Source organism: Dreissena polymorpha, chromosome 14 (genome assembly GCF_020536995.1).
Source record: "Dreissena polymorpha isolate Duluth1 chromosome 14, UMN_Dpol_1.0, whole genome shotgun sequence".
NCBI lineage: Eukaryota > Metazoa > Mollusca > Bivalvia > Myida > Dreissenidae > Dreissena > Dreissena polymorpha.
The window spans coordinates 38554784-38656087 of NC_068368.1; the positions used below are offsets into that span (position 1 = coordinate 38554784).

The 101304-nt window shown below is 34.7% G+C and overlaps 3 protein-coding genes across 10 annotated transcripts; all 3 read left to right on the plus strand.

Annotated features, from left to right (window-relative positions):
• The first annotated feature begins 10961 nt into the window (after positions 1 to 10961).
• On the plus strand, positions 10962 to 17684 carry LOC127857978 (uncharacterized). Of its 7 annotated transcripts, none has more exons than XM_052394781.1 (8): positions 10962 to 11147; positions 12020 to 12111; positions 12994 to 13078; positions 13614 to 13777; positions 14715 to 14839; positions 15121 to 15490; positions 16978 to 17119; positions 17394 to 17684. In XM_052394781.1, the coding sequence occupies exons 2-8, from the start codon at positions 12109 to 12111 to the stop codon at positions 17624 to 17626; spliced, it is 1122 nt and encodes a 373-aa protein (XP_052250741.1). In that variant the 5' UTR covers positions 10962 to 11147; positions 12020 to 12108; the 3' UTR covers positions 17627 to 17684. The 7 variants fall into 7 exon arrangements, with proteins under 7 accessions (XP_052250741.1, XP_052250737.1, XP_052250740.1 ...); XM_052394777.1 differs by having other exon boundaries at positions 12020 to 12101; XM_052394780.1 differs by having other exon boundaries at positions 11130 to 11261.
• A 4436-nt stretch (positions 17685 to 22120) lies between these two features.
• Positions 22121 to 66270, plus strand: LOC127857524 (dentin sialophosphoprotein-like). The gene is made up of 11 exons (XM_052393937.1): positions 22121 to 22207; positions 43987 to 44043; positions 47667 to 51518; positions 52322 to 52409; positions 53457 to 53543; positions 56320 to 56373; positions 57341 to 57438; positions 57958 to 58059; positions 61542 to 61620; positions 64178 to 64363; positions 64638 to 66270. The coding sequence occupies exons 1-11, from the start codon at positions 22139 to 22141 to the stop codon at positions 64694 to 64696; spliced, it is 4731 nt and encodes a 1576-aa protein (XP_052249897.1). The 5' UTR covers positions 22121 to 22138; the 3' UTR covers positions 64697 to 66270.
• A 7546-nt stretch (positions 66271 to 73816) lies between these two features.
• On the plus strand, positions 73817 to 82767 carry LOC127857525 (uncharacterized). 2 transcript variants are annotated; one of them, XR_008038399.1, is made up of 4 exons: positions 73817 to 73948; positions 75802 to 76109; positions 76587 to 76699; positions 77603 to 82767. XR_008038399.1 is itself a non-coding variant. In XM_052393939.1 (4 exons), the coding sequence occupies exons 1-4, from the start codon at positions 73940 to 73942 to the stop codon at positions 77726 to 77728; spliced, it is 327 nt and encodes a 108-aa protein (XP_052249899.1). In that variant the 5' UTR covers positions 73834 to 73939; the 3' UTR covers positions 77729 to 82767. The 2 variants fall into 2 exon arrangements, 1 of the variants encoding a protein (XP_052249899.1); XM_052393939.1 differs by having other exon boundaries at positions 73834 to 73948; positions 76031 to 76109.
• Positions 82768 to 101304: the final 18537 nt, after the last annotated feature.

Below are 101304 nucleotides of genomic sequence, written 5' to 3' on the forward strand. Positions count from 1 at the left end.
CCTTCACTTTGCTAATAATATTCAATAATTATTTATTATTTTTGGACCTTGACAATTGAAAACATAGCATACGATTTAAATCCCACATCCATTCTGACGAAAGCAAATGCCTAAAAAAGATTTTTCTATTAAGAAATACATTTGAAAATTATCATGTTAACTGTTATTGCTCTAGTGATAAGCATTTAACTATTGTTATACTCAAACAAAAATAATCACATTTAACCTGATCATACAATTATCACACGCCTTGCTACAGCATGTTCATGTAGAATTATGATCTCAAACTGCAGTTGAAACTGGTTTAACATTAACCCATTTATGCCAAGTGGACTCTCCCATCCTTCTAAATTGGATAATTTATTTCCAAAATTATGGATGTCTAGTATATTAATTTCTATATTTAGAATATTCTTACAGAAAGTCCTTTAACCAATCAGCGCAGACCCCGATGAGACGCCGCATCATGCGGCGTCTCATCTGGGTCTACGCTGTTTGCCAAGGCCTTTTTTCTAAACGCTAGGAATAAATGGGTTAAACGTTTACATAATTAATTTCTATTTGAGTCCGTTTAAAAGCTAGGGCGCTTTACATCACAAATTCATTACTTGTTTTCACCCACCATTCTATTTCAGTTGGTTTAATAGCAATGTCGATTTATATCACTACTTAAACACCGTTGTAACCATCCTTTAACTGCATGATTTTGTACACTAAGATATTGCAAAGCAATTTATTATTGCCGTGTCCTAAATGTAGCACATCTGTATTCACGTCTAGTACGCGAGGAAACATAGGTGCTTGTTCACATTGCTTTTATTTATTTTGAAGTCTTTACTTGCTATTTAAAGCAAATGAATTACAGAGTTAGAGCATAATTAAGAACTTATTATATACATGCAGTAAAATATTGCTGCTCCCATCGGGACTCCAGCCTGGGTCTACCAAAACAAAAGGCTAACGACACAACCACTCAGCTATTCGAACCAGTGTTAGTTTGCAGGAGGTTTAATCTTAGTATCGTCAACAATATTAAATAGTCTAGTCAAGTCAAGTCAACAGTATTAAATAGTCGAGTCAAGTCAAGTCAACAGTATTAAAGAAACAGAGGCGTCCGACTCAAAATACATATCATGCAATATACAGAAATTGCAAAGTTGTGTCATAGTAATATTGTACAGATGTTAATGTTAATACATTAATCTAGTCTTTTATAGAATTCATAATATAGAAAACATACACTGCTAATTTTCTAATAGTTTCAAAATCATTCGTTGACAATAAGTCATAGAAGTTATTAAGTTCAGTACCAGAGTCGAACCATTTGAACAGAAACTGATTTCTAATACTTGTACACTTAGCACAATGGAAAAATGCATGATATTCACAATCCACATATGTCATATTATTACTAATTTGTGAACAAACACTACACACGCGATTCTGGAAAGTAATATTCAGATTTCTGCCAGTTTCAACTTAAATAAAACAGCATTATGACTCGAAATAAAATACCTTATTGTTTCTTAATACCAATTGATAATTTATCATTTACGAAACGGTATGCACGGTATAGTTCAATGTTAGTGTCATTTTGGTATTTGATTATCAAGTTTAATTCATGTTTGGAATATGTAACAACGATTTTAAAAATTGTCATTTTTTAATGTGTTGAAGGGCTAATACTCTATGTTACAACAGTATTAAATTTTAAATACCTACTCTTATTAGTGCTGCAAACAGGCACACATAAGTCGCTTATTTAGGGGAGTAACTGGCCACTGATCATAAACAAAGAGTTTTATATATGCAAATGTTCGTCTGGGTCTGTAGATTATGGTAAGAGATTTCATTTTTTCGAAAAGTGCTGGAGAGCTTCAAAATCCAAGATGGCGTCCAAGATGGCCGCCGAAATGGTCTTATTCACGGTATACATTACAACTTCATTTTATGTGCGGAAAATTGCTATCTACCTTCTAAATCAACATTAAATGAAAAGGTGGTGTATCTTAAATGCATTACTTACCTATTACCATGAAGTGGAATGCATTTTTGTTCAAATTTTACTGAAAATCAGCAAAAAATGCTCCAATTTTGGGGGCAAAGTCTATTATCTTAATGTATAACTATCAAGTTTTTTATTAAAATATATTTAAAATCAGGTAAAATCAATAAGTATATTAATATCCTTTAGAACAAACGAAAAAGTAAACTTTTATGGTCAAGAATACGATCCAGATATCATTAAATAATAGTTTAATTGATGGAGTGATTGTAACTGTACTTTCATTTGATACAGTGTGTTAATTCATAGACTAAAACTTAAATAATTATTTCATACCACTAATACGTTATACATTTTAATGAAATTATATACCATTTTTATCAACTGAGTCAACTTTAAACTCTGAAAGCTGTGACAACTATAATAATATAAAGAATTAGTTGATTTTAGTTACTAAACATGTTTTGAGTTACTCCCCTTTGAAATAAATTTTCCATACAAGTTAAAATTAGCAGACATCAATGTCAAACTTTTTTTGTTATTTTCACAGTTTTCATTTCCATGTACATCTAATTTGGTAAGTATTTTACATGTTTATTTATTGTTTGAATCATAACAACATGATATGCTTAAAGGTTTTAATAAATAAAACATTTTTTCAAACACCATCACAAGTAAATTTGTCTGCAATGTCATTGATGTTATTCATCACAGATATTTACTAAAATCCGTTTGAATATATTCATAAGTAGTGTTCTTGAAAATTTGAAACCCTTATCTGAAATCTTCACTGTCTTGTTTATTAAATAAGAGGGGTGCTAATATATTTTTTTCCAAAACTTGAGTAGTACTCGGATAGGTACTAGTAAGCGGACATTTTCTGTCGCACCTTTTATTATCTTGTTAATTAACTTATTTGAAAAACAATTGTTTTCTGTTGATGAATTATTGTGTATGCCTTAGAAATGTGAATTTCTGCCTATTCTTAACTATTGTTTGGAATATATAAATAGGTTAAACAACAGAACTTCATCAGCTTAGTGAATGACGCAGTCTCTAGGGAAGAAAATATTGCTACATCTGGAAAGAGAGCTTACATATCTACTATGACTGCAAAGTTAAAAAAGTATGTATTTTAATTATAATTCTGTTGATCCATTATTACAGTAAGTTATTAAAGAGTTTTGTGTATACTAAATAGTTCGATATATATATATATATATATATTTTTATGTAATTAAAATGAGAACGCAGGCAAGTAATAATTATTATTAAAAGTCATTTACAATAACAAAGATGATTTTTTTGCTTCAGAAATGTGAAGCAGAGGAGAGTAGTGAAGGTATATGACAACCATGTGGTGATCCTTCTCTGCATTATGAAAACACCAGTAAGTGTTACCATTAAAAGAAATAAAAATACTGATGATAATAATAATAATGATAATAATGATGATGATAATAATATTCAAGGGTCACTATTTCATCGCACATTAATATGACGATCTAAATGAAGATAATTGATGTTGTCTAATTAATTAAATGTTTTATAAACTACAATAAATGAACATCTTAATTTTACAGTTTTAACTATATTACATTCTTAATTACATTTAGTAGGTTTTGCCAAGAATTGATATCTCAAAAAAATTATTAATTTAAATACCTGACAGAACTTTTATATAGGAACATGTATTCATAGTTAAAATAGAACTACATGTATCAAGTAATTTGATGCTGGTATAGCAAATATAATGATATTCATAAATATCATATTATGATTTCTCTCAAATATGATCATTTGAAGTAGAAAATTTATTTCATTTCAAATTCTCTTTTTTCTAAAAAGGATTTCATATGTATTTCTGTTTTTTAGGCCAATATGATGCTTAGTTGACTCAACAATGGATGACAAGGAAAATACAAGAACACCTTTTAAGACGAGGTCCACTACTGAGAACTTTGATTGGAAATCACAGTGCTTCATTTGTGGCGAAAAGTGCAGCCTTCATAGGGACAATACGTCAAGAGGTTTTAGCAGAAGTTGGTCGCTAGTTGAAACTTCTATATCTTCAGACTCGAACTCTATATATCGCAAAGTGTTAGATATTGCTACTGCAATAAATGATGTAGCTATTATTGACAGATTGGCAAGTGTTCCAAATGGTGATCTTGTAGCCATCGAGGCTCGATATCATAGAAAAAAAGGTTGTTTGACTAAATATTACCAGTGTAATACCTATGCATTTTCCGGGCTGACACTTAATAAGGCCACTTCTAAAAATCAAACAATTTCATACACAATCATAGCTGAGAAAGTTAAAAATGAATTTGAGCATTCTATTGTTGTTGATAAAAAGGTTTTCTTCTTTCCTACATTAAAAAAACGTTTTGTTGAAATTGCTGAATCAGAAGGATGTTCAAATGATGCAAACTCTTATAAAAGTTCCAATTTGAAAAGGTTGTTAGAAAAAGTATGGCCAGAGGTATCCTTTATTCATCAGCATGGAAAGCCTGACTTAGTTTGTTCTTCTAGTCTGACTATAAATGATGCTGTTAGAAAGTCAAAGGAGCTAGAACAGGTCATTCAAGATGACAATGATTGTTCATACGATGAACTACCAGAGTCAGAGGACGACACAGATGAAACTGTAGTTCATAAGGCTATGGGTATTTTGAGACGACGAATTATAGAGAATAATCCTAAATTGGGTGACTTCTTTTACGCTCAAGAAGAAATGAAACTGTCAGATCAGAAGCAGTTTGTGGAGCCTCTTCTTTACAAGGCAGTGTGTTGGTTATATGACAAAAAATGCTACAAGGAAGCATCTGAGATGACCAATACAAGATGTCTAGCTGTTGCTTGTGACCTTACTACACTTGTCACGTCAAACCCATCCCCTAAACACCTGGGCTTAGGTATACACCTCTACAACGAGTTTGGCAGCCGCCATTTGATTGAAGATATGTACTCTCTTGGTTATTCCATCTCATATCCAGATCTTCGGTTATTCTTGACATCAGCAGCCCAACAGAACATTGCATCACATAAGATAACAGACTCTGGTGGTATTGTCCCAGACAATATACTACCTAGAGACCAAGGGGGTAATCTGGTAGTGGCAGTTGCTGATAACTGGGATCTAAATGAGCGAACAGTTGATGGTAAAAGGACGACTCATGCGATGACAAGCATTTTGGTCAGCAGTGCGCCAGCTGAGTCAACGCGGATTCCACGTCTTCCGAAATCAACAAGTAGGACGTTTGACAGTCAGTCACTTCCTGGTGGTGGCCTTTGTTGGATTGTTCCATACAGTAAACCTACACAAAGACCACGACCAGTCTTTGAGCGCCCTGTAAAGCTGGAAGACATAGATCCTACAGAGTCCAACATTGTAAGACTTGCCAGACTGAGAGAGCTGCTATATTCTGTCGGGACGCAGTTCCATTTTATGTGACGATATATCTGATGATCAGCAAAATATTCCAAACTGGAGTGTGTTTTCATCACAATTGATCAGGAAAGAAAACAAAACAGAAGCCTCTACTATAGCATACAATCCAATCATCATGTCAAAACCCACAGACTACAGCACAATATATACAACACTGCTTCGGGCCAAAGAAGTTGCCACCAGCCTAGGCCAGTCACATATACCTGTGGTGTTCGATATGGGACTATTGACAAAAGCATTGGAAATAGTTTGGAGCCAGGATAAGAAGCTACAAGGGGTGATCCCAGTGGAAGGCGGCATGCATCTACTTATGTCTGTTTTCGCAGGAATCGGACATCTGTATGGTAACGCAGGTCTTAAGCAGCTGCTTATTGATTCAGGTACATATGCCCCAGCCACAGTAAATAATATTCTGTTGGGTAAGGACTTTGATAGAGCACTTACAGCATTCAAGTTGGTTGACGAAGCTTTGTACAACCGGTTACTTATCAACTTTGACGCCTGGTGTGCAAAGAACAACAAGAATATGGCCAGCGAAGTAAGAATGATGCTATCAGACTTCCGAAGCATGCCTACTGATACATATGCAGAGTCATTGGACGGATTTGTTGACACCCTGTCAAACTACCTGACGCCGTATTTAGAAGAGTTCAGGGAAGAGGGTCGCAAGTTATCATCTACATTTTCGCTTTGGGATGACTATCTTGCAAAAGTTTCAACCCCACTTAAGTTACTGATAGCGTCAACTAGGTCTCCAAACTGGACAGTATACCAACATGCCAAACTGCAGCTGATGCCTCTATTGTTTGCATCAAACAGAACAACCTATGCGAGGTACATGACGGTCCAATTGCTTCAAATGAACATGCTACCCCAAGATGTAGAAGAAGGATTTCTTGAAGGTTTTTACACTGCAAAGTTGTCTTCTGGAACATTCAATAATGTTTGGCTGGATTATGCACTTGAAGCAACCCAGAACAAAGATCTCAAGGGATCAGGTGGGATAGTAGGACTCACCCTGCGGGAGAATGCCCTTGCACGTTGGTTTCTTGCACGACCAATATCATCAAGATACTCTGCAATATTCCATGACAGCATACACGCTACCAGCAAGCAAGATGATACTAAACATCACAGTGACAGTAACAGCAAACGAAATCAGTATGACAAAGCTGTCATGTCAATGACAAACATCTTTGATGGTAATTTCATAGACCCATTTGATGTTACTAAAACCCCTGAGCAATTGATCAACTTTGCCACAGGAGCACATGCCAATGAAGATGTAGAGCTATCTATGAAGAACTGTTTGACCAAAGGCCGTGAATTATTTGAATCATTTGTTACCGAAAGACTTGTAGAGAAGAGCGATGGGACAGAAGCACCTGAAAAGGACTTTTACAGCCCTATGCCAAGAAGCACGATAAAATCCATGTCTGATATGAATTCAAAACCATCACAGAAGAAGCAAAAGGCTAAACTCATAAATGGTACAGTAATGTTTCAGCGTTTGTTGGCAATCAACACGTACAAAATGGTTCCTTCTGAGCGCGTCTTTGCTTTTGAAAATACAGCAGTTCCCATGTGCATGTTTACGGATGATGGAAAGATGATCAAAACCAGAAAATCTGACTTCATAAAAAAAACTAGAAGAACTGCTACCTGAATCACAAACGATGACAAGCGATCCTGAGGTGGTGATATTTGACGGTATGGCGCTTGTTCAGATATTACCAGTACCATCTGAACTGGCAAACTTCAAAAGCATGGCATCTGCATTTCAATCATATGCATTGAGAAAGGCTCTTGAATTATCTGCACATGTTAAAGCCATCCACATAGTATTTGATAAATACAGCGAAGGCAGCATAAAATCTCAAACAAGACAAGAAAGGGGTGACCTGAATTACAACAAAACAGGCAATATTCATGTTCAAGGAGAACTTTACATCCCAAAAGACTGGAAGATGTTCCTGCGCAGTGGATCAAACAAAGAACGCCTTATCGAATACTACACAAGCTACATGACAGAACATGCATGTGATGAGCTGAATTCTCACGAAACCTTGTTCGTCAATGGCGGAAAACACCTTCAATGTGTTCAAATATCTCCAGATTCTTGCACTCAAATTTCAGCACTAAATACCAACCAGGAAGAGGCTGATACAATGATGATCCTGCACGCCAAATATGAGGCAGACAGAGGAGCCACATCTCTTGTCATTCATTCACCTGACACTGACGTTCTGGTCTTATTGCTGCACCATTACCAGAACATAGGCGCTCCATATGTATTCATGTCAACAGGTAAAGTTACGACTCATACTGATTGCAGAAGGCTTCTACCAGTCCAGACAATTGTCCAGAAATTGCAACTTAAAATTCTGCTTACCGTTTATTGTTTGACGGGTTGTGACACAACGAGCGGATTTTATGGAAAGGGCAAACGCAAAGCATTCAATATGATGATGGACAACTCTCACAAGTATCAACAGCTGAATGATTTGGGTCTGGAGCTGATGTTAACTGAACCTCAAAAATTAGCCTGTAACAAATTTGTTACTGATATGTATGGTGGAAACAGTCGACATACGCTACATCAGTTAAGATGCCTCAAAGCCAAAGGTTCTGTTCAACCTAGAAATTTACCACCTACTGAAAATAGTCTATCACTACATCTCCTGAGGTGTGTAGTACAGCTGTGGATATGGCGTCATGCTACGACACCACAGCATCAGATTCCATCATTGTCTGAGTTTGGATATGAATATGACACACATGGGCTTGGAATAAGACCAAAAATGATGAGCCAACCGGCAGCAGCTCCAGAGTTGCTCAATGATTTGGTTTGTAATTGTAACATTTGCAATGAAACATGTGCATGTTTCAGAAACAAGCAGCCATGTACAGTGGCTTGTAATTGTGAAGGAGACATTGAAACAGAAGATACAATGTGCACGAATATATACACCCTGTCATCCATTTTTGGTCAAGAATTGGAATCGTCAGATAGTGACCAATCATGAACTCTAGCACAAGAATTTGAACGTGTTTTAATAACAAAGTTGTTACCATTTATGACATTGGTTTTACTCTGTTCTATTGTGAATAATAATAATACATTTTTTTAAGTTAAATTCTGAGTTATTTTCAACTTAGTTTAACTATGATTGTATATGTCATGCTGCAAATACATGATTATGAATCGGAATTTAGTAAGATCATATTTCCTTTTTTGTAACACTTTAAACAGATGGTGCATTTGTAATAACAACTGTTAAAAGATTATATAGTGACTAGTTACTTTATGCACATTATATGAATTATGATACAGGAGTTGTTTTTTAATGTTTGTTACTTGAAAACCTAATTTGTTATTTGCATCATTTGTATTAGTAAATTCAATGTAAAACCAACATTTGTAAATAACATTTATGTGTCTGTATCAAGCAATCATACCTGGTGCATTGATTGTTGAATAAATATGATGTACAGATGGTGCATTTGTTATAACAACTGTTAAAGGATTACAGAGTGACTAGTTACTTTATGCACATGATATGGAATATGATACAGGAGTTGTTTTTTAATGTTTGTTACTTGAAAACATAATTTGTTATTTGCATCATTTGTATAAGTAAATTCAATGTAAATCCAACATTTGTAAATAGCATTTATGTGTCTGTATCAAGCACTCATACCTGGTGCATTGATTGTTGAATAAATATGATGTACAGATGGTGCATTTGTAATAACAACTGTTAAAAGATTACATAGTGACTAGTTACTTTATGCACATGATATGAATTATGATACAGGAGTTTTTTATGTTTGTTACTTGAAAACCTAATTTGTAATTTGCATCATTTGTATTAGTAAATGCAATGTTAAACCAACATTTGTAAATAACATTTATGAGTCTGTATCAAGCACTCATACCTGGTGCATTGATTGTTGAATAAATATGATACATGGAACACTGCAAGGCGTTTTTTTTTACATTTGTCTTATTAAGTTATAAAGCGTTAAAAATCTACATTTTCGTACAATATTTCAATGCCAAGAATACAATTCCGTTATTATTTGCTCATGATTTAGAAAATATTATTGTTATAATCTTAAAATACCTTGACCTTTAAATGACCTTGATGATGTTTTATACAAACGTCAATAGCTATGGGTATTATATATTAAAGATTCAAAGCAAAACTGGTTAAATTTGATGGTTATAATGTATGCCAAATGACGTTCAATGAACCAGGAAAATACCTGCATAGCATATGTAGTCTTGGTTACCATGGTTACCAACACAATTTTAGACATTTGCTTTGGTTTAAAAGGAAGCTTGTAAATGTGGCTATATGATTAAGAGGTTAGTAATCACAACAAATGTAAAGCAATCGAATTAAAAAAGAAAATGATGTGTTAATACTCAAATTTTCGTATATTTTACCACTTTGACCATGAAATGACCTTGACCTTGACCTTTGGTGACCTTGATGATCTGTTTGGTAGAAGCCCTATATCAATGGATTACTTCTTTCATATATTGAAGTCAGTACATATAGGCGTTCAATAGACGTATTAAATTCATCTTCACTAGTAATAATAACATAAAACGGCGGCCATCTTGGACGCCATCTTGGATTTCTACGCCCTCCAGCACTTTCGAGAAAAATGATATCTCGTTCTGAAATCTACAGACCCTAGCGAACATTTTGGTATATAAAACCCTCTGTTTATGAGTTGTGGCCAGTTAGATGTTATAAAGCTTAACAAATTTGCAGCAGTATATATTCAAGGTAATACCTTGATGGACGTTTTACAATTCCATCAGATCGAACATTTCAAGCAGTAATTCAAGTGAGTTTATAAATTGTGTACGCCTAATTCTTTGAAGTACAAAATGTATGTAACAATTGGTTTCATTTATTTTTAAAGTCGTATATAGGACAAAAAAGTCAATAGCAAAACGTGCACTAGAAATATCGGTCCGTTCATTACTTATTTTTTCATGAAATATTTGACTGTTTGGTCAAAGTCAGCCCAGAACTTGATAATATTAAACGATATGTCATTATTTGTATCATTTAATTTCACATAAGTTTAAACAAATGATCTAACTCATCGCGTAGAGGCTTCCCTGTTGTACTATTTTAAGAGTTGGTAGGGTCGTTTGAAAACGTGATTTCTAAGTCGACTTGGAAACACATTTGAAAAAAGAATGCCACACAGAGGCCGCTGCCTTGTAGCGTTGCTATTTTAATCGAGTCTAATTCCGTGTTGTTGTTTTTTTTGTTGTTTTAATCGGGGGGGGGGGGGTTAATACCTGTTAAAATTTATTGCATTTTGGGACACTTTTGAACTATCGATTACTGTGGCTGCAGAAAACCGATACAAAAAAAAATGTAAACTTTTTTTCTTTGAGTGCATTTTTTTATACAGATGAACAACTCCCCCCACCCCCGTCATTTCCCTTTATGATCCCGAGATTGTATCGTTGTCGAAGTAATACAATACTTTTGCTCGATTGTTCAGTGTCAGTTCTGGTACTACCAAAATCTACCACGGGTACTTTTATGTATACTTAAATTTACCCCGGGTACATTTAAATAGTACCCGAGTCGACAATGACAAATTGAGCAATACTATCGTATCGAACTATCAATACAAAAGTTGACAAAGAAGGTAATTCAATACTTTTGTATCGAAGTACTTACTTTCGTTTTGAAATGTAAACACCAGACGTTTTTGTCGATTTGCTGTATTTTTCTAGACCTTTACATGTTTGTATTGTTATCGGTAAGCAAATATAAATAAAACTCTTAGAATGTATTGTTTAATAATCTATCATTAACACAACACGAGCCATATTGCATAGTAAATAGTAAGTTTCTTTTTGTATTTTGAAAGTTACATGATATGTTTAATCCATTTAAAGACATAACAGATTCATTACTTTTATAAATAATTTTATAAATGTACTATTTTTTAAATGTTGATCTCCATCAATACCATGGTTAAATAGAAGTTCTCATTACTATAAAAATATCATTTTGGGTTGTCTGTCTGAGACAGACCGATATTTCTCGCTTTGACTGAACCCATTTATGTTAGTGGACTCTCCCATTCTTCTAAATTGGGTCAATTTATTTTCAAAATTAGGGATGTCTAGTATATTTATTTCTATATTTAGAATATTTCTTACAGAAATTTCTTTAAGCAAACAGCGCAGACCCTGATGAGACATCGCATCATGCGGCGTCTCATCTGGGCCTACGCTGTTTGCCAAGGCCTTTTTTCGAGACGCTAGGCATAAATGGGTTAAATTCTAGCTGGGCGTCTAGTGAGTTTTTTTTTTTAGCCTGTACAGTAGACTTCATTCCTTAAGACCTGCATGCGCTTCGGTTGAAAAATATTCTCATGCGTTGTTTTCAAGTCTAATATCACTTCCGAATCAGCCGCTGGAGTAAGGCATTTTATTTGATCTGTCGACTGGATCAATCACATGTCATTGGTCATTCAGGTCATGTACTCATACTTTTTAAGTTGAATTTCAGATCGGCGCCCTGAACTGAAGATCTGCGCCTAATGTCAAACAAGAACAATATATATAACGTGCTGCGTGTTCACTGAACAATGGTAATTTATGGTAATATATATTGAATGTGTTGATTATATACATGTATTCTCAATTGTCTTGTGTGAAGGCTAAACACCCATGTATTGTATATGGTGTCACTATAAGGTGTTTAAGGTGTCACTATAAAATCACTCATTGATTTTTCTGATTCTGAAACCTGAAATTTCATTTGTTTAAGTTATTCTTAACGCGTTTGGTAAATCTTTGTTTTATCTATTCTTTATTTTTAAACAAAAAATAAATAAAATAATTGCGAAATTTACTTTCCAAGTATAACTTCATATTTACGATTTTCAAGTTATTGATGTAAATTAATAATTATCTAACGCAAATGCACTAGAAAAGACATACATATGTTGAACATTTTAAATACTTGTGTAAAAATTTCTTTTAGCTCTGTTGATTTTGAGATCAACCAAAATAAGTACTTCCGATTGTCGCGCATAACAGCTATCAGAGACGTCGATCTTCGACTCTGCAGCTATGTTATAAATTGAGTCGCGTTCTGAGAAAACGGGGCATGATGCATGTGCGTAAAGTATCGTCCCAGATTAGCCTGTGAAGTCCGCACAGGCTAATCAGGGACGACACTTTCCGCCTAAATTGGATTTTTGCTAAGAAGAGACTTCATTTAAACGAAAAATGTCATAAAAGCGGAAAGTGTCATCCCTGATAAGCCTGTGCGGACTGCACAGGCTAATCTGGGACGACACTTAACGCACTTGCATTATGCCCAGTTTTCTCAGAACGAGACTCAATTGACCTTTCAGTGATGCCGAAACGATTTTCATCTACGAATCGCAGAATACCAACCTTTTGTATAGACGGACCATACCGAAACATGTATAGTTTTGTTATTTTGTAAATAAAACGTTTTGTTTTCGATTAAAGTGCTTTCTGATTGAAATGGTGGGAACATTCCTCTGTCTGGTCTCAGTCGTGGTAGACGTGGCATTAGCTGCCTTCGACCCGACAAGTAAGTATTCATACAATGTTTGTGTTATCATCAAACGTCGTATTACATGCGCTTTCGCAAGAGTATAATAAAGTAATTTGAAAATTTGGTGAGCATATAACAATTTACATCAATCTTATACTTAAAATTACAATATATACTTACTATTTTCGAAAACCAACAACATTTTAAATGCTTAAATAATGTGGGGGGGGGGGGGGGTTCCATGTTAAAACAAATAAGTCATTACAATGATAATCGCTTACATGGTCTCTAAACAACCCGGAAACTGAATCGTCAATTATGGTAAGACATTTGTGGTCCCGTATGATTTCAATAACATTTTTCTATAGAAACTACGAGGCTGCAAAAATATTATATTGTATTTATATCACATGATCACACGTCATGCTATTTGAATAATTAAAAATGTGTTATTAAACAAATTTAGCTTTATGAAGGCCATATATTCATTATTCCATGCCGATTGCTCACTTAAATTAATGTTCCGTATAACTTCACTAACAGTACATTATTAAATACGGTATGTTTTCAGTGACGATCGACAGCTGTACAAAGCGCAAACTGGAGATCACCTTGAACAACGCTTCCGCTTCCGGTATCGTGTACATTCAAGGTCAGAGCTCCGTCTGCCGCTACCCCACAACGGACGGCGTCTCCGTCCACTCTTTCGACTTTGCCTCTTGTAATCTGCAATGGGTAAGTAAACGCGTCCCTGATAGGTCCCTAAAGCGGCGTAGATTTAATAAGTGATTAATTTCGAGAACCTCAAAATATTACAAGATTAACCCCAAACATTTAGTTTTTTATTAAAATTGATATATTTATGCACTTGAAATTAGAACAAGTGTATGACTAGTTTTCGTTTGCGATATTAAGTGAATAGTTAACTGTGTTCTTTGCTCGTTAAAAGAACACAGAGTAAGAATATTTAAAATTGAGATGTGTGTATCGCGTCGACTTATATTAAATATGGCTTAAAACTATCGATTTTTAATTTATTAAATCACATACCCAATTGCAACTAAATATAACTACTGAAACGAATGTTGAATCTACAGGATGAATATTCAAATGTTTACCAAGTATGCTATGCGTACTAACGTTTAATACGAAAAAAAGAAGAAGTTTGCGATGTGTTTTTACAAAGAACTGGAGTCTGTGTAATCTATGCTGTTTTCAATTGCTATTTGACTTACGTTATCGCTAAGTATACGTTTAGAGAAAACGAGACTTAATGCATGTGCGTAAAGTGTCGTCCCAGATTAGCCCCTAGCAGTCCGCGGACGACATTGTCCGCCTAAAAACGATGTTTGCTAAGAAGAGGCTTTCTTTAAACGAAAAATACAAAAAAGGCGGAAAATGTCATTCCTGATAAGCCTTGCTGACTGAACAGATAAATCTGGGACGACGATTTACGCACATGCATTAAGGCCGGTTTTTCCAGTGCGTGCGAGACTTAATTATACTATACATTAACTTGTATTCTTTGCCGTTTCTGCTGTATAGGCCTTCTTCATTAAAGTCTATCACTGATAGGTGTAGATTACATTAAGCTTGTTATTAGCCTCTTTCTATCAGTAAAGTATCATACGTGGTTGATGCAAGTATCATTGTTATATTTCTTCGTCTCCAGGAGGAGTCGTTCAATGTGATAGTGCAGAAGAACGCCCTCTATCAGACAGGGGCAGACAAGCAGATCCCGGTTATGTGTGTGGCTGACATTGGGGACCTTACTGTCTCCAACAGCCTTCACGTCGCGTAAGAATTTTCAATTTCATAATACATGAATGTGCGATATGGTACTTGTTATTAATTTATTGTGTTATTTGTATTCATTTGTTTACGTGTTTGCTCGTTTGCTAGTTTGTATGTTTTGTTCATTTGTTCATTAATAAATTTATTTATGTGCTCATTAATTTCCAAACGTTTTAAATTCTAAGGTTATAAACTATACAAAAACCGTCTTAGCGTCTTCGTACACGATAGCTTTAAAAGGTACTCGTCTCGTAACTAACGATTCGTAGTTATCTCCCTTTCAGTGACAAGGATGACGCCGCCGGTCAGAATCTGACTGTCAAGCCCTCCGCGTTCATGACATTGTACAGGAATGGCGTGGACATCAGCGGACAGACAGTGAAACTGACGGACATTATCACTATGGTACTGAAGCTGGACTCGGAGTACATCGGGGACTTCGACATCAAGGCCAAGTACTGCGCCGCCGATAATATTGATATAATCGTCGACGCATGCGCCGTTGATAGTGACCTGTTTCCACACATTTCCCGCATCCAGCAAGGTGTGCTCCAGGCCTCTTTCGGCGCCTTCCGTACCACCAACCTGAACGGCGGCTCCGTCAGCATGCCTTTCTCCTGCGTGCTGCAAGTCTGCCTGGGAGTGTGTGCCCCGGTAAGTCAAGTAACAACGGTATTGTGGTAATAAATTTGATGCGGAATAAGACACTGTCTGCCGATTTACTTTTAAAATACTTAAGTTCCAAATGTTATAAGTATATGAAAATCTTCATAAAATTAAATGCATTCATTTAAAAGTAGTTATAAAATGTTGAAGTGATATTATGCGCATCTAACAGTGTATGCTATGTTTATAGGTGTCTACCGCAACCGTTGTTTATTTTTGGTGTTTTCACTTCATATACACTTATTTGTTAATGCGGCATCAACATAATAAAACAATATTAAAGAAAGAGGAAAATAATGCATTTGAATTTCAGCCGTACTTTCGTTTTGACAACTGACGACAGAAATGATTTTGTTTACGATGTAAATCTAAATTTAGTTGTAGTGCAGATTCGTTCATACGACACACGAACACCAACTCCGATCCTTTTAAAAAGACAGTTACGCTCGGCTTTAAAGGGATCTTTTCACGCTTTGGTAAATTGACAAAATTGAAAAAAGTTGTTTCAGATTCGCAAATTGTCGTTTTAGTTATGATATTTGTGAGGAAACAGTAATACTGAACATTTACCATGGTCTAATATAGCCATTATATGCATCTTTTGACGATTTTAAAACCTAAAAATTATAAAGCGTTGCAACGCGAAACGATTGAATAATTTGGAGAGTTCTGTTTTTGTCGTTAAATTTTGTGAAACTACGAAGATTGCTTATATAAGGTATAAAATACTTCAAGTATATGTTTTCGGCGGAATAGCTCAGTAGGCTAAAGCGTTTTTACTTCAGGACTCTGGCAGGACTCCAGGGGTCACTGGTTCGAAACCTGGTCCGGGCAATGTTCTTTTCCTTTTTTTAATTTTATTCTTGATTTTTTACTGGAGCTTTTACGATCCAATGTTTACATTTATCGATATAAAGCATTTAATGAATAAGTTAAAAAATGCCAAAATCTGTGAAAAGGCCCCTTTAAGGACTGTAGTCATGTAAAATATCGAATATAATATATATATATTTTTATGAACAACTGGTAGCAACATGAGTTGCAGATATTTGGTCAGTTACCACATTTTAACTTACTCTTTTGACATGTTAATTCTTTTCATCTCAATTCAACAGTGAACATACGCATAATATCACTTTAAATAGTTATATTTACTAGTATTTCACATGGGTGCTATATCATGTCTCAAGACTAAATTAGTTATAAAATGTTAAATAGTTAATAGTATTAATATGTTTTTCAAATGGATGCTATATTATGCCGTAGGAACATTTCCTCGGTGGTATTCAAACAGTTGATACAACACGGACCATATGTATTACACTAAGTGCATCCTGATCAACTTAATGAACCATCAATATATACTGTACTATGTTTAAGTACATCTTTACAGCGATCTTTTTTGTATATTCCCATACTTTTAAGTCAACTGCATATTTAAAAATGTACACATTATTGTGGCATTTCTACTGCAGACGGTCTGCACTGACGGTCAGACGAGCTACGGCCGGAAGAAGAGGCACGTTGCTAGGCGCCAGGTGGACGAAGACAAAGACATAGAGAACATCAGCGTCGGGTCCGTTTTATCCATTACCTCTGAGGAGGTCATCATCGGAGGTGAGTATGTGGAAAATAGTCCGTGAGCGTTTGATAACGACGAAGTCTAGCACGCGATGTTTAGAAACATGCCAGAGAAAGATTTTCAGCAGTATTTTACTTAAAATGTCATTTTATATCACAGCATAAAAAAATAAACATATTTGAAAAGAAGATATTATGTGAAAGTTGATATATTACCAAAGTATTCATACAGACCTGATAAACATTTTAATGTCTACATGTACCACATCTATTGTCCGCAATCATTGTGTTATTGTTTGAACATTTTCAGCTCCTAATGATGACGGAGACGTGTGCACAAGTCAGGGACTCTTCGTCCTCATCCTCAACGTCATGATTGCCGTCGTCGTCGCTACCGCTGTCTCCGCCGTACTTATGTACCGGAAGTTGCAGGAGAAGTCCAGAATTATCAGCAAATTCAACAGCGACACGCATATGACCGGCTTGACGTCATATTTACAGTGTTACCCGTTGCTCAACTTAAAATCGTACAGGGAAACATAACGTATATATAGTTATGAATCTTAGCATTGCATATTTATTAATAAATCATCAAGCAGAACATTTGTGTTCTTTTATGTGTTCTATAGAACTGACATATATGATTTTCTTTGATTATTGTATACAGGGTAATAACGGAGAAAGAATCATAATAGTAGAACTACAGTGTATGTATTACAAGTTTATGTAGGTCCATCCTCTTCATTATGTGAGGACCATGGCTGTGACCAAGTACCCCTACGTCATTTACTAAATAGACACACGAAAGTTTGAATTTTGAATTATAGCTTCGATTTGAGGCTATTGAGTTTATTAAGAAATATATTTAATTTTGGTGTGGTCTTGTGCTGCGAGGAAAACTCGGGGTACCCGGAGGAAAACACTATTGTCCGACAAGTTGACCACCAACAAAGCTCATATGCGCCGGTAGTGGTAATTGAATCCATGTCGCCAAAGTAAGAAGCGCTTGCACAAACCACGACACTTACCGGTGAGGCGTTGACGTCTATATAAATACTGTGTCCCAAGCGCTAGAAAAATTCGATTTCAAAAAATAACTGACCATCAATTTAAAATTGCAAAGTTCTGTCTTCATTGACAAAATTCAAACATTCTAATTCATACCAAAATCTACCACGTACACACCAAATTCAAAATATAAGCTACATGTTGATCGTATGAAATGGGAGGATTTAACTCAAAAAGAAAAGCATTAAACAGGCCCGTAGCCAGGGTTTTGAAAAGGGGGTGCGAATTTTTGCCATCGACGATTGTTTTTGAGCAACGAAGTGGCGAAGGGGGATAGTGCGGTAGGGGATGTCCCCCTCCTGCATTCGGGGGCTTTGTAGGTCCTCCACCTAGAAAATTTTGAAAATGAAACGCAAACTACTGCATTCTTGTCACTTTTAAACTGTATTTAGAGACTGAAGTTATAGAGCATTTTATATGAAATCTCACTTTCATTGACCATACTCAGTGACAGATCGACATGAATATGATATAACATACATGTATTCCCCACCACGTTTTTCAATAACCACCTTTTTTGATCAGTCAAGGATGTACATCATTTTATACGGTGTTTAACGCTACCCTAGTATGCGCGCACACACTTTGTTTACTTATGCAACAACAAATTTATAGAATGTAAAATCAAACAATAAGAACGGTATAAAATATCATTATTAATTGGAATCTTGGAATCTTGATAAAATTGATGTGTTTCACCATTCCAACATTCTACCATTCATAAATCGAGCAAATTAAATGGAAATATCTGACTTTTTTTCAAAACAATTGTTTGTCTGCTACTATAGATAGTACCAGAGGGTTAGCATTGATCTAAACGTGCTAATGGTGTATTGTACAACAAACACTGATTAACAAAACTGGGTCTTCTTTAATCTGCATCAATGCTAAAAAGAAATCAAAATGGTATGACTGGTTACTTAAATTTTTTTTAACTATTTTAACAAATAAGTTATCTTTTTCTAAACGAATTTCAGAAAAAATATAACACTAAAGGCTTCATTAAGACCCTATAACCACAAACTACTGGCCCTATGGTCTCAAAGTCCTTCACAATGTATACCAGGACTTCGAAGAAAAAATATGTACTTATTTGCCCATTGTATGCCCAAGATCCGTCACAGTTAATGAACATTAAACGTTAACGTCCACCTGATCATATGTTAGAACGTTTTAAATTCATTATAACAACTGTTTGAGAGTAGGACATTCCTAGTGTCAAGTTTGACATAATTAAAACAATGTGGAAAGTTATGTATGTGGAGCAGAACAGATGCCATTAGGGGTTGGTAAACTACAAAAAAGCTACATTGCTTTGTAGAAATGATTTGTTTTCTTGTCATTCAACAACAAAATTAGCCTGTCTTGAGCATAGCTGATATTTTTGTTGCTGGAAAACCATTTAGGGGATCCGAAAATGGTTGTACGTACGGGGATATAACAAAAAGACAACGCAGTCTGTCGAAAATGCTGTGCACAATGTGTAATTGTTATAAGTCGTGGCTTCATCATTTTGTCATGATATCTATTAAAGTTATGGCTTTAACAGACATAAATAACGATGACAAAAGTTACAAAACAATCATTTAGTATCAAATATCTATAAATGAGTATCGATTTTATACGGATTATAGTGCCAGGTTAATAATTATGCATTATACAGAAAACAAATATCTATTTATAACAAAGATTCCAATTCCATTTTGCGGGACCGGCTTCCTAGATCTTCTCAAATTTTGCTGTCAAAACTTCTGTTGATCTCAACAATTCTACGGTTAAAAATTGTAAATAAAAACCACGCGCTATCTTGGGAATGACTTAATCGAGAAATTAATTATATGGTGACCTGTCGGTTGCATATTGAATACATTATTTTAACGCTTAAATACAAAGACTCACTGGGTTCCTGGAAAAAAATCAATAACTTTTATGGCGTTAAATAAAGTTGGTTGCAACTTATAGTACAATGTTTTTACTCGTCAAAAAAGATTGGGTGAGAACGCACCCAACGCATCCCCCCCCCTGGCTACGGGTATGTTAAATCACTATGAACATGATCATAACGCGCGTGTTTTCTGACAATCTGATTGACTGTTTTGAATACTGTCTGCATAGGAGCTCTAGTAAATATTACCATATTCGGAAAATTACTTGTTGCATGTTCCTATAATCTGAATATTCCTTTCCAATTTAAATGTAAGTTATAGTTCAAGTCAGTTGGAACATAATAAGCAAACTCTTATTGGCTACGAAGGGGCCCTCTGCGTTTGCGCCATCCTTTCTTAACCCATTTATGCCTAGTGGACACTCCCATCCTTCTAAATTGGATCAATTTATTTCCAAAATTAGGGATGTCTAGTATATTTCTTTCTATATTCAGAATATTTCTTACAGAAATTCCTTTATGCAAACAGCGCAGACCCTGATGAGACGCCGCATCATGCGGCGTCTCATCTGGGTCTACGCTGTTTGCCAAGGACTTTTTTCTAGACGCTAGGCATAAATGGGTTAACCAAAATGATTTTACTAAATATGTTTAAACTTTAACATTAGTTCCTTGAAACACGAAAATATGTTATTCACCATGCGTTATCACACGTGATGTCCCCTGCTTTTTTCGGACGACTTTTTTCGATACTAAGGCGTCAAATTAATTGCAGTTGTTACTTTCCCAGGCGGGTCAACTGTTGACACTTCATGCACACGTAAAATCCTTCAAGATATTGACGTATTTCTAGTATGTTATTTTTTATTTTTTTATACAAGGAGTGTATGCATTAACCCTTTCAGTGCGAGCCGAATTTTGAAGGCCTTTGCAAACAGTTTGGATCCAGATGAGACGCCACAGAACGTGGCGTCTCATCAGGATCCAAACTGTTTGCTATTCTGATAGTATTCTTTGAAAAACAATCTAAGAAAATGCTAATTTTAGAAATTCAGCAGACGACATTTTAGCAGACGACAAATTTCCCAGCATGCAAAGGGTTAAGCAAAGGCTTTCCTCCGTTGATAGCCTGGATGTTGGTTGAAAGCATTGACGTCATTCAACTGATGTGTAAAATGGTTAGGAATCAATCGCGCAATAAAGAGGTGCGTTCGCGCTTAAAATTACACCGGAAACCGTGGCAAGAGATTTATTTTACATTGTATATGTAATACATTGACAAAATTAATACTGACCTACGGACATATGATGATACTAATAAATGAAAACATTCAATTGAATGTAAGCAGTTAATTTGGTGAAGAGAACTTTGTTGTTGTGGTTTTAAAGACGTATCCGCACATGTTATTTGTGTTGCCACCAATACGAATTAAGCTTTAGTAACTTGTTTGCTCTTATTTCTACCATACTTTATTGATGATTGTTATATAATGTTACTTGCTATATGTTTTATATTTCTTTTTTTTTTGGTTTTATTTCTTATTTCCGTTCTATATGTTTTATTTGCCTCGTCAATAGGTATGTGGGGGTCGAGGGCATTCCCCTCCATACCGTACATACTGGTAATCAATATATATAACAGATCATAATGCATTGTGTACAATATTGCATTGTATACAAGCGCTAAAAACTGCGTAATGAAAAATACACAAACTGCCATTAATGCATAAACAGCAATAAATGTATACATGAATTGAAGAATAAATATATTGCTAATATATGCAAGTCATGTTTTATATTTCTGATTATATATGTCATACTGTATGACCCTTGATTGGCTAAATAAAGTTATTCTATTCTATTCTGTTCTATTCGCACAGGAACCTGCAAGCACTTCACCCCCCCCCCCCACACACACACACACCCTACCCCCCCCCCCCCCTCCCACTTTATACATACACACACTCACTGTTAGTTTCACAAACTGTGTACGACGCTAGGAAACCAGTCTTTTAGTGCGGTGTGGCGTTTTGTTTTAACACCTCGTTTTTATAGTTGATCGTAGCCTCTTTGAGTTAGCTCCCTTGAACAGAAACGTCATCATGGCGGACGTCGAAGCCAAAGTTCTGAAATGTAAAGATTATTTGCTTGCGGACTTGGACGACACAAAGGTATAAAAAATGAAGAGACATGTTTCACAACTATATTGCCTTCCTAACAAATTGTGACCAAAATAATTCCATGTCCCTCGAGCAATTGAAAACAAACCTACCTTATGGACACATTGTCACTTTTTTATGTAGCTAAACTAAAGAAACTTCAGCGTACAGTTTATATAGTATTGACATACCTGTACGCTGAAGCCAACCCCATATCGAAAGTCAACCAGAGTCGTTACATATTTATGTCACGCTATAAATCAAAGAAAGCTCATTTTCTTTGATACATTTCTATGTATTTTGGTGAATGAATATAAATTACTGCATCGGGGAATATTTTAAGGTTCAAATGTTTCAAATGCATCTTACAATAGATGAAAATAACTCTCATCAGTCTTAAATTCACAATTTTGACGCCATTGTCCCTTTGTCACGTGACGAGTTTTCATTTGTATACTTTCTGATCGACCTTGACATTTTTTGCTAAAATTATAAACATTACTTTCGTTTTCTAAAATATACGATGCTGTCCGGTAATCTTGCGCAGTTAAGGATCAATTGGTTTAAAAACATGATCTTTTATAAATTGGCAACAAAATATCTAAATTTAGTATGAAAATAATAAGTTCATGTGCTTATTAACACAAAAATATCTAATTAATTCAGTGAAGAACTATCCGATTTGATTTCAAAGCAAACATGACTCGCCTCATTTTCAAACTATCAGAATGTCCGGTAATCTTGCGCACTTTGTATAATGACCTCGTTTAGGCAAAATTTCCAAAATTGTAGACATATGGTGTCCAATTATTGACAAACAAACATTCCAGAAAAATATTTTTAAAATCAGTTTGTAAAACCATTGAAATTAAATGTGGATTTCTAGAGCAGTTTTTGCTCACTACAAATCAATACATAATATAGTCACTAATAAAAGTGTACCATTAATAAAAAAAGTACCGGTATGCGTGAAAAAAATGCATAACAGGTTTGATACCATGATCATGCTTCCATAGTTTACAGAAAATATCAAAACTAGGCCATTGTGCATGCGGAGATCATACCAAAATGGTTTGACAGAATGGCAGGAAATGATGACTATGTCGTCTGATGCGATATATTTTTATGACAAAAAATACCAAAACTGATCGGATATTGTGCAATGGAATTATAAATTACACGTTGGATTTATGAATTCATAATTTAAAGTATGAAAACGCTAAAGACTGCAGGGAATTTGTGATTCATTTTGAATTTTTCGTAAGAAAACCAGTGTTTACGATGTATAGGGATGACGCAACCGGTGTTTTAATGAAATGATCGAATTTAATTTTGCATGGAATACGTAACTTTTAAATCCGTTAATTCTTTAAAATGTGAAATTTAATCTTTCATCACTAAAGAAAACCATTCGTCGTCTGCGAGATTCGCAAATGCGAAGTGCGCAAGATTACCGGACGCACAAGATTACCGGACTTAACTGTATTATTTGATGATTAACAACTTACGTCTTGTGGATTATAAGACTGATTCCAGTGTGAATCAGATAGTTTTAAATAATATTTACCTTTAGTTTGTATTTACACTACAATTTGTTTACAAAACAAGCCAGAATTTGTTACTAAAAATAGAAATTATGTCATATGACCGTGAAATCTCGGGAGATTCGCATTTCAAGAAAGTCTGTCACATCGCTGTTTTCTCGATATGTAAGAGCAGAATAGATAAATTTTAAATGTTTAAGATAGTATTTTGTGAAAGAATATATCAGTTAAATGTGAAAAATGTCAATCTTTCCAATCAAGTGGTTGATTTGGGCCAATAACTGCATTTAAAAGCTGTTTTGGACCGGTATTTGTTAACTGTCAACTTTTCGGGAATTTCTGGTTGACTTTCCTAATGGGGTTGGTCCATAACTATAAAGTCGCGCCTGTCAAAAATCATAAAAAGCGACATTTAAAGTTATGGTAGCCAAAACTAATTTTTATGGTGGACGAACCAGTTATCGAACACCTAAGAAATTACGTTTAATTTGTAGCACTTAAAATAACAAAAACTTTTTGTTTTAACAAATTACTAACAGTTCAATCTTTTAAAAACTTATCTCTAACGTTTTCCATCAAATATCCTTCTAGAATTCATAACAATGATTCCCTGGTTATTGTCACCTCTACTAGGGTCTAGCAGACACAAAAAAATGCGGCCGATGTAATGTTACCTATTACTGGACAGTTCATAAATACTACTCCAATATATACAAAGTCAGATGACAATCATGTGACCCGGACTCTGCGAAAATATCTGCATCTGCAGGGCCCTCAATCTATTGGGCAGTCCCCCACCTGAAAAGTATACTTTTTACCCCTTTTGGGGGGAAAAATTCCCCCTAAAAAAAAAAAAAAAATTATAGAAAGATATGTCTCATGATTATTATATCTCAATTCTATTTCAATTTAATCTATGCAAACATACTAATTTACTAAATTATGAAAAATGCAATGAATATAGTGCAAACATGTACAAATGTAATAATGATAGAGTAAGTAAAAAAATCCCCCAAAAAGGGAAACGCTGCGAAAATTCCCCCTCCTAAGGGCTGCTGACCCCTTCGCCCAAAGTAGTGTGAGGGCGCTGATTATATACGTACATAAGAGGTCTGCTTTGGACTACAGTTAAACGTTAAATAAGCGTTTTTATGTTCAATTCTATATGTAAACATACATTCAAAAATTACACAAAAGTAACATTTAATTGGGTTTAATCTATTAAACGCGTATGTAAATAACTATGGACCTTAATTATTGCTGTAATTGAACTATGATTTATTGAGCAATTTAATCAATTATTATGTGTTTAAATGTAATTTGTATTTGGACAAAGTTTTGAGTCTTGAGGTATAAATTAACGACCGACAGGTTATCGAGTATCATCATTCGTAGATATGAAATTTAAGATATGTTCGTGTGCGTATATTCCAGATTTATTTTTGGTTTTCAAATTATTCATGACCGTGTGTTTTTTGTAATGATCAAACAAAGGCTGAAACAAATATTAAATGTGGCATGGTCTGTGTTATAATCCGATAGTTAAATAATAAATACCTTAAGACTCAAAACACATAACTGTTTGCTCGTAGTGTGTTGAAGTAGCTTAAATGCCAATATCTTTTATTTTGTTAAGAGACATGTTCACAAATTTCCAAGAGGATACAAATTATTGTTCACACTTATTTCATGGCATATTATACAGATATATAATAGAAGCGGCATTACAAACACAAATAGTAGTCATCTGTTTAATCTGATAAACTTGCGAACATGACTCGAACAAATGGAAATTATTATTCTAACTACTATTTTAACTGAAGTTTTGGAAAACACTCGAATCAGTTCCAAAATAAAGAAAATTGTAAACAATAAACGTATTAATATCATTATGTCGCCATAGACAAAAGGCAACTAAAAGGTAACCTCGTTCGACCTTTGATTGGCAGGTATTTTAAGCCAAGAGGAAGCATCATTGAACTCCATCAATACACTAATCATGTACTGCGTATTAAATTATTAAAGTGATATTATGAGCATCTAACAGTTAATAGGTATCTATCGTAACCGTTGTTTATTTTTGGTGTTTTCACTTCATATACACTTATATTTGTTAATGCAGCATCAGCATACTAAAACAATATCCCGGAAAGAGAAAAATAATCCATTTGAATATCAAGCGTACTTTCGTTTGACAACTGATCATGCATGTACGATACAGGGCCCTCAATCTATTTAATATGCCGCCAAAATTCGGCGTCAGTCCCCCACCTGAAAAGTATACTTTTTTCCCCTTTGGGGGGAAAAATCCTACTAAAAAAATATGAAAATGCAATGAATATAGTGCAAACATGTACAAATGTAATAATGATAGAGTAAGTAAAAAAATCCCCCAAAAAGGGAAACGCTGCGAAAATTCCCCCTCCTAAGGGCTGCGGACCCCTTCCCCCAAAGTAGTGTGAGGGCGCTGATCTGCTGCAATAAAAATTTCAAACGAAAATATGATTTTTGGTGTGTGAATGCACGTTTTGATAAATGCATTCAAAAAGTAATAGCAAAAAACACATAAAACCGTGTAACTAACAATAAATGCATTTCTTAAACCTGTTTTTGGCGGATTTGTTTCAAGCTAAGTAGGCAAGTAGGTCATGGACTTCATGTATGACCATTTGTTTATCGATGTGACGTCATGCGCACTTTTGCGCATTCGCATACAGAACCAAAACAAAACGTCCGATAATAGGTGCTGTTCGATAACAGGTACTTGCACAATATAATTTTTCTTTTCGGGCTACTTGATTAAAGCTCACTAGTTAATTGCATTATCTGTGCGAGAAATCTTGCAGAAGTAATCACTGTTACTTAAATTTCTTAGAGCCATGTATTGAGGGTCCCTACCTGATATTGCAAAAAGCTATTATTCCAAAAGTCCAACAAACGGACTCCCAGAGCCTTTGACAATTTTTGCTGTGGCAGCTCTTGGAGTACATATGGCCCCCGTCATAACTACAATCTCAGTTCTGCGCACAGATTTTCGTGTGCATCACTTAAGTTAACAGATGTTGTTCATTAACTTACCAATTATGGAAAGGGATGAACAAACTTCAAAAACACATTAAATTTACCTGAATGGCAGCCTACCAACATTATCCTTTGCATGCAACCAATAAACCACTACAAAGTAACAATGTTTCAACACACTATATATATATATTCTTGCTGACATTTTCATTTTGAAATTCTGAACAGGGTAAATATTTGACACCTCGTCCTGTTAGACATCCTTATCTACTTAGGTTACATCAAAATTTCAAATATCACGATTCACAATGTGCAAAAGATAACCAAGGGCTACACTTTTTGTCAGCAACATTACAACAGTTTCCCAATATGGTAGATAGAGCGTACAAAAGAATAACAAAGTACATAAAAAGCAATTATTTCTTGCTTTTATGATACCATTTGCATGAGTTTGTGCTTTAGACAGGTTAACGTTAATAAGTTTTTTCATTTTCAGTGTTCGTTAGCATTTTCAGTGGTGATCAAATTTTGCTCCTTTGGACAAAAGACAGCGCAAACAACTCTTAGCAATCCTTTGGGCTATAAAGCTGAGAGTTGACTTATTGCAGCTACCAGTAGTCCATATAAACAAATGCCTTTGATAATTTTTGCTATGACGGCTCTGGGAGTCCATATGCACCCCTTCATAAACACAACCCATTGTTTACATTAAAAGGATGCCATGTTGATACCCAAAACTGTCTTTAATGTACTGTTTTATTTACTGCTTTTTAGTATAAATGTTTAAACTGGTTCCTTGTTTATCAACTTGCGATAAACACTTATAACAAATTATGTTCAAATTAACAGTCTTATATACACAGCTATTTTGTGACAGACATCAACTATCATTGTTAACTCCACCTTTAATTACGTTCTAATAAACATTCTTGTAACCGATTGGATGGTGAACATCACTGTGCACTTCATCTTTATTACTAGATTATCTATTAACCCATCCAGCCTTTATAGCTGTTAAGCATGGAAGAAGCTGGTACAGAGCCAGGGGTTTTTATCTGATTTTGGGGAAAGGGCCTGGCCTTTTTTGAGGGGAAAAAAATGGTGCGAAAGGTTGCATTTAGGGGGAAAAAATCCTGCGAAAAGCCGGATTTTGGGGAAAATAAGGAAAGTCTAAAATAATCAATTTAGCATATTTTACTGTTTTTAAAACAAATTCAAGGCAACAGATAATTTAATAAAGCAATATTTTTCTAGTTTCTACAGTGTACCCAGGGTTGTCATTATTAACTGATTGCCGATCGAATTCATCGGTTAAAATCGCCAGAAAATCGGTTGTTTTTCCAGAATCTTAAAAAATGCGATCAGAAGTTTTGATCACGCAAACCGACAATAATTGACGAGGAATAACCGTAGTATAGTAGAGCGACGCCCGGTCATTCAGTCAGTCCATTAACTCCGCCTAAGAGCTACTGTTTTCAATGAATTTCTCAGCGAGTGGCCAATATTGATTTTTCCAGCTGTCAATCAAATTCTTCTTGGTAAGCACGTAAACCAATCAGCGCTCAGGCAGCCGAATACACGCCCGAATACACGCCAACCCCACGTGAAACTGTATCAAATAGCTGTACATTTCACAGATTATTACTTATCGTAGCTCAACGAATGTAGCACTGTAGAGCGTAATTAACTAGTTTCTTAGTGAGAGAAAAGGTTTCCACATATTAAAAAATGCTCTTCGATTTTCTACCAAAATAAAAGATATAAGCGACCTCTGCCCTACGAAGTTGTTATTCAGCATCTAGATATAAAAGTCCACGCTTTCCCCGAGGAAGAATGACGTGACGTTATGCATGAAGTCTAATTTTAGCATGATTTTCATCTGTACATGAAAAACACGAGAAATGTGTCTCTGTGTTGCTAGAATTTTCTTAATTTTCCTTGAATAATGAAATCTGAAAATGATTTCGGATAACACATTTAAGTATACGCATTTGAAAATACTTCAATTAAATAATGCATTTTGATATACAAATTGTCATAACGCATAATGTAATAAGTAGGTAAATAACGTGTTTTGAGATTGCCAAACTATGCATACATAATTATTTTAGGTCTACATGCATGAATGACCTGACAAATTATATCACGATCCGGAATGAAAAGTACTCGGTAAAATTTAAAGAAAGACGCGTTTTAAATCTCAGAAATTCACTTTCTCAAACTTTTTTGAAAGGAGGTACACGTAAAAGTTTAGATCGAGTCGTTGATTCGTCGTAACTACTAAATATAAACGGTTCTCAGTGCTCTCAAATCGCGTCACATGATTCACGCATGTTCAATGGGAATTCCCCAATCCCACAATTCAATTTGTATATGCACTTGCGTTAAATGGCGGACGACATTCATCGTCAATATTGGCCATAATTTGGTTTTGAAAAAAATAAATCGTAATAATACTGGATTATCGGGTAATGGATATGGAACATGCAATGATCTATCAATATAACATGTTTTTACATTGTACAGTATACTAAAAATGTGAAAAATCTTAAAATTGTCTATTCTTTCTAGACCTCATTTTAACTTTTTATGCTCTGAGAATAGCAGTTTTTTGTCCCTAAAATGTCTAGAATTCGTTTGCGGTCGGGGGGCTTTGCCCCCTAACCCCCCAACCAGGTCCTTGCCCTGGACCTTGACCCCGGCCGAATCGGTTACTATTCCAAAAAAATCCTTTGTTTACAATCATAATGACAACCCTGTGTACCAGGTTAACTTATATATATAACAAAAAAAAAATTTTTTGGAGGGGAAAATGAAATCTAGGGGAAAATTTACCAGCTGAGGGGAAAAAAGTCCGAGGGGAAAGGGCCGATTTTGGCTGGTCGCAAAGATGAAAAAAAAAACCTGAGAGCGCTTGTTTAAAATAGGGAATATTGATGCACTTATAAGAGAACCTTTTTTTTTTTACTTTTTCAATTTTTATAGCCAGCTGAAATATTAAATTGCCAATGTCAATTTTGCCAACCAGAAACGCTAACATAATTATGACTATTTTTCAATAACTGTTTTGTTGCTAGTTGCAATAATCCAACTCCCTGCTATTGACCCTCCAGTTTGCTGGGAGTTGCAACTGATTTTAAGCTCGACTATTATATATGAAATATACAGTATATAATGGAGCTATCCTACTCACCCCGGCGTGAGCGTCTGTGTAAGCGTTAGCGTCTGCGTTAGCATGCAAATGTTTAAGTTTACGTACTACCCCAAATATTTTCTTTGTCCCTTGACATAATGCTTTCATATTTTGCATACTTGTTTACCAACATGACCCCAACCTATAAACAAGAGCAGACAACTCTATCAAGCATTTTGTCATAATTATGGCCCCTTTTTCACTTAGAAAATGCAGCAAATGTTAAAGTTTTCGTACTAGCCCATTTATTTTCATTGTCCCTTGACATATTGCTTTCATATTTTACATACTTGTTTACCAACATCACCCCAATCTATAAACAAGAGCAGACAACTCTATCAAGCATTTTGTCATAATTATGGCCCCTTTTATACTTAGAATATGCATATTATTGATAAATCTATGTTAAAGTTTGCGTACTACCCCAAATATTTCCGATATCCTTTGACATATTGCTTTTATATGTTGCATACTTGTTTACCAACATGACCCCAACCTATAAACAAGAGCAGACCACTGTATCAAGCATTTTGACATAATTATGGCCCCTTTTACACTTAGATAATTGAACATTTTGCTTAAATTGCCATAACTTCTTTATTTATGATCATATTTTATTATTACTTTGAAAAACAACACTTACCTGAATACCACAATGGATTCCACCCAAACATTAATACCCCACGCCCCTACCCAGTATCGCTTCCCCCCCCCCCAGACCCCCCCCCCAGATTTTTTTTTTTAAACATCATCTTATAAATTACCCCACCCCACATTAAACCCCCTCTCACCCCCCCCCCTACCTCCACACCCTACCTCCCCCATTTTTTTTAAACATCATCTAATAAATTACCACACCCCACATTATACCCCCCTCTCACCCCCATACCCCCCCCCCTAAATTATTTTGCATGTTTTTCCTTTTTTTATTTTTGAAAGATCGTCTAATAAATTATTGAATATGATTAATTTCCCCATGATGGCTTACGTTATACTGTCAAGCACTCGAATAGTCGAGCGCGCTGTCCTCTGACAGCTCTTGTTATGCCCCCAATGATCAGACTGTCTGTCTGTCCGTCAGTTTGTCCGTCACACTTTGCATAAAGGTTTTAAAAAATGCTCATACCTTCTATGTCGCTTCAGATAGCAACTTGATATTTGGCATGCATGTGTATCTCATGGAGCTGCACACTTTGAGTGGTAAAAGGTCAAGTTCAAGGTAATCATTCAAGGTCAAAGATATAAAAAAAAATCCAAGAGAAGTAATAAGCTTTAAAGGGAGATAATTATCTGTTTCTGCCAAATGATACAAAATAATAATAAATCAAAGCAGTGCAGTAGGGGGCATTGTGTTTCTGACAAACACATCTCTTGTTTCATGTTAACTTGCTGCCTGGAATCCAGCTGCACTTCCATCATAAAATCAGCCACATAAAACTATTTTCTGGCACAAAAAAATCATAAATGTATTCCTAATGTGCAAATTGAAAACAACTCACATGGTATGGTGTGCTTGCTGAATATTGATATTAATCCAAGAGTCAAACGTCAATGGTTGGTTGAAATGTGTAAATATTTGCAAACGACAATGCCGAGCATTCCCAAATTGAAAATATACAAATAATTTTGCATCAACTAACTCTGAAATCCTCCGCAAAATAGGTCAAGAGTCTAATCAACCAATTGTGATATATTTTAATTATCTTTGGAATCTTCGTAAAGGGGTCTTTTCATAGATTGTGGCATGTATCGAAGTTTATCATTAAATGCTTTAAAGGGGCCTTTTCACAGATTTTGGCATGTTTTTAGCTCACTTGAGCACAACGTGTTCATGGTGGGCTTTTGTGATCGCCTTTTGTCTGTCGTGCGGTGTCAACAATTTGCCTTGTGAACACTCTAGAGGCCACATTTATTGTCCGATCTTCATGAAACTTGGTCAGAACATTTGTCTCATTGATACCTCGACTGAATTCGAAACTGGGTCATACTGGGTCAAAAACTAGGTCACTAGGTCAATAAAAAGAAAATCCTTGTGAACACTGTAGAAGTCACATTTGATGCCCAATCTTCATGTAACTTTGTCAAAATGTTTGTCTAAATGATATGTTGGTTGAGTTCAAAAATGGTTCCAGTCACAATTTTTGCCCAATCATCATGAAACTTGTTCAAAACATTGGTTTCATTGATATCTGGGAGGAGTTCAAAAATGGTCTAGAGCGGTGAAAAAACATGGCCGCCTGGGGGCGGGGCAGTTTTCTCTATATTTCCTTATATGTCTATAGTAAAACCTTGTTAACGCTCTAGAGGCCACATTTATTTTCCGATCTTGATGAAACTTGCTCAGAAGATTTGTCCCAATGATATCTTGGATGAGTTCAAAAATGGTAACCTTTACTTGAAAAACAAGGCTGCCAAGGGGCGGGGCATTTTTCCTTAAATGGCTATATATGGCTTTAGTTAAATCTTGTTAACACTCTAGAGGCCACATTTATTGTCCAATCTTCATGAAATTTGGTCAGAAGATTCATCCCAATAATATCTTGGACGAGTTCGAAAATGATGCTGGTTGGTTGAAAAACATTACCGCCAGGGGGCGGGTCATTTTTCCTTATATGGCTATAATAAAACCTTATTAACACTCTAGAGGCCACATTTATTGTCCAATCTTCATGAAATTGGTCAGAAGATTTGTCTTATTGATATCTTGGATGGGTTCGAAAATGGTTACATTTGCTTGAAAAACATGGCTGCCAAGGGGCGGGGCATTTTTCCGTTGTATGGCTATATATGGCTATAGTAAAATCTTGTTAACACTCTAGAGGCCACATTTATAGTCTGATCTTCATGAAACTCGGTCAGAAGATTCATCCCAATAATATCTTGGAGGAGTTCAAAAATGATGCGAGTTGGTTGAAAAACATGGCCCCCACGGGGCAATTTTCCTTATATGGCTATAGTAAAACCTTGTTAACACTCTAGAGGTCACATTATTTTTCAGATCATGAAACTTGGTCAGAAGATTTGTCCCAATGATATCTTGGATGAGTTCGAAAATGGTTTTGGTTGCTTTAAAAACATGGCCACCAGGGTGCGGGGCATCTTTCCTTATATGGCTATATATGGCTATAGTAAAACCTTGTTAACAACCTAGAGGCCACATATATTGTCCAATCTTCAAGAAATTTGGTCAAAAGATTGGTCTCAATGATATCTTGGATGAGTTTGAAAATAACTATGTTTGCTTGAAAAACATGGCTTCCAAGGGGCGGGCATTTTTCCTTACTTGGCTATAGTAAAATCTTGTTAACAATCTAGAGGCCACATTTACTGTCCGATCTTCATGAAACTTGGTCAGAAGATTCATCCCGATAATATCTTGGACGAGTTAAAAAAAGATGCCGGTTGGTTAAAAAACATGGCTGTTAAATGTGCGCTTTTTAAAAGTGCTTTTTTGACTGCCATTCATGTGTATAAAATGTGCGCTTTTAAGTGGGTTAAAACAGCGCTTTTCGCGAGTTAAATGTGTGCTTTTTTATTTAAAAAAAAACAACATTTTACTCACTTAAAGCGCAGTTATTACCCACATAAAAACAAACATGTGTGTCAAATGTGCGCTTTTATGTGGGTTAAACGTGCGCTTTTTATAAGTGCATTTTTGACTGCCATTTATGTGTGTAAAATGTGCGCTTTTAAGTTGGTTAAAACTGCCTTTTTCAGCAAGTTTAATGTGCGCTTTTTTATTTTAAAAAAGCACACATAAAACGCACAATTTACGCACATGAATGGCAGTCAAAAACGCACTCACAAAAAGCACACATGTGCGTTAAAGGTGCATCTTTTGCCTTAACAGTTGATTGAATTATATGCTGTTAAAAGTTTTTTTTTAATTCAGATACGCAATAAAAACCAATAATTATACACAAATATATTTGTGTATTTTAAATAATTACAAGATAATTCATTATTGTCCAATCTTCATGAAATTGGTCAGAAGATTTGTCTTATTGATATCTTGGATGGGTTCGAAAATGGTTACATTTGCTTGAAAAACATGGCTGCCAAGGGGCGGGGCATTTTTCCGTTGTATGGCTATATATGGCTATAGTAAAATCTTGTTAACACTCTAGAGGCCACATTTATAGTCTGATCTTCATGAAACTCGGTCAGAAGATTCATCCCAATAATATCTTGGAGGAGTTCAAAAATGATGCGAGTTGGTTGAAAAACATGGCCCCCACGGGGCAATTTTCCTTATATGGCTATAGTAAAACCTTGTTAACACTCTAGAGGTCACATTATTTTTCAGATCATGAAACTTGGTCAGAAGATTTGTCCCAATGATATCTTGGATGAGTTCGAAAATGGTTTTGGTTGCTTTAAAAACATGGCCACCAGGGTGCGGGGCATCTTTCCTTATATGGCTATATATGGCTATAGTAAAACCTTGTTAACAACCTAGAGGCCACATATATTGTCCAATCTTCAAGAAATTTGGTCAAAAGATTGGTCTCAATGATATCTTGGATAAGTTTGAAAATAACTATGTTTGCTTGAAAAACATGGCTTCCAAGGGGCGGGCATTTTTCCTTACTTGGCTATAGTAAAATCTTGTTAACAATCTAGAGGCCACATTTACTGTCCGATCTTCATGAAACTTGGTCAGAAGATTCATCCCGATAATATCTTGGACGAGTTAAAAAAAGATGCCGGTTGGTTAAAAAACATGGCTGTTAAATGTGCGCTTTTTAAAAGTGCTTTTTTGACTGCCATTCATGTGTATAAAATGTGCGCTTTTAAGTGGGTTAAAACAGCGCTTTTCGCGAGTTAAATGTGTGCTTTTTTATTTAAAAAAAAACAACATTTTACTCACTTAAAGCGCAGTTATTACCCACATAAAAACATGTGTGTCAAATGTGCGCTTTTATGTGGGTTAAACGTGCGCTTTTTATAAGTGCATTTTTGACTGCCATTTATGTGTGTAAAATGTGCGCTTTTAAGTTGGTTAAAACTGCCTTTTTCAGCAAGTTTAATGTGCGCTTTTTTATTTTAAAAAAGCACACATAAAACGCACAATTTACGCACATGAATGGCAGTCAAAAACGCACTCACAAAAAGCAAAAAGTTTTTTTTTAATTCAGATACGCAATAAAAACCAATAATTATACACAAATATATTTGTGTATTTTAAATAATTACAAGATAATTCAATTTTATACTTTAATGTCCACCAACATTTGTTAACATACATGAGTAATTAAATAGCAATGACAATTTGATGAAATAAATATTAACATAATTCAGAGGCGTATTTAGGTGGGGGGCTAGGGGGCTAAAGCCCCCCCTCCCCCCCAGCTGGCTGGCTAGATACGATTTTGTTTTAAAAATGAGCCCCTTACAGTTTCAATCCACTTGTGTATTTCCTGTCATATGCCCCTAATTAAGCCATAAACAGCTGTCAATTTGTGTGATTAGCCCCCTGGCATGTGTACAGACGATCTAACCTTCGCCAGCTAAACTGCAAGCTTCATTGACTGTATGTGATATTCTGCGCTATTTGATTGGCTGAAGGAGATACATTCAACTACTGAAATTCATCGATACATTTAGCTATACATGTAGGTAAATGTTTAAAAATGGCTGCCGCATGGAACTTGTGAAAAACAATATTTCAAATTGTAGCAATTAAAGAGATTAGACAAACACCATGGACAATCATCATTAATTTTTCTGTAAGTTTCTTTGATGAATTTAAATAGATAAATGTTTACAAATGGCTGCCGCATGGGACTTGTGAAAAACAATATTTCAATTTGTAGCAATTAAAGAGTTTAGACGGCACCCTCAGCAACATCCATTAATGACATCAGTGTGTATGCTGGACAACTTGTATTGTTTTTGTTACAAAATGACATAACATTTGATAAAACTAAATTGAAATAAGGAGTGTTGATTAAAATGTTATATTTATAATTTGTAAAAAGGTTTATCAATGACTTTTCCTTATTTGACAGTTTTTGAACCACAAGACTCAACAAGGTAAACATAATATGATTACAACCAAGTTTGATAAATATCCACTCCATCCAACAGGGTGACCTAGTAGGATATCCAACAAGGTTAATTAGGAGGTCCACCCATCTAACACTGTGTCAGTGTCACACTTGATGTCTGAACTCAAGTTCTTGTTTGTTTAACACGCACTTTTATCATGCAAAATGCTGATTGGATAACAGGAAATTGCATCATTTCAAGGTGCCATTTAAAAAAAAAATTAGTGAGGGAAGGGGAGACCCCTCCCGCACCCTTCCCAGTTGAGCCCCCCTCGGACAAATTTCTGGATACGCCTCTGTAATTAGATTATAAATAAACAAAACGTAATAGCATACTAATAAATAACATGTACAGTATATACACAGGAACATCTATATACATAAAAAAGATGAGAATCAATCAAGGCCTGTCATTTCTTTGATGCGGCGGAGTGCGGCTCTCATCTTTCTCTCCACGTCTGCCACCAGCCGGTCAAACTTCTTTGCAACTATTATACTGTCATGGCCTTTGCGCGGTGCGTCTGGTGCATGATCTCATTTGATCAGGTCCTGAAAGATATTTTATAATGTAAGTGCTGTTAAGGTAATCTCGTTGCTATAAAAATTATAAATTTAAATCAAAACTAGTTGGTTTGCTTGTTGTTTTTGGTTGTTTATTTTTGCAATTTTAATCCCCTGATCACATGTGACTTTACGCTTTTCATAAATAAATACGTTTGGTAGAAAATACTGTTTGAAAATGTACCAAGATACATGGTCTCATTTGGCTGTGTGGACTGGTCGGAAGTGTGACGCCTTTAAAATGCAATAACCAGTACCCTGTATAGTTTTACCTCTTAGCAAATCCAGCTTTTCTTGGTCAAGGAGAGGGCGCGGTTTTCCCACTCCTGTTCTCCTCATGTTGGCCAGCTTGTGCAGGGTAAAACCTGGTATTCAAGTCAATACATCAGGTAGTCTCACTTTTGCTCCCTTTTTTGGCAGGCGATGCCATGATGCACATTCTTTCCAAAGGATCTTCTGATCAATGTAAATTTCACGGTCACCATAGGGTTTAACCTTTAAATTTAAAATATAAAAGTTCTCGTTTAATATGGGGGAAAAATCTGTTCATTAATGACAAAAAATATGTATAAATAACATTCAAGATGACAATAACCATAAAATACAGCCATACTAACTAAAATGGTGTAGTTTTTCCTTAAAATTGCATAACATTTACTCATCCATTTACATTTCCCTGTGACAATACATAAATATGATAATGATCATAATTAATTCAATAAACTAAATAAAAAAGGGATGCAGAATTAAAATTGAAAATAAAAACCTGTTACAACAGACTGTTCTTCAATATTCCAAAAATACAGGCAGTTGTTGAACTAGACCATTTCACTTTATATGTCTTGAACCACCCACTTTGAATCTCCTTTGCAACAAACATATTGTTGATTTACACATTGTAGTAAATACACATTGTTTTCATCACACAATACTTCATGCTGAAAGTATTTCAAGACATTTAACACTAGAATTATATGTCTTAATGTTGCTCAAAATTTTATGATACCTAAAATTTTACTCAAAGAAAGTCAATGGCTGAAACAAGTTTGTTTTCAATAACTTCCTGCCCTTCAACCAATCAAAAGTTGCTTTTTTTGAAATAGATGGTGCCTCAACAAACCAAAAGTCTATCAACACCCCTTTGTTAGGCTTAGATGGTGCACTGATAGGGATTAATGTTTATGATGCTAATCTCTTATCTGATCTACTGTCTCAGCCAATTACTCAATCTGGGAAATATAGGCACACTTCAACACCAAAATATTTATTGAATAATACACAGCACCATTAGCATACTATATTTAATTGTGAATATTTTAATATAATATGCTGAATGGTGTTAGCAAATATCAGTAATATTATCCATATTATTTTAATTGCCTTTTAAAATGTATGTTAATAGTCAATGTGGTAGACATTAATTGTATTGGGGTATAAATATCAGTATAAGAAAGTTCAAATACTTATTTTTTATGTTGAGGAAATATAATTGATACTATCAAGCCCACATAATATTTTTGACACTTTCAATATTTTTAATTAGTTACCCACAGTCTAATTTAGGTGAAATTGTTTAGAAATGTTTGAGATTAAAAGGAAAGCAATGTTATTAGAGCTGCAACGATTCGATCCGATTCATCGAAAATCGATTCGAAATGCTTTGATTTGATTACGATACCAAACCTACCAAATTTGATTCGATTCTTTAACATATATACATATATATGCATAGATACGTAAAGCACGCTGTATTTTGACTATTGATACAGGAAGGTGAAGGTTTTATCTTTACCTGTAATTACGACGCGCGCAATTGGTTGCTTATTACTTTAGTCATCCAATCATTAAGCGCGTTACGGTCTACTTTCTGACAAAGCGTCGAAATGGCTGAACAAGTTGTTGCCGACAAATTGAAATTATCAGATGCGCCTAAGAAGCTAAAATAAAAAGTGTGGCAGTATTTTGGGTTTCGGGATGGTAGCCCTACTGATAAAGCAAAGTGCAAACTGTGCTTCACGGATGTGGCGTACGCTAAGTCCAGCTCAACCACTAATCTAATGCAACATGTCAAACGCAAACATAACGTTGATTTAGCAAGACTAAGAGGTCGCACAAGTGCAACTACTGAAGTCGCGAGCCAGAAAAGAAGTTCTATTTCTGTTGGAATTTTGTTACGTTAATTAGAGAATGTGATTTGTCCTACAGGTAACAGGTGATGCTGCCATGGCACAATGGTAGACATGCTTATAGTGGTTTCAAGTAAAAGTAAAATAGTGATAGTACTACCATTCAACTGAAATCAGATACGTTTTATGATTATTTATTTATTTTTTAGCTCATCTATTTTTTGAAAAAAAATTATGAGCTATTGTCATCACCTTGGCGTCGGCGTTGGCGTCCGGTTAAGTTTTGCGTTTAGGTCCACTTTTCTCAGAAAGTATTAATGCTATTGCATTCAAACTTGGTACACTTACTTACTATCATGAGGGGACTGGGCAGGCAAAGTTAGATAACTCTGGCGTGCATTTTGACAGAATTATGTGCCCTTTTTATACTTAGAAAATTGAAAATTTTGGTTAAGTTTTGCGTTTAGGTCCACTTTTCTCAGTGAGTATCAATGCTATTGCATTCAAACTTGTTACACTTACTTACTATCATGAGGGGACTGGGCAGGCAAAGTTAGATAACTCTGGCATGCATTTTGACAGAATTATGTGCCCTTTTTATACTTAGAAAATTGAAAATTTTGGTTAAGTTTTGTGTTTAGGTCCATTTTATTCCTTAAGCATCAAAGCTATTGCTTTCATACTTGCAACACTTACTAACTTTCATAAGGGGACTGTGCAGGCAAAGTAATATAACTCTGACTGGCATTTTGACAGAATTATGTGCCCTTTTTATACTTAGAAAATTGAAAATTTGATTAAGTTTTGTGTTTAGGTCCACTTTATTCCTACAGTATCAAAGCTATTGCTTTCATACTTGCAACACTTATTAACTATCATAAGGGGACCGTGCAGGCAAAGTTATGTAACTCTGACTGGCATTTGGACGGAATTATGGGCCCTTTATACTTAGAAAATTGAAAATTTGGTTAAGATTTATGTTTTGGTCCACTTTACCCCTAAAGTATCATAGATATTGCTTTCATACTTGGAACACCTAAAAAACTATCATAAGGGTACAGTAAAAGGACAAGTTGCATAACTCTGGTTGTCATTGTTACGGAATTATGGCCCTTTTTTGACTTAGTAACTTTTAATATATGGTTAAATTTTGTGTTTCGATCCACTTTACTTCTTAAGTATCAAGGCTATTGCTTTCAAACTTCAAATACTTTCATGCTATCATGAGGTTACTGTACCTGGCAAGTTGAATTTTACCTTGACCTTTGAATGACCTTGACTCTCAAGGTCAAATTATTAAATTTTGCTAAAATTGCCATAACTTCTTTATTTATGATTAGATTTGATTGATACTTTGACGAAACTACTCTTACCTGACATACCACAATAGACTCCACCCAAACCGTCCCCCGTGCCCTCCCTCCCTCCCCCCCACCTCCCCCCTCTCCCCCCCTATTTTTTTTTTTTTTTTAAGATCATCTCACAAATGACCACCACACCCTCACACTATACCCCACCCCCCACCCCACCCCCCCCCCCAATTTTTTTTTTTTTTTTTTTTTTTTTTTTAAGATCATCTCACAAATGACCACCACACCCTCACACTATACCCCACCCCACCCCCCCCCCAATTTGTTTTTTTTAAACGGTTATGTTTGAAATACCGTCCAACCATCGCACCCAAAAAATCCCCCCCCCCCCCCCCCCCGCCCCCGATTTTTTAATTTTTTTTTTTCGCTTTTTTGGAAGATAATGTAATAACTGTCCACAACCCCACACTAACACCCCTCTTCACTCCACCCCTCCCTCCTTTGTGATTGAAAATGAGAGTCCCTTCACCTTAAAAAGAAAATAGATGAGCGGTCTGCACCCGCAAGGCGGTGCTCTTGTTATATTATTGTATAATCAACACAATCTTCTAGTGAGAAGTTTTTATATTTAAATTCCTAATTTGCTATTCTTTTTTATGTGTTTTATTGAAATCACATTTGAACAGAAATGTTAATTTTAAGGCATAATATATGATAAAACTAGGTTTGAAGATGAATCGAATCGAAAAAATCGGTATTGGAGTGTCTGAAATCAAAATCGAATCGAGCTGTTGGTGAATCGTTGCAGCTCTAAATAGTATATGCATTGAAATTGTATTATAAAGTATATTAACATTAAACAGGTTCATATGCACAACCAGTAACCGCTTTGAATTCAAACTGCACCTTATATTATAACAGGTTACTGAGGTATATGTCTATGTTTATTCATTTGATGCAAATAAATTGTTAGAGCCTGCAACAATTTTGTTTCTTGTTCAATTTCTGTACAAGTTGGTCAGAAGATTTGTCCCAATAATATCTTGTTATCTCAGGTGAGCGACTTTTGGCCTTTCAGACCCTCTTGTTTTTTAAGTTTGTCATTTAATGTTTTATATTGATAAATGTAAACATTAGATCTAAAATTCTCCAGTAAAAAATCAAGAATAAAATTTAAAAAAGAAAAAAAGGTAACCCTCAGCAGGGCTCGAACCACTGACCCCGAAGTCCTGGAGTAAAAAGTCACCCATTTAGACCTCTCGGCCATCAGATGATCCTTTCTGATACAATGTCGGATGCATTTTATACTTTATAATACCAATCCTCGTAGTTTCACAAAATATAACAACAACAACAGAACTCTCCAAATTATTAATTTGTTTCGCGTTGCAACGCTTTATAATTTTCAGGTTTTTAAATCGTCAAAAGATGCATTTAATGGTTATTTTACAGCATGGTAAATGTTCAGTATTACTGTTTCTTCACAAATATCATAACTAAAACAACTTTTTTCAATTTTGTCAATTAACCCAAACGTGAAAAGGCCCCTTTATATTGATAAATGTAAACATTGGATCTAAAAAGCTCCTGTAAAAAAAATAGAATAAAATTAAAGAAAGAAAAAAGTAACCCTCAACTGGGCACAAACCACTGACCCCTGGAGTAAAAACACATTCATGAGACCTTTTTTTACATGGTTTTTGCCTTTATAAAGAAGAACTTTGAGCTGTACGTAAGTACTCATTAAAGATCAAAGCAGTCAATAAGAACTAGTTTTGTTCCCAGCTTATTTTTTAAAGAAAAAATAGTTGATTATCCATACACATTGAATTGTTATGTTAATTTATATTTTATGTTTCATCAAGCCATTATTGTCCCCTACCGGTGAAACCGGAGGGGACTTAATGGTTTGCACTCCATCTGTCTGTCAGTCTGTCTGTCAGTCAGTCCCGTCACACTTTTCTGGATCCTTCGATAACGTTAAAAGTTCTTTGTATTTTTTCATGAAACTTGAAACATGGATAGATGGCAATATGGAGATTATGCACATCATTTCATTTTGTTCCTATGTCAAAAATTATGGTTGCTACGGCAACAAATAAAAAAATAAAATAAATAAAAACTTTTTACTGACAATGGTGAAGTTTCACCGGTAGGGGACCATATTGCTTGGAAATCTCTTAATTTATTTTCATTGTATTTAAGCATAAGATTTTCAGTTTTGTTAGCTCACCTATCATGAAGTGACATGGTGAGCTTATTTGACCGTGTGATGTCCGGCGTCCTTATGTAAGTGTGTGCGTGGGTGTGTCCGTCAACAATTTTTTGTGTAGACAGTAGAGGTCACAGTTTTTATCCAATCGTTATGAAATTTAATCAAAATGTTTATATTGATGAAATCTGGGTTGGGATTGTATTTGGGTCATCTGGGGTCAAAAACTAGGTCACTATGTCAAAAACTAGGTCAAATAATAGAAAAACCTTGTGTAGACAATAGAGGTCACAGTTTTCATCCAATCTTTATGAAATTTAGTCAGAATGTTTATTTTGATGAAATCTGGGTTGGGATTATATTTGGGTCATCTGGGGTCAAAAACTAGGTAAAAAAGTAGGTCAAATAATAGAAAAATCTTGTGTAGACAGTAGAGGTCACAGTTTTCATCCAATCTTAATGAAATTTGGTCAGAATGTTTATCTTGATGAAATCTGGGTCGGGATTGTATTTGGGTCATCTGGGGTCAAAAACTTGGTCACTAAGTCAAAAACTAGGTCAAATAATAGAACAACCTTGTGTAGACAGTAGAGGTCACAGTTTTCATCCAATCTTTATGAAATTTGGTCAGAATGTTCATCGTGATGAAATCTGGGTTGGGAATGAATTTGGGTCAACTGGGGTCAAAAACTAGGTCACTAGGTAAAAAATAGGTCAAATAATAGAAAAAACTTGTGCAGACAATAGAGGTCGCAGTTTTCATCCAATGTTTATGAAATTTGGTCAGAATGTTTATCTTAATAAAATCTGGGTTGGGATTGTATTTGGGTCATCTGAGGTCAAAAACTAGGTCACAAGGTCAAATAAAAGAAAAATCGTCAACAATTTGTTTGTGTAGAAAGTAGAGGTCAGTTTTCATCCAATCTTTATGAAATTTGGTCAGACTGTTTATCTTGATTAAATCTGGTTGGGATTGTATTTGGGTCATTGGGGTCAAAAACTAGGTCACTAGGTCAAAAACTTGGTCACTAGGTCAAATAATAGAAAAACCTTGTATAGACAGTAGAGGTCACAGTTTATATCCAATCTTTATGAAATTTGGTCAGAATTTTTATCTTGATAAAATCTGGGTTGGGATTGCATTTGGGTCACCTGGGTCAAAAACTGGGTCACTAGGTCAAATAATAAAAAAACCTTGTGTAGACAATAGAGGTCACAGTTTTCATCCAATCTTTATAAAATTTGGGTTGAGATTGTATTTTGGTCACTTGGGGTCCAAACTAGGTCACTAGGTCAAATGATAGAAAAACCTTGTGTAGACAATAAAGGTCACAGTTTTCATCCAATCTTTATGAATTTTGGTCAGAATGTTTATCTTGATGAAATCTGGGTTGAGATTGTATTTGGTTAGTCAGGTGAGGGATACAGGGCCATCATGGCCCTCTTGTTTATTTACCCACAATTTCAGCTTTCCTTTTTTCCCTCCATAGACTTCAATGAAGTAGGTTCTATTGATACCTCAATTTTTATGAAGGTATTGTTAATAACATACATAAAATACCACACATGTCACATGTTAGGAAGAACGGATGGACCACGTATTGGACTGTTCTATTTTCAACAGAATGTTGCTAAAACTTGCAACATGGAATCACTTGTACTGCTGACAAGTTATTTCCATTGATGCAAAGATAACCAAAAAAATCCAAATACAAAAAATTGTTTAAAAATGTTTCTTCATATCGATGAGTGTTTATCTTTTTTCTCATTTCAGTTGCAGTATGTCCTTAAGAAACTGTCACAGCTCAATATCACAATTGACATCTTGCAGGTAATTTAATTATAAAGTATTTCTGAAAAACAAATTCTACTCATGATTAAATCTACATAAACTATTGCTCATATTTTGGACCTTGATGGCTGTGCCTTGCATCTTCTTTCTTATTCCACGATGTATGTGAATGATCAGTTGCTGGGTTCCCAATTCTATAAAATCTCAACAATAATTATTTTTTTCAACAATCTATATCTTAAAATACAGAATCTACTCACGTGGAAGTTTGTTGAACTTAACACTTGAGTCTATTTATATATATTGCAGATTCATAAATTCTGAAGGGCTTTTAATTATTTTGGGAATGTGACATCAGTGTTTTTTTACCATTTAGGAAATGGGGTCCCTTTGAATTTAGAAAAATCGCATTGTTATAATGACATTGGGAAATCAGTGTAATTTTTTTTCCTAATAGATACTAAACTGAAAAATTGAGCATGAAAGTGTTTTCTATGTTATATTTACTAAGGTTCAACTTTAAAAGCAGGGTAGGAAATTAACCATTATGTTGAGATTATTTTTTTTATAGAAAACATTTTTATGCCCCCCTTCGAAGAAGAGGGGGTATATTGCTTTGCTCATGTCGGTCGGTAGGTCGGTCGGTAGGTCGGTCGGTCGGTCGGTCCGTCCACCAGGTGGTTGTCGTATGATAAGTCAAGAACGCATACGCCTAGGATCATGAAACTTCATAGGTAGATTGATCTTGACTCGCAGATGACCCCTATTGATTTTGAGGTCACTAGGTCAAAGGTCAAGGTCACGGTGACCCGAAATAGTAAAATGGTTTTCGGATGATAACTCAAGAACGCATACGCCTAGGATCATGAAACTTCATGGGTAGATTGATCATGACTTGCAGATGACCCCTATTGATTTTGAGGTCACTAGGTCAAAGGTCAAGGTCACGGTGACCCGCAATAGTAAAATGGTTTCCGGATGATAACTCAAGAATGCATATGCCTAGGATCATGAAACTTCATGGGTAGATTGATCATGACTCGCAGATGACCCCTATTGATTTTGAGGTCACTAGGTCAAAGGTCAAGGTCACGGTGACCCGAAATAGTAAAATGGTTTCCGGATGATAACTCAAGAATGCATACGCCTAGGATCATGAAACTTCATGGGTAGATTGATCAAGACTCGCAGATGACCCCTATTGATTTTTAGGTCACTAGGTCAAAGGTCAAGGTCACGGTGACCCGAAATAGTAAAATGGTTTTCGGATGATAACTCAAGAACGCATATGCCTAGGATCATGAAACTTCATAGGTAGATTGATCATGACTCGCAGATAACATCTATTGATTTTGAGGTCACAAGGTCAAAGGTCAAGGTCACGGTGACCCGAAATAGTAAAATGATTTTTGGATGATAACTCTAAAACGCTTTTGCCTAGGATCATGACACTTCATAGGTACATTGATCGTGACTCGCAGATGACCCCTATTGATTTTCAGGTCACTAGTTTATTCTGTTTTCACACTGTCCAGTAAAGAGACTTACAAATTGAATTTTTGACACATGTTAATTCATAATGATGTATAAGCCTTTGTTTCTGTGCCAGTAAATACTATGTTTATGGAAATGACGTGAGAATTCAACATTTAAAAAACCAATGTAATATGATATGTAATATTATATGGCAACAGGACAGTTGTGATTTGCTGGGTCAATTCTATTTAGCTTGACCATCCAAGCGGTTGATAGCTTTGACAAACTGGTGGTCTGAAACATTGAGAAAATGTCACGATTCACTGACAATAAATCAAACATGTAATTCTTGCTACGCAACTTGCATTTAATTTTGTCAATTCAAATTATACATAAAAATATAATTAATTTTTAATCTGCTTGTTAATTGAAAAACAGCAACACAGTTTGTATGTATAAAACAATGTTAATACATAAATAGGATCAAGCATATTAAAATATCAACTTAGATTTAGTTTCCTTTATTGTACAGGATTTGTAAAGTTAGGTTAATATTTGTGTATTGAACAAAAATAACAACAGTGTAAAGAAAAGTTAATTTGGGGATGTTCTATCCAAACCCTGAGAGTTCAGATTTCCTCAAATGCCAAGTAAAGATTGTAAATTTCAACCCACTCGTCTGGTTAGTTTTCAGAGGCACATATAATTAACTTTTAGGCTTAGTGTCTCATTAGTACATGCATTACTGTATTAACTCCAAATCAACTAGTACAAGTGGTAGGCCAGTATTACATGGACTGGTGTTCACTGTTTACACAGTTTCACAACCCCATCTGATACTGGTCAGTATCTTGGCAAGTGGCCAAAGTTGGGAGTGGAATTAATGGTCTATTACATAACTGACTTCTGTGTGTGGTAAACACATGATACTGGTCTTTTTTTTTTTTTTTCATTATTTTTTATCGAGTGCACCGGGATTGTCTCCCATATGGCCATCGCCCCCAGAAAGACGTGTTAGTTGGTTACGGGGGATAGTGCATGATACAGGAGACACCCCGTTCCAGAGGTGACCCTGGGTCTTTTAGTGCCCGGTGTATAGCACCTAGTACACTGCACCTCGGTTTAACCTTCTCATGCGAAAGACGAGTTAGTAGGTTAGGTGCAGCGGGGGATCGAACCAGCGATCTCTGGATTGTGAAGCCAGTGTGTTACCACTAGACCACGTATCCGATACTGGTCTTGTGGTCAAGTTGCACTTATATACCATTTGCCCAATACACAACACTAGCCTTGGCTATTTTTAATTAGATTGCATTGCTATCTATGGTGGTCATTGACTAGGGGAGTTAACTGCTATAAATAACATGTTTCATTACCATTAATAAATAAAACATAACAAATTGTGTGCATGTTTCACATATTGTCAAATAAGTCAAAATGTGTGAAAGGAATCCAAAAAATCAAAGACTCAATCATATAATGGATATAATTGATTAGTATAGGTCCTGATTGGTTTTTGCACTATTAATTGGATACATTTCACAGGTCATTGACATACAGTGACAAAAAACATATTCACACAATGGCTGTCACTACAACGGAGAGCCCATATGGGGGGCATGCATGTTTTACAAACAGCCCTTGTTTGAGGTTATGTTCAAGTGGGTATTTTTAGATCTCATTTGGAATATAAACTTTTTTCTAATGGGAATTGGTCTCTATAACAGCCCCTAATTTAAACGAAAAACACTGGACATAAACCCGTGAAATTTGAAATTACTCTAAATTGGGGAAAAAATAACTGTTTGAGTAACAAATTTTGAACTATTTGAGATGAACATTAAACAAAACAGTAAACTCCATATATACTTGTATCAGTCACATATAAATTACAGTTTCAAAACTCTTTACTTCTAAACTATATATCTCTCTTACATGTACTAAACATAAAAGTCATACAATCATTTCTGAATTTTCGTAACTGTATTTGATAAAAAGGTAATGAGAATATTACCAAAATAAGAGCCTTAAAATCAGCTTTAAATCAGCTACAAAATGTTGTCATGAACCAACTTTCAATATGAACATGTAACAGTTATGAGATGACTGGTGTTGTACATGTGACATACAATTGAAAAATTCTACCTCTACGAATATTGTATAAATCATTTTATTTTTTATTTTAGAGCACTAGGATTGGTAAAATTGTGAGCACTTTGAAAAAACGTGATGGAGCAGTGGCTGACAAAGCCAGAGATATCGTCCGTAAATGGAAAGAAATGGTTTCTAAGGAAGCTGCAAGGCTTCAAGAGGAAGAAGAGGCACGGGCCAATCAGAATTCAGCATCTGAGGATGAGCAAAGAGAGTCATCAAATGAAAATGCAGAATATGAAAGTGAGGCTGAGCAATCAGCCAATGAACATTCATGTTATGAAATTGAAGGGAATCAGTCTGTGAGTGAGAGTGTTTCTAACAAGAGCAATGAAGAAGAGTATGAAAGTGCTGGTGAGAGGCATCATAGATCAACTGTTCATGAACACAGTGAGAGCAGTAGAGAATCAATGAAAAACTCTGATGATGAAGAGATTTATTCAAAGCACAAGCATTCCCATGCTTCAAAAAAGGAAAAGTTTAAAACAAGTTCTGAACACCATCATAAACATCATCAAGATCATAGTGGTAAAGGAAAACATGAATCTCGACATGGGAATCGTGAACGAGAAAGCCACAGAAAACATGTAAAAGATCATAGACATAGTAGAACTGAGGAGGAAACCTACAGCAGTGATTCTGGCCAAGGTATGGCTAAAACTAGTACTGTGGCAAAAACACAAAGAAGTCCAGAAAGCAATCATGATGCAGATGATAGTGATTCTGGCCAAGAAATGGCTAAATCTAGAAATGTGGTGAAAGAACACAGAAGTCCAGAAAGCATTCATGATGCAGATGATAGTGATTCTGGCCAAGAAATGGCTAAAACTAAAAAGGCCATTCACGAAGATAGGGGGGAAAAACATAAAATGCATGTAAGTGTTGAAAGAAGTCAATCTCACTATGAATCAAAAAAACATAGGGAAATAGCAAAATCTATTCATCATCATGACAGTTCAGTGGAAGGACAATCATTATCCTACAAATCAGGTCATGAAAAACATGTTTCTAGCCTTGAACAATATAAAAAGCATAACTATTCTGGTGATAAAACTAGCACTTCAGATAAATATTCTGAAAGAGTAGACAGACACAGAGATAAACAAAACAAAGATCTGAAAAGTGTTGATGAAACAAACCGAAGTGATAGACACAATTCCAAAGGTGACCTTAAAATTAAAAGTGATAAACACAGTTCAAGAGAGGAGTTAAAAAGTAAAAGTGATAAACACAGTTCCAACAGTGAACTCAGAACTGAACATGATGGACACAGGTTAAAAGGTGAAACTAGAGTTGAAAAATATGAACACGTATCAAAAAGTGATAAAAGAAGTGAAAGTGATAAACACAGGTCAAAGAATGATCTGAGAAATGAAAGTGATAAACACAGGTCAATCAGTGACCCGAGAAATGAAAGTGATAAACACAGGTCAAACAATGACCTGAGAAATAAAAGTGATAAACACATGTCAAACAATGACCAAAGGATTAAAAGTGAAAAACACAGCTCAATAAGTGACCTTACAGGTAAAATTGATAAATTCAGCTCAAGTGATGCTAGAAGTGAAAGACATGGGTCCAAAGGTGAAGTAAGCAAACAATATGATAAACAAAGAAACAAAAGCACTGAAATTAATGAGGATCATTCCAGTGATAGACAGCATAAAAGTGACAAAAGGATCTCAATGGAAAAACATAGTTCTAGTGAAAGACAAACGTCTAGCAATATTAAAAGCCTAAGTGATACTCGTAGAATCTCATCAGAAAAACAAAGTTTAATTGACATTCGTCAAAATTCTCAGGGAAAAGATAAAATTAATGAACAAGAAAAAAGCAAAGAAAGAAGATCTAGCGAAAAACAAAGATTGTCATCAAATGACATAAGCTTGACCTCTAAGCATAAACTGGAGGACAGACACCAATCTTTAAACAAACAAAACTCAGATGAAAAAGTCCTCAGTAGTAAACATTTAAAGCATAATTCATTGGGTAAAGTTGAGAAGTCCTCTGACAAATATAAAAAGCAACACCAATCTAGATTAGATCAACTTGACAAGGACAGGGAAAAACTGGGCAAAAAAGCCTTAATAGATTCAATTGCTAAGCTTGGTGATAGTGATAGTGAATCATCAATAGATATGAGATATAAGGAAGTGTCTCCTGTAAACAGAAAATCTGAAGAAAACAAAGGCAGTTATCAGGAAAAGAACTTAGAAATTGGAAAAGACAAAGATGAAAGTGCAAAATCAGATAAATATAGTGAAAAAAAATCAATAAAAGATACAACTATTCACCAGTTGGAAAAACACCGGAATAAACATGAAACATATAACAGTAAAAGAAATGAATATCATGGAGAGAAGATGAGTGAAACAAAAAGATATGATAAAGATAATGCAAGAGTTGGTCACATGCGTTCTGAAAGTGAGTTGCAGGAGAAATCCATTAAAAAGTCATATCCTGATATAAGTGATAAAAGCAAAAAGGACAAACATAGGCATTCCGTCTCTGAAAGAAGGTCAAGGTCAAATTCCTTCAACAGAAGTTCATCAAGGTCTCAGAGTATGGAAAGTCAAAATTCAATGAAAAGTGAAGATGAGCATAAGAAAAGAAAACATAAACATGCCAGTAGAATTGATGTTGGTAAGACAATGCATAAGAGTGGAACAAGTAGAGAGGCTGAAAGTCACAAATCCAAACATTCAGAAAAAGTAGTATCTGCTAAAGATGAGCATAAACAAACTGCTTCAAAAATGCATGATGACAAGCGTAATACAGCACCTAAGGATAGAGAATGGCTAGAAAATGATAGGAAAAAGTATCAGGCATTGTCTGACTGTGAGTCTGATTCAGATGATGGTCATTCAAGATCAAGTGTCATAAAGAGTGACTACCATGGCAAGGCTGAACATAAATCTAAACATTCAAATGAAAAAGATATTAAACTTAAGAATAGAAGTGAACACTCAAAGAGTGAAAGTCATAATAATAAAGTAGAACATACCTCTCAGGAAAGGGAACATAACTCCCACTCAGGTTCTCATGGCAGCTCTGCAAGCAAACACAAGCAAAGACATAGTGAGGGTCATACACTGAATCTGAAATCTAAGAGTGAACTTGACTCAGAAAAAGTTCAGAAGTCTCATTCTGATATTGTTAATAAACAGAAATCTCACACAGAACAAAATGAACATAAAGGCAAAGAAAGAAGTGGTGAAATCAGTAAATCAAAAGTGAAAGAAAATAGATCTCATTCATTTGAAAATAATAAAAAAAGTTGTATTTCCGAATGTACAAACTACAGTGCATTTAATGGAACAAAAGAAGCATGCTCAAAGACTGGGAATTTCAAATCTGATTCTCACAAAGACCAGGAAAAGGAACGAAGTAAGCATCATAAATCTTCTAAACATTCCAAGGAAAGTGAAAGATCTAGTCATAACAAAGATATAATAGAGAAAGAGTGTCCTGTCAATAAACATAGTGATGTAAAGAAAGATGTGGTCCAATTAAATAGACATGATGCAGATAGACATGACAAGGAAAGGCATAAATCACAGAAACAAAAGCATAGAGATCTGGACAAAAGCAAAGATAAGTCAAGCAAGAAGAGAAGGTTAGAACACACTGAGTTTCAAGATATGTTAAGTTTTGATAATTCCGATGCTGTAGTGTCGGAAAATGTAAGGAGTCCAGTGAAAAAAGTCAAAGATGGACAAGAGAAGGAAAAGGAACCTGTGTCAAAAGCTTCAAAGTATGATCAGCTGAAGGCAAAGTTTAAAGTGAAGAAAAGTCATGAATCCAAGACTCTGGGATTGGGAGGAAAAATCGAAGGTGTGAAAAGAAAAGCGGAAGAAACACAAGGAGGTCCTGAAAAGAAAAGACAGGTAATATTTTTATACGCCCGTCTATGACGGGACGTATTATGGTATACCCCGCGTCTGTCCGTCCGTCCGTCCGTCTGTCCGTCCGTCCGTCTGTCCGTCCGTCCGTCCGTCTGTTAATGTCGTACGCTACGTCAAATATCCTTTGACAGATTTTCTTCAAATTTTAACACAATCTTAATATTGATAAACCCTGATCCCCTTTCGTTTTTGACGGAATTCTGAATTGTCGTTCCAGAGTTATGGGACTTTGTTCGTCAAAATTTCGTGATTTCATTGAATGTCCTACTGTAGCTCAAATATCCTTCGATGGATTTTTTTAAAATTTCAACACAATCTTAATATTGATAAACCCTGATCCCCTTTCGTTTTTGACGGAATTCTGAATTGTCGTTCCAGAGTTATGGGACTTTGTTCGGCAAAACAAACGTTTGTTGGCGAACGACGGGCGTATCATGCGCTCATGGCGCAGCTCCTCAGTTTTTATTTTTTTTTGAAAAAAAATATTTTTCAGTATTGCGTAGTTTAGCTATGAATGAAATATCAGGGATACAATTTGCTGTACACTGTACATGTGAAAATAGGTGGGAAGTTTTGTAAATACTGATTCTAATATATTGCTGCTAAAAATTACACCAGTATTCAGCTTTCTTTTCATGTAATCATAGTTTGTCTAAAAAATCTTTCAAAGTGAGAAATGAGTTAAATCTCATGTAACTGTAAAAAAATGAAACTGTAACAAACAGGATAATCCATACTTCAGTTTTGATACATGATAATCTCATTTGCAATTCTGTTTTTGTTAGTCCAGTGAAGATCTGGCCAGCCTTCTGCCCTCTACTCAGGCCCACTATCGACCCTATAGGTACGGGGATATACCAGAGCACAATGATGGTGAGCTGACTGGGATTTTCCCACCATTTTGGGATTATGAACTATACTCGTAAAATTGGGAATTACGCATCAATTTACTTTTAATGTGGAAAATATGTTATTCCTTGATTTATAACTTTTAATTATTGATAAAAAAGAACATACTAAACTTTGAGGTATCTGTTTAATGCATATCACTATAATCAACATGTATATTGCTATGCTTTTCAGCTCCATTTTCAAAGATCTGAAAGTAAATCCGTCAACTGGGAATTTATGGACTGGATTTGGCCAAAAAAAACACTTTTTGCCATTGGGAATATATCAGAATAATGATAATAATCATAATCATGCAGAAAAGCCTTTGTTGTTTTTCTTTTATTAAATTACTGAATATTGGAATTATGAAACTACCAAAACATTGATCATCAAAAGAGATGTTCTTGTAAACATCAGTTTTAGGTCTGTCACATGAGGGCCATGGAACTGTCAATTCTAAGCATTGGGGTCTTAAAACTATTTTTAGGCTATCCTTATCTCACCCTTAGCCGAGAATAAATACAAAATAACTAGCGTAGATGTGCATCAAGAAAGAGCTGTGTTTGTTGTGACAAAAAACTTAACATAAACATGACAGTAGAGTTGTTGAAAAACAAGGCAAACAACTGAGTGGCACATGTGCCATGTCTATAAGCAATGCTAAAAAAATTGTAAATTTTGAGACTGGTTCTCTGAAATGATCGGTTTAACTTAAGCACTTTATTTAAAATAATTTACTTTCAAGTTAAACAATAAGTTATTTTTCGTGATTATATGTGCTTCATGCATTTTAAGTATCAATGTTCAGGTGTATTTTAAGCAGTAGGAGGGGAAACAGTTATAAATTTTTGCTCAAGTGTCTAAAAGTAACAGCTGTTTTTAAATGTTTTTGAAAAGTTTTTAGTGTGTTTTATCCACTGGCCAGGATGAAGTAATATCACAGATAAGCTATTTAAACTAATGTATCAAATTATTAAGATTCCAATCAGTAATTTATGTGATCATTTCATGCTTTTCTTGCATTGACAGTTGATGAACAAGACAGCTCTGCTTTCCTGATGCAGCGTAACACAAGGACACAGGTCTACTCAGGCAAGAAACAAGCCACTGTCACAGGTAATAAAAATAATATGTATTTTGTGCCTTTCCAGGGCTTTTCCAGGACTTGTTTTCCTAAATTTTTAACAGGATTCAATTTCATACCACACTTTCTTAAAAATAAAAATTACTGCTTTTTAATGCAGGTAAGAAATAACAAATTTGTTTATCTGCACCGCTGTACAGGGATGTGAAAATGAATTAACAACCACAAGCCCTACTCTCAGGACCACCACCTGACCAAATCAGGTTGCCCTTATAAGCTGTACTTTTCAAAGAATAGGCAATCTATTCTACTTGCCTGGTTGTCAACTTCAGAGCTAGTTTTTTCGGTAAATTAGAATATTGGGAATGGCTTAAGGAACTTCCATTTTATAGTTTACATATATATTCCCATATTAAAATAACCTCATAGTCATAGGCCAAGTTTTGGGACTTGAATTAGAAATTTGTCAAAATTTAATAGGGACCATTTTGCACATGGTCATTGACATATTGCCATGGTTAAGTTTTTTCATAGGCAAAATTATTAGGAATGCAATTACGGATTCCCTTAAAACTTACAGCATGTATTCTACATGTTAAAATGACCCAAAAGGCCAAGTTTGGTAACTCTACATGGATATTTCTTTAAAAAAAGGACGATTGTTAACTTTTACATTTGCACATACACTTTTTAGCTCGACTATTATATATGAAATATATATAGTGGAGCTATCATACTCACCCCGGCGTCGGCGTTTCTGTTTCCGTTAGCGTTAGGGTTAGCGTGCAAATGTTAAAGTTTTCGTACTACCCCAATTATTTTCATTGTCCCTTGACATATTGCTTTCATATTTTGCATACATGTTTACCAACATGACCCCAACCTATAAACAAGAGCAGACAACTCTTATTAAGCATTTTTTCATAATTATGGCCCCTTTTCCACTTAGAATATGCAGCAAATGTTAAAGTTTGTGTACTACCCCAAATATTTTCAATGTCCCTTGACATATTGCTTTCATATTTTGCATACTTGTTTACCATCATGACCCCAACCTATAAACAAGAGCAGACAACTGTATCAAGCATTTTGACAGAATTATGGCCCCTTTTATACTTACAATATGCATACTATTGATAAATCTATGTTAAAGTTTGCGTACTACCCCAAATATTTCCTGTGTCCCTTGACATATTGCTTTCATATTTTGCATACTTGTTTACCATCATGACCCCAACCTATAAACAAGAGCAGACAACTGTATCAAGCATTTTGACAGAATTATTGCCCCTTTTATACTGAGAATATGCATATTATTGATAAATCTATGTTAAAGTTTGACAAAACAACACTTACCTGACATACCACAATGCACTCCACTCAAACCATCCCCCCATGCCCCCCCCCCCCCCCCCCCCCCCCTCTAAATTTTTTTATATTTTTTCTCTTATTTTTGAAATATCATCTATCAAATGATCTCACACCCACATTATACCCCCCCCCCCTCCATGATGGCTTACGTTATACTGTCAAGCACTCGAATATTCGAGCAAGCTGTCCTCTGACAGCTCTTGTTTTCCGTAAGCTGCTTTCTGAGGAGGGATTTCATACAAACTTAATAAATTATGTCTTATATTAAAATGACACCATAGATCAAGTTAACGACCTCTTTGTTGAACATTGTCAAAATTAAGGGCCTTTTTATACATAAAATGTGCACAAGTCCAACCTGACTTTGCAGTCACCTAAGAATTGCCGTCACCTGACTATAGCGGTCAGTTTAAATTCACTACAACTAAAATCTTTGTATATATATATATATATATAGGTATTCATTTGAGATGCCAAAAAGTAAACACTCAACTCAATCTGAATTGTTTTCTCTAATGACCTAGTGTCTCTTGTGTGTCATGTTTGCGGCTTAAGAATCTGATTGCAGTAACTGCTTTTGATATGATACATGTTGCCCACTGTAATAATAGGGTGTTGGAAAGGTTTGTTTTCCTGAGATAATTATTGGGAAATCTTCCAAATTAATTATGTCAGAGAAAGTAACAAGTTTAAAGAAATGATCCCTAATTAAATGACAACTAATTAGTACTTACAACTTTAAGTTTGTAATTACATAAGTATGTTTGGAATTGAAACTCAAATCATCATTGGCATTCTTTAAATGAGCTTTCTTTGGTACATGTCATTTGTACCTGCCATCGGAATGATAAATTAACATTCGGTTGTAAATGCAAATTCCTGATGTTAGGAGAGTCAAGTGTATGAAACTGTTTGAATATGGCAAAAGTTTTATTGTGATTACAAGTGATTGTTGTGTTGAACGTATGAAAGTGAAATTAAACGTAGGCATCAAAAAATGGAGGGCAATAAGTGGAATGGGAATGTGAGTTTGAACGTCTGAAAATTGACACAGAATACAGTTGTTTGAATGATCGGGTTTATAAGTGGTGCCTGTTTATTGGAACAAGAATGATACTATCCCAATTGTGTATCTCCAATTAACTTAAAATTAATTGCAAATATCAAGCTGATTGTGCTTTTAAATAAACTGCCCTTGTGTTAATATTACCCCCAAGCACATACTAGTTGACTGGTGCAAACAATATTATTAGAGAATTATATTATGGTATGAAATACCTTTAAAGTCTGATGACTTGGCAAGCAGACAAGTACCTGTTATAAAATTAAAGCTCTCACTGATCTGAAAATGGTGTCATCTGAATAAATGAGTATTTCTGATGCAATATATATATATATACATGTATATATATAAGGCTATGTTCTTATATATTTCAGAGATGCATTCACTGTTTGACTTGTGCATTAAAGTTCTGCAGGAAAACATTGATTGTAAGTACATCTGTTTCATTTTGTATCATATTAGATTAGTTAAACACTGTATCATCGTGTCATTTTAAAGTCATTATATTTAATGTAAGTTTCTTTTATAATTATCCTGTTATTTACGCTGAGTGATTGATTCCATTGAAATTTTAAATACCCTCTTAAAGCTTATGTTCTGTCCACATGTGTTAATAGGCCTTAAGACATGCATGAATTTTGAAACAACAAGTTTTGTTGCATTGTTTGAGAAAATTGTGATGTTCTTTTAAGGATAAATGCATAATAATGCTAAACTATGGGAGTGGAAATGCACTACATGTATTCAGCAATAAATGGACAAAAGCAATGTTATTTTCAGTGGAAATTATAAAAGTAACCCAGTCACAATTAATAACTCTTTGTAGAGGGAAATATGATATAAACCTATCAGAGGGTCAGATTTGTACAATGCTATCAAGTCACTGCCATTTCATTTGAGTCTTGTTCTGTAAAAATGGGGTTTAAAGCATGTGCATAAAGTGTCATCCCAGATAAGACTGTGCAGTTCGCACAGGCTAATCAGGGACGACACTTTCCGCCTAAATTGGATTTTAGTGTAAAAGAGACTTTCTTTAAACGAAAAATACCATAAACGCGGAAAGTGTCGTCCCTGTTGAGCCTGTGCGGACTGCACAGGCTAATCTGGGACAACACTTTACGCACATGCATTATGCCCAGTTTTCTCAGAACGCGACTCATTTTATCCCATCACCACCCCTGCATTTATGAAAGAACATGCTCAAAAGCTAAGATAAATAAAGATACATTTTGATATTTTTTTACAACTACTCATAGTTTACATTTAAAAACCTAGCTTAATAAGCTTATCCGTCTTAAACACTCACCTAGTAGTTAGTGTTCTCTATGTATATGGTGAAGTTCCGTTTTGTGTTGTTTCTTATACAACATTTGTTTGTTGTGCGTTTCTCTATAGGCATCGACTATGTGGGTGGGATTCCTCTCTCTATACTGGCACCTGTGTTGGAGAAATGCACGGCCGACCAGCTCTATAATCTAGAAGACTACAACCCTGTAAGTTTGCTGTGTTGTAGTGGATATGGTGTCTTCCTAGCTACCAGGAGGTCATTGGTTCGATCCCCATTGTGGGAGCGTTCGTGAGATCTTCCCCATAGACACCAAGTACTGGTTTTACCCATGAATCAGACTGAAAAGAGTTTCAATCAGCTTAGTCTCTTGATGCAATCAAGCTAAATTAAATAGGTTTAAACATTAAAAAACGGTGAGTGAGGAGCGGGAATAGATTTCTTGTCAGCTGTCAGTAAACTCTGATCTGTCAATTCAGGCCTTTTCACTCTAATTTTCATACATTGTAAAAAAAAGATAACAACTAAAGTAATTACACAATCATCACAAAAATTTACTATTAACACGTTAGTTTCTACATGTCCCTGGTGAAAACATAAAGGTCCTTATGTTTTACCACTGTAACCTTATCAATTGTTGATGTAAGAATGCTAATCATTAGACATCTTGATTTCAATTACACATTAAGTTATTTTAATCTCATGTTATTGTGTTTGAAATTCACAGCATTTTTTGGAGGACTCGGATTACCTGTGGAAGCGTCACTGTGATCGTGAATTCAAGGGAAGCAAACCTGACGAACTGGAGACATGGAGGGAGCTGTACTTGGTAAGCACCAATGTTGAGGGGCTTTGATGCCATTTTAGGGACCAATTTTGTTTTCATTTCAAGCACCAATGTTTAGGGGCTTTGATGCCATTTTAGGGACCAATTTTGTTTGCATTTCAAGCACCAATGTTGAGGGGCTTTGATGCCATTTTAGGGACAAATTTTGTTTTCATTTCAAGCACCAATGTTTAGGGGCTTTGATGCCATTTTAGTGACCAATTTTGTTTGCATTTCAAGCAGCAATGTTATGGGGCTTTGATGCCATTTTAGTGACCAAATTAGCTTGCATTTCGAGCACCAATGTTGATGGGCTGTTATGCCATGTTAGTGACCAATTTGGTTTGCATTTCAAGCAGCAATGTTATGGGGCTTTGATGCCATTTTAGTGACCAAATTAGCTTGCATTTCAAGCACCAATGTTGATGGGCTGTTATGCCATGTTAGTGACCAATTTGGTTTGCATTTCAAGCAGCAATGTTATGGGGCTTTGATGCCATTTTAGTGACCAAATTAGCTTGCATTTCAAGCACCAATGTTGATGGGCTGTTATGCCATGTTAGTGACCAATTTGGTTTGCATTTCAAGCAGCAATGTTATGGGGCTTTGATGCCATTTTAGTGACCAAATTAGCTTGCATTTCAAGCACCAATGTTGATGGGCTGTTATGCCATGTTAGTGACCAATTTGGTTTGCATTTCAAGCAGCAATGTTATGCGGCTTTGATGCCATTTTAGTGACCAAATTAGCTTGCATTTCAAGCACCAATTTTGATGGGCTGTTATGCCATGTTAGTGACCAATTTGGTTTGCATTTCAAGCAGCAATGTTATGGGGCTTTGATGCCATTTTAGTGACCAAATAAGCTTGCATTTCAAGCACCAATGTTGATGGGCTGTTATGCCATGTTAGTGACCAATTTGGTTTGCATTTCAAGCAGCAATGTTGATTTGCTTTTATGCCATTTTAGGGACCAATTTGGTTTGCTTTTCAAGCAGCAATGTTGATGGGCTGTTATGCCATGTTAGTGACCAATTTGGTTTGCATTTCAAGCAGCAATGTTGATTTGCTTTTATGCCATTTTAGGGACCAATTTGGTTTGCATTTCAAGCAGCAATGTTGAGGGGCTGTTATGCCATTTTAGGGACCAATTTGGTTTGCATTTCAAACAGATGTGTTGAGTGGCTTTTATGCCAGTTTAGGCACCAAATTGGCTTGCATTTCAAGCAGCAATCTTGAGGGGCAGTTATGCCATTTTAGAGACCAAATTGGCTGGCATTTCAAGCAGCAATGTTGAGGGGCTGTTATGCCAGTTTAGGGGCCAAATCGGCTTGCATTGCAAGCAGCAATGTTGAGGGGCTTTTATGCCATTTTAGGGACCAAATTAGCTTGCATTTCAAGCACCAATGTTGATGGGCTGTTATGCCATGTTAGTGACCAATTTGGTTTGCATTTCAAGCAGCAATGTTATGGGGCTTTGATGCCATTTTAGTGACCAAATTAGCTTGCATTTCAAGCACCAATGTTGATGGGCTGTTATGCCATGTTAGTGACCAATTTGGTTTGCATTTCAAGCAGCAATGTTATGGGGCTTTGATGCCATTTTAGTGACCAAATTAGCTTGCATTTCAAGCACCAATTTTGATGGGCTGTTATGCCATGTTAGTGACCAATTTGGTTTGCATTTCAAGCAGCAATGTTATGGGGCTTTGATGCCATTTTAGTGACCAAATTAGCTTGCATTTCAAGCACCAATGTTGATGGGCTGTTATGCCATGTTAGTGACCAATTTGGTTTGCATTTCAAGCAGCAATGTTGATTTGCTTTTATGCCATTTTAGGGACCAATTTGGTTTGCTTTTCAAGCAGCAATGTTGATGGGCTGTTATGCCATGTTAGTGACCAATTTGGTTTGCATTTCAAGCAGCAATGTTGATTTGCTTTTATGCCATTTTAGGGACCAATTTGGTTTGCATTTCAAGCAGCAATGTTGAGGGGCTGTTATGCCATTTTAGGGACCAATTTGGTTTGCATTTCAAACAGATGTGTTGAGTGGCGTTTATGCCAGTTTAGGCACCAAATTGGCTTGCATTTCAAGCAGCAATCTTGAGGGGCAGTTATGCCATTTTAGAGACCAAATTGGCTGGCATTTCAAGCAGCAATGTTGAGGGGCTGTTATGCCAGTTTAGGGGCCAAATCGGCTTGCATTGCAAGCAGCAATGTTGAGGGGCTTTTATGCCATTTTAGGGACCAAATTTGCTTGCATTTCAAGCAGGCATGTTAAAGGGCTTTTATGCCATTTTAGGGACCGAATTGGCTTGCATTTCTCTCATAAGAATTTTTTGCAGCAATGTTAAGGGCCTTTATTGACATTTTAGGGACCAAATAAGAATGGGTTTCTTTCATAAAAATATCTTTAAATTTACACCTGAAAGGTTCTAAACCAAGGAATACTGGTTTAACTATGGACCTCTGCCTGTCTGTTTGTCAGTCCATCTGACTGAAGACACAAATTGGTCCAGAGATGTTTGTCTGAACTTTTCAGCTCACAACATTCAGCCTTGCATGATTGTTCCAAAAGAGTTGAAGTTAAAAATGATGAAAGTTATGCCCCTTTTTCAGCTTGGAATCTCTGTAGTAATAAGCAAAAGTATACATCTCTGCAACTACAACGTCCACATGTTGTACATTTTATATGTGTTATGTAGCATTTTGACCCTTGGGGGTCATAACTTGCCACTCCCAGAAGATCAAATAGTTTAAATAGAGTTATATAGGAAAATAACTTTTAAAATCTTTTCCTCTGAAATCGCAAGGCCCTAAGTATTGTTACAGGGTATTGTGGTTCTCTACAAAGTATATTTGAACAATTCCCCTAGAGCCAAGGGGACCACACCCAAGTGTCCAATTTCTTAAACAATAAAAGGCCGCTCAGATATTCTTGTTTTAAACAGTTTACTCAATGGAGAATTATTTCAACTTAATTCAGACAAAATTTGATTGTTTTTTTTTTTTTTTAAGTAGGTAGCCAGGAGAGAAGAATTACATAATTATATGCATTATGTAACACTATATTATTGTATTTGTGTGTATAATATAGCTATGAAGATATACACCTAATCATGATATTGAATGAAAAAATAATTATTGTATCCAATTCCCAAGAATTCATCTTCTTTGTGTTCAATTCCCCTGATCAAAGGACCTAAACTAGCTCTGCAGATTTTGAAAAAGACAAGTTGAAATTTATGTTACAGATTTAGACCACAATGCAAATACAGTTGCTTAAAAACATACATTGAACCCGATTTATTATCCTTTGTTTTTCAATAAATAACGAAATTACATTACACAAAATTTAAATTTTGTATTTAAATTTAAATCGCCAACACCACATTTTGGTTGTGACATAAATTACTGGTATAGCCATGTTATTGCCAGTACATAAATCATGCAGTTACACCATTATTGCTGCAATTCATTACAGCGCAAGCTGGATGAGAGAGAGCACAAGTTGAAGTCCATTAGAGCCAACATCACCAAGCATATGGCTGAGGCAGTACCAGGTACTGGGCTTAATTCTTGTTCATAAAGTGTCGTTCCAGATTAGCTTGTGCAGTCCGCATTAACTAATCAAGGACAACATTTTCTGCTTTTGTTGAATTTTTGTTGTCCCCTACCGGTAAAACCGGAGGGGACTTATGGTTTGTGCTTTGTCTGTTTGTCAGTCTGTCTGTCAGTCAGTCCATCACACTTTTCTGGATCCTGCAATAACTTTAAAAGTTCTTCATATTTTTTAATGAAACTTGAAACATGGATAGATGGCAATATGGAGATTATGCATGTCATTTCATTTTGTTCTTATGTCAAGAAATCTGGTTGCTATGACAAATATTAAAAAAAATAATTCTGACAATGGTGGAGTTTCACCGGTAGGGGACCATATTGCTTGGCAATCTCTTGTTCATATAGAGTCTTTTCGAAACAAAAATCCAGTTAAGGTGGAAAATGTCGTCCCTGATCAACCTGTGCACTGGCTATTCTGGGACAACACCTTACGCACATGTTTTCTCACAGCGAGATTCAATTGATTTAGCATTGAGTAATGCTAGGATTGGGATTGGAGACCTGTTTGTATGGTCTTAAATGTATGTACATCTGATTTCAAAAGGTCACTTGTATAAAAAGTTAAATATTCAGTTTTGTCATTGGTTCTTGCCATAGTAGGAGTAGGAAGGAAATGCTAAAATTGAATTGCAATGATTCCACAGTATTTTAAGCAACTAGTCAGAACTGCTGTCTTTAATATCTCAGCCCATTTAACGCTGAAATGTTTATTTCATAGTAAGTGATAGTTTTTAAGTTGTATTTCAAGCTATACGTATAGTTGTATTTCAAGCTATATGCATAGTTGTATTTCAAACTATAGGTATAGTTGTATTTCAAGCTATACGTATAGTTGTATTTCAAGCTATATGTTTAGTTGTATTGCAAGCTATACATATAGTTGTATTTCAAGCTACAGTCAAACCTGAATACAGCGGTCAGTCAAGGGAAATGACCAAAGTGACCGTTGTCCACAGGTGACCGTTGAATTCGGATCACAATTTTAAGATGGTTTGTCAGTTGGTAGTATTGCTACGTCGTTACCATACCCAGTCGTTTGCATACGGTGTTAAACAAATGCTCATTGCTGTTAACTAAGCATAATAAAAGAAATTTACGTAAATTGAAAAATACAGAATAATATCTTATAGATTGATTTAATTTCATATTATTAAACTAAAGCAATGACTTTATCAACCCTAGTATAATTGTTTACTCATGCGTCTTGATCATTCAATAAATAAAACTTGTCACGTGCCGTTGACGTCACGTCAGTACAAGTCTAAAAAGCGGATTCGCTTTCATAAACCGATAGTACGGTGATATTGTACCGTTCTAATAAGAAAAAGACGCAACAAGTTTGTTAAAATTTATTCGTACGCAAACATCACACAAAAAGCATTTTAATTCAACAACCTCATACAAAATACAACGCTTTAAACTCACATATGCATTCGATTCATACTCCTACATAATTTCTCGCTTATGCTTAAGCACACTCTGCACTTGCTTACGTCCAACACGGAGCTCACTTGCTATTACACGCGAACTTTTTCCAGATTCAAACAGTTTCAAACACTTGACTCGCTCCTCTAATGTGAGAGAATTACGTTCACCACTCATTGTTATTCCGTGATTTATTATTCCGATTGCTTTTAAAAGTGTTGGGAATGCTAGAAAGCTCTTTTAAAGAATGATCCGAAAATGTTATTTTAAAATCGATACTCAATATTGTAAGTACATTGTACTAATTAGCGGTCATTTAATTACCGATTATTACTTTAAACGTGTCAAAAACTCTGACATATTTTCTGTTGAAGAAACCCCCACAATTATCCCAGGAAAACAAACCTTCTCAACACTTATTATTTGTTTACTCGCAGCGGGCCGCTTTTATAATATCAAAGGCAATTACTGCTATCAAACGCTTTAACCGCAAAATAGACGGACAAATGATGTGCAGTGTTTTTAATTTTCGCGACGCGAGACGATTGACCAGTGACTGTTGATTTGAGTTCAAATATGAATTTCGGAGTTGAATATAGTGGCCGTTGGCCGTTATGGACAGGTGGCCGTTTAATTCAGGTGTAATATAGAGTGTTTTTCGTCGGGGGATTCCAGACTGACCGTTGTCTGCAGGTGACCGGTAAATTCAGGTGGCCGTTAGGTCAGTTTAGACTGTATATGTATAGTTGTATTTCAAGCTATATGTATAGTTGTATTTCAAGCTATATGTATAGTTGTATTTCAAGCTATAGTTATAGTTGTATTTCAAGCTATATGTATAGTTGTATTTCAAGCTATATGTATAGTTGTATTTCAAGCTATACGTATAGTTGTATTTCAAGCTATATGTATAAAACAAGTTAAGAAAATGTAGCTAACGAAAATAACTCTAAAATGTTATCTTCAAAAAAAAAATTGGAAAAAGAACATGGAAAATATTCTATTATATGCTAAGCTAACGATAGCAAATAATAAACAAAAAATGTATTATCATTAGCTTGTCCTTTTCAGTGAAGAAAACCAAGCTTGCATACATGGACAATGTGGCCAAGCCTCCAAGAGAAGTGCGAAGGCAGCAGGCCAGGTTTGGCACCTCAAACATGGTGGTGAAGGGTGGTGACGGCAAGAAGCACAGCCTCCCCCCGGCCTTTGATATGATCGCAATAGGGAGGGCAAAACAGCAGATGGCAGAGAGAGGTAACACACAGGTGTATGTCGTAGAAACTTGACTGTCAGTTTGTCACACTTTTCTGGCTCCTGCGATAACTTTAAAAGTTCTTCATATTTTTTCATGAAACTTGAAACATGGACAGATGGCAATATGGAGATTATGCATTTCATTGTGTTCCTATGTCAAGAATTCTGGTTGCTATGGCAGCAAATAGACTAGAAATATTGATGAAAATGGTGGATTTTCACCGGTAGGAGACTTTTATTGCTTGGCAATAGTCTTGTTTGTTTCTCGTTATAGCACAAAAAGCTCCAATGATGCAGAAAACACTTCACCTGCTAAAGAACATTAAACGATGATGAGAAGTCATCAACGTTGACCAGTCTCTTCTGAAGCTGGCTTCTAAGAAGGCCAACTACAATTACTGCAGTCAAAATGGAGTTCTGGTGTGTGCTAGGAGTTATTGAAGCATATCTGAGTTGTATGATAACAGATACAACATTTAACTCTTTGCATGCTGGGAAATTTGTCATCTGCTAAAATGTTGTCTGCTGAATTTCTAAAATTAGCATTTTCTTCGATTTTTTTCAAAGAATACTATCAGATTAGCAAACAGATTGGATCCTGAAGAGACGCCACGTTCTGTGGCGTCTCGTTCTGTGGCGTCTCATCTGGATCCAAACTGTTTGCAAAGACCTTCAAAATTCGGTTCCAGCACTGAAAGAGTTAAGGTAGATACTTTGGAGTGAGCTGATTATGAATCTGTATATCAACTGTTCATCTATAGCTCTTTTGATTAAGTTGCCTGAAATTAGGGGAAAATAATCATGTTTGTAAAAATATTCATTTATATTTTGTAAAAGACAAAGGGATGTATTGCATTATTTAAGCTGTAACCTAGCTAATTTAATATGAACATAAATTTGAATGTATATTGCAAAATTTATATTGTTTGTAACTGTGACACTGTATAGTTATTTAAACATTAATTTATTAACTATCTATGTGTAATTTATGTATACATGTATTTACTTCAGTGAGAGTGCTATTAAATCATGCAGAAGTTTTGTGAAGTACCATAATTTATTGTTTTATTTATCTTTAAAAGAATTTGGATGCAGTTAAAATTGTGATTGAAAATATTTATAAATTTCAAAAGTGTTGCAGTGCAATACCATGTTATCTGGTTCTTTATATACTTGGTTAGGCATGTGCATGAGACTTAACTGTACATACTATTATAAATGTCTATTTATTGAAGTGAGCTATTTTTTAAGTGCTCATTGTTAATATGTTATCCAACAGCATTTTGTAATATATTGTTAATTTATTTAGACTGACTTTTGAATGCAGCACAAGCTTTCATAGTAATTAACCAAAAATATATTACAGACAAAACCTTTACAAATATTTGAGTGGGATTGCAATGCACAAATATTGCAATTAAAGATAATGATGAAGCAATTTGTTTCTTGCAGAGCAAGGTAAACTTATGTCTATAAAAAAATAATAATGAAAAGGATGGCTTAGTGCTTAACCCTTTCCCACTTAGAAGCAAAGTGAAAATGGCTTTTGCAACCAGTATTAAACCAGAACAGCCGGCAAGTAACTCGCAGTCTGTTCAGGTTGTATGCTGTTTGCTGCTCATCAGTAACTAAGGAATGGAAATGAACCCTTTAAAACTTGAATTTAGTGAGAAAGGTCTTTAATTGAATGTAATTGTGTAAGGGACCACAAATGCGTCAAAATGCGTATCGTAAGTTGTAAAGGGTAAAGCTTTGGTAACAGCCAATAATCAACTGCAGGGGGCTACTGGCTTAAGCATAATAGAAATATATATATAATGTGTCACTTTGTATCATATGTATCAATTTTATATAAGTGTTCTCTTAATTGACCCTATTGCATTTAAACATTAAACATGCGTATTTAATTTTGTGATCTTCTGTTGTTTTTTTCACGAAAAACAGCCACACAGTAACAAATCATATATAAATGAAGTCGCATTCTGAGAAAACTGGGCATATGCGTAAAGTGTCGTCCCAGATTAGCCTGTGCAGTCCGCACAGGCTAATAAGGTACGTCACTTTCCTGCCAAAATTAGATTTTTGCTAAGAAGAGCCTTCATTTTAACGAAAATGTCATAAAAGCGGAAAGTGTCGTCCCTGATTAGCCTGTGCAGATTGCACAGGCTAATCTGGGACGGCACTTAACGCACATGCATTATACCCAGTTTTCTCAGAACACGACTCATGCAGAATACACATCCACCTCCTTTTACCAGCCTTGTCATCAATATATGAGCCACCTTTTGAGAAAACTGGGCTTAATGCATGTGCGTAAAGGTCGTCCCAGATTTTGATTGTGCTTAATTATATATATAACAGGTGGGCATTACATTTTCAAGTCTTGTATTTATTCTTATTGACAAACTCAATGTCAAGTTTCATGCTTATTTTTTTATTTAATTGCACATTTTGTTAACATGTAAGTACTTTTGCACAAAACTTTGGGAATTAGTACCATGCATTGTTAATGGTGTCGATATTTAGTGCCTTAGAAAGCCTTTGTGTTATTTTTCTTATAATTCCACCGTACTTGGTTTAGTTTATTAGATCGGCGTTTTTGGAGAAAACCCGAGGTATTGTCATAGCCAGCTCGTCGTGTTGTCCGCCATCCGCGTCGTGCTAAAACCTTTACATTTTGTTAAGGTTTTGAACATTGGCTCTGAAATCAAATTGCTTCCACCTACATGTACAACTTTGAAACTTCATATGTAGATGCACCTTGAGGAGTTCTACACGCCACATCCATTTTTGGGTCACTAGGTCAAAGGTCAAGGTCACTGTGACCTTAAAAAAATTAATCTGACAAGCTTTCATTTATTCAAAACTGCACCCGTAGCCGAGCGTGGCACCCGTTATGCGATGCTCTCGTTAAACAGAATGTCTTTCATAATCAGTATGTTTGATGTGTGTTTTAGAAAGATTTGAAGTATTTGACAGTTTCTCTCATTTACCATTATGTTGTTTCAACTTAAGTTGTTTACTTTCATTATGAAACAGATTTTCTAATTTTATTTGGAATTCTACCATATACAACAGTATTCAAAGCATTTTTCAAAGATCAGTTAAAGTGGGTATGCACTATTTTGTCAACTATTTATGAATATATATAAAATGTGTAAAAAAAACTTATACATATATTTCAATATAAATTAAAATAAAAGTTAAGAAGCACATTTTTCGAAAAATGCGAAATTAGCCAGATATTTAATTCTGAAATCGAAAATGTCTGTACAGTCGAATTCGCCAGTATGTATTTCATGCATGTTCGATGTGAATCTAAATGTAGTTTTAGGTCATTTTAATTTCCTGCAACGATATCTATTCATACGACACACAAACACTAACTCTGATCCTAATAAAAAGACTTCTGTTGTTGTAGGAAAGTATGTACGAAATGTCTTGGTCACAATTGGCTCGGGGGCGCTAATTTGTCTTTGCTGCATTTTATGAAATTTGTGTTCAATGTATACTTTTTCTTGTCTATTTTGTGTTATTGTACCATATTTTTAGCGAGGCTGTTTTCGGAGAAAACCCGAGCTATTGTCATAGCCAGCTCATCGTCTGCCGTAGGCGTCGTGCTAAAACCTTAACATTGGCCATAACTATTTAAATATTGAAGATAGCACCTTGATATTTGGCATGCATGTGTATCTCATGAAGCTGCACATTTTGAGTGGTAAAATTTCAAGGTGAACATCATCCTTCAAGGTCTAGGGTCGAAAAAACAAAGTCAATGGAAGTAATAAGCTTTAAATGGACATAGTTATCTGACCTGCCCACGTATATATTTTTGTTAAATAAATCAAAGCGGGGCAGTCTGCGGCATTGTGTTTCTGACAAACACATTGTGGTAAAAGGTCAAGGTCATCCTTTATGGGTAAAAAAAAACAGATTTAAGGGAAGTAATAAGCTTTAAAAAGGGAGAAAATTATTCAATATTGAACATAGCCACTTTATATATTTGGCATGCATGTGTATCTCATGGAGCTGCACATTTTGAGTGGTGAATCTACAGTCACTGTAGTGGCTTTTAATTATTTGCTACTAAAAATAGAGATTGTTACAGACAATTATTGTCAAGGGAAGTAGTTTATATAATTATAAATCTCATATTATATATTTCCTTACCAAGAATTGAAGTTCTTTTCACAGTTACTGTACCTTTGATGTTCATTACATACCTGTGGACTTATGTCCATAGATACATGATCAACTCTGGCTATGATCTCTTTTAAACCACAGGCCTTGGTTGGATTGGACAAAATTCAAGGAAAGTAATAACCTTTAAAGGGAGATGATTTCTATACCTGCCAAATGAAAAATAGAAATGTTATTTCAATGCGGCGCAGTAGGGGGCATTGTGTTTCTGACTAACACATCTCTTGTTGGGTCATTAGGTCAAAGGTCAAGGTCACTGTAACCTCTAAAAAAAAAAAAAAAAAAATGACAAGCTTTCGCAGCCGAGCGAGGCACTCGTTATGAGGTGCTCTTGTTATCAATATATTACAATTTAACACATAACAAAATCGTGCATACCCACTTTAAAACTTTTTACTGGTATGTTGTATCAGGGGCAGACTAAGGAGATGTAAGTGTTAGCCAGTGTCAAGTACAAATTCTAGTGCCAGTAACTGACAACTTACCTATTTGGATCAGTGGTACTGAGAGAATGACTGTTGGAATTAGTTCATGGCCAATTCCCGCACAAGTTATGTGATTGAAGGGGAGTGAACTTGCTTACCCTTGATTGGCAGTCAGTCAAATGCAGTGATAGCAACTGAGCTGGTCAAACAGGTTTGTTTGCAAAGACTCTTATCAAGAATGATTTGATTATGAGGACCTACTCTGCTATTGCCTAATAAGCCTAGGGCTACATGATTGTGCCTAACAACAAAAAAACAGCATTTTTAGTTGTATGACTAAGAAATAAAACATTTAGAGGAAAACTTAGATATAGTTACAAAATCAGCTTTAACCCTTTGCATGCTGGGATATTTGTCGTCTGCTAAATTGGTGTCTGCTGAATTTCTAAAATCATCATTTTCTTCACTTTTTTTCAAAGACCACTATCAGAATAGCAAACAGTTTGGATCATGATCAGATGCCACATTTTGTGGTGTCTGATCTTGATCCAAACTGTTTGCAAAGGCCTTTAAAATTCGGTTCCAGCGCTAAAAGGGTTAAAGCTTTTAAATAGCAACAAGAGTCAATGGTTTCTGTTTCTTGATTATTCACAAGTGCAAGTTTCATTTTCTAGCATAAATTTATTGAATACATTTTAAACAAACACTTGCTTGATCTGTCAGCTCAAAAAGTATGTTAAAGATCTGTTTCAAAATGGAGAAAATAATTACTGGTAATCGTGGCGATTCTTTCATTACATGCTGTTTCCTTAATATTGTTCAATGCTCATATTTGATTGTTATGTGTTGTATGTAAACTATTTGTTTGCTCCTTTTTAAGGAATGCCCTTTATTAAATCATTCCACATTTGTTGTATGATAATTGCATTGAAATTGTATTTATTGAGCAGTTTACATAATTATGTTTAGTTCTATCTTTGTAAAAAAGTTATTGATTGAATTGATTTACCAGGGTGTCTAGTATATTGTACACACATATAGTATATCTGTATATATATAACTATATATATACAGGTGTATTTGAAGGATTTATTTCCCAGTCTGAATTGAATTATATTTAAACCACTAGCACGAGTCACTATGATTTCATAGAAACAGGTAAACAATGCAAGCCAGACTGTATACATTATTTGCATACTTTAGAAATTAATGATTAAACAAAATTGTTCTAAAAAATAAGTGTTGTATTTCAGAATGTAACAGCTGATTAAAAGTTGTTTCTCTGTCATTGTGTACACATGAAGGGTACCGGTATGTTATGCATGCAGTAAAGATTTATGCCATCTGTGCTATCACCATCGGATCCCTTTGAATTGGGAAACATCAGGTACTTTATCCTAAAATTGGGAAATAAATGTTGATTTTATGCTGACAAATACTTTAAAATTGATAATATTTTCAATCTTATCTTTTCTAAGGTTCAACTTATAGAGCTGGATTTTGAAATAATTGGCATGTTTAGACTTGTTAAAAAAATACTTGTTGGAAACATTCAATTGGGATATTTTATGTCCCCTTTAGGAAAAATATACATGTACTTTTTTTCCATTGGGAATTGGTCACCCTACCGGACCCAAATTTGAACTTAAAAAAAATCATTTTCAAATGTAATGCTACCATAATATCAGATAGAATTTATAGATAATTGTTAATTACACATACAATTTTACTAGAGGTGCTGTTATTTAGGAAAAACATGGATTTAAGTGAATTTTGTATTGTTTTTTTTTGGTGTGCTCTAAATCTGTCTTGGACATTTTACTGTTTGAATATTGTTTTATGAAAGAATTGTTACAATAAAAATGGTGAAAAGTGTTTTGTGTATTGGCCCATAATGTTTAGAAAATAGTCCCACTATATGTTTGATAAATGTTTCATTGACATAAAGTAAATAATAAATAAATGTCTGTGTTTTAAGGTTTATTAGGATATAAATACACAAATGTAGTATTTTGTGATGGTTATTTTAAAATTTCAAATCTTCCTTTCAGGAATTTTAATAAGCATAGACAATATATAACATACCTGTACTTTTTATTTGAAAAAGTTGATATTTATTAATATCATTAAACTTACTGCAATATTAACTTATAAATACCTGTGTCTGCTGTTCTATATCAATACTCAAAAAAGTACAATTTCTGTAACAACAACAACAAAAATCAAATCGGTTTTCAATCATTGCAGATTTAAAAACAAGAGCTCTCTCCATAGGAAGACATATGCCCCCGAACAACGCTTTTTCGAAACAGAAACACAGATTATGAAACCTAAACGTGGACCCTGAGTTCAAGGTCAAGATCAAAGGGGTCAAAATTTGTGTGCGTATAGAAAGGCCTAGTCCATGTACACATGCATACCTAATATGAAGGTTACATCTGAAGCGACATAGAAGTTATGAGCATTTTTCGAAACCTTAACACAAAAGTGTTATGGACAGACAGACAGACCGACAGACAGACAGATGGAAATGCGATCACTATATGCCCACCTTCGGGGGCATAATATGGAACTGGTACATAAATGAAAATAAAAATGAAGACAAAACGTGTTGGTGACCAATTGCCTATATAATAACGACAATACTATATACAACAGAAAATACTTGTGAAATGACCATTTGCCTATGGCATACAAACATTACTTGTCAATAGACCAATGGCCTGTAGAGTTCAAGAAAATAATTTTGAAGTTACCAATTGCCTATAGAATACCAGAAAATACTTGGGAAATGACAATTGGCCTATAAAATACAAGACCATACTTATGAAGTGACCACTTGCTCATATAATAGAAAACAATACTTCTGAAGTAATCAAGAGCCTAAAGAATACAACACAATTTTTGGGAAGTGACTATCTGCCTAAAGAATACAAGACTTGTGACAATAATAAGACTGAATGTTGAAAATACTATAAATTTGTTGAATGTTAAACCTAGCAGAGCTGAAGGATATAAATGATGTAAGTAATTAACAGATTAAAAAATGGAGTTCAATGCCAGTCAATAAGTCACACAATATTTAGTTTTTTTTGCAATTTGGCATATTCAAGTTAAACATAGCATTGTCCGTCATCTAAACAGTTTGAAGCCTTTGAAAAAGTCCTGGACCTCGGCTTTGTTATATGGTCTTGCTGCTACACAGGTTGGTATATTTTCTGGCTGCTCCATCCACAGTTTGTGGTCAATGTTAGCACTTGAAAGCCTGTCTGAGAGTGAACGAAGACTTTCTTCATCTGGCGCCTGAACACATGAAATAGACAGAGCAAAAATAAGTTACATTTGTTATGATTCTTGGATAAAACTAGCAAAAGTGAGCTTTAAAACTCAAAATTACAATCATCTCAGGGTCATTGCTTATTGTTCAAGGAAGAGTATAGAGTTTGAACAGGTCTTATAAGTGAGCTAAATCCTGAAAAGAACCAAGAATTGATGTGTGAGATATGGAAACATAATACTGGTGTAAATACCCTATAACTACAACTTTCATTGGGGTGCGGTAATTAAAATAATTTACAAGGAGGTCATTATGGCCCTTAAGCGCTCAACATAGTTCATGGACACCAAATGTTGAAGACTTGACCTGGTGATCTAGTTTTGGACCACACTTGATCCAGATGCATTTTGTCATGATAAACACTATTACAAATTTTGAAAATATCTGTCCGAGTTTTTAGATGCGCCTGACCCAGATTCCAATTGGCCTAGATATTGTCAAAATGAACATTTTGACTGACTTTCATCAAGCTTGAGTCATACATGTGACCTTTTAAGTGGTTATAAGGTTTTTAATATTTGACTTGGTGACCCAGTTATTGGAAGCATGTGACCCAGATTCAAACTCTGCAAAGATTTAGTAAGCATAAATTAGGTAGGTCAAAGTTGACAATGCATACCAGGCATCACAAAAGTGTAGTTATTAAAGGTCACTTCCAACAGCCTTGCTGTTGAGCTAGCTTTTCAGCGACATGGCTAGAGTGTCTGACTACAAGGTCTTTGGTTCGATCCCCCATTGGAGTTCCGTGTTTTTACAATACTGGCGGTGATTCAGAACGTGGGTGTGAGCTGTCTAATGGCTTCAAGGAGCAGCTTGTGAAGCTGTCCACACTATAATATAGCAAAAAGTGTCAATGTGACATGCTGAAGCGGGCATGTCTGGCCTTGAAACAATAAGAGGGGGGGAGGAGTGTAGTTATTTAAGGTCACTTCCAACAGCCTTGCTGTTGAGCTAGCTTTTCAGTGACGTGGTAAGAGTGTCTGACTACCACTCTGGAGTTCGTGGGTTCGATCCCCTATTGGAGCTCCAAGTTTTTACGATAAAAGCTCAACTTGAGGACTTCGTGCTCAGGTGAGCAATAAAGTTACTGACATGAACAGAATATAAAGTCAAGGCACTAATTTGTTAAATCACCTCTAGAACCACTTTATGCATACGATCCAAGTCTGCTAAGTATTCTTGCGTGGCAGGATGCGAGTAAAACAGATGTACGACCGCAGTGCAGGCGTGACATGCCTGGGCTATCAGTGCCCCTGTGGGCCATTTAAGTGTCTTCACCAGATCTTTTCGTACTACTACATACTGAACCACATTGGAAGACATTTTGAATAAACACTTTATTGTTTATTGTATTCTGGTTATTATTTATGTACAAATAATGCCACACGAAGAGTTGGCTCGCTGCTAGCATAATAATGATACAAAATGCAATGTGTCAACATAGGACTCAATATCTGGGTAATTATGTACATCAACACGGTGCGTTAAATATTTGTATTATAATTCTTAAATATGGCCTTGACATTTTTGACAGCTGTAGGGAAAATATGACAAAATGACGCATTACCGTCAGTTTTTGACGTTTAACACTCACATGCTTTATGGTGATAGCGTATGAGCAAGGTATTTTTGTTTCTACATTTAGTTTTTTGTTCTGTTTAATTTTGTTTAATCTGAAGACCAAAAATTATTTAGATATAACTTGTATAAGACTCAATTATATTGACCATAACGGCATTAGAGTGACTTACCGGATTTTATGAAGTTGTTTAATCATTTCATCTAACGACTCAATTCTTAGTATTTTAGATCTCATTAAATGATTCCTTGATTATATCCGGTTAGCTGTTCACTCAGCATTAAATTTAGACCCATGTGATTATTTACAAATTGGAAGGAGAACACTTTGGACATGATTACAGTTCTGATGACTAAAAATCTAAAATAGTGTTTTTTCAACAAACTGTGTGGTCAAAATAATAGTATAAATGCAGTGATCATGAATTTATTAAATTTTGACTTTGTTTAGTAAAATTTCAATCTGGCAACGATACTCGTGAAAACATGAAATGAACTCCATAAAACAATTTTATTACAAGTGATACAAAATTATACATTTGATTTTTTGTTAAATTATTTCTTCACTGCTTTATAAATAAGTATTTCATTCATAAAACAGTCACCAATTATTACGAAATCCAGGATTTTATATACAAAGAAGTCGGAAGAGCGTCATTACAAGACACAATTTGAATGTGAATTAACCATCTACACTAGGCCTGTGATGTAAACAAACCTGCTGCTACAGAAGTATAATTTATACCTGCCAGAAAGCATAACTACTGTTATTACTCTACGTTTTTGGACACTTAAAAATAATTTATTTTTTCGAGTCCGAAAACTTACATACGAAAAATATTCACAAAATACAGGTGTCCGAAAACTTAGAGTAGAAAATTGAAGTGTCCGAAAATAGCGTCAATTGTATCAACAACTACCGCGTATAGAACGCGCTGGTAAAATACCATGCCATATAGTATAAATTACAGTTATATATGTTTGCACTGCATTTTAAATAATTTTAAATGTTTAATTTATTTGACAGAAAGTTACTACAAGGTTGTAGTTTGACCAACGAGTTCAAAGATGAGCATGTGATGTACCGATACTCGCTAGTATGAACCTGTAATTAACACAATAAAAAAGCAAACTATGAATTCTTTGTTTGCTCATTTCCTTTTTTGTCTAACACCTTCCATTGTTCGTAAAACTTGCAATATGGTGCATCACACTTTGAAGCGTTTAGTATTTGTCACAGCTATTTTACTGAGAAGGGGTAGTACCATTGCGGTAGATAATTGAACTGTTAATTGGCACTACCCCTGGTAATTGTCATTATAACGCTTATGCTATCGGGCGAAACCATTTTTTAATAGGGGTTTACAAGGTTATTTACCCAATAACGCAAATGTAATGGTCTGTTACCCTCAGGCATGCACCTGCCATGTTTTATGATGTTAATCTGGTTGTAAAACCCCATGATCGAAGAGTCGTTAGATATCGAAAACAGGACTGAAATTTGGTAAAAAAGCGCTGTAAAATATACTGTCCGAAAAAAAATAGAGACATTAATTATGGACGAAAACTTGTGTGTTCGAAAATTAAGAGTCACGAAAAATAATTATTTTTCCTTAAAAAAGGGGTGTACGAAAACTTAGTGTCCGAAAAAAACATAGAGTAATTACGGTAATTGATTTCTTCTTCCCTTGTCACTGATCAAATCAGCAATGCTTCTAATAACGTTTTGATATAACCAAGGATTAAAATTCTTAAATGCCAGCAGTCAAATTATAAATCATGCCAACTTGAATGACAGTGGACTCTACAGCAGGCTCAAATTTAAAATGGTTTCAAACTTGTTTTCAGGTAAATTAATAGGCTGAATATGTAAATTATTGTGTGATTTTCTTTTTCAGTGAACTTTTTCTAATAAAAATGTGAACTTCATAACCAAGAAAAGAACGAATCATGAATTCAGGTGATATCAATTTGACTTTCGCCCATGTTTCAAATGAAACCATGACAATGTTCAGTCATAACAACACCCTGTCAGGTATTGATGACTTCACTCAAAATGCCACAGAGAGCAGTTTTTACCTGGATGGAAACAGTACACATTCCCACACTTTTCCTTCTCTCTATCAGAACGATGAGACAAATGGTCTTGGAACCCCTGTTACCATAGCAATAGCATTAGGATCGGCAGCATTTGTAATTATCATTGGTAAGTTGTTTGAACTTAAGTTATGTAAATTGCTTTGTATTTGTCTTATCATGTGATTCATGTCTGATATTTGGTGCATACCTGATTAATATCAAAACAATAAAGACAGTGAAGTGACTTTTTCCTGTTAAGAACTTTAAGATTGGTGTTTTAGAGTAATCTTTTGTGACTTAAGAAACGAGTTTTAGTTTTAATTAGTATTATTAAAAGCAACAGTTTCTGTGTAACTAGTGATGTTATAAGTTTAAGACATAAACTTTAAATGTTGCTATGAAACTCATTAAAAGAAAAATGTTTATAAGGATAATTTTAAAATGTGTACATAAAAAATAAAAAATAAATTATACATGTATCCAGAACTTCAGGTTAATAAATGTTATATTAAAAAAAGAGCAAAAATCTGTATACATGTGTACATGCACCATTAATTTACATGCAGTTAAATTCGTTATTTATGTGATTAATTCCTTTTTTCAGTGGTTGTTGTTGTGTGTTTTGTGAGGAGAAGAATCAAGGAGAAAAAATCTCGGACGTGGGTGGACAATCTCACCCTAAGTTACATCGCGGATAGCAACGCCGATCTCACCAAGGTAAAAATTGTCATTTTATAAGGATAAAAATGTGTTAACTATGTTTCTTTGTTGTTTAATTTTGAATTAAAACTTGAATGTTTGACGTGCTGTTTATTAATGCTTAAACAACACTATGCAAGGCTGGCTCCAAATAAACCTCTGAACAGTCTGCTGATTTTTAACCAGGTTTTCCGAAGGAAAAAACTGGTTATTAGATTGGCGAATGTAGGCTGGCGTGCGGGCGGGCGGAACAAGCTTGTCCGGGCCATAACTTTGTCGTTTATTGTGAGATTTTAAAATCATTTGGAACATTTGTTCACCATCATTAGACCGTGTGTGGCGCGAAAGAGATAAAGTCAATATCTCCAAGGTCTAGGTCATACTTTGAGTTCAAAGTTCAAAAATTGCCATAAATGAGTCTGTCCGGGCCGTAACTATGTCATTCATTGTGAGATTTTAAAATCATTTGGCACATTTGTTCACCATCATTGGACGGTGTGTTACATGAAAGAATTACGTCAATATCTCCAAGGTCAAGGTCACCGTGACTAAAAATATATTTATTTTGAAAAAAAGGGAGTTAATTTTAAACAATCTGAAAAGTTTGACTTGTCCCCCTCCATCAGACTTTTTTTTCAAATGGAAAACCTGGTTTTGTGACAATTTTGTCCCTTGTTTAATTTAAATTGTTGCCTTTTTAAGTTGTATTTATCTTCAAACTTAAGTTCATTAAACTCAATAACTTACCCGAAATGAGCTGCATTTCAACACAGTTTGGCAAATCAGAATATAGAGAACAGCTGCCAGAGGTGGCATTGCATCATCATGTACTGTTATTCTGCAATAGAAAAGACAAATTTTAGTCTCCAATATGTTGACTACTAGTATTATCTACATGGACTGCTCTTGTTTCTTGTATAGGACAATTTTGATGAGATGGTATCCCTTGACAACGACAACTTCCTGAACAGCCTGGTAGATGGGCAAGCATTCTCTGTGTATTCATCAGGCAACAACACTCGACATTACACCTACTCCTACTTCTGACCCTCAACAACGGTGGTGTCTGATTCTTGTTGCAGTGGAGACAATTTTAATATACTAGTAGATCATTAATAATACTTTTCTTAACGAATGACTGACATGTGAAAATAATTCAAAGCTAACATTGTTCCACAAACCCAGAGGTATAATCAGTCAGTAGAAATTTGTTTGCTCTGCCTTTGAGATGTTTGTCAAAAGGTTTACAGTGGTTCAAGTGTATTATTCAACCATTGCTAATAGTGACCACTCCAATATAAACCTTACAATTTGAAAACTCAATTTATAATACAAATGTGTTCTTGAACCTTTTGGAACAATTCTGGTTAATTTCTTATCTTTGTTGTGAAGTGCAGATACATTTGTTGAAGTGAAAGCTATGGAGGGGGGAATACTGTTTAGTAATTTGCCATTGGTACGCTAGATGATATTGTTCTGTGAACCCTTTGTTGATGATCAGAAGGTTGCAGAACACAAATTATTCTTTACCTTTTAAGCTGACCTGTGCACAATATGCTCATGGCAAGCTTTTATTATCACCTTTTTGTCCGTCGTCTTTCCGCTTTTTGTCTTCTGAATTCTCTAGAGGCTGCATTTATTTCCTATCCTTCATATTCTACCCAACCTCTTGTCAGAACATTTAGGCCAATCATGTCTTTGCCAAAATTGAAATTGGTTCATGTGGGGGTCAAAATCAATGTCACAATGTCCAATGAAAGAAAAAGCTAATGAACATTATGGAGGCTATATTTTTGCCCAATGTTAATGAATGTCAGAATATTTATCCAAATGATATCTTGGTCAAGCTTGAAACTGGGTCAAAGTAACGGAAAAGCTTGTGAATACTCTAGAGGCCACAGTTATAGCCTATTCTTCGTGAAACTGGATCAAAAATTTGTCCCAATGAAATATCAGATCAGATTTAAACTGGGTCATGTAGGGTTAAAACTTAGGTTGATAGGTCAAATTGAAGGAAAAGATTGAGCTCTATAAAAGTCACATTTGTTTGCCTAATCTTCATGAAACTTGCTCTAAACATTTGTTGTAATTATTTCTTAGCCAAGTTAGAGATGATTTATGGCTATGAAGCTTGGCAGTTTTGCATACTGTATACGGCTATATTTAAAAATTTAACACTATGATGACATATTTTGACTGAATCATTGTAAAACTTACTCAAAACATTAAGATTTAAAATTAGATTTTTAACTAAGTTTGAAAATTATTGTGCTTTGTTCAAAAACATGGCTGCTAGGTATTAGGGAAGGTTTTTTTAAAACTCTATTCTGAAACCACTGAAACCATGTGAACAATACCCTACTGGCTCAGAACAGTTAACCCTTTGCATGCTGGGTAATTTGTCGTCTGCTACAATGTTGTCTGCTGAATTTCTAAAATTAGAATTTTCTTCGATTTTTTTTTCAAAGAATACTATCAGAATAGCAACAGTTTGGATCCTGATGAGACGCCATGTTCTGTGGCATCTCATCTGGATCCAAACTGTTTGCAAAGGCCTTCAAAATTCGGTTCCAGCACTGAAAGAGTTAATTACCTTGTGGTCTCAGGTGAGTGACTGAGGGCTTAAGTCCTTTTGTTGCAATAATCTACGCATTGAGGATTGTTAGAGAAAGCATTAAAAAAGCATATCAAAACCAGAATGTTTAGATTTGTTTCATCCATATTGTCATACATTTTGCTACAGCATTTTTCCACAATGATCTATGTTTCATATGTTTATGTGAATCTTAATCAGTATCATATCTAATATGCCAAAAGTATTTGGTTAAATGAATATTTTATATTTATATTTGCAATATAATTTTTACAATTATTTATCCAATTGTATTTACATGGATTTTTTATTCAATCTAGTCACAGCAGTTGTGCTTTTGTGTAACTTTACAGTTTAGGGCTCGCAATCTGAAGCAGAAAGGATGTTTCCCTTAATTAAAATTTCTTTCCCCGCCTTATACTAGTATTGTTTGACATTCCCACTGAAATTTACATCTTTAGACAAAACTAGTATAATAAATTATGTAAGAATATTATATTACATTGAATGAAACACTGCGAAAAAATCTGTGGCTATTGTGTTACATTCCTCTAACTTAAATTGTTATTTACATTCCTGATATTGTGTTACATGTTGGTATTTGTTATTAAAATTATGTTTATTGTAATGTACATTCCTGTTCATTTTTCAGTGTTCAGTTATATAAACATATATTTTATTATTTGTATTTATTTCAATAGAAATGGTTTCTATTAATGCAAATAATGAAATGTTTAGAGCAAGGTTTATCTTCATTCTTATTATCCATAAAGAATTTATCCTATTTACATTGATATGCTGTTTACCATAACAGTTTTCTTCATGTGTGACATCGTCAACCATTGCAAGTAAATCCAGGGTCATTTTTTCTATTCATCACATTGTTGAATCTTATGCCAGATATTGTTTCAATTAATATACAATATGAAGCTTAAAATACAGTCGTAGTTTTCAGTCTAACAGGATTTTTTTCGTTGAGATTTATGCTTTGTTGTTATGCAGACTTTGTATTTTTGTTAGCTCACTTGAGAGAAAATGCTCAAGGTGAGTTGTTGTGATCACCCAATGTTCTGTGTCTGGTACTGTGCATCATTGTGTGCATCAACTTTAAGCCTGTTATCACCCTTTAGGTCTCTTTTTTTCAATCTTGATGAAACTTTATCAAACTATTTATTGGTACTTTATCTAGATTTATATTACCTGATTTTAATAACTAGGTCACTAGGATATATATATTTGATAAAACCATATCACTTTGGAAGCTACATTTAATTGCAGTCTTGATGGAACATTCTCAGAATTTTTTGTTCTATTAAATCCTGGTAATGTTTCTCCAAAAACAAGGTCACCAGATGAAGTGTTAAAAAACTTTGATACCACTGTAAGATTTTCATTAAAGTTTTAATTAAACATTGTCATAATAAAATAATTAATCCAAAATCTGAAAGTTCTCATGTGAATCCAAAAACTAGGTCGTCAGGTTAAATTTGAGACAAGTCTTTTAGCTACTCTTGAAACAATATTTATATTTATGACTCAATCTTAATTTATGTTTGTGCAAATATTCATCATGACAATATCTAGACCAAGTTAGCAACTCAAGTGCTTCCAAAATCTATGACACCAGGTTCAGTCTCTTAGCAACCATTTAAACTAATCTAGAAGCCATGTTTATTACACAATCTCTATACAACTCGGTCAGAATGTTTATCTTGACAATATAAAAGCCAAGTTTCTATCTAGATCAGTTTTATTAAAAAATAGGTCATCAGGTACAGCAGAGAAAAAGCGTTTTTGAGGTCTTATTTATGACTTGATGAAACTTGGACAGAATGTTTTTATTAAAACTAGCAAGGTCAAGTTCCAATCTAGGTTATCTGTTCCAAAACTAGGTCACCAGGCCAAATCTTAATACAACCTTGTAACCTCTATAGAAGCCACATTTATTTCACAATTGTGATGAATCTTAATCAGAATGTTTATTTTTACATATTTAAGCCAAGTTTGAATCGGAATCCCGTGTTCAAAAGTAAGGTAATAAAATCAAATCTTACAAAACCAAGTTTACAACATAAGGCACCTTTATGCCTCATGTTCAATGAAAAAAAAGGTCAGAATGTTTATTTTGACAATATCAAGGTTATGTTCAAATCAGGGTCAAGTGGGGTCAAATACTATGTCACGAGGTCAAGTTTATGACAATTGTTATACCTTTAATTCAGGTGAGAGCTTCAGGATTCCTCTTGACATGTTGATTAACCCCCCCCCCCCCCATAAGAAGCAAAGTGAAAATGGCTTTTACAACCAGCATAAAACCAGAACAGCCTGTGAGTAACTCGCAGTCTGTTCAGGTTTTATGCTCTTTGCTGCTCATCAGTATCTAATGGTTGGAAATGAAGCATTTCAAACTTGAATTTAGTAAGAAGGTATTTAATTGAATTTTACTTTCTACTGGACAACAAATGCGTCAAAAATATATCTATGTGGAAAAGGGTTAAAAGAAAATAGTATGAGCAAAAGCATGTATAATTTTGCTTGACACTCATTATTTTTTGTGTTAAAATGTAACCAGTTATTTTATGTAAGTACACATATCTATTCGGGTCATTCCAATAAGCAGGGTTATCAACATGACTTTTTTGTAATTTATTTTTGTGTATAAACACTTTCATGGTAATTAATATGCATCTTTTGAGTTATCACGTTTGGATATGAAATCTTATGATATATTATGTAAGATGTAATCTTAGAAATAATAACTGACACATATTTCAGATCAAAAGATTACTTAACTGTGTTATTTTTATTTTGTTGTGATACATTAGTTACACATAACATCAATATTCATTATTTTTAAAATGGCAGGAACCTTCATTTTAAAACTGCATGATTTTGAATCATGCATGGTTTTCACCAAAAATCCCTTATTTTCAATTACAAGAAACTTTACTGTTTCATCAACACTGAGGTAAATTATGTTATTTTTATTTAATTGTAATCTTGACAAAAAAGTTTTGCAAATTATTTTTAAATAAGCATACACACATGCACTTAACATATGTTAGTTCAATGTATATTGTTTAAATCAAAGTAGGTATGTTATTATCTAAAAAAAAAGGTAATAAGCATGTATTTAAAGAAAGGGGGCACTGCAATACTATGTATGTCTTGTAGTTGAGATCGTAGTCATAAGTTTATGTTTTTTAATTGTTTTATGTATGTTAAAGGTGCTGATTATTGAATTTGTTCTCTGTATTTACATGTTTACATGCGATGATATATAACAACTTTGACAGTCAATTATTTATACTGCTCCTCCATGTGTTATTAACCCATTTATGCCTAGCGTATTGAAAAAAGGCCTTTGCAAACAGTGTAGACCCAGATGAGACGCCACATGATGCGGCGTCTCATCTGGGTCTGTGCTGTTTGCTTAAAGGAATTTTGTAAGAAATATTCTAAATAAAGAAATAAAAATACTAGACATCCCTAATTTTGGAAATAAATTGCTCCAATGTAGAAGGATGGGAGAGTCCACTAGGCATTATTGGGTTAAACTGGTCCTCCATGTGTTATTACTCTGTACATTTCTTAGAATGTGTGCATCAGATTAAATAAATATAATCTGCAATTTGTACACGTTTGTTCTGCATTAGTTGTTGCACATTCTGTATTATTATGGACTAACTTCTAAGAACAAAGTACCATGAACGATGAACATTAATTTTTCTTTAAACATTTTATTATAAAATTTACGATTTTTGGCCGTGGGTACGATTTTACAAACATATAGACGAATAAAATATCAATTGTGTTCAAAAGTGAATCTTTATCAAGATTATCTTCCTTAAGTAGATAAATGACTGCCAACAAAGTTTTTTTGAGACATACATTAACCCATTTATGCCTAGTGGACTCTTCCCATCCTTCAAAATTGGATCAATTTATTTCCAAAATAAGGGATGTCTAGTATATTTAGTTCTATATTTAAAATATTTCTTACAGAAACTCCTTTAAGCAAACAGGGTAGACCCAAGTGAGATGCCGCATCATGCGGCGTCTCATCTGGGTCTACGCTCTTTGCCGAGGCCTTTTTTCTAGACGCTAGGCATAAATGGGTTACATATATCAACTTTTAAGTGTTCTTGGTTACGAAATACTAAACTATTCTGTTTTTAAACTATCTAATTAATTTTGTTGCATTGTCTTCTGACATCAGTTAATTTCTCAAAGGAGAAACCTTCACGATTGCTGATCAGTTGATGATTAAGTTTATTCAACGCATTTTGTCCTAAGTTAATCTTATCAGAGTAAATAGCATATATATAAATCACATGATACGTTTCTTCATGTAAGATGACAATTATTATTACACGTGTGATTTAACGCAATTTTTTTAATTGTATAACAGTACAGACATTTTGTTCACAAACAGTTTCTATGTGTAAAGTCACTCTGCAAGATTATTATTCTTGTTCGAGATTGGATAAAAGTTGTATTTTACATGGTCTTAACAGTTCTGTTTTTACTGGGGTGACTAGTCATTTAAAATGCGAGTGTACCCTGGGACGCAAATATGAGATTCTAACTGGAGAAAATAAAAACCTTGTATAAAGCTTAATGCTGATATTCAATTTAAAAAATGTATCTCGACCACAACAGGATTGATAATAAGTAATGCATGCGTCAAGTCAAAAATTGGAGGAATGTTGAAATTGACTTGAATATGTACACTTTTACAAAATATCAATCTCATATTGAAAGTGTTAGCTCTTTTTTTGCAACATACATGTACAATTATCTCCTGTAGTCTTCTCAAACACTGTATTATGCCCCTTCTAAAAAACGAGGGTATTTTGCTTGATTCTGTGCGTCAATCTGTCGGTAGGACGGTTGGTCGTACAGACGTACACATTATCGTTTCCGCACGATGTATAAAGAACGTCATACACTGTAATCATGCAAACAAATATTAAAAATACTTAATAAAAAAGGACACAAAATATCCAATTTAAGGTCAACAAGTCATTGGTCACTGAGACATCTAACATGCCGTGTTTTACTATTTCGTTTCAGCATGCTATCTGCACAATGGTTTGACTCATGTGCATGCAAATAAGTGTGGTTTTCTAGTGATGAATAGAAGGTTTTTAGGTTAATATAGTTAAGAAAAAGGACGCAGTCTTATAACTTAAAATTTAGACCATTTTGATTTTGCACAATATATCGAGAACGATTTGAAAATACAAATTGTAAGATGCTCAATGGCCTAGGTCAACGTCTGACAGGTCAATGCAGCAGGGACTTGTATTATGAAATTAATTTTAATACCACTCTGTGTATCGATTGCGTTCGAGTACAGTCATTTTTAGCGGTGTGCTGATTTCTTCGGACGAACTGAAGACACAATGTCGTTTCTGGCACAAAAAATTGTTTTCGCACGGTATGTAGAGAATGCTTTTACCTGCAATAATAAACATGCCCATGCCGGTCACTTCGGATAAAAGGAAGACTAGTATTGATGTTAAGGTCAAAGGTCAATTGCACAGGAACATGACTCAAAACATAAGCCATTTCACATATTTTCGACTTTGCTGCAACACTGGGACATGTATTAATGTTTGAAAAGAAATTATGTTGTTTTACTTTATGACTTAAATGTCAATAATGGAAAAGGCAATGATCCAACATTCTGAGAAAACGGGGCTTGATGTATGTTCGTAAAGTGTCACCCCAGATGAGCCTGTGCAGTCCGCACAGGCTAATCAGGGACGACACTTTCCGTTTTTATGGTATTTTTCGATTAAAGGAAGTCTCTTCTACACGAAAATCTAGTTAAGGCGGAAAGTGTCGTCCCTGATTAGCCTGTGCGTACTGAACAGGCTAATCTGGGACGACACTTTATGCAAAGGCATTATACCCAGTTTTCTCAGAACGCGACTCTACATAATAACACTATACATACCACAACATATTATTTGTTCAGACCAACATACTTTTTAATTGCGCTATAAATGATAAACAAGAGGACAAAGACGACCCTTGATCGCTCACCTGTGGAATTAGGCATGATAAGTGTTGGACCCAGAAGCAAGTTTTGAACACAACAAGGCCAAGAGGTCCCTAGATCACTAAACTGTTGAATTCCCGTGGACAGGTTCGACAACAGAGGCAAGTTTTGAACAATCTTTGTAAAGCACAACACCTGATGTCGCATATTTAATATTAAGCATGAGTGCATTAAGGTTTTCAGAGTTTAAACAAGTGTTATTTGTCAGTGAACATAATGTTGCAATGTCATCGACATCATGTCGAGCAAGTTTATGCATCAACTCTCTCATAAGTTAAGTCTATAAGTCTATAAGTTATAAAGGAATTCAGATATTATCAAAAACACAATATCCTATATTAAGACTGGTTTATGGTAATGGTAATGTGTTTTCTGTATAATAGTGTTTAAAACACTATGTCAAAATTATTTTTATTTCTCCATTGTATAAGACAAAGCATACAGATAAAACATCGACACAATTAATGTAACCAAGATAATCCTCGCTAAGTGTATATTTTTCAGTTTCGAATCAGCGATTTGATTATTAATGTTGTTTTCAGCAATTCGATGGAAAATTATTAGGCGGGTATTTTTATTTACCAATGTATTTACGCCGGAAATACAATCTGAGGTTAGCGGTTTCAACGTAAGAGCCACACATTTTTTTTTTTTTCCAATGTTTGTCATTCTCCACCATTACAGATCTTTTCTCAGTCTATAATATATTATCGGTTAACCTTGCAATACACACAGACAACTAACTCGTGTTGGAATTAATCGAAATAAAAAAAAAATGCTATTGAACTGTTAATTTTTTAATTATGTTAATTTGTATACGGTATACTCAATAATTTTAGTATGAAAGTATAAAAAGGGATACCATGTGATCTATTTATTGCCTTACCCAATGCGAACTTGTAAATACATATACGCAAAACTTCTTTTGAAAAAGATATGCAAGTGTGGGCAGTCTCGTATGGTTGGAGACGCTCGGCAAGTGTAGGCAGTCTCGTATGGTTGGAGACGCTCGACTATATTTACCTCAAAGCAATGCTTGTATAAAGAAAGATTCAATTTAATTGTTTATTTTTGTATTTTAAATTAAGCATATAATGGATCAAATGTTAGCGAAAAATACAGTTCCCGTTTCCTTAAGGCCAACAAGCAAGATATATGTTGCGAAAGATACCTATGGATTCCAGTATCATGTTCTTGCGAGTACTCTTGTCCCGGCGGACTGCATCTTGGAGCAGGTAAGATTGGTCGCTTTGGAATGTTCTACACAACCGTCAGTTGGTCATCAGAGCTACGTTTGACATGAACGGTTTGTATTTACTGATATATTTTGATTTTGACAGCTTCATTTTGACTTTGGCAAGTTAAAGTGCGCAAGTGATACCTTACTTTTAAGATGGCGTCTCGGGATTTAATCGTGATCAATTTCTTTAGAACAAGTTAAACTTACAACAATCACATTGATAGTTATCATCTGTCCATCCGTCTTTATAAGTGCCAATTCTATCAAGATCCATATAATTATTATACACAGATGTATTCTTGAATCAAGTCGTTTTAGCAAGGTGAATTCCGGACAAACACTTTTGCTTAGTAGTTCTAGAGATTATCACATATCATATTAAAATATAGAATTTCAAATAAAGAATGAATTCAGTATACAAACAACTACATTGTAAGTATACCCTTAAATAATTATAGATTATGTACTTGAGTTTAACCGCTTGCAATTGGACACAGATTTCCTGAGTGTGAAGTACACGGTGATTTAATAGAATAAAAAATGAAAATATGGCGTCACAATTGCTGTAAGAACAGATTTGCAAATTATTTTGCAATTTTCCTTCAAAGAAGAATTTTTACAAAAGGGATTAATATACAGTAGAATGCCTGGAACGTACAAAAACGCATTAATGCCATATGGACATCTTTATATTATCATCATATAATGGTGAGTCGAAAATAATCCGTAACCTCTTAATATACATTTGTTCATTAATGATTATTACAAGAAAAAACACTTTTAGTACTGAATAAACTAATGACCACATGAGCTATACAGACCGATCAACTTTGATTGCGAAACGGGCTTAACTGGATATTCGTGTAGAAGAGACTTACTTTAAACGAAAAATACCACAAAAGCGGAAAGTGTCGTCCCTGATTAGACTGTGCGGACTGCACAGGCTAATCTGGGACGACATTTTACGCACATGCATTTTGCCCAATGTTCACAAAACAAGACACAATTAATCCTTTGTTTAGTTTTAATGATGTTTTACACAAGTGCAGATTTTCGAGAGACACTTATTTATTTGAATTGATAAATAGATTCATCAATATTATGCATTTAAATAGACATTTTAGCCGTCTGCTGCGAATCTCTTCTATTTTTCCCAATATTTTGTTCATTTATATAATATATATTACTGGATACTGCATTCAATTCTTACTATAGTAAATTCGCATGACAATATATGTTTCTTTGTTAACGATTTTTTTATCAATTGCACAGCGTATTTTTTGTCACCACGGTTCTATTTTAATTTTGATTGCGAAGTCATGACATAATATGCGTTTATTTTAAGCACGTCAGAGGAGGTTTTCAATAAGATTTACCTTTTAGCCTAATTTCATGTCTACTTTGTATGTGCATTTTATGTTTTTATATCTTAATAAATCTTTACAACCATTATTATACTAATATTGCGACACCTTAAGGGTTTCGCGGGATGGAATGAGAGGGGACTAAAAGAGTGGGTACGAACATTTTGGGTAAGAAAAATGTGGGAATGAAAATTTGGGTACGACACATATATGTGGGTACAAAAATTGTGGTTACGAAAAAAATGTGGGTACGAAAATTTTGAGTTCGAAAAAAAAGTACTAAAACAAATTGGGTAGGAAAAACAATTTGGTAAGAAAAATATGTGTACTGAAAAAATGTGGGTACGAAAATTTTGGGTACGAACAATTTATGCCAAAATAATTTGGGTACGAAAAAATGTGGGTATGAAAATTGTGGGTAATAAAAAATGTGGTTATGAAAACAAAATTGGGTACGAACATTTTGGTTCCAAAAAAATGTGTGTACTAAAACAATTGGTTATGAACAAAAATTGGGAACAAACTATTTTGGGTACACTTTTTTTATAAGGAAAGATGGGGTACCTGTAAGTATACCGGGGTATATCATTTAAAAATTGGTGCACGGTGAAGTATACTTCAAAGTACCCAGGGTACGGGAAAGTAGTATCTGGGGGGACCTTGACCCATTCAGTGTTAGTATCCCAACAAGTGGACCATGGGCCCAAAGGCACTCACCTGAGACTCTAAGGAAGTAAACTATTATCACAAGAGCACCGCATAACGGATGCTGACGCTCGGCTGCGGGTGCAGTTTTGAATAATGAAACTTGTCAGAATATTTTAAAGAGGTCACAGTGACCTTAACCTTTGACTTAGTGACCCAAAAAGGATGTGGCGTGTTGAACTCATCAAGGTGCATCTACATATGAAGTTTCAAAGTTGAAGGTGGAAGTACTTTGATTTTAAAGCAAATGTTAAGGTTTTAGCATGGCGGACCCCGGACGGCAAAAAGACACGACACGACGAGCTGGCTATGACAATACCTAGCGTTTTCTCCGAAACAGCCGAGCCAAAAAATGAAAGTACTTTATGAAACATAAATGCTTAATCTATATGCCCAATGTTAGTTTTGAAGATAAATACTCATAAACAAAAGAGCCAAGATATCGTTAGAACAAATGACCTAACCAAGTTTCTTGAAGGATAGACAGTAAAGGTGATTTCTAGAGTGGTAAAAAGATTTTACTATACCCATGTAAGGAAAACTGCCCTGCCCTTAACGGCCATGGTTTTAAGCGGACGGAACCATTTTTGAACTCGACCCAGGTATAAGATAAACAGTTATCAAAATATCAATGAAATCCGATTAGGAATTAGTATAACACTGACAGACATTAACATTGTCTTCTATTTATTCTACAATCGATATTACAAGGTTCATGAGAGAATCACAATATAAGCGTTTAATTAATAAAATCATAAAAAATGTGGGCAACAAATCATTTTTGTTTCAAAAAGAATTATACACTGTAATTAAATGTAGCACACAATTGGAATTATTCAAATATTGATTGCAAATGAAACGGTGCTGTACATTAAGATTCTTGACACTATTTCAGCTTCTATAGGAGTCATAAACAAGATGTGTTTGTGAAACAATATGTCCCCCATATATTTGACCTTTGACCTTGAATGATGACCTTGACCTTTCACCACTCAAAATAAGCAGCTCATTGAGATACACATGCATGCCAAATATCAAGTTGCTATCTTCAATATTGCAAAAGTTATGGCCAATGTTTAAGTTTGACGCAAACCAACAAACAAACAGACCAACAAACAGACCGGGCAAAAACAATATGTCCCCCAGTATAGACTGGGGGACATAACAAGAGCTGTCAGATTACAGCGCGCTCGACTATTCGAGTACTTGATAGTATAACGAAAGCTATCATGGGGAAATTGTCCATATTCAATAAGGTCAATGTATTATAGTCATATTCTAAGTGGAAGAGGACCATACATGTAGTTGAAACATATTGATCGTTTATGTTTTAAAGAAGTTGTACTTTATAGAGGATTCTGAGTTCAGGTATATTTTCCACAATCAATTGAACATTTGTAAAGACAAGGAAAAAATAATAAGATTGTATTTCAAGTTTGGGTGGTGTCCATTTTGGTATGTCAGGTAAGTGTTGTTTTGTCAAAGCATGAATCAAATTTGAAACAATCGGAGACGGGTGACGCTCCCCAAAGGTTTTTTGGTCACAATATTGCACTATATATTCAGATAAAAGGAAATGTCTTGAGGGGCATAACTTTGGACAAAATAATACAATGGATGGTTTAGCAACTTAAAAAATTCAAAGGGCCATAACTCTCCAAATAAATCATCTAATCAGAACTCAGTTATAACATGCGCATCTCCTAGAGGTAATTAAGCTTTCCATAAAGCTTCATTGTATTCCAATCAGTAGTTTAGTATTTTTGTTGCACAGGTAAAGAATACCGAGCCCAGAAATATGAACATGTGAATATTATATATTCTTTTAATAAAATAATAGATAATTAAATACATTTGCTGACAATACACATGTTCAATGCATGATGCATTATTATGAGCTTGAATTGAATCATGTCCTTTTCCTAAATAATGAATGTTATTTAACTAGTAGTGATCCATGGTGAATTGGTGATCAATTGTTATTCAATTTTTATTGCACTGAATTGTTTTAAGCTTTAAAAAAAAAACAAGTTTACCAACTTTTGAAATTAAGTTGCCCAGGCCAAATTCTACTCGCCCCGGGCTCACGGGAAACCACTAATTTCCATCCCTGTATGCTCTTCATTTTCTGTTCTTCCATCCCATTCTCAAAACTAATTTTAAACCACGCTATTTCTTAATAACATGTGTATGAATAACTAACCATTATCACCCAAAAAACAATTTTACAAAGCTGTAATCCTGTCGTAGAGATTTAGTTTACCATTATCAGTGTTCTCTTTAAATATCGGCAGCCGGCGATTTCGCCGGTTAGTTACTTTTGATGCCGGCTACTTTTCCCAAATATATCAAGTAAATGTCACAAATGCTTTCGTTTTACTGCATAGTTGCCGGCCATATAACTGGCTACTCAAAATTTTCTGGAAAACACTGAATTATGTATGACAAACACACAATACTTTAATACATTTTAGATTTGTTTTTAAAATAAAATGACACTTCCAGCTTGTCGTCATTAAAATCCAAAGATTCAAATAATTTTCCACGAGATACGTCAACAATTTGCGTTATCAAATGAATGAAAAATAAAAGTCAAGAAAACCGGATTTTACATAAATTTCAGGTTGATGAACACAACAAGGTAAAGGTAGTCGGTGAGATATAATAATAATACAGTTAGTAAGGCTCGTATCCTGGGTACGGTAAATATACTAAATTGTAACCGGGAATTTTAACACTAAATCGGTTGTTGTCGGCTATTTTGTAAAAATTAATTATGTTCACATTTATGTCAATTTTCTGTTAAATGGCCTTTATATTATCAAAACTCATTGTTAAAATCATTAACGTGATTTAATTTTAAATCTTAAATTGTTTAAAGTCGCGTCATTGTATTACGTCGTCAAATATAATATTTTATCCCACTTTTACAGCGAAATCGGTTGATTAAAGCCCCGTTGATTAAATTTCATCTATAATCAACGGCAAGGCTATAATCAATGGCACGAAATGACGTCATGAACTGCCGAACCGGGACTACTTTTTCCCACGCACCTCGTCACCTGTATTTGCCAAGTGCATCAATAATAAAAACAATCTCAAATGTTTGTCAATCTTAATGACCTTAAAACAAAGGAAAGTAGCAAAAAACGAGTTTTTTGTCATTTATTGTCATTAAAACCTAGTATTAGGTAAATTTAACACTATGCAAATAGGTTCTGTTCTTGTTGCTCCTCTTTGAAGAAGTCAGTTCGAGTTGCTCCCCTTTGACCGTAGAAAACAATCGTCTGGACCAAGAAATCCTGTGTTCATTTACAAGCTGTACTCGGATATGCGTCCATCTGATTTTTCTTCAAAGCATCTTTTCTACCTGTCAATACGCACAAATGACACTACATCCCGGTGATTCTTGCGTCAACAATTGGGTGTCAACAAGTTAGGTCAGATGCTGAAGGCCATGGCAAAAGACGCCGGCTTTCTCAAGCACAAGAGAATAACGAACCACTCAGTTCGCAAATTCCTGGTCCAAAAACTTCGAAATGCAAACATTCCACCCACTGAAACCATGGCCATAACAGGGCACAAAAATGTCCAGTCAATAACCAATTATTCCAACATATCTGTTGAACAGCAGCAAAAGAGATCATTCTTGCTCAGTCCAGTTAATGTAACAATCCAACAGATTCCTCTTGTTCACCTTCATGCACCGAAACTATGGCCGAAATGCAGCCTAGACAACCACTGTCTACCGTCGAACAAGTTGATCTTGATGTTCGCCCCACCCAGTCACTTCACCAGCAAATGTCTTTCTCTAGTTCGAACAACTTTGCCTCACAATTCTTTGGTGCCACTTTCAACATTCAAAATGTTAATGTATATAATTAGCTTAAATCCAAGTAATATTTGTTATTTCGTCACGAATAACCACATATTATAACAAAGAAGCAAATATTGTGCACCTCGTGATCGACTCGATAGTTTGATATCGAAAGTGAATTGTGTGTGGTGTTAGGCTATGTTGTAAACAAATGTAGTTCCTTGTATATAACAACTTAATGTCATATTGATATCATAAAACTTAAAGATTTGCAATTCTATATGATTAAAATTGTAATTAATAACGCTCGGCAGTTTGTTACAGAACGATATTCTGATTTAAAAAAATGATTATTTGATCAGCGGTTATTTATGGAACGCGGAGTAAAACACTGACCTTGGTTACACTACAGTCATTATCAAAGTACGACAAACACTCATGAAAACTTATTTTGTTTAAATAAAAAAAGTTTACTGAATAAAAAGTGGGATAAATAGAATAATAGGTTAGTGTTGATTATAGATCAGGTTTATCATGCTCGGCACGAAAACGAAAAAGCACTCGCCAAGGCTCGTGCTTTTTGTTTTCTAAGCCTCGCATGATAAACCTGATCTATAATCAACACTAACCTATTATTCTCTATTTCCGCGACGTCGCACGTTCACTTTTTACCATCATAGATTGTTTTAAAGAAACTTTATTTGGTTTGCGAGGTCCGTTAAATGAGGAACACCATATTCGGTATTTATTTTATGTTTTAACAATTAATTAATGCTGTGTAATAAATATTGTATAAAATATTTCGATATTTATTGAAAATGTTTGAAATTGTTATTTATGAAACCTTTTATTCTAATGAGTGTATACTATTATATTATACTTTGAATAACATATATGTTGAACTATAATCTTATTATTCATTTTTTATTGTTAATTTCATTTATTGTAGAGAATCGTCAATGTTAGTCGCCAATGCGTGTCGTCAGTGTTAATCGTCAATGCTTGTGATCATTGTGGTCTATGTTAGTCGTCAATCCTTATCGTCATTATACATGAAGGAAATAAAAGCAGAAACAGAGACGCATTCTTGATTACTTGATTATTCCTACGGCGTCCTCTCAACACTCATACTAAAAAGCATGTTGATGCAGATTTTTTTAAAGAGAAGTTTGTTTAAGGTAAACAATATTGTTTTACGTTAATCGGTAGCATGTTTTACGACATCGGGTTTTGGGCGGATATACAACTCGGATACAATCTAATATTTACGGGTATGTTTAAGTTTATTTACCTTACCCGGGATACATGTAAGTAAACTTAAGAGTACCCGGGGTACATGTAAGTAGTACCCGAGCCGCGAATGACCAATCGAGCCTTAGTAAGTGAGTGATGGTGTATGGGATAACATGCACTGAGGGTGTATACACCATCAGTTTCTAACAGTATAAGTTATAATTAAAAAAACTCATCATTTATATAAAAATACTAGTTAGTAATTAGCATCAGAATAAATGTGGTCTAAATACTAATAGCCGTCAATGTACCATAACAAACAATAAATAAGCAGTATAAGAACTATAATATAATTTAATATACAAAATCAACAATAAAACATATTTTTTCGTACCTGTAATTAAAGTTATCAAAGGTGTGAGTGTGCTACATGTAGTGTGTTTTATTTTTCATATACAAGTCAATTGAAGGTGTTAGAGATGCATTGATCCATAAGATTAAAAAGGGTATTTAACCAGGGGCTTATTAAAATTAAAACGATGACATTAATCAATTATGTTACATTACGGTATATGCTTATTGTTTATTCTTATGATAGAAATTTAAGTACAGATAGATTTAATTATAGGGAAATATTTTAATAATATGTTTGAGTATGTAACGTTGCTGTATGTTGCGGGTATTTAGGAATTAACATAACAGATGTCAGTTTGGATGGGACATGTAATGAAGTTTGAAAAAATGATTATGGAAGTATGGTTTCATTTCTCCAATGTAGTTCATTTATCGGGAACACGTGTTGATTTGTATTAGTCCTTGATTAACAATTTGAGAGTTGTCACGTCTTCTTGACGTGGCGGCCATGTTGGCCGCTACACTGTAAAATTGTATTTCACGAACAATAGTAAGCGTTGTGTTAGAATATATTCAACAGCAATAAATCACGATGAAAACGGAAATGAACTTTGTTTTTTACTGTGTGTTTTCTACGAACGATACATAATTACGTGACACAGGACATTTTATGGTGCGCAGTGCCAGGATCAACATGAAGTGCCACTTCTTTCACGGGCCAACGAAGAAAAAAAACGCAGATGGAAAAAACGGTCAGTGTTTTCATAAATTATGGCAAACAGGGGTTTATTTCAAATTTTATCAAGTAAGAAATAAAAAGTAAAAGGCGTCATGACAACGAAATTTTTTAAGAATTGTTTTAAAGAATTTTACGTAGTTAGGTGTTAGAGAAATAATTAATCATGTACGGAGAAATTATGCAAGTATCAAAATCAATACAGTTTTTCATTGATCAGTATTTTTTCTAGAATATCGGTAGATTGAGTATAAAATAAATGAATAAGAAAATATTTGAAATTTACAGACTTTCTGAGTTATAGAAGTAATGAAATTAGAAGCGAACAAGTAATTGAGAATGTTTAAATAATTTTATATAATTTTGCAATGGTTAGAATATATACTTGTATACGAACTTATGTTTTTTGCATAAAAAATGCATTTTAAATTGATGGTATTTTTTGTAAATTGTCGTTAAAATAGACCGTACGATAAAATGAGAATATTAGAAGAATGTAATATAATTTTTATACATTTTATTAATACGGATATTAAAGGCGTATATATAATTTAAGATTTTGGAGGCATTTAATATTTTGATATTATATAAATGGAACTTAGAAGGTAGGAATAAAAATGAGAGAGTATCCGATTTTGAAGTCATTTTATATAAGATATGAAATAGAAACCTGCACATAAATGGGAATTTAGAGACGTACACAAACAAATCAGTATACTTGACTAATTGTATGTGGTTTTATGCATTAATAAAATAAAGAAATTAGGAGGGTAAACACATTTATAAGAGAAATAATGCTGAGTGCGAATATGAATAGGGCAGACACTTAAAAATATTGAAGGTCTTGAGTAATTTTAAGTAAGAATTTAATGCGATCTGACGCGTATAGCGCAGTTAAAATATAACGATATGTACGCATTAAAATTCTAATATAATTGTTTAAGGGTTACAATTATATTTTATTAGCACGGTTGACTGATCAGCGTTCGGACATACCGAGCCCGAGGTTCTGATAACCTTAGCGTCCTCATGAGTTAGAGAATTTATTCCTGTGCCATCGAAGCAAATTACGCTATGGACAGAAAATGCGATGTCGCATTAGAATTATTTGAGTAGTTCGATTAGGAGCTAAGACCTGAAATTTGAAGAATACCGATAGATGTGCTGGTATTATGAATGCATAATAAAAAAAGTCTGCCCTTTTTCGTCAAAATTTTCGCAAGCGTATTTAAGAGCGTTCAGGTACATATGTCGATAGAAAAGGTCATTAAGTACATAATGATACACAGGAGATTTGTGATTTAAAGAAACGACCGCGATACGTCTGTTTAAAGTGTAATACCCTAGGAAAATAAAGTAGCGCATACCTGTAACAAATTTACTGATAGCACGTACGTAAACTACCGAGAGGTTGTTTAATGTTTACGGGAGTGATACGATAGTAATCAGGTAATAAAGGTTGTATTTACTTAGACTTCATAGAAAGTTGTCATGACGGTATTTAAGAGGAACTTAAGGGGATATTTATAAATGTTGCCATGATTTTGAAGAACTGATACATGTATCACCACAACGCAGATATAAATATCGAGATTTGGAGACAACGCAAAAGAAGAAGACATCTCGAAACAACGCCTTTCACAACGAATTGAAGAAACAATCAACGTGTTTAGCATGGGACATCACGGCGTTTACTCTCAAAGTGAATACCTGGTTCTATCGCTAAAAGAAGACCAACGCAAGAAGTTTTCGAAGGACAACAAGTGACGCAACACTGGACAAAATACTTGTGACGTTAAACACTATATAGTTAGATGCAGCCGTTCAACTGTTTGACATGCGAAGATAACGTATTCGGAATGGTACTTCCGAGGCTTAAGACATCAAAGGGAACACTGCTATAGTTAATACCTTGTGAGCATTATGGCCAATAGAAGATCTTAATGTCCCGAGAGAAAAGAAGATCACGCTGGAACCAACAACGAAAATACAATAACAACGGAAACGGAAATAGATGACGCAATATGAACAGCAGAAATAAGATCAGGAACACCAAACGCACGCGTAGCGCCAAGGACGACCTGACGATCGGCTTATATTAATCATCACAGCAACAGGGATAGACCCGATTCGTCTACACGACTTGAAGACGGATCGATCTTAACCTCCGCGACGGCAGTAACAAGTCCGACTTCAAGCGACTTCATACGCCGCGTACTGAAGACCAACGATCAACAGATGATGTGCTCCAATACATCCCGATTGACATTGACGTTGTATAACAATAACTAGTATATCTATTTCAGCCGAGACGCTGGCAAAGAAAAATATTATTGTTATCCGCATATTTCCCATTATAGATGTGTTTATATGAATTATGTTCTCAAGTACTTCGTAATTCGATAATTAAATTTCAAAGATTTTTTTGTATCATGAAATACAAAAAAATCAAAATAAGAGGGAGGGTGTGTGACATTACGGTATATGCTTATTGTTTATTCTTATGATAGAAATTTAAGTACAGATAGATTTAATTATAGGGAAATATTTTAATAATATGTTTGAGTATGTAACGTTGATGTATGTTGCGGGTATTTAGGAATTAACATAACAGATGTCAGTTCGGATGGGACATGTAATGAAGTTTGAAAAAATGATTATGGAAGTATGGTTTCATTTCTCCAATGTAGTTCATTTATCGGGAACACGTGTTGATTTGTATTAGTTCTTGATTAACAATTTGGCTCGTATTACTTCAAACCAATACATAACGAGTCCCATTTCAGATATGGTATATAATGAAATTTAAATAATTGATTATATAAGTGTAATTCCAATTTCCCAAGGTACATAACAGATACAAGTTCAGATTGAACCTGTATCGGGGTTTACATAATTGATTATAGATAGATAACATCTGGTTATATGATCAAGTATGCTCAATAAATGAGGTTTCCTGTTCCCAAAGTGATAATTGTGTATTGCACTCTTCTACTGTGACATGTGGTAGAGGCAGGGGCGATCCATCCAATCAACAAGGATTATTCGAAGTGGCGGGTTTAGAAAATCGGGGGGAAAGTACAGTCAACCAATCAAGAATGGGATAGGAAATATCTAAATTTTATGTTTATGTACCTTTGAATAAAATGCTGTGTTATTGTTGTAAGAAGGTCATTCTGCGGTTAGATTTGGAAAAGAACTTTGAGAGTTGTTACGTCTTCTTGACGTGGTGGCCATGTTGGCCGCCGCGCTGTAAAAATTGTATTTTACGAACAATTGTAAGCGTTGTGTTAGAATATATTCAACAGAAATAAATCACGATGAAAACGGAAATGAACTTTGTTTGTTACTGTGTGTTTTCAACGAACGATACATAATTACGTGACACAGTACGTGACAATTATAATTACATTGTACCAGCTGTTTATTGTTGTATAATGTAAGCTTGCAATATTTAAAATAATGTAAACAACTTACCTTTTATTAAGTTGGCACTTAGTTGTCAGGTGTAGAAACTTTTTATACTTATTTCTGTTCAGTTGCACTGGCTGAACCAAAAGAATTATGTAGTCGTTTCTAAATAATCACGAAACAACCTACTAATGCATATATGCTTGCCAGTTACTGAGTTTGTGCGTTTACATTCATTATATTATCGGCTTTGGCAAACAGCGTAGGCCCAGATGAGACGCCGCGTGATGTCTGCAATTTCGCACGCTGAAGATTTCCATATCCACGGGTGTTTTTATGTCAAATGTTATTGTTTTTCAATAGATCGTATACTTATCTACAAAACAGCAAATTAGCGTTCACTTTACATCATTTTAAATGATGTTATTTTGTTAATATTTCTCGCGTTCTTTTCGAACGTGTATTGGCAGCCATTTTGATTGTTAGTTGTATACTTCCGAAATTATCTGTTTTAATGTCTCTCATAAATGTTTTTAGTGAAGAAATTGTAATTTTAAGTATCGATTTCTCCATTCAATTTTTAGATTTTGTTAAATTATTTGCGTTTAAATTTGATTGTTTGTTGCTTACCTGCGAACTATTTTTTATGTGTACGCTAGCGGATATGTAATCAGGTTACCGTATCTACATCAATGAAATTTAACGGTTGTTTGTTTTTGTTTGATTTGTTAATATTTTCTAAAACGGATTTAGCTTCGAATCTTAAATGCAATATGAACTTATTTATTAATTTGGGAATAAAATCGCAATATGTATTATTTAAAATCAAATCTGATTTGTCAAGCGCGTGAATTGTCTGCTGGGGGTGAATATACCAGTTTCACAATACTACCGCTGTTGCTATTTTTAGATATCACGTGACGCGTCGAATTTCAGAACGAGGCTGAACGTGTATAGATCTTTGGCGGAGCATATCGATGATGATAAACAGTTGATTTTGAATAATTACATTCGGGATTTTCATAGGCACTGACACTGGTTACAATTACGGCAAACACATGCATACATGGATGTGTTGTTTAGGCAATAAATTAATGAGGTGTTATAAAATAAACATTCTCACACCTACGTCATCTTTGCAAGCCATAGTATATAGCAACACTAATGTATACGTGTATATACATTTTATTTAATCTTGATTCAAATTCAAGATACCCATTATCTTCAGAGCAAATGTGATCTGAAGAATAAACATTGATAATTGCACAAAACAAAATGTCCCGTAATCGTTCATAGTTCATGGACGACACGAAGTTACTAGCAATGTTCATTGCTCTTAAATTACCGGTGTGTAGCCTATCATTCGATATCTCGTCATGCGCGTATTGCTAAGAGGACGAGATTTGCATTAACTACCATTTTCTCGTGTCACGCATGGGACAAGTCGGTCCCTCTCTATTTATGTTAATTTCTCTGCATAATGAAGGATAAAATATACAACAACACCATGTATCAGTTTCTAGTCCAATTTAATGTCTAACATACTTAATATTTTCGATTATACAAATACAGTCTGATAGCTATATGATCGTATCTTTCTCGATCCGTACGCCTCCAAGCCTAAACGCTAACTGAACTATTCTCCTCTAACATTTGCCCCATGAAACTCTGTTATGAATCCCATTGGTCAGTGTTCTATGCGTGTTTATTTCTGATTGGCTGAATTACAACCTAGGACTGGAGAAGTCACTATTCAAGTATGCACACGCTAATCAGTATTGTGATACCAATAAATAATGCAAATACAGCCTAAGGCTTGTGTCAACAGCATCGTAACCCCTTTGTTGTTAAACATACACCAGATCCAAATATTTAATCTTTTGACCGTCATGCATACTCGCCACTGATATACTTGTCAATATTTCGTACATAAAGAAAACCCAAATATTTCACTTAATTTCCTATCATAATGTGACAAAAATCATACAAAAGTTGTATAATACAAAACGTTATTTTATAACTTAAATTCTCAAAGATATGTTGGTTGGTCTGTAATATTTTTCACACACGATCGAACGTGTAAAATGTGTGTTGACTCAATCATAAGAAAAAGCAATAAGAAATACAAAGAACATGAACTTTTTACATGTTATGTCATTTTTCGTTCAAGGTTCATGGGAGGGATAAAATTCATTAAAACTTTGATTTGGTTTTTCTTCATTCAATGTGGTACAATATGGTCAAACTATAAATCATGTTAAAGGTAAAGACGGATAGAATAACATAAACACATTTTTGACATAAAATATTTTTTTGCTTTATTCATATTTTTGTTTTAAACCAATACATTTGTACACTAATTTACAAAATCTCAATCTAAAGTTAGGAAGAATATGCACTACCGTAAGTTGAATAAATACATAGAGAATACTAGGTCGGTGCCGAATAAAGCAAAGTTTATTTTGCGAGGCTTAGAAAATCTGAACCACGAGCCTTGGCGAGTGGTTCAGATTTTCGTGCCGAGCAAGATAAACTTTGCTTTATTCGGCACCGACCTAGTATTCGATTTATCCCATCAATTTTCTTAGTCGTAAATTATTTCTTTAAACATAGAATAGGAAAATCGAACTAGACGGAAAATCCCAAAGATATTTTAAGCAAACATTGTTTCATTATTTTAATCGTGTCGAGCCTAATACATTACAAAAAGATCAGTAACCAACCTGTTTTTCGTTTATCATACCTATACGTCCCCGATTTTTAAGAAATAATGAAAAAAAGACACTAAACAACTGCATCTTTAGCGTGAAACAACATGCATTGTGTCGTATGACGTATCAATAATGACGTCACGAGTACGCGCACTTAATATTTGTAAATAATGTTTATTTGCTTTTAGAGTTGCATTATGTGTAAAAACTATATTACATCTTGGTATCAAATTGTTTGTTTTGTTGAATCTGATTCGATTTTACTAAAAATGATTACTTTATAGTTGATTCCGAGTAATATGAACATTCTTCGCCGCGCGTGACAGCTATATTTCAGCACTGCTGAAATAAAGGTAAATTTATTCCACAGTGGTTTATTTCGACAATGC

What these genes read in the sequence shown, in the direction of transcription:
- LOC127857524 (XM_052393937.1), top strand. Translation starts at nt 22,139, where the DNA reads ATGGCGGACGTCGAAGCCAAAGTTCTGAAATGTAAAGATTATTTGCTT. An exon ending in TCTGCAGGAAAACATTGATT is followed by an intron (nt 56,374 to 57,340) that starts GTAAGTACATCT and finishes GTTTCTCTATAG; the next exon opens with GCATCGACTATGTGGGTGGG. An exon ending in ACAGCAGATGGCAGAGAGAG is followed by an intron (nt 64,364 to 64,637) that starts GTAACACACAGG and finishes TTCTCGTTATAG; the next exon opens with CACAAAAAGCTCCAATGATG.
- LOC127857978 (XM_052394781.1), top strand. An exon ending in TCCAACAGCCTTCACGTCGC is followed by an intron (nt 14,840 to 15,120) that starts GTAAGAATTTTC and finishes TCTCCCTTTCAG; the next exon opens with TGACAAGGATGACGCCGCCG. An exon ending in GCCTGGGAGTGTGTGCCCCG is followed by an intron (nt 15,491 to 16,977) that starts GTAAGTCAAGTA and finishes TTTCTACTGCAG; the next exon opens with ACGGTCTGCACTGACGGTCA.
- LOC127857525 (XM_052393939.1), top strand. An exon ending in AGCATTTGTAATTATCATTG is followed by an intron (nt 76,110 to 76,586) that starts GTAAGTTGTTTG and finishes TCCTTTTTTCAG; the next exon opens with TGGTTGTTGTTGTGTGTTTT. An exon ending in GCAACGCCGATCTCACCAAG is followed by an intron (nt 76,700 to 77,602) that starts GTAAAAATTGTC and finishes TTTCTTGTATAG; the next exon opens with GACAATTTTGATGAGATGGT.